At 41.1% G+C, this 127,815-nt stretch overlaps 1 protein-coding gene and 1 long non-coding RNA gene across 3 annotated transcripts; one reads left to right on the top strand and one right to left on the bottom strand.

Annotated features, from left to right (window-relative positions):
• Positions 1–6,381: 6,381 nt before the first annotated feature.
• Positions 6,382–84,686, bottom strand: MFSD1 (major facilitator superfamily domain containing 1). 2 transcript variants are annotated; one of them, XM_089675423.1, is made up of 17 exons: positions 84,522–84,686; positions 71,598–71,650; positions 69,221–69,333; positions 67,155–67,197; positions 62,113–62,180; positions 60,337–60,445; positions 59,297–59,399; positions 54,587–54,685; positions 50,900–51,011; positions 49,002–49,058; positions 43,842–43,998; positions 39,394–39,491; positions 35,975–36,087; positions 33,546–33,593; positions 33,213–33,273; positions 14,778–14,880; positions 6,382–10,907 (listed from the first exon to the last, which is right to left on the bottom strand). In XM_089675423.1, the coding sequence occupies exons 1-17, from the start codon at positions 84,673–84,675 to the stop codon at positions 10,848–10,850; spliced, it is 1,551 nt and encodes a 516-aa protein (XP_089531549.1). In that variant the 5' UTR covers positions 84,676–84,686; the 3' UTR covers positions 6,382–10,847. The 2 variants fall into 2 exon arrangements, with proteins under 2 accessions (XP_089531549.1, XP_089531550.1); XM_089675424.1 differs by lacking the exons at positions 6,382–10,907; positions 14,778–14,880 and adding an exon at positions 21,160–23,156.
• Positions 61,537–79,641, top strand: LOC149463251 (uncharacterized). The gene is made up of 2 exons (XR_016312455.1): positions 61,537–61,626; positions 79,387–79,641. It is a non-coding gene; the product is annotated as an uncharacterized LOC149463251 (long non-coding RNA).
• Positions 84,687–127,815: the final 43,129 nt, after the last annotated feature.

Raw genomic sequence — 127,815 nt, 5'->3', positions numbered from 1 at the left:
TGGTAGGAGCTGACAGGGAGCAGAGGTGCAGTGTAAACACTGCAGCCGTGCTGTCAGTGAGTGCCGCTAATCGCCGGGATCCAGTGATGGACACCCACTGGCACGATCGGCGGCGCAGGTAGGGTGGGCGCGCACCCCCTACCTGTTTTGCTAGATGCTGTTTTTTTTACGTGCTCTAGCACAGCAGTGCTGTGGGAACAGGTAAAAATTAAAATTACAAGCTGCAGGTTATGGTTACATCACAACTGAAAGCTGCATGTACCCTAGCAGCTTCTCCTACCAACATTCCTACCAATATTCTCTGAACAAGAGAAGCACGTATAGGCATCCCACTGCCCTGTTAATCTATGGGCGCTCCATTTTCTCACTCCTATTGGCTCCCCTTTTTTTCACAATGCCTTTCTATACGGCCAGCTCTGGGAAAGGTCCCCTGGGACTCAAGGTGAGGATGCCAAAGTGCACCCCTCTCCCAAGCACCTTCATTCGGGAAAACAAAAAGGGAAACAAGGGAACAAATGCAATAAGCGCTCGCATACACCCTGAGTCCCCCGGTCACATCAAAACCAATTTCAAAATTGGGTGACCTGCTGACACCGATGGCTATGCAAATCGCACCAAAAGCAGTGCATGCACTACTTTAGCAGTCGGCACGGCTCCGACAAAGTCAGAACCACACCGATATGACCGCTGTAATAGCGGACAATAGGGTGCAACTTGGCATACAATTTTGTAAGTTGCATGCCAAGTTGCACCTGATGGGACCAGGGTAGAAGAGGCATGCCAGTGTGTGTACTCATAGCGCACCTATAGGACAGGCCACTCATTTCAATAGGCTTCCCTAGGTGTATAGATCATGCAAGCATCCTTTTTTAAAACCACAGAAATACATAAATCAAAATGAGTTGAGAATGATATAGCAAAAAAACAAATCAAAATGAGTTGAGAATGATATAGCAAAAAAACAAAACGAATGGAATAAAAATGTTTTTTTTCTTGCACCAAAATTCATTCCATTCAATGCTTTTTATTTATTTTTTTTACTCTTATCAACTATCTTAACCACTTGCCATCCAGAGGATTTACCCCCCTTCCTTACCAGGCCTTTTTTTTTGCTAATCTGCGCTGCACTAATTCAACTGATAATTGCGCGGTCATGCAATGCTGCACCCAAACAAAATTTACCTTTTTTTTCACACAAATAGAGCTTTCTTTCAGTGGTATTTGTTCACCTGTGTGCTTTTTATTTTTCACGCTATAAACAAAAAAAGACCAAAAATTTTGAAGAAAAACTTACTTTCAGCTATAAAAAAAAAAAATAGTAAACTCAAAGTTGGTTATAAATTTAGGCCAAAATGTATTCTGCTATGTTTTTGGTAAAAAAAAAAAATCCCAATAAGTGTAGATTGATTGCTTTGTGTGAAAGTCATAGAGTCTACAAATTATGGTATAGATACTGCAATTTACGCCTTTTTTTGCTGCACTAGCTTGGACAATTGCGCGGTTATGCAATACGGTACATAAATGAAATTTGTCCTTTTTTCACACAAATAGAGCTTTCTTTTGGTGGTATTTGATCACCTGTGCACTTTTTAATTTTTGGCGCTATAAACAAACATTTAAGGAAAAAAAATTTTTTTGAAAAAATATTTTCTCATTTCGGTCATAAAAAAAATATCCAAAAAAACTAAAATTGCATCATAAATTTTAGGCCAAAATGTATTCTGCTACATGTTTTTGGTTAAAAAAATCCCAGTAAGTGTACATTTATTGCTTTGTGTGAAAATTATAGCGTCTACAAACTATGGTATGTTGAATCAATAGAAGAATTTATTTTTTTTACCACAAGTCTTTGAAAAATGACAAACAAAATTTTTTTTTTTTTTTTAAATTGTCACTTAAATGATTTACTGCTCACACATGCCATCGTTATATGTGGAATTACTCCCAAAAATACATTCTGCTACTTCTACCAAGTATAGGGGTACCACATGTGAGACGTTTTGGCAGTCTAGCCAAGTGCAGGACCCCAAAATCCAATAAGCACCTTCAGGCTTTTAAAGGGCTTTATTTCCTCATTACACTTCCTACCTATCACAGTTTCGGAGGCCCTGAAATGCCAGGGTAGCACCTAACCCCCCCCATACACATCAGAACCCTTTTGCTAAACACATTCATTGGTTTATTCATTATATAGATGATGGTATAAAAGTGCAGCACTAAAATTAAATATTATTAATGTGAGAATCAAGTGCAACGCTGATCTGAGGTACAGCGATAAGGTAAATAATTAAAACGGAACAATCAAGTGAAACATATTAAGAGAAAACATAAGCATCAAAAAACCATTCAATGAATGTGGAACAGTGAAGTGCAACATGAAAAGTGGAAATGAATAAAGTCCATATACAGGTGAAACAAAAAATTTGAATATCGTGCAAAAGTTCATTTATTTCAATAATGCAACTTAAAAAAGGTGAAACGAATATATGAGATAGACTCATTACCTGCAAAGCAAGATAGTTCAAGCCGTGATTTGTCATAATTGTGATGATTATGGCTTACAGCTCATGAAAACCCCAAATCCACAATCTCAGAAAATTAGAATATTGTGAAAAAGTGCAATATTCTCGGCTCAAAGTGTCCCATTCAAAGCAGCTAATTAAGCCATAACACCTGCAAAGGGTTCCTGAGCTTTTAAATGGTCTCTCAGTCTGGTTCAGTAGGAATCACAATCATGGGAAAGACTGCTGACCTGACAGTTGTGCAGAAAACCATCATTGACACGCGGCCACCAACGAAACTACCGAACTAATCCTCTGCTAGGTTTACCTGAGCATCTACTGACTTTCTTTAACACATCAGTATCCGAGAATTTACATATCATTACTTGCAGCAAGCTGGTCATATGGGAGGTGACATTACTAAGTTGGAAGATTTTGTGAGTTACTTAAATAATTTAATCTGCAATTCAACGTGGCAGAAGAACATATTGTAAACATTAAAAATAATTTACCCATATTGTATACAGACAAGGAATTGCAAGTAGTTTTATAACATGGAAGTAGATTTTCAAGTCATAGGGCACCAACATTAGGTACACTTCTCTCCACAAGTCTTTTTAGTAAAAAAAAAAAAAATAAATCTTCCACCTGGTTATCATGCACAGGTTCTTACGCCTGTGGTAACAAAACATGCAGAGATTGTAAACTAAAAACTTTTATGTACAAAAAGTTTTGAATCTCTGATCACAGGTGAACATTTTGAAATGAAACATTACGTTAATTGTGGTTCAACCTATGTGGTATATTTGATATACTGTACAGCATGGGACCTTGATCTGCATTTGAGTTAACTTTTGGTCCACCTTTTTTCCCATTAATGGTTTGTGTTTTCCACCCTCCTCTACTCTTAATATTTTTTATATATATTATATGTTGCAAAGATTTGATATGTCCCTGCAATATCTTGGTAGTTTTATAGAATTGCTTATGGCTATGTACCTGTTCCTTAGGCAGCTGATTACCCACCTGCCCTCCTCCCTGGTTTTGCAAGTGGAAACAATTATTTGAGGTGAGTGGTATGATCAGACTGCTATATATTTGTGTCTTCAGGTTGTTGTAACCAGGCTATGAATAAGGTCTTTTCTGGTCTGAAACGCATAAGCGGGTGTCATGCTATGGAACATTTTACTCCTAGTTTTCGATAAAGAAGATTCATTTTCTTTTCATCTTGTTGCCAACATTCATTCACAAGTATCTATTGGAGAGCAGATGGAGACTGCTAGTCTGGCATGGTGAAGCACCATACCATAGCCTGGGAGAGGAGTAAATTGAGTTGCAACACTTCACCTGTGTGGATAGTGTATGCAGGTTTAGATAGAGCCCATTCTTTGCAGGATAAAGCTTTACTTTGCATTTTTGGAGATATGTTTTTAATCAACATACACACACTGTATATAAGAATAAATATATCAATAGCAAAGAAATACATTAAAAGGGAGCATTTGTACTAAATGGAACATGTCCCAGTTATAAATAAAAGGATCAACAATTTTATTCTCCTTGCTGAACGCATCATATATCAACAAATAAATAATTTAATACGACAGAAGTTGCATGTAGTAATAATTATATAAATATGCTTATACTTAAAGTTGTCAAGAAAATCCTAAAAAAAAAATGCAGCTGTAGAACTGCATACACCTTGTCTGGCTTAACCTAAGAATAATTAATGTGATTTTTCACACACCAAACAGATCTTAATACACATCCTCCTTGCATATGGCTCTCAGAGAGCACTTGCATTTGTCTATTTTCAGTAGATGCAAGAAGGCATAAAAACAAGAAAAAGGAGGGGGGAAAACCATCTTGATGCATATATCAACGTGGTATATGCCAAAAATGATTAAACAATACATCAGGGCCTGGAGATCCAAACCTATATTAAGACCTTTCGGGGACAGGGAATCCAAACGGATGCATCCAAAAGGTTTCCCTTGCATAACTTACGGAAACGTCTCCCCTGGTCAACCTCTCTTGAAAAAGGTCTGGAAACCCAAACACCTTCACTCCTGATGGATCCTTACCATATTCTTTCAAAAAATGTAAAGGAACTGAATTCTTGTCAAAACCTTTAAATTACTTTACACTTATGTTCCCCAAACCCAATAAGCAAGCTCTGACCAATGTAGAGTAAGCCACAGGGGCAAATCAAGCAGTAGACCACAAACTGAGACCCACAGTTAATAAATTGCCATATGGTATATCCCTGGCCATTGTGATTGACTTCTTCCTGTGCCACATGTAGTGGCATGCTCCACAATTGTGGTCTCACACCTGTATCTACCCTTTTGGTCAAACAGGTGGCTCCAACTGGTGCCAGCTACCACTCTCAAAGGACGAACCCTGCTGTGGGCAATATAGCCCATCAGATCTTTTGGTTTTAAAAAATTATGTTGGGATGCACAGGAATAGCATTAGATAAGCAGGAACCATGGTGAAGAATACCCCAATATTTGCCAATTATCCATCTGATGTCAAAAAGCTTTGTTAACTTGGGTACTGAACGTGATGGCATGATGCTGACAACCAGTATTGGATACATCAGGACCTGGAGCAGTGACAGGCTTCCTAAGGGAGCTCTCATGGTAACCTACACAGGTTAGGTCCCTCCCTTGGTGTACATACTGAGCACAGTACTTTGTGTAAGTCTCTTCAATAAGGGGAAGAGAATACCTTTTCCGGAAATTTTTACTTAAGCGTGATACTCTGTTCATCGTAATCCTGTAGCCGAGTGCAAGTCATTTTGAGGCAGCAAAACTGCCCAAAAGGGACACTGTGGATCCGTGGATGGTGGTTACTACAGGCATGCAGATAAGAATTGCCAAATGAAGGTTTGGAATAATCTGCAAACATCTCAAAGAGCACTATTCAATCCATCATCTAAAAATGTAAAGAGTATGGCACAAATGCAAACCTACCAAGACATGGCCAACCACCTAAACCAACAGGCCGGGCAAGGAGAGCATTGATCAGAGAAGCAGCCAAGAGGCCCATAGTAACGCTGAAGGAGCTGCAGCGATGCTCAGGTGACAGAATCTGTCCACAGGATAACTATTCATTGTGCACTCCACAAATCTGGTCTTTATGGAAGAGTGGTAAGAAGGAAGCCATTGTTGAAAGAAAACCATAAGAAGTCCCGTTTGCGAGAAGTCATGTGGGGGACACAGCAAACGTGGAAGGTGCTCTGGTCAGATGAGACCAATAATGAACCTTTTGGCCTAAAAGCAAAATGCTATGTGCAGTGGAAAATGAACACTGCACATCACCCTGAACACACCATCCCCACCGTGAAAGATGGTAGGGGCAGCATCACGTTGTGGGGATGTTTTTCTTCAGCAGGGACAGGGAAGTTGGTTAGAGTTGATGGAAAGCTGGATGGAGCCAAATACAGGGAAATTTTAGAAGAAAACCATCTCATGAGATTTGGTGATCTCACTACAGTTCCTTTTCCCTATTTAATTGCTGGAACCAGGACCAGGTTACTTTTACACAAAGAGATAGTGCAGGACAAGCCACAGTGAGTCAGTCAACAGGGAAAAGACCTGCTGCAGGAAGGCCACAGTCAATACTGGCTGAGAAGTCATTTGCCCTTCGCCTGTCATTTTTGATACAACCTCCACAGCTTATTTCCTCTAAGTGTTCAGGCAGGGGAAGGACTAAATGTTAGTGTTTTTGTTAAACTACATTTATGGACACTTCTGAAATGTTAGGACATTAAATTTTAGTGCCAAAAACAAAAAAAAATAAATGCATAGCAGGAATATTGAACTATTGGAATATTGAAATGAATACTTAACTATTAAAAAAAGGGAGAATCAAATTTATTCTTTAAAAAAAATTTATTCCTATGTTCAAAATACAATTAACAGTGTCAAACAATATAGCATATTTAATGTAATAGAAAAATCACACATTATATAGAAAAATAATCAAACCTCAAAAATGTAAACATCTCTAATACAATATACACACAAATCAGAGTGGTCTCAGGTACCCATTCTAAGACCAGACTTTATAGCAGCACACACTTAGCTGGATAAAAATCTGGATTGTAAACTTCATTAAGCCACAAAATGCCAGCTTTGTGCATTATATTGCATTGGCACATTTTCTTGCATTGCACATGCTTTTGGTTACAGGTAAGTAACATGAGACTTCCACAAAAACTGCAGCTTAACAAAAAAAACAAAACAAAAACACTAACAATATTTAAATCAACACACACACAATGCTAACATTTACAGATTATAAAGCAAATCGACAACTTTCCTATTTGATAGTATTAGACAAGACAGTGAGAAAAGATAACTATGCAACAATCTGTTTATATTTTTGTTTGTGCAGGCTGTTGGGGCATTCATTGTATTCAATGAAGTTTCTCCTGACAGAAATCTATATTTGTAGCTGTCTTCAGTAACCTATGGATGGTCTCCACAGAGAAATAACACATTTCAGTATTTCCCATTAGGCAGGAAAAAAAAAAGAAAATCAAGTCTCCTTAGAGACCCATAGGAAGACTGGAGAGAAATTTATATTATAGAATTTTCTCACTGTTGTGCATTACAAAATCAAAATCTGGAAAATAAAAAACGACATACTCTGTAGTGATCCTACGGTCTTGGCTATGGTCATAGTATTTGCCCATTTTTAAATGCAATTTAAAGCTAGCACCATTTTCCTTTAGCTGCAGCCACTGTGGAGCACTTAATTCTCAAAGTTCAAGCCATGTCCTCACAGAAGCTCAGCTCACCAGGCTCAGTGAGGGCATAATGTTGATTTACTGCATAAAATTATGTAAATACCCAACTGTCCATAGCCTGGTCACAAGTACTTATGTATTTTTGAAGGAAAAGTAGAAAGCCCATTTAATGATTGGTACAACACAAATGAAAATCATAATACAAACAGTTATCCTAGGAGGTTATATTAAAAAAAAACATTAAAAAGAATATAAATATGACACCTAACGTTTTTTTTTGGCATGTTATATAATTATGTTTGTAGCTATATTAATACTATTATAAATTTTCCACCAGTCCTTTATTACCCAATACTTATAAGGTTTTTTTGTACATAGCCGATATGCATTCAAATGTGAGATCTGAACCCCTTGAATCAGGTGACAATTTCTGACAAAGTCTGCCTCTCTATTACACACCTAATAAAACGCAAAAGAAACCAAGGTCCTAATTAATCAAGTTGGAGTAGCATCTGAATGTCTGTGCCATAGAGAGAAAAACAAAACTGCTGAGGTATGAAGTCCAGGCACCTCAAGGTGCTCATGCATACCTGCAGCAGCCTTCCAAACCTTGCCAAAGCCAAAATAATGGGCCATTGACAGGAAGGTTTAGCAAGCTGCTGCAGTTTTATATGTAGCAGCTTTGTTCCCTCAATGACTCCATGGCTTTCCTGCCATAGCAGACTCTTAAAACATGCGAAACGTCATTATGATTTTACATCCCAAGCAGAAAGACGAAAGGAATAAGAACAGTCCAAGGACACAACACAATACATTTCATAATTGTGTGTTAACTATTGCAAATAGACTGTAAACCCCTAAAATATCTCAATGAGTGATTAAAAATGACACCACTTCACCAAGACACCATTCACACCAGCACACATGAACCTCAAAGCAAGAGTTCCAGTTCTAGGTCCACTGCACAGCCCATTTAAAATGAACAGGTTTCCACAAAGCCAACTTTAATATACCTATATTTTGTCTTGGTTGCTCCCCCCCATTAACATGCTAAATAAATTTTTAATAAAACTTTATTGCACACCTTATTTTAGACCCATTAATGTCATCACTGGGTCTTTGCTTTTTTTTTTATGCAATGATGGCAGATCATTGCTGGTGGGTGGGGTGAGCAAGGTGTTGTATAAAACTTCCTGAAAACATCACAGCATTCTGCCTCAGTACTTGTCTTAACAACCCTCAGCCCTGTTGCAAGTAGTGGGCAGGATCTTGGGAAAAGTGATGTCATGCAACAATGATGGGTAAATGTCTGTCTGGAGGAGTAGCTGTTCCCTGGCAGTATGCATCTATATGCACACTGTCCTAGGTAATGTCCACATGTTATGCTGAACCTCCAAGGCTGAAAGAACTGAAATCCAATGAATAAAAAAACCGGATAGACCAGGGACAGTCAGGTTAGCAAGGGTTAGATCAGTCAGTTTAAGTATGGTATGGTTTACAGAAAATGCCAAAATTCAGTGTGTTTATAACCATGTCTTAGAAAAATGATAAAAATGGCTCCCCAGGGCTGGAGTTGGATGCCCCCGAGCTAGATGAAAATGGACTGAAGGAAATGAAGCAGGCTTCAACTTGCTATGGCTTCTACTGCATACTATGAGGAGTTCACAGTGTACAGTGAAGCAAATTCAGTACAAAGAAGCCTGTAAAATTGTTCAAGATTGGAGATAAGGCTGCAGCGCATCTCTAAAGCGGAGTTCGTCCTTTTTGTGTTTATTAAAAGTCAGCTGCTACGTTTTTTCTTTTAATAAACACACTCACCTGTCCATGGGTCCAGTGATGTGCTCACCTGCGCCATAGTCTCTCTCCTCGACACTGGCATCTCAGCTCTGTGCACCAGGCTGTGACAGCTTGCAGCTTCACAGCTGGGTGCCCACTGCACATACAAATTGGTCCGGCAGTCTTCTGGGACCTGTGAAGTGTCCCAAAAGATGGAGCTGGAAGTTCAGCCCCTCGCACTATCAATACTAGGTATCGGGACCTTAAACATGGAATTGGGATTTAAGGACCCTTCATGCTGGTCCAGTCAGCTGCAACTATTTACTGCACTAAACTGATGCTCTTGCTTGGAGCGCTGTTATAACTGTATGCAACCTCAGCAACATACAGTATATAGTGCTGTGTTCCAGCATTGGGATAAGAACCACCCAACCAACTCCCAGAAAAGAAAAAAAAAAAAAAAAAAAAAGCTGGGCTAAGCACTGCTCAGCCATTCATGGGATACCTTTTATTTTATGGATGAATACAAACCTCCTTCTGATTGGTGCAGAAGGAGAGATGGGTAGATGATGTCAAAGTCTGCCTCGGCCAATTATAGGAAGCTTTGTATTCAGTTTGGCCTAAACAAACCATATAAATATGGATATTAAAAAGTAGAGTTAGGCTTTAAAGAGTAGCAGTGGCAGTTGAATAGGATTCCATTGTTTAAAGCCTAGAAAAAGGACATAAAAAATAGTAGCCAGGGCTATGCATGTAAGCTTCCAATTATTTACTTTAGCAGATTTCTTTAGCAAAGCCTAACTTGATATGGCGATTTAATACATTTTCTTCCTAGACAGTAAAATCTTCTGAATGTCAAACATTACCTTTTCTTCAGTCACTGAGTGCCATATACAAGTTGTGGTTTCCATTCTAGATTTAATGACAGTTTTTCAGGAAACCTGTGCAGAAAGTTCTGACTCCCCTAATTGGCTTTTAATGGCTATATCTGAACCGAAAAGTATCCAGCCAGCAATACAATTGGTTTTTGATCAATGAGCAAGTTACTAGTTGGCCTTTACCTATTGGTGTACATTTGTAAGCTGAGCTTGCTTGTACATAAAATAAAAAAAGGGGGGAAAAAAAAAATTCAACTCACATACAGCTAACACTATAACCATCTGAATGCAGTTCAGTTCTTTACCTTAACCCCTTCTTGCCGGCGCCCTCCCGGCCCTTTAAAGGTTCCAGATGCCGGGAGGAGGAGTGGGGTTTAGGGTCATGTGACCACAATGACGTGCCGTCACATGATCCGGAAAGGTCCAGATCGAAAGGAGATTGGGACCTTTCCGTGAGTACCGAACATGTGTGCTGGAAGCACGCACGCTCTCGGCACATATGTCCTTTTTTAATAGAACGCAAATGTGCGTCCGCTCGGCGTCTAGGCCCAGACGCCGAGAGGCCGCACATTTGTGTGCGGCTGGAGTGAAGAGGTTACTCACACACAAGTGTTCCCAATGATGATACACAACTGAGTGCATCATACCTGCTGATTATAGGATTTATTTGTTGGTGTCATACATAAGGTGATTAAGTTTGATATGTAAGGGCAGTCTGTATGGTGCTTTCCTTCTAGGGACTCACAATTGAAGCAAAAAAGTGTCCCAAACATTAACACGGCCAATGCTCAGCACTGCCCTGACCGCGTAGATGGCTAACGTAATCCATTAAGCAAATCTTAAATTGATTTCACAGTAAACCCACAAACCAATCTTTCCAATATAGAATTGGAATTTATATTGAATTTCCAATATACAACTTGTAACGTGCAATTATTTCAGGACACTTCTGTGGGCCAAAGATGACATGTGGCTGCAGTAATGATCTGGCAGCTGTGAAAGGCAAATAAAAGAAAAAAATGTGTTAGAAATACAAAATCAAGTTATTTTAGAAGATGTAACCTCAAAATAAAATATATGTAAACACAGCAATAAATAATGCAGAATAGTATTACCCAAAAATAAACTGGCATATTGCTGGATTTTCTGCTAAGGGAGCTGTATATAATTTGGTGTTTTTCTTTCAAATTTTAGTAAATTAAATATATCATAGTGGAATCCCAGACACATACAGTTTTAGTGACGTTAAAGTGGCATTTATCCCACAGAAAGTTTGATTTGCCTGCTTTCCTCTGGATCAACCTATGAGGAATGGTAATATATGAAATATCACTGGTATAACTCTAAAGCCGTGAATGTGTAATTTGCCAAAACATTCGCTGCAGGTGAATCAATCACCAATTCAAAATATATCAGGAAGATACATCTGCAGTGAATGTTTGGTGACTCACTTTCACTGCTTTTTAAATATGCCCTTAAAAATTTTATGAACTGTCTCAATCTCAAAATAGGACCCCAAGCTTCTAAAAACACAATCTAATTTATTTCTGCTTCAAAAAAAAAAAAAAAAAAAACCATACATTTTTAAAAATTGGCTTTTAAATCGTAATTGTGGTCTAAAAAGGTTTGTTTAACCACTTCAATACCGGGCACTTTTACCCCCTTCCAGCCCAGGCCAATTTCCAGCTTGCAGCGCTGTCGCACTTTGAATGACAATTGCGCGGTCATGCAACACTGTACCCATATGACATTTTTATAATTTTTTTCACACAAATAAACTCAGGGGTGATTTAAATAATACCACCAAAAGCTCTTATTTTTTGCTAAACAAAACAAAAAGCCTGAAAAACTGAGGAAAAAAAAAAAAAAATTGTTATAAAATTTTGCAAATAAATAACATGTCTTCATATATTTAGATCAAAATGTATTCTGCTACATTTGGTGAAAATACCCAATTTATTGTATATTAGTCTGTAGGAAAGTTATAGAGTCCACAAACCAAGGTATATCTATCTATATATCTCTCTGCCAACTGATCAATCCTGATGTACTGACGACCCATCTAATTTCTTGAGGTCTGAAAACGCCAGGATAGTATAAATACCCCCAAATCACTCCTTTTTGGAAAATAAGACAGCTCATGATAATTAGTAAGAGGCATGGTGAGTTTTTTGGAGGTTTAATTTTTTGTTATTTTTTTAATTTCTACATTTTCCAAATTTTTTTTTTTTTTTTTTTAACCTATTGTCACCAGTCCAGTACAGTGTTTGATCACTGCTACGCCAGTTATAATGAGACTGGTGACAGCATGTAAAAAAAAAAAAAAAAAAAAAAAAAAAAAAAAAAATGTAATTTGTATTTGTTTCTCAAATTGTTCTATTTTTTTTTTTTTTATTACATTCTCTCTTTTTTTTCACCACACTGTGACCAAAGCAACACAACGTTACCATAGCAACATTAAACTACTCTGGGCAAGTAATCAGGATTTTTTTTTTTTCTTTAACACATTATGATTGCTAATACCAATGTATTTCATTGATATTTGCAATCATAGTTACTGAATGAAACTGATTCTTTTGTTGTGATTAGCTGTGATTGGCCCTGTGTGTATCATGTGACTGCTTGGACCAGTCACATCTAACAACATAATTGTATACAATGGATGGCATGACAGGAAGCCATCCATTGTATACAATTGGCATGTGATCTGCTGTGATTGGTCACAGCAGTCACATCACACTGGCTACGGGCTGCTGTAGTGATGTCATCAGCTGTGTCCCGTGGACACAGCCAGTGACAGATCGCATCGCTGTGTGGCCCCATAGCCATGTGAGCGGCTAGTTTTGACAGGACGTCATAGGACGCCCAGTCACAACGAGGAGTGTCCCGCCCAGCCATCAATCTGCTATAGGCTGGGCGGGAAGGTGTTAAAGTGTTACTAAACCCAGGACCCTGCATTCATTATATCTGGTCTACCACAATACACAGAACATGGAAATGCAATTATTTTAGTAAATATAAACTGCTAAATATCTTCTCAGTAGTTAGAGCGGTCTTGTGACTTATCCATGTCCAGCAGTGCACTGGTTAAAGCTTATAGGATGAGTATTCATTCTCCTCTCAGTGCCCTATGAGGATTGCATAACTGTTTACCCTCTGTCTGGATAATGCAGATTGGCCCTGTGCTGATCACATGCACTCTCCCAAGAAAAAAAAAAAAAAAAAAACTCTAGCAGTACACACCAAACAGAACAGAGCCTCGGGGACACTCTGCACATGCTCAATCAGGAAATGAAATGGGACACGTGGAAGAAGGGGAGGATCAGAGAAGACAGGATCAAACATCTTTTACACAATGCAGAGTATTAATCCCTTAAGTTCCACAGCGAGTAGAACAAGCATACTTTACTAAACCCACAACAGTAAAATCAGTCTATATTTGCAGTAAACACTTTAAAAACAAACAAAAAAAACTTAAAAGAAAACAATATGCAAAGTAACTGATGCAATAAACCAGGCAACCAGCCCCTCTCTGCTTTAAGATCATTGTTTGTCTAGGAGTCTATGAAAGGCATGCTGTGTCTGCCATTACTACTGGAAGCAATGAATGCAGAGGATGGAGAAATGGTGTTTTCCTTCCTTTAATGCTTCATGCATTAAGACTGTTAGAGGCACAGGGGACTGTTAGAGGCACAGGGGACTGTTAGAGGCACAGGGGACTAGAAGTACAAAGTAATGAGTTCATTGAGCGATACAAGATTAAGAGATAACCAGGTTTACTGCCACCTACTGGATGATTTGGACACTGGCAAACAAAATTCAATGATCAACAGGTATAACTCTTTCCATTACCAACATGCCTCAGCTTTGTAGCAAGCAAGATCAGACACAGGAGTGGAAACTGTATTCGTCAATGAAGAAAAAATAAATATGCTTTTCAACTGAGGGGAGGGCAACAGTAACAAAACTAACAAGATCACACAGCAAATAAAAACAGAATAAGGGCTGCCTGCAGCTCAAAACTGCAGCATGAAGTCATCTCACTCACAAGGCTTGTATTAGATGAAGCTTGAAAGCCCACCTGATAAAAAAAAATATGTGCATAGAAGACAAAGTGCCAGCCATGCAAATCTGGGAAACTGTTCACTCACAGATCTAGTAAAGTGTATTAATAGGAAGGGGGTAGAACCCATCAAGAATGAGTGTTTTTTTTTTGTGGCTGTGGGGTAACCTGCACACCAAGAACTAGAGTGCCTTGAAAGAAAAAAAAAAAGTGTTCATACTCCTTGAAATTTTCCACATTTTTTTATGTTACAACCAAAAACGTAAATGTATTTTATTGGGATTTTATGTGATAGTCCAACATAAAAGTGGCACAGAATTGTGAATTGGAAGGAAAATAAGTGGCAGGAAAATGATAAATGGTTTTCAAAATTTTTTACAAATAAATATTAGAAAAGTGTGGCGTGCATTTGTAGTCAGCCCCTTTTACTCTGATACCCCTAACTAAAATCTAGTGGAACCAATCGCCGCAGTTATACTAGTTATATATAGTTGTACTTCAGCTACAACACCCATATTACAGCCCTTCTTACCACTATATATGAACCCTATTAACTATGCCTTACAGAATCCAATTCACCTTGTATATGGACATATTTTACACATATACCATTGGGCTGTAACAGCCAGATCGACAAGTATCCAACACACTTTAGGCCAATTCTTAAGGGCTCCAGAAGGGTTTGACAGCAATGCTGGACACAGACAGAATAAATAACTTGTGCTGATTAACCACCCAGTGAAGTGCAGGTAAATCTACCTTTCTTGGGCTTCTGTAATGTTATAGACAGTCATACATACCTGTGCGCCAAGTCTGGACAAATATCTAACCCTCAAAGCAAAAGCACTCAGTGGACGAAGCCTACTTTCTGAATTCTGCCGCCTCAGTCGAGCTGCCTCAGCCCTACAAACAACATATTGCTTGGTGAATAACAGAATAAAATGTGGTCAGGCTAAACAAATGCAAGGAAGGAAAAAAAAAAAGCATTCAACTGACATTGTGCACTAGGGAAAAATGACAATACAATTTTATTTCTTTTGTAAATATTTTATTTAATCAAAAACAGACAATAGTGCAGTTTCAGTCAAATGTAACATTAAATGATTTTGAAATACAGATTAATCATACAAAAATGTTAAAAAAAAAAAAAATATGAAGTGCTAGTGAGCCAAAGTAATTAGAAAATTTAGAGATAATTCCAACCGAAAAAACTCCCTGAGTATGATAAGCAATGATTACAAAAATATATTGCAGTCAAATGTATATCTTTGGGGTAATGGGATGGATTGGAATGCATGCATATACACTGTATAATATATTTTATGTATTTATCTTAATTTATTTTATGCATGCATTTATTCCAATCCAACCCATTACCCCAAAGCAGAAACTGGAAAAATTATCCACATCCTTATTAAATCTTGTCTTTTGAAAAATTTTATATGATTTAACTATAGAGTAATTACATATAATGTCAATATGCACAACTGAGCCTTTGTAATGTTGACAAAACAAATACGCACTATAGCTCTGTTCCATAACTGAGCACAACAAAAATTGCAGTTTTACAGAAGGTGTCCACATCTAGTGTTCATTAACACTTGCATGTTGTGGCAATATGCGGTAAAACACATTCTCGCAACTTCCTGTCTGTATTGGCTATGAGCAGCTTCAGAATGACATTGAGGTGCCTACTTGCAGCTGCTATCAACTCAGGAGGGCTGGACAAGGGGGTTTTGCGAATAAACTGACTTTAGAAATATAGGTACGACATGATCCGCACAGGATCCAGTATCTCCAAATAAGAATAGCAAACCGACCACACCTGCACAGATTTGCCTCTGTGCATGGTATAGTCAGAATTAAATACACACAAAAAGTGAACTGGCAGGTTTTTTTAAGAGCAAAAAAGTCAAATAGAGTATTTTAGAGCAAATTAAGTGCTCAAAAGAAAAGGGCTAGATTTCAACAAATTGAAAGAAAACAGATAAAGGTTTGAACCGTTCAAGTTACATGCCCAACAGTGCCACCAGGAACATCTGTGTAAGTTGGAGTGACATTTTATTAAATGATGCAGGAGGGCTAAAAAAGGAAAGTATACATTTATACAAAAGGACATTGTTGCATCACACTGAAAACCGGTTAAAAGTTTTAAAGTGGGGGTTGTCCTTCAAAGAAAACTGCACCTAAATTATATTTGAAAAGAATTCCTAATTTCTCCTCCAGTCAGCAGAAAACCCAAAGACCAGGCAAAATAACATACTGTGATGGTTACAAACTACAATTTTCACTTGGGCCATCCTCAAACTATCCCAAAATGCCTCAAATATATCCCTTATATTACAGCAAGGTGACTACCATTTTTGCTCTTAGAATAGCCCTTATCAGAAACCAAACAGAAGTAACATTTTATGCCTAGCCTTATAGACAGAGCAAAATGTATTAAGATTTTCATTGTATAAAATAACTACTTAACTATACATCTCTGCATTATTAATCTTTATATAATAATCTGATAATACACAAAATCTGTAACAATTTCTCATTTGTACATGGTCTTTTCATTGCACTTGAGGTAATGCTGCAGTATATTTGTTGACCCGACATCAAAATTCACCTGTGTCATCACACTGGCATTAGAAGCCATTCAGCAACGTCCTCAAATCATCAGATAGAAAAAGGATCCTTGTATGGGGTCCAGTATGTGAGCATTTTACATTTGTTTATATGGTCTCATGCAATGTGCAGCCCCAGTCATACCAGCTACAGTGATTCTACTTTTGTTAATACAACTGAAAATCTGGTCAGCATATCTGAGCTCTGCCCCCATATTGTAGCCATGATTATCTGGGATTTAAAATAAATTGTTATAGCAGTGTTAAAATGGTAAAACTCTGCCATCCTTGCTACCGACCAATGAATTTGGTCTTCCCTGCTAGTAATCTGTATGCACTGAGAATGGCCATCTGTATATAGAGATTCTATGCTTTTTGCTACAGTCATGGCCGAAATTGTTGGCACCCTTGATATTTTTCCTGAAAATCAAGTATTTCACACAAAAAAGGTATTGCATTAACACATGTTTTGCTATACACATGTTTATTCCCTTTGTATGTATTGGAACAAATATAAAACAGAGGCAGAAAAGCAAATATGACATAATGTCACACAAAACCCCAAAAATGGGCTGGACAAAAGTATTGGCACCCTTAACTTAATATTTGGTTGCACACCCTTTGGAAAACATAACTGAAATCAGTCGCTTCCTATAACCATCAATAAGCTTCTGACACCTCTCACCCGGAATTTTGGACCACTCTTCCTTTGCAAACAGCTCCAGGTCTCTCTTATTGGAAGGACACCTTTTCCCAACAGCAATTTTAAGATCTCTCCACAGGTGTTCAATGGGATTTAGATCTGGGCTCATTGCTGGCCACTTCAGAACTCTCCAGCGCTTCTTTGCCATCCATTTCTGAGTGCTTTTTGACGTATGTTTGGGGTCATTGTCCTGCTGGAAGACCCAGGATCTTGGACGCAAACCCAGCTTTCTGACACTGGGCCCTACAGTGCGACCCAAAATCCTTTGGTAATCCTCAGATTTCATGATGCCTTGCACACAGTCAAGGCACCCAGTGCCAGAGGCAGCAAAACAACCCCAAAACATCATTGAACCTCCACCATATTTTACCGTAGGTACTGTGTTTTGTTCTTTGTAGGCCTCATTCCGTTTTCGGTAAACAGTAGAATGATGTGCTTTACCGAAAAGCTCTATCTTGGTCTCATCTGTCCACAAGACGTTTTCCCAGAAGGCTTTTGGCTTACTCAAGTACATTTTGGCAAACTGTAGTCTTGCTTTTTTATGTCTCTGTGTCAGCAGTGGGGTCCTCCTGGGTCTCCTGCCATAGCGTTTCATTTCATTTAAATGTCGACGGATAGTTCGCGCTGACACTGATGCTCCCTGAGCCTGCAGGACAGCTTGAATGTCTTTGGAACATGTTTGGGGCTGCTTATCCACCATCCGGACTATTCTGCGTTGCAATCTTTCATCAATTTTCCTCATCCGTCCACGACCAGGGAGATTAGCTACAGTGCCATGGGTTGCAAACTTCTTGATAATGTTGCGCACTGTGGACAAAGGCAAATCTAGTTCTCTGGAGATGGACTTGTAACCTTGAGATTGTTGATATTTTGCCACAATTTTGGTTCTCAGGTCCTCAGACAGTTCTCGTCTCCTCTTTCTGTTGTCCATGCTTAGTGTGGCACAGACAGACACACAATGCAAAGGTTAAGTGAACGTCTCTCCTTTTTATCTGCTTTCAGGTGTGATTTCTATATTGCCCACACCTGTTACTTGCCCCAGGTGAGTTTACAGGAGCATCACATGCTTGTAACATTCTTATTTATCCGCAGTTGTGAAAGGGTGCCAATACTTTTGTCCAGCCCATTTTTGGAGGTTTGTGTGACATTATGTCGAATTTGCTTTCTTTCCTCCCTTTTTTTGTTTTGTCCCAATACACACAAAGGGAATAAACATGTGTATAGCAAAACATGTGTTAATGCAATACGTTTCGTGAGAAATACATGATTTCCTGGAGAAATATCAAGGGTGCCAACAATTTCGGCCATGACTGTATATGAACAAAAGCATGGTAGTTATATTGGAATTATTATATTGCACAAGGTTTTAAATATACAAACACACTGTATATATTCCTTTTATTTGAATTTTTTTAGCCATCTGTAGACTGCTCAAACAGAACAGAATGCCTGCAAAGCTGGGCCATTCACCACACAGGATTCTTCACAGGAACAAAGCCAGGGGCATTCCATGCTATCTTGGCAATGTCTGTGCAGCAGCAGATAAGCCAGCCCATCAAGGAGGACCCAAGAGCCATCCCACTGAGTCGGTGTGGTTTGGGACAGCACTGCAGGAAGCGTGCGATTATGTTGGAAAATTCAGTTTTTACACAGGAGAGGTTTATGGTGTACTAATTATATTGATTCACAATCAGAAAAGGAAGGAGGAGTTCAGGGAATGTTTTTACTTGGGACATTATTTTTATCATTAAAGACGGAAGTTTAAACTTCCCAGATCCCTTATTAACATTACGTAGAAGGGAAACCTCTGTAGGGTTTTTATTTTTTTTCTATTCTTATTAGTTTTCTTAAAATTACTACAACAAGCTTTAATCACTGTATCAAATTCAATAAAATAGATTTCCACATCAGTCACAAAAATACCCCTTAACCTCCAAATTCCCCCCCCCCCCCCCCCGAAGACACACACACTTCCTTCCAAGATCTCCATGCTCCAATTAATTCTCGTTCTCTTTTGCCCAGCATGTCCACATACCTCCTCAATTTCTTAAACGCCACCCATTTCCCTCAGATGACATTTCTCTAAGGAGTCCTTGCCTATATACATAGTGTGTCTTCAAAATAATGTACCTGGACGATTTTTTAAACCCATTCTTTCAGGCTTAGGATTTTTATGTTCACCAGAACCTGGGGCTCAAGCTTTTAGCTGTATTTAATAAATGCAGAACTAGAGAAATCCTATATTGTGCCATTGGCTTCTCTGTGTTCTGAAATAGACATCTCCAAGGCTCAACTGATATGCCCCCCTATTATTTCATAGGGTGCCTTGGTAATTTCCTCCCAAAAGGACTTTGTACATTCCCACCACAGATGTGCAAAGGTTCCCGCCGAGTCGCATCTCCTCCATCATAGAGGAGACACGTTCGACCCAAACCTCTGTGCCCTAAGCAGGGTCACATACCGCATAGAAAAAAAGCTAGAGTTTTTACCACGTAAAAAAAAGGTAAGCAGCAATTTCTAATTTTGCTATGTGAAATTGAATACTGTGACTTTATTAGCACTAATTTAACTTTTTCAGGACAAGCTTTAGGGGTGTTCCAAGCAGTACTGATACACAAAGTTTCAGTAAAATGTTAAGCAGGCAAATTTCTGAGAAACAAACAGGGAACACCTCAAAAGCTTGTCCTGAAAAGTTTAATGTTTGTACAAATAAAGTATTACAAAAACAGTATTCCGTTTTTTTCTGTAAGTGCGTTGTGTTTTCAACCTGCTTTAGGTGCATTTCATAAAAGCAAAAATTAAAGATGCAGCAAGCATGTTTTTTTTTTTCTTTAACAGATTGAAAAAAACAAGCAACAGATATAACAATCCCAGCTTGGTTGCAAAAAGATCTTCCTGTGCACAATCTAGGCATTTAAATTAAGAGGGCAGAACAACCTGTCCACATATTGAAAACTTGGTTCACTTAAAGTGGTATTAAAAATTTTTATTTTTTTTTTTAAACATCTGCATGCAGAATGTTTTTTTACCTTCATGCATTCTATGCATGAAGGTAAAAAACCTTCAGCGTTTAATATCACTCGAGCCCTCTGTATATCCTGCTGGACAGCAGCACACTCTAGTGGTACAGAAATAGTAATTCACTACAGTTGACCAGGAAAGATAAAACATGAATTTTTACATCAACATGAAAACCACAGTAACTGACAGAAAAGATTACAATATTGTTATAGCAGTTCTAAAACTAAACTGCAAGTGACAAAAACAGAGGCCCCAGTACCAAGAAATACCTGAGAAATGTACTTTTACCTTCTTGAACCAATAAAAAAAAAAATAAAAAAAAAAACACACCACACACAAATGCTTCTATTCTCCCACACCCAGCTTGTCTAGAAACACAAGCTTTTCGTACACAATTCCAATGTCAATTTAAAGTAGAACTATGGCCACTCACAAAAAGATTTGTGCCACAAATATACGTGCATCTGCACTTAAGTTTTCTCTTTGTAACCCCTGCACAGTTCCATTAACATATGTTAAGCCTGGCAATTATGTCCACCTAATTCAGGTGTGGCAACCATGCCATGCTGCTTCTGAATCCAGAGCAGAGTTGCCATCAACACGTAGGCTGTGTCTACTTGCACTAGAGCAAAATGAAAAAAAAAAAAAAAAAATTGTTACAGGGGGCATAGCCATCAACATGGTCACTGCCGAGTCACAAGCCTGTAGCTTGTCAATCAGCACCTGCACACACCTAGTTCTGCTGTTTTCTGGATTGACAGCACTGATTCTTTAGCTTAAACCCACTGTAAGTTACAGTGTCTGGGAGGAGCAGCTTGTGAAACACATAGAATTTGTCTCAGGGAGGGGAAAGGAATTTTTTTTTTTATTACTTTAAGGCTTGTACATCACATAGTAACTGAATTTGGTAACTGCCAAAGCTGTCACACAGGAGTTTTTAGACGTACTTTAAATTAAATAAGTAACTACACAAAAAAAAAAAAAAAAAGTGCATTTCGATCAGTTAATTTTAAGTGCTTTAAGGATATCAAAATTCAGTACTCTAAGCTGTAGAACATTACATTTAAATCCAATAAAATAGTTTAATGCACAATAGAATTTACGCCCCAGTAGAGGCTCAGAGTTTGAAAAAAATAGCATAATAAAATCCTAAAATTTTAATTAAATGCTTTGCAATTCCAAATTTAATGCTTTGCCTTTTGAGTAAAATGGGCTAAAATAGGCTATACAGACAAGGGTTCCGAGTAGACGAACATTATGCAGTTTTGGAAAAAGCTGCTTAAGTGCCTGTTTACATATATGCTGATTGGATGCGGCTTGAACAGCATCCAATCCGCACGACATGTGATATAACATTGCTTCCTAGGGTGCCTGTTCACATATGTCCAGGTGCACTAACAGTGCAGATTTAGTGCTGATTAAAAAGCCATGTCCAATTTCTGAGCAGTGCGGTCCGATTCAGGTGTGGATTACAGGCTATTGACTTCTGTGGGAACAGTTTCTAAACTGCACATATCAGTTGTGTAGGGGATAAATTCCTGATTTGAACCTGATCTAAACTGCTGAACAACTACTGTCTCAAATAGCTGTGAAACCTGAGCTTCAATTCACACTGCACATGTGTGAATCAGCACTAAAAAGGAGACGTTCACCTTTCATCATAACATGTTACACCCACATGCAGGGTGTAATATGTAATGAAAGCACTGGCCTATGATCCCCGCCAAGAGATGGGGGAGGGGGGCCTCACCATGTGCCCCCCCCCCCCCCGCCAGCTGTCAAATTTAAAAACAACTTGGTTGTGCACGACTCCACTTGCCCGGCCAAATCTCTCCTGTGAATGAAAAACTATAGGTACCAACATCCTTAGCAGCTGTCAGCTTGTAGTTCTCAATGAACTACCACGGCACTGTGGAGCCCTGTGGTAGTTCACTGAATCTGTCTGTCAGTATATCAGCTTGCTCATACATACCGTATGTGCAAGCAGATATACTGACAGATCTGTAGGAGGAGACCTGCATGCCACCAGTGATCCACTGATTGCTGGTCCAATGATTAAATTCTGGCAGCAAAAAAACAAAACAAAAAAAAACAACAAACATTTTGTTACCAAAAGGTGAATGTATCCTTTAATGTAGCTGGCATACCTGTAGGCCAGGTCACCCCTGAAGCCTGGCTGAAACCTCCAATATTGTTTACATTATTCCTTCCTGGATAATTAATTCGTTTTCAGCCAGGGTTCAGAGGTGACATAGTTTACCAGTATGCCAGCTACAATAAGCAGCATTTTAGAAAACTGCAAAGTGTATTTTATTCAACTTTCACCTCTTCTCTGCATAATCCATTTCACTCAAAAAGGTGAACTTAGCCATAAGTATCAGGAATTGTACTGCAAATAGTAAAGAACACCCAAAAATCGAGTTCCAAAAAGGAATATAAGAGCTCTCAAAATAAAAGTGACTTTTTAAGCAAAACAGTAACCACTTTAAAAAAAAAAAAAAAAAAAAAAAAAAGAAAAAGAAAAAGATTTAAGTTAATAAAAACAAGAACACGTTAACCAAACTTAAAGAGTCCCAGCCTGAGTACCAACAACTTGTGTATGTTGCCGTCAGGCAAGGATTATGTGCAAATACTCTATGATGACCATTATGGTCTAGAGCCAAAATGCCTCACTTATTACAGTATTACTGTAAGTTACTTCGTTAAGAAAAGTAAACAGATGTAACACCAATCTGACTATTTTTCAGCAAGCTCTGAAGACACTAAACTCTTCTGAGTTGACAGCTTGCTGACCACTTTCTGCATACAGGAAGATGAGATTTTGCTATTCAGTTTCTTTTCTGCAAGAGATTATTATAAAAACGGTAAGTTAAAATGGGCATTTATATGGATTCAACTAAATAGCTGAATGATCTAAAATCAAACAATGAAAGTAAGCCTATCAGACAAATAAATGTTAACACGAAAGAGGGCAGTCTGTGTTGCTCCGACTTTACCTCCATCTAAAATTTCAAAAAAAAAAAAAAATCCTTCTATAGATTAACCTTTCTGAATAAGGTAGGACAAACTGCAGTGTGCAGCAGCCAGATTTTACTCTAGTCACCCAAAGGGGAGAGGAAAAAAATAAATTAGCATTTGATACTGCATTTTGCAGTACTGCATGTAAGATACATTATTAAATAAGTTTTTCTTATCCTTCAGATCTGTGGCAGGGGAATTGATACAGGAAGGGGTAATGAAGTGATCTGATACTAAGGATTGAACAAAACCAGGCAACATTTTTTTTGTTTTACCCATCACTTTTTGGCTCTCCTTGGGGCATGAGGTAGAGACAAATGCTAATGAGAAAAACAGCAGAGAGGAAACCGTTTGAGAACTTAGATTTTTATTGCAGTGTTTTTGTTCTTTCTGGGAAATGTGCTAAACACCTTGTGCCTTGTAACACTTATTTCAGGGCATCACCAGGACAGGAAGTGAGGGGAAATTTCAGGGCATCACCAGGACAGGAAGTGAGGGGAAATTTCAGGGCATCACCAGGACAGGAAGTGAGGGGAAACCCAACAATTGGGTTACATACAGCAATATAAAGCCCTCAAAAAAAAAAAAAAAAAAAATTAATATCCCATTCTGCCTAAAATGCAGAAAAATCTTTTTCACAGACTTATAGGACAAAAGAATAGAAGGGTGATGGATCACTGCAATTATACATACCCAGATACATAGGAAAATCAGTGCAGTTAAGGTCACTGCAGTGTAACAATTTTGGAAACTGTTACAAGCTACTGTATGATGAAATCATTTCGGGTGAATACATTTACATTTGTAACTTGCAGCACCATTGCACTACAACTCCTTAACTTTGCAAGCAAGCCATAGCACAAATCAAAAGCAGTTTTCCAGGATAAACCAATACAGCTCCCCTTTCTTTATTACAACAAAGCAATTTAGGGCCTTTTATGATCAGACTTAAATTTATTTTGCAGACTAACTGAACATAGAGATGAAACAAAACTGAAAGTGTAATTAGGGGGACTGTATGTACCATTGTGGGGAGAGGTTTGTAAACTATCAAGGCACTTCTGGTTACAATACAAGAATGGCTTCTACATAGTCATTCATGTGTATTTATTATATTGTTAATGCGCCAATACATGGTGTATCCAGCGGCTTTATCCCTAATTGATTAAAACAAGTATACTAATGGTTACACCTGTTAGAGTAGAAATCCAGCTTCCAAAATGGCAGTAAACCAGCTTCCTGAAAACGTCCAGTCAGAATGAAGCACGTTGAGGCCTGGAAAGCTGCTATGTCACATCTGGTCAGTGGAACGCACGCCACTTCCATTATCGGAGCAGCAGCGGTCATCTTCCCTTTAAGACGAGCTGTATACACCTAGTGTTGGTTTGCAAAGGCACTGTAACAAGTGGAATATTATCCTGCATATTTTAATAAACCTGAATGGTTTTATGCTATGGGACTTCTCCTGTCATCTTTCTTGAGTGGAGGACCATTGGGTGAAGTACTAATAACAGTACACGAGGGGTTACCCCCAAAAGCGCAAGTGACCTGACTAGTGATAGCAGGTCAACATCCTGTGGCGAGTGTCAGACTGGGGACACTAGAAGCACTTAGAGTGGAGAACTTTTGTCTATAAGAAGCATGAGCACTTCATACTAAGAGCTGTCACATTGGGACTTTTATTGGACTGCTTGTGTACTGTGCAACATTAACCATAATCCCACTCATGTTTTATACAAATATATTGTGAGTTCAGAAGTTTAAGTTTTTTGTGGATGGCAGGACAGTTTATTTTTTCAGGTTTCATTCCAGCCCCTAAATTTTCCCATTGCTGTACAGTATATACTGCAATATGGAGACTCAAAAAAAAAAAAAAAATATTGTTAGGGCTGCACTTTACAGAGGGGCCTTGACAAGACAGTGCGGCTTCCACATAGTAACAAATATGTGGAGCTCAACCTGTTTTTAGTACAAATAGTTAGTACTTGGCAGGCCTGTCAAAGCTCTGTTAACTGCTGCACCCCACTATTACAGAAGCCAGCAATGGTGGTGATGGTGGGGAATTGGAAAAAAAGGAGGATTTCTACTAGAGGAGGAGACAGGAGCACAAAGGACATATGGAATCAATTGTAAATGTTCCTTTTTTCGGTAAATAAAAGCAGCCCATGGTTTAGTCTTTTTTGTTCAGCCAGGTGGATTGGGGAATCCTACCCATTGAGCTATTGTATTCTGACAGTGGGGAGACTACCCCACCTTCAGAATACACTGATCAGCTAAGACTTCAAAGTGTCTCTGCACGGTTTGCATTTCTATGTAGGATGATTCACAATTGATATGAGGGTTTGTTAGATAAGGAGCGATTTGTTTTTTCTTAATACAACACGGTTTACATTTACCAAAAGGATAAAAATTTTATCCAATTTGAACTCAGAACATTCTTCAAGAACAGCTATTAGACATTCAAATGGTCCGAGATCAGTGGTTTCCTCCATGATAAACATCAATGTAACAATAAACAGAACAAATAGCTGAACACAGGAGTTCAGTACATGAGTTGCATGGAGATTATTTGCAGTCACCTTAAGGCTGTCATACATTATGCAATATTATGGTTGAAGGAAAGAAAATTGCTCCATTCCCCCATCAAAACAGTCTTTGACAATGGGGGAATCCCTCTCACGGTGCTATTGTGTTCTGCCAGCAGGGAGCACGGGGATCTTCCCCTCTGGTAGAATACAATGATCACTGCTGCAAGAGAAAAATAAATAAAAAAAGAGAAGGGCAACGGTCTGGTTATACTGAAGCCAATCAATGGATCGTAATTCAGCCGGTTACTGCTAAACCGAACACATTTTGATCTATGGCCGGCTTAAGGCTTTTTGAGCACAGCGTTTTATTCCCTTACAACTATCTTTGCAAGAAGCCCACTTTAGGGCGAGAGAAAACAGTGCCAAACGTCTAGTTGGTGAGCTGTGTGACTAGAGTGATAATCCCCAAACAAAATCTTTGTTAATCTTGCAGTCTTCTAGGTTCCCAAATCAGTTGTTCTGAGGTCTCTGAACCTCTTGATCTGCCATGCGGCACTTAACAGTACAACGTTTAAATATTTAAGCATTCTCAGATTGTAAGCTTCAAGGAGCAGGGCCCTCCTAACCCTCTTGTATTGAACTATATTATTGCTGTATTGCAAACTGCTGGCGCTATATAAATCCTGAATAATAATACTTTTTCCATGAGTGTCTTTGCGATGTTGATTTTTAAATTTGATTGTTATTATTGGTACTTGGAAAACAAAACACATTTTAGAAGCCATTTTTGTAGACATCCAGAACTTTGCTAAGGGTTCACCAAGTTTCTTACAATGATTATTAAACATGTGAAAACAAGGGAACACATTTTTATTTATCCTGGAATATGCAGCAGAGCAAAGCACAAAAAAAGCAGCACACCAATGAAATATTAGCTACTCATCAAAAGCACAGCACATAAGAACTTCCTATAACTTAAGTTTTAGATGACATTTTCAAAAGGCCATACAAAAAAGTAAACCTTGGAAAGCTTTGCGCTCCATTTATACAAGTTGTCATCATACCCCTTTCTGCAGAATTACTTGCTACCAGGAGCTTACTTTTGCATATTCTTAACCACTTGCCTACTGGGCACTTTTACCCCCCTTCCTGCCCAGGCCAATTTTCAGCGCTCTCATACTTTGAATGACAATTATGCGGTCATGCAACACTAAATTTTTTTTTTTTTTTTTTTTTAAAGACAGTTTTCTTTTGGTGGGATTTAATCACCACTGGGGTTTTTATTTTTTGGTAAAAACGAAAAAAAAAAAAAAAAAAAAGGTTTTAGGTTTCTGTTATAAAGTTTTGTAAATAAATAATTATTCTCCTTCACGGATAAGCACCGATAGCCTACAGTAATGAGGCGGCACTGATTCAATTGATGGGCACCGATTGCCAGCACAGATGGGCACTATTGGCCACACTGATGGGGCTACATTGATCACCAGGACACGGATGATCAGTGTAGATATTCCCCTGTGAAATGCCCCTTACCAGCTCTCCTCACAAGCTGTCAACGTCAGGAGAGGACTGCCGATAGTCAGCATTTCCCATTTACCCGGTGATCAGCTGTGATTGGACACAGCTGGTCACATGGTAAAAGTGGCTGTTATTGGCCCGTTCCTTAGTCATGTGATCAGCGGTGTCCGAAGGACACAGCAATCGCGCGCAGGGGGTGTGGTTCTGGGAGGACGTCCATGGACACCCTCTGAGAACTAGCCAACAGCATTGTAGCTGTCTTTTGGCTATAGAGCGGTCAGGAACTGGTTAAGGACCTGCCCATTCCACAATGTGGCCAGGGCTGAGTGACCTTTTAGCAGAGCAGCACGGTGGTGGCACAAGGACTATAAAAATGACGAGTTTTACGAAAGTTGCTGTCTGTATAGTTGTTTGAGAAACGTTTTGTGGAGCTAGACTTCAAGATTCTGTGACAAATGTGAGCCAACAACATACCACAACCACTAAGTTACCCACTATTGCTGTTAGATTTGTAGTTTAAATCCAGATAAATACATTTCACTGCATTATTTTACTTCTATAAAGCTGGTGTAGGTACCATCAGTAACAAGATGGAGGCAGTAAGATGGCCTAGCTTTATTGCTTAAAGCAGATGGTCATTTTTTCCTTTTAATAGCTTGCCTAGGCAAAAAAAAAAAAAAAAAAAGTTTAAATAAGCATGTACATACACGCTGGGGCTACATCACCACACAGGTTCCCCTTATATTGCAGAAAGCAACACTGACATTATGTGCAGTATTGAAGACCACCAAAGGGGGAAGAGGAGAGGACAACATTATGTGAACCCAGAAGATTTCAAGAACAAAAAAGGTATGTATTGGGGCCCATGAGAGTTAAGGGATTTAACAACTTGCCTACTGGGCACTTTTACCACCTTCATGCCCAGGCCAATTTTCAGCTTTCAGTGCTATCGCACTTTGTTGCATGGCTTGTCATTCGCTGTATCCATATGAAATTTTTATAATTTTTTTTTCACACAAATACAGCTTTCTTTTGGCGATATTTAAAATCACCACTGGGTGTTTTATTTTTTGCACTATAAAAAAAAATATTAAAATAATTAATTTAATAAATATTAAAAAGCAAAAAATTTGGGAAAAAAACGGTTTCTATTATAAAATTTTGCAAACAGGTAATTTTTCTCCTTCACGTATGTGTGTTGATGAGGCTGCACTGATTAGGCGGCACTGGTGGGCATTGATGAGGAGGCACTGATATGCAGCAATGATGGTCACTGATAGGCAGCACTGCTGGGCACAGATGGGAGCAACTGCTTGTACAGCACTGATGGGGGCACAGCAAGGCCGTGATGATCAGTACCGATCTGTTCCTGTGACAGCGTGCAGAAAGTGCTGCCGATAACCGGCAACTGTATTTACTCCGTGATCTGCTGTCATTGGACACAGCTGAACACGTGGCAAAAGGCCGATGTGATTGGCCTTTTACTTCATCACGTGATCAGCTGTGTCCATAGGATACGGAGATCATTGAGATCGTCAGGTGCACGCTGCTAGGGGCGTGCGGGAGGATGTCATATGATGCCCTCCCAGAACTGGACAACTGCGCTGTAGCAGTCATTCGTTAGCAAGTGGTTAAAGTGGAAAAGAAAAAAAAAAAAAAAAAAACACAACTAAGGAGGAAGCTGTTAACTGTAGCAGAGAAACATCAGACTCTGCAGACTGGCAGGTCTTTGTAAATCGGACCAAACAAATCAAAATCATTTAGTAGGTAAAAAACAGTTCACATACAGTGTCACCATTTTTATAGGTACAGATATTTCTAAAGGTGCTATGAATATAAAATTTTCACTACATGTCAGTAACAACCCATGCAATCCATACAAGGAAACCGAAACAAGTACAGAAATTAAGTTATCTGTAATAATATGGAATGACACAAAGAAAAAAAAAAAAAAAAGTATTGAACACCTGAAAAAAGGGGAGGTGCAAAAAGACATGGAAAGCCAAGACACCAGCTGAAATCTATCAGTAATTAGAAAGCAATCCTGCCCTTTGTCAGTTCAAATTAATATCAGCTGGTTCAGTCTCAACTGATGGCCTATAAAAAGGTTTCTTATTACCAAGGTGTCACATAAGAAACATCTCATGATGGGTAAAAGCAATGAGCTCTCTCAAGACCTTTGCAACCTTCTGTTGCAAAACATACTGATGGCATTGGTTACAGAAAGATTTCTAAACTTCTAAAAGGTTCCAGTAAGCACTGTTGGGGCCATAATCCAGAAGTGGAAACAAACACTTCTCCATAAATCAACCACAACTAGATGCACCTTGCAAGATGACAAAAGAGTGAAAAGAATTATCAGAAGAGTTGTCCAAAGGCCACTTGTGGCAAGCTTCAGAAAGACCTGGAATTAGCAGGTACAATTTTTTTTAAAGAAAACAAGTATTGCACTCAACCGATATGGTCTGTATGCACACTCACCATGCAAGACTCCATTACTGAAGAAAAAGAATGTTGCAGCTCTTTTGAAGTTCTCTGCCCAACATTTAGACAAGCTTGTGAACTACTGGGAAAATATAGTTTGGTCAGATGAGACCAAAATTGAACTCTTTGGATGCCATAATACACACCATCTTTGGAGGTCAAATTGCACTGCATATCGCCCCAAAAGCACCATACCAACAGTGACGTTGGAGGTGGGAACATCATGGTGCGAGGCTGTTTTTCAGCATACGGGACTGGCAAACGTTATGTAATTGAAGGAAAGATGAATGGAAAGATGTACCAAGACATTCTTGATAAAAATCTGCAATCTACCAAATTGATGATGAATTAAGGGTGGACATTTCAGCAAGACAAATGATCCCAAAACACAAAAGCCGAGGAAACTCAAGTGGTTTCAAAGAAAGAAAATAAAGCTGCTAGAATGGCCCAGCCAACCACCTGACTTGAATCCAATAGAAAATCTATGGAAAGAACTAAAGATCAGAGTTCCTAGAATAAGCCCACGGACCCTTCAAGATTTGAAGACTGGTTGTGTGGAAGAATGGGCCAAAATCACACCTGAGCAATGCATGCAACTAGTGTTTCCATACATGAGGCTTCTTTTCTCATGACCATCCTTACTCCACAAGGCGAAAGTTTGCATGGAGCTCCTGACCGAGGACGATTGGTTATTTTGTATTTCTTCCATTTGTGAATAATCGCTCCAACAGTTTTCTCCTTCTCACCAAGCTTCTTGCTTTTGGTCTTGTAGCCCATTGCAGCCTTATGCAGGTCTACAATCTTGTCCCCTGATGTCCTTTGACAGCTCTTTGGTCTTGCTCATGGTGGTGAGGTTTGAATGAAAAAGATTCTGTGGACAGGTGTCTCATATAGGAGTTGTCGTTAGGAGCACCTTCTTAAATCTGTGTATCACATAGCCAGTCTGTAGGAGCCAGAATTCTTGTTGGTTGGTACTTCTTTTACTCACTGAACTGCAACTCAATTTACAATATTTGTATCGTGTTTTTTTCTGGATTTTTGGTTGATATTATGTTTCTATCATTTAAAATACATATATGATAAAAATTATAGACCCTTCATTTCTTTGTAAGTGGGCAAACTGTGTATTTAGCTTTCTTAAAGCAAGTTTAGCTTTAAGTCTCCCCGGAGGTAGATTAAACTTAAAAATTACTCTCAAGTTAAGGAATATATTAAATAGTAATCATAAATGAAAATGCTTGTATAAATAAACAAGCAAAATCCCATAATTAAAAGCTTGGGCAAGTGTGCTACAGCAGAAAAAAATTCAGTGTAAAAAGGAACCAGCATAAGTATTTGATGCCCAATTCCCACTGTGTGCAGTGACTGCTCTATTTGCTTAACCTCTTGGGTCTTTTCTGGCACTTTGTGTACATGTAACAATCAGTAATTCTTGCTAGAAAAATTTCTTAGAATCCCCAAACCTAAATTTTTTTTAAAGCAGGGGCCCTAAAGAACAAAAATTGCAAGGTTTTGCAATTTTTTTATGTTACACTATTTGCACAGCGGTTTTTCAAATGCAATATTTTGTGGAAAAATACATGAATGGGAAAAACAAAAAACAAAAAACAAAAAAAAAAAACACATAACCCAATTTTTTTTTGGTAACATAAAAGATGACGCTTTTCCAAATAAACAGATCTCAAAACATGTCCGGTTTTAAAATTGCGCATGATTGTGCAACAACGTAAATGTTTCTATCAATAGGTGGCGCTTTAAGAGCCTTTACAGGTTACCACTTTAGATTTACAGAGAATGCATGGTGCTAGAATTACTGCCCATGTGACATTCGCCATGATACCTCACATGTGTGGGACCGAAATGTGCATTCACCTTTGCGCGCAGGCATATGGGGACAAGGGCACTTTAATTTTATTTTAACTGTTGCTTTACTTTTTTTTTTTTTTTTTTAATCACTTTTCCCTGTCACAAAGAATGTAAACATCTCTTGTGACAGCAACAGGCATTTGATTGGTACATGTGGGGGGGTTGGGAGACCTCTCCCCCACATGCCTCTCGATTGTAATAGCAAATCGCATGGCTAGTAAGCCACGATTGCTACTACAAGAGCCGACCATTGGCGTCTGCAGGCATCATCCCGATACAACCACTTGAAGTCCAGTGATGTATAAATTTGCGAAACAAAAAAATGATGATCGCAATAAAAGAAAAAACAAAGAAATTCCACCACACTCAGGTCCCTACAGCACAGTATATGGTCCTAAAATACATTGCTGACCTACTGATAGACTGTTACCACAATGCATTTTCTAAATCTGCCAACTCTAAATGACTCAGTCAATGCCTGTTCCAAAAGACTGGCTAGACAATTACAGGCAAGATCACAAATGTATCTTTTACCTAGGAAATTACAGTGTACAGGCATCCATTTTCGATCGCAGATGTGTGCAACAAATCAGCAACCACAGCTCCATTAAAAGTGAAATAAGCAATATGAAAAACAACAGTAGCCTCTTATGTACATGTCTATACAAAGGGAATTATGAAAAGCAACAGGCTCCCTAGACAGAGTAAAGGAAATAGAGGGACTTATGTATATAGTCCAAGACAGAGTATTCAAATATACTTCAAAATGTTGTATACACAATAAAACAACTCCAAAATATCAAAGTATAATGCCATATCTGACACAAAGGGTGAATCTTGGCCTGCTCAGGGTGAGGGGCTTTGTCAGCCTGGGTTGGGACCAGAGCACCTGTGAATGGCTATTTTCTGAACACAAACTAGACATGGGAAGTAAATTTACCACTATTCTTACCCATTATTCCCACCTCCATAATATTCTCTGTCCACAACCTTTAATTTTCTCATCTTTCTTTGCTTTAGTTTGCCATCTTTCCACCTCTCCCTTTCAACTACCCTATCTGGGTCCTTTTGCAACTTTTGTTTTTTATCCCAGGGATCACCCTGGAATCCCCTACACTAACTTATGGTGTATACAACTACTACCCCCACATTTCCTGTCTCCAAACCTTTCCATTCCTTTTATTTTACCAATGTTTTCATTCTATAAACTTAATGGTAGCATTTAAAGTAAAACTCCAGCCAAATCCTTTCCCTGGTTCAGGTAACAAACATTATTTCTAAGCTTTCCATACTCTGTTTTGGCTAGAATTTCACTTTAAGATAGGTTAGAATTAGCAATGCCTAAGAAACAATTAGCAGGATGTGGAGTAGTGCACACAAATAAAAGCCACGCGGAAGCAGCGGGCACCACCAGAGCAGACATTTCTTCATCTTGACAGTTCCAACTTAAAAAGCAGGCATTATATCTGATTGAGTACTTACTCTATGGCAGCTTTTTTCTGCAGCTTTTCCCTCTCCCATGTAGATAAATTAAGATCTCCACCTATAGTAAAAAAAACAAAAAGGAAAAACACAAAGTTTTAAACGCTGAAGAAAAAAAATGCCTGTGTATGCCCATTTTCTCCAATCCATTCTGCATAGTAAAAGAAAGAAAATTTGTGTTGTGGGTAACTTTACTTCAGAATCTTTTACAAAAAGTAGCCCCTTCTATCTTTCCAAATAAATTGCTTATACATACTATAGTGCACATGCCTAGCCAATGGGGGAGGAACAAAATGAAAAAAAAAACCACCCCAAATAATATTGCTCACTCACCTCTAAGTAGATTCACAAAGTACAGCATAACAACTGCTATAATGGCACCTGTAAAAAAAAGTTTTTAAATCAGGGGACCTTTGACACCACGTCTTTCACATATAATTCTGGTTGTCGATTTGATAACCATTTACACCTTTAGCCATGTAAATCCAAGGATCCACACATTTTAGAGAATTCCTGATATGTCTATTTATTCATCTTTTCATACAAGATGAACATAATTTTCACCCAGGATTTGATCCAACTAAGATGCATGAATCTTGATTAACATGGTTAGCCAATCAAGGAATGGATTTATGAAATTAACACAAGGCAACTTGCACACCTCCCATACGGTTTCCTGTCTAAATTGGCCCCAGTATGCATGCATGAATGTGAGTAAGGGACCTTAGGATTGTACACCCCTTGAGGGCAGGATGTGATGTGACTGTACAATATACAGTGCCTTGAAAAAAATATTCATACACTTTGAACATTTCCCACATTTTGTTATGTTACAACCAAAAAACAAAATGTATTTTATTGGGATTTTAGGTGATAGACCAACACAAAGTGGCACAGAATTGTCAAGTGGAAGGAAAATAATAAATGGTTTTCAAATTTTTTTTACAAATAGAGATCTGAAAAGTTTGGCACGCATTTGTATTCAGCCCCCGAGCCAATACTTTGTAGAATCACCTTTCACTGCAAATACAGCTGCAAGTCGTTTTGGGAATGTCTCTACTAGCTTTGTATATCTAGAAGGTGAAATGTTTGCCCATTCCTCTTTGCTGTTCACAGACGCTCTCCATCCAATCTGACAGAGCTTGAGCAATTTTGCAATTTAAGTCTTGCCACAGATTCTCAATTGGATTTAGGTCTGGACTTTGACTGGCCCATTCTAACACATGAATATGCTTTGATCTAAACCATTCCATTGTAGATCTAGAGTCCTTGTCCTGCTGGAAGGTGAACCTCTGCCTCAGTCTCAAGTCTTTTGCAGACACCAACAGGTTTTCTTCTAAGGCTGCTCTGAATTTGGCTCCCTCCATCTTCCCATCAACTCTGACCAGCTTCCCTGTCCCTGCTGAAGACAAGTATCCCCACAACATGCTGCCACCACCATGTTTCACGGTAGGTTGGTTTGCAGTTGTGCCATGCTCTTTCCATTTTTGGATTAAACAGTGTGAGATGTTAGAAGCTTGGGATTTTTTTTTTCTTTACAACCTAACCCTGCTTTAAACTTCACAACCTTATCCCTGACCTGTCTGGTGTGTTCCTTGGCCTTCATTAATGTTGTTTGTTCACTAACGTGCTCTAACAAACCTCAGACGGCTTCACAGAACAGCTGTAATTATCCTGAGATCATTTACTAGATGACTTCTGAAGACAATTGGTTCCACTAGATTTTAGTTAGGGGTATCTGAGTAAAGGGGGCTGAATACAAATGCACGCCACACTTATCAGATATTTGTAAAAACTTTTGAAAACCATTTATTTTCCTTCCACTTTACAATTATATGCCACTGTGTTGGTTTATCACATAAAATCCCAATAAAATACATTTACGTTTTTTGTTGTAAAGTGACAAACATTTGGAACATTTCAAGGGGTATGAATATTTTTTCAAGGAACTGTGTTTATGTATACGTATACACACACACTCACACACACACACACAGTACATTGATGGTGCTATATAAGTACCTGTAATAAACAAAATAAAAATTTGCTTTGATGCTTTCTATATTTACTGAATTGATACGACTGTTAGCTGTGTGGATATTAATGTTGGGGTATGTTCGTGACTCATTAGAACTGAAGTAGCAGCTTCGATGAGCTGGGCAAAGTCTTCTATATTATAAAACAAGCCCAGCGTAATGAGACTACTACTAGTTATACCATGACCTTCAGAGACACAAATGATCTAGAATGTTGCCATCAAAGATTTTGACATTCACTAGATTTGTTGTGGTAGCTCAGAAGAAAAACAAAAAGAAAAAAAAAAGCTGTGAATAGAAACCAATCTAACATCAGCCTTTTAAGGCAAGCTTTGAAAATTAAAGCTAGTAGCCGACTGGTTGCCATGTACGACTGTTCTAGATTCCATCTACTGTAGTCTTTGTAAAGTCCCCTCAATGTGTATTTGTAGAAGACACCTAAGGCTCAAATGCCTAAATCCATTGCTTGATAAAGTGTATGGCTTTTCTGTATATAGCAACAGTGTAAACAGACTTACTCTATTACAACTTTATTTCATATCACAAATTCCACTTGCCAGCTTCAAGCTTTACTGCATTACTTTTTTCCTCTTGCATATAAAATGATTAAAATTTGTAGCGGACATGTAATTTTCCTAAAAATACTCATCAGAAACTAGGTAAGACCTTTGCTACCAAGAGGTTAATATAAAGTATGCAAGCTTGCTGGGGAAAACCAAGACTTACAGCAAATGCAAGCACTGAAAAAGACTTCAAGGAATAGGTAGCCATGGGAATCCAGGATGACACCAGCAACAATGGCAATAATAGCAAGACCAAGGTTCTGGATGGATTGCATACTGTGGGAAACAAAGGTGAGAGGTAATACAAGACAAAATGTGAATAATACGAACACCCTCAAAAGGTTAAACAATACCCCACCCAGAAAAGATAAACTACTTTCACCCTTGAAAGTGATATAATCAACAAAGAATTCTTTTCCTTTCCCCTCTATCCCTCTTCTCCACCAAAATTAAATATGTAATCTCAATTTCCCCGAATGCACATCTTACAACCACCAACATACAGTGCAAAAATAAATGAATGAAAATTATAATACAATAAATTAAAATAAATCAAATAAATAAATCAACTTAGTGTCCAAAAAATGTCCTTCTATATACAAGTCCAAAAGACTTTTTCTTTACTTCAATCACTTCTCCTTGTGATATTTTATATGAAATTTCCAATACGATAATCCAGTGGAACAAACCTCAAAAAAATATAAAATCGCAAATAGTGTATTATCTTATAACCAAAATGTATTTTTGGACTTGTATATACAGTTGTGGCCAAAATTATTCAACCCCCACTGAAATTGAGTGTTTTGGCCAGTTTGACATTGCTTTTGATCATTCAGTCATCTTGCTTACATTTACATTAAAGAGGCACTTGTAGGTCAGACAAATATAACATAACAGTTATAATGAAATAACCACAAATGTCTTTTCTGTGCTCACAGCATTATCAGTTTTATTCAACCCCCAAGTGACATTCAATCTTAGTACTTAGTACAGCATCCTTTTACAGTTATAACAGCTTTTAAACGTGAAGCATAGCTTGACACAAGTGTCTTGCAGCGATCTACGGGTATCTTCGCCCATTCTTCATGGGCAAAGGCCTCCAGTTCAGTCACATTCTTAGGCTTGCGCACTGCAACTGCTTTCTTTAAGTCCCACCAGAGGTTCTCAATCGGATTTAAGTCTGGTGACTGCGATGGCCACTCCAAAATGTTCCAGCCTTTCCTCTGCAACCATGCTCTAGTGGACTTGGAGGTATGCTTGGGATCATTGTCCTGTTGAAAGGTCCAACGTCTCCCAAGCCTCAGGTGTGTGACGGACTGCATCACGTTTCCATCCAATATCTCCTGGTACTGAAGAGAATTCATGGTACCTTGCACACGCTGAAGCTTCCCTGTACCTGCAGAAGCAAAACAGCCCCAAAGCATGATTGACCCTCCACCATGCTTCACAGTAGGCAAGGTGTTCTTTTCATCATAGGCCTTGTTCTTCCTCCTCCAAACATAGCGTTGATCCATGGGCCCAAACAGTTCTAATTTTGTTTCATCAGTCCACAGAACACTATCCCACAACTTTTGTGGTTTGTCCACATGGCTTTTGGCATACTGCAGTCGACTCTTCTTATTCTTTGGAGACAGCAAGGGGGTACGCCTGGGAGTTCTGGCACGGAGGCCTTCATTACGCAGTGTGCGTCTTATTGTCTGGGCTGAAACTTCTGTACCCACATCTGACAAATCTTTTCTCAGTTCCTCAGCAGTCACACGGGGACTTCTCTCCACTCTACGCTTCAGGTAGCGCACAGCAGTCGAAGTCAGCATCTTCTTTCTGCCACGACCAGGTAGCGTTTCAACAGTGCCCTTTGCCTTGAATTTGCGAATGATGCTTCCTAAGGTGTCTCTTGGTATGTTTAACATCTTTGCAATCTTCTTATAGCCATTGCCCTTCCTGTGAAGAGAAATCACCTCTTCTCTTGTCTTCCTGGACCATTCTCTTGCCTTCACCATGTTTGTAACCACACCAGTAAATGTCTAGAAGGAGCTGAGTATCACAGTCATTTTAAAGCTGCCTAATTGGTGCTTATTATGCTTGATTGCTGCTCGGTGACATCCACAGGTGTTTTCAATACCTGATGGAAAGCACCTGTATGAACCTCTGTTCTTCAGAGTGGTAGTCTTTAAGGGGTTGAATAATTGTGGCAATGAAGAAACCACATAAGAACCATTTACTACTGTATTACATAAACAATTGATGTCATTTTAGTTGCATTTGGGTAGTTACAACGTCCTTGTAGGATTTGATTCTGAATACAATTCCAAATGTACACTATAGTCCCTAAACCCCTTTACAGCATTGGGGGTTGAATAATTTTGGCCACAACTGTAGAAGGACATTTTTTGGACACTAAGTTGATTTATTGATTTATTGATTTATTTGATTTATTTTAATTTATTGTATTATAATTTTCATTCATTTATTTTTGCACTGTATGTTGGTGGTTGTAAAATGTGCATTTGGGGAAACTGAGATTACATATTTAATTTTGGTGGAGAAGAGGGATAGAGGGGAAAGGAAAAGAATTCTTAGGTAATACAAGACAGACATGCAAGATTTGTAAACCTGGATAGATAAATAACTATGTAGGTAGTAACAAAGATACAGCTTGATCATGGCTGTATTTGTATTGCCCGACGCCCAGGATGTGTAGTTCCAGGCGCCCGGCAAGTAGTTTTTTTTTTTTTCTCTTTTAAATCTTTAGCCCTGCTGCGGGCAAGCAACAGGGCTCACCTGTCAAGTGGAAGCAGTTGAGCGGCTCAGCTGCTACATTCCACAGTGCTGGCCTTATCCCCCCCCCACATACCTCCTTCCTGCCCTCTGTCTCCCGGGCTCCACTTGCCAATCTGCAGGCCTGGGACCAATTCAGCGGGTGCCAGTGTGTAGAGGAGAGGGGACAGGTCCACTCCCCTCCTCTTCTTGTCTTGATGCGGAAGTGACATTATGATGTCATTTCCGGGTCCCAGCTGACAGATTTCCCAGCCATCTTTCAGAAGACATAAAAAAATCATTTTTAGACCTTAAGATTACATTAAACCCCCAAAACATTAAATGTGTGCAAAAAAATGCAAATGGGGCCCTGGCAGCGAAAGGGATAAAGGATAAGCCTGACACTCCCCTTTCCTGATGAGCACCCAAGGTCTCTCCCCTCCCTGCTAGTAGTTTTTTTCAAAATTTCCACACCCCTGGTTATATTAGTGCAACCATTTAGAGTCAAACCCAACTTTTATAACTATTGTTACTGTAACCAATTCAGTATTCCAAACGGATCTGGTGGTGCTTTGGCTTATTAATTCATAAAATCCTTTACAATTTTGGCAGCGACAGCTGTTATGTATCTGAATAAGATTAATTTCATTGCCTCGGGACTAGTAAACAACCAAGTCCAGGCGTGGATGCTTCCAACAATGGCTCTGTCAGATTTTAAATGGCTGAATTCTCAATCAAGATCCCTAAAATCACTAAGGCCACTACAAGGACCATGAGTAAAAGCAGATATCTGCACAAAATATAGATGGGAAAAATCATACTTACAATCCATAAGCAGTACCCAGCTGATGTTCAGGAACCACAAATGCCACCATAGGCCACAAGGCACAGGCCAAAAGAGAATAGGAAATGCCCAGTAAACTCTGGAAAGACAGACATTTTTCAGAAAGACAGACTCCCAAAGCAGATCTTTCCTTTAATAAGTTCATGCCAGATATTACAATCCAAGGGGACAGCAGACCCACCCCTCCCAAGAACCTGGGGAGAGTGCAGCACTACAAAAGTTTTCCAAGCAGTGCTTCCACTGTGGCAGAGTAAACAATAACAGAGGCCATGGTGGAAGTGTCCTACTGCAGTGTTTCCTGGGAAAATGGATGGAGCTACACTTTTCTGTGTGTGCTGTCCTGAAATACGATTTGGGAAGAATGTATAAAACTAGACCTTTCACAATTCTAGGGCATGCTTGTCCTAAATATAGCCATCTGCTAGTAGTAATCATCTATGCAAAGTAGAAAACACTTCTAAAATACCAAATAAGGGGGGTGGGATGTATCTTTTGCAACACTTGGCGTGTCTTCTAGCAAGATTTACAAAAAAGGTTCCACACTGGATTTACAAAATTTTCAACTTGCAAAGCACACTGGCTCTTTTTTAGTGTATTTGCGGATATGCAGCAACTGTATAAACCTAAACTATAATCTCGGGCCTTTCCTTTTCCTGCTCTTTGAAAGTGATCACACCACAGGTCGGTAGTGAAGCAAATAAGTATTTGATCCCCTGCTGATTTTGAATGTTTGCCCACTCACAAAGAAATGATCAGTCTAAAAATCGAATGATAGGTGTATTGTAAACACAGAGACAGAATGACAACAAAAAAAATGTGTGTCTAACAAACTGATTTGCATGGTTCATGAGGGAAATAAGTATTTGATCCCCTATCATTCAGCAGGATTTCTGGCTACCAGGTGTCTTTCATACAGGTAACAAGCTGAGATTAGAAGCAGTCTCTTAAAGGGAGTGCTTCTAATCTCATTTTGTTACCTGTATAAAAAGACACCTGTCCACAGGAGCAATCAAACAATCAGATTCCAAACTCTCCACCATGGCAAAGACCAAAGAGCTGTCCAAGGATGTCAGGGACAAGATTGTAGACCTACACAAGGCTGGACTGGGCTACCAAACTATCGCCAAGCAGCTTGGTGAGAAGATGACAACAGTTGATGCAATCATTCGCAAATGGAAGAAACACAAAACAACTGTCAGTCTCCCTAGGTCTGGTGCACCATGCAAGATCTCACCTTGTGAAGTGTCAATGATCATGAAAACAGTGAGGAATCATCCCAGAACTACACGAGGATCTTGTCAATGATCTCCAGGCAGCTGGGACCACAGTCACCAAGAAAACAATTGGTAACACACAACGCTGACAAGGACTGAAATCCTGCAGTGCCCGCAAGGTCCCGCTGCTCAAGAAAGCACATGTCCAGGCCCGTCTGAAGTTTGACACTGAACATCTGAATGATGCAGAGGAGGACTGGTTGAAAGTGTTGTGATCAGATGAGACCAAAATCGAGCTCTTTGGCATCAACTGAACTCGCCGTGTTTGGAGGAGGAATGCTGCCTATGACCCCAAGAACACCATCCCAACTGTCAAACATGGTGGTGGAAACATTCTACTTTGGGGGTGTTTTTCTGCTAAGGGGACAGGACAACTGCACCGCATCAAAGCGACGATGAACAGGGCAATGTACCTTCAAATCTTGGGTGAGAACCTTCTTCCCTCAGCCAGGGCATTGAAAATGGATCATGGATGGGTGTTCCAGCATGACAATGACCCAAAACACACGGCCAAGGCAACAAAGGAGTGGCTCAAGAAGAAGCACATTAAGGTCCTGGAGTGGCCTAGTCAGTCTCCAGATTTTAATCCGATTGAAAATCTGTGGAGGGAGCTGAAAGTTTGAATTGCCAAACATCAGCCACCAAGCCTTAATGCCTTGGAGAGGATCTGCCAAGAGGAGTGGGCCAAAATCCCTCCCGAGGTGTGTGCAAACCTGGTGGCCAACTACAGGAAACATCTGACCTCTGATTGCCAACAAGGGATTCGCCACCATGTACTAAGTCATGTTTTGTGAAGGGGATCAAATACTTATTTCCCTCATGAACATGAAAATCGGTGCATAATTTATTAGACATGCATTTCTTTTGAATTTTTTGTTGCTATTCTGTCTCAGTGTTACAATACACCTACCATTCGATTATTAGACTGATCATTTCTTTGTGAGTGGCAAACAATCAAAATCAGCAGGGGATCAAATACTTATTTGTTTACATTTTACATCTTTCCTGCACTGTAGCTGCAGACAAGGGGAAAGAATAAATATGGAAGGATATTGATTTAACATCTTTGCTTAGAGCTATAAATGGTTATGCCTATGCTGCAAAGCACTAATGCAATTATTTACAAACTTAAATCAGGCAGATCCTCAAGTTACAGCACAGAGACCTAGGTCACTAGAACTAAAAACAAGGAAAGCATTTGGGATTCCTCTAGAACACTGGTGCCCAACCTGTGGCTCTTAAGCACTTTATGCTCTGCCCTTAAGGCCCCTGCAGACACTAATCTGTGTTTCCCATTCTTCTGTTATAGTAGTGATTTCTAGTAGCCTTGTACAATATGTCCCCAGTCTATGACCATCTCCTGAAGCATGTCTGCATTCTCTGACCATCTCTTGTATAATGCCCATAAAAACTGACTGACTATATCCTATTGTGTGTCTGTGGTTTGATATATTCACAGATTTTTGAATGCAGGCCTTTGATTATGTTGGGGGGGGGGGGCCGCACTTCAGTCCCCCATATCAAGAAAGTTGACCACCACTGCTCTAGAAGCAAGGTGCATTCTGATTTTCATAACGGACCTTCTGAAAACTACATGTAATGGGGGGAATGATTAGGACTTTACAAAAACTAATGCTTGGGCTGCCTGCTTATAACAGTTCAAGCAGTATTCAACCCAAAAGAAAAACAAAAACTATTGCAGATTACCAATTCTGGGATGTGGTGGCTGAATTAGTTTTATCTTTAGCCTTCTATTTTCATCTGATTATCCGGCCAATATCATTGTTTTTCAAAAAGAACAAGCTCTCTTGCAGAAACATCAGTTACAGGGATAAGAAAAAACTCAACACTGACAGGGGTGCATATAATACATCCATTTATTTAATTTTTTTTTAAAACCTTTATCCCAAAAAGGAAAGAACAGTTTGCTGTAACTGCTTAGAAAATGTGAGCTGGACGTTTGCTTCAATTTGTTAGTGTATCTAAATCTACTAGTACATACAACACCCCCCTCCCCCAGATTTCAAATGCTGCAGTCTACTATGTCTCTGTGCTCCTTCATCCAGAGTAGGGGCACTCTAATACAAGTGGTGGGATCCTGGCCAGATCACCAAGTGAAGAAAGCCTAAAAAAAAGGAAACTAATGTAACACCGCATCTATTGACTGGAAACCTGCAATATGTTACTTTTTTTTAATGAGCAGCATAAAAGTCATAATTTAAAGACTCTATTCAGTGAAGACATTAAATCCAACAAGTGGCACAGTCTTCCATTTCAGTCTTTGTTAAAGTATAGAAAAGCTCAAGTGGAAAGTAACCACCACAATGTTTACATTAGGCAATTTAGCTTTACTTACTTTGCCTAATCACATGGTAATGGTCACCTGAAGTCTAAGGGCTTGTTCCCACCAGGTCCATCAAGCTGCCATTTTCTGCAGACCCCCACATATGTATAGTGTGAACAGAGCCCACAGAAAATAATTTTCTTTGTGCCCTTTTTACAACATACGGGGGGTTGTGCACTCAAAACGTAGTTAAAATAGACAGTGTGAACAAGCCCCAACAAGCTGCTGCCTCTCAACCAGCTGACCTCACATAATGCAAACTTAGTAATAAGGAAACTGTGTGTGTACACCTTCCTTTGTGTTACCATTCATTTTCATAAGACCCCAACATACTATCACATGCATGGTGTGTTGCAATTGATAGGTCTGAATGGGCCCTAGGTATTTACATCTTGCAATGCCTATGTAAGATCAGTGTGATAGTAGCTGTGAAAACTGCAATATCTTCTTAGCGTTTCTCTGTAGGAGCTTTTAAAATAAATAGGTTACCAGCGGAAAACATTGCAGAATAGTAACAGAATAGACTAGAATAGGAGGCTTCAATGCCTCCTGACTCGACCAGAGTCGTCCGTTTTGCCGCAACGCTAACGCTCCCATTAGAACAGAACCATGTGCTGCAATGTACAGAATTGTCCAAGGCGTTTGGGAAGCGGTAAAAACGCTTCCCAAACGCCTCTCTGCCGCCTGCACACAACGCTAGTGTGAACATAGCCAAACTGCTTGTAACTTAAGCCTTCCACGGTTACTGTCAGATGCAGCAGGAAAGTACACAATATGAAGAGAAATATAAACAACCTCTCCTCTCCCTTACCATAGCTATCCAGGGATTCCAGAAGGTAAAAGCCAACATAAGGTGAGCAGCAAGCGTGCACACCACAGCACACATGACCCAGATGATGTTCTTCCCAATCCGGTCAACCACAAATCCAAACACAGGTGACAGCGGTGCTGAGATTATGTATACCACACTGTTAAAAGCAGAGAAACAATATATACTGTAACACTGCACAAATTTTTATTCAAAAAGGTTTATTAGGTTTTACACAAAATCAGGATATTGAAAAGGGTTAATATACAATCAGCCATATAAGACTGTTATAACAGCACCAGGTACAAAAGTAGTAACAGGGTATACAGCGTGACAACCCCCAATCAATAGATACAGCCTATGAGGAGCAATAAGCTTCCCATTCAAACACCATCAGGTGGATACATACATGAGGCTATCAGGGGAAAAATCAGAGAATCAAAGTATAGGCAAGAACCCCCCCACCCCCCACTACACGTTGTCATAGTTCTCGCATAAGACAGTACCCTGCTAGTATAAGAAGCTGATGCTAGGATACATACAATTATTATTATTATTATTCTACAGGATTTATATAGCGCCAACAGTTTGCTCAGCGCTTTACAATATAAAGGGAGACAATACCGCAACAATACAGTTCAATACAAGAGGGATAGGAGGGCCCTGCTCCTTGGAGCTTACAATCTAGGAGGGAGGGGCTAGTGGTACAAAAAGGTAACTGTAGGGGATGGACTGGTTGGAAGAGTATAAGGATAGGCTTCCTTGAAGAGATAGATTTTCAGAGATCGCCTAAAAGTGAGCAGAGTAGGCGATCGTCTGGAACTCTCTACCCCAATTTATCAGAGGATGGGGGAAGGTCTGGAAAAGTCCTGGAGACGAGCATGGGAGGAGGAGACAAGGGAGCTAGAGAGCAAGAAGTCTTGCGAGGAGCGGAGAGGACTGTTTGGGTGATATTTGGAGACAAGATCGTTGATGTAATTTGGGGCAAAGTTATAAATGGCTTTATACGTTATTGTTAATGTTTTGAATTTTATTCGTTGGGCAATGGAAAGCCAGTGGAGGGATTGGCAGAGGGGTGGCAGATACAGAACGGTTAGCAAGGTGGATAAGTCTGGCAGCAGCTTTCATGATAGACTGAAGAGGGGATAGCCTGCAATTAGGTAGGCCAATGAGGAGGGAGTTACAATAGTCAAGGCGAGAGATAACAAGGGAGTGAATAAGTTGCTTAGTGGTTTCCGAGGTTAGCAACAGGCATATCTTGGAGATGTTGCGGAGGTGAAGTCTACAAGATTTGGACAGTTATTGGATTTGGGGGTGAAAAGACAGATGGGAGTCTAGGATTACACCTAGTACCCTAGCATGAGGGGAGGGACTGATGATTGTGTTATTGATCTTGATGGAGAAGTCAGGGGAGGGGGCATGGGCTGGGGGGAATACTAAGAGCTCAGTTTTGGAAAGATTGTGTTTGAGGAAGTGGAGTGACATCCATGCCGATATGTCACTTAGTAGGCTAGAGATGCGAGTGGAGACTGAAGGGGTGAGGTGAGGGGTAGAAAGATAGATTTGTGTGTCATCAGCATAGAGATGGTACTTAAAGCCATGGGAGTTTACCAAGTGACCAAGGGAGGAGGTGTAGATGGAGAAGAGAAGGGGTCCAAGGACAGAAACTTGAGGGACCCCTTCAGAAAGAGGGAGTGAAGAGGAGGAGGCAGCGTTATAGGGAACGCTGAAGGACTGCTGCGATAGGTAGGAGGAGAACCAGGAGAGAGCAGAGTCTCTGAGGCCAAGAGAGGAGTTTTGAGGAGGAGGGGATGGTCAACCGTATCAAAAGCCGCAGAGAGGTCAAGTAGTAAGAGTACAGAGTAGTGGCCATTGGTTTTAGCAGTTAGTAGATCATTGGTAAGTTTTAGTGCGGCAGTTTGTGGAGTGTAGTGAGCGAAAGCCAGACTGTAAAGCAGGGGTGCTCAAACTTTTTAAACAGGGGGCCAGTTCACTGTCCCTCAGGCCGTTGTAGGGCCGGACTATAATTTGAACAAATGCGGACAGTACAGGAGATGACCAGAGACTGCGGACAACCGGAATACTGGGCCGGCCGCTCCATAAGATGCGCAGACATTTCCCGTCGTTGGACCCCCGGGGGGGAGAAAACCATGCCCCGTCCTTGGTGTCTGTGGGGGGGAACCGTGCCCAGTCGGTGTCCGTGGAGGGGAAACCGTGCCCCATCGTTGGTGTCTGCGGGGGGGTTGGGAGGAAACAGTGCCCCGTCGTTGGTGTCCCTGGGGGGGGGGGAACCATGCCCCGTCGTTGGTGTCCCGGGGGGGGGGGGGGGGGGGGGGGAACCATGCCCCGTCGTTGGTGTCCCGGGGGGGGGAACCATGCCCCGTCGTTGGTGTCCCGGGGGGGGTTGAGCAAACAGTGCCCCGTCGGTGGTGTCCGGAGGGGGGGGGTTAGGAAACCGTGCCCCGTCGTTGGTTGCTTACCCGTCAGCTTGGCTCCGCCCCCTCGCAGGTGATTGGCCGCCTGTGTGCCTTTCCTGAGCTACAGTTCTGGCACCCAATCACCGGTGAGGAGGCGGAGCCGAGCGGCAGGAGTGAGGGAGTGGCCGGAGTGAATGAAGGAGCAGCGCTTCCTGGACTGGATCGTCGTGGGACTGGGACCAGAGCCAGGTAAGGTATAGCAGACCCCTGCCTACCCCTGTACTTAGTGTCCCTTCCTCGCAGAAAATACGCCCCTGCCGGCGAGTCGGATAAATGGCCTCGGCGGGCCGCAGTTTGAGGAACTCTGCTGTAAAAGGTCAAGAAGGTTGTTGTCTGTGAGGTTGGAGCTCAGGCGAGTATAGACTAAGCGTTCTAGGAGTTTAGAGGTAAATGGCAGCAGGGAGATGGGTCTTAAGTTGTTCACATTGGTGGGGTCCAGGGAGGGCTTTTTAAGTATGGGAGTGATATGCGCATGCTTTAGAGGGGAGGGGAAGGCACTAGTAGAGAGGGAAAGATTAAAGATGTGAGTGAGGGAGCATAGGATGGAAGAAGAGGGTGACTGTAGTAGTTGTGAGGGGACAGGATCCAGGGAGCAGGTGGTGAGATGGGCTTCTGAGAAAACCTTCGTGACCTCTTTGGTAGTAGCAAGATCAAAATAGGAAAGTGTTGAGGGAGGTTTAGTATAAGGTATGCTAAGTGGGATGGATGTCTGTGCAGTGGCGATGCCCTTATGAATTGCGTCAATCTTGTTTTTGAAATTATTGCAATCTCGTGAGCAGTGAGTGAGGTACTGGGTGGAGGTGAATAAAGTAGAGAGTTAAAAGTAGAGAAGAGAGACGATGAGGACTGGATGACAAGGTATTAATAAGAATGACGAGTGAATCCTTGCTGGGACTTGGTTTTACGCCACAATCGCTCCAGCGCACGACTATGTCGTTTAAGATTTCTGGTGTCGTCAGTCTGCCAAGGTTGTAATGGTCGGGGCCTGATGCTTCGTGTTGTTAGAGGAGCAAGTGAGTCTAATGCGGATGAAAGCAAACTGTTGTAGACAGCAGTGGCCAGGTCAGGGCAGGACAGGGGAGAGATTCTGTCATGGAGTTGGTCAGTTGCAAAGTGGAAAGGAACAGGGTTCAAGTTGTGAAGGTTTCTGCGGGTAATTGTTTGCTGCTTGGAGGGATAGGTGTTTGATCACAATCTCATCACCTTCAGTGTCCTCGTCTTCAGAGGAGAGGAAAGGGGGTGATTGTGAGGTTGTAGGGAGTGCAAAGATGGGAGAAAACAAGGTCTAATGTATTCCCATCAGAGTGAGTGGAGGACTGTATACACTGCGCTAATGCAAAAGATGAGGTTAGGTTGAAGAGTTGGGAAGTAGCCGGGTTGTTGACATTAATAGGGATGTTAAACTCGTCGAGAATGATAGTGGGTAGTTCAGAGGAGAGAAAGTAGGGCACATACATACACACAAAGAAATTTAAAAAAAAATATAGAGTAAAGAAAGCCAAAAGAAAAAAAACAGAAAAGGGAGTAAACTCAGGGAACACAAGTAATAGAGATGTCATTCAATTATATTTTAGAGGAAGATAAGGCTTTCATGCAAGTTGCCCATGGTTCCCAAGTTTGTTTAAACATTGCTTTTTTTTTTTTTTAGCATTAATCATGCTAGCAACCTTTTCATGGATCATGATCCAGGATATTTTATGTTTCAAGTGACTAATGGAAGCAGAGGGTGTCTTCTACGACCCCGCAATGGTGACCTTGGCTGCCAGAAGCACAAAACAGACCAAGTGATGTATACGGCGTGGCAATCCTGGCATGCGATATGAGTCTATGATTTTGTGTCTCCCGTTAATTTAAGGCACAAGGAAAAATATGTTCCAATAGCTGTGGATCTTGGGGCACTCCCACCAAATGTGGAGCATGGTCCCATATAAGGAACATCCCCTAAAACACTTTGCTGATGCATACATTCTGGCCAGGCAAGTGGGGACCAAATACCATCTCATTAAAAACTTTAATACCAGTATCTATCAGAGAGATATTAAATATACCCTTGTAGGCAGTTTGAACACTGGAATGCCAAGTCTCTGGCTCCAGTTCACATTCCAGGTCCCTTTCCGAAACCAGCATGTACGGATGCTGCCGGGAAAGAGACGAGCAGGGATGCATATGCCATGGTGATACAACCCCTAGAGCCCTGGTCTTTGGTACACCATTTTCAATAGGCTGTTAGGGAGTGGGAGATCTGCTGAAGATTAAAGATTCCTCAGGAAATGGGCTGAGCAAAAAATCTGAGCAAAATCGGAATAGTTCAGTAGGAGGCATCTCCTAATTTGCAGAGCAATGGGAGAGTGAGAAGGGGCCTCTGTGTGTGTAAAAAAAAAAAAAAAAAAAGTGCGTTATGCAGTACAGACATTTGTCCGTCCATCATTTAAAAGCTCTGATGTCCAAACCTGGAGGAAAAGTTAGGATTATGGAATAAATAAGGGGTCAATCATTGGGAGGGCACCGCATTAAGAAGTGTCGATAGATATACACACACAATTGGGTCATTCATGTCAGGAGTAAACCACCAACAGTTGCATGTCAGGAGTAAACCAACAGTTGCATTAACTCTGCCACCTTATAATAAGCCCAAAGATCAGGGACCCAAACTAGTACTATTTTCATTTAAAAAAAATTTGCATACCTGTTTATTGCACCTGCTTGCAAAGGTGAGAAGTCAAATTTCTCAATGAAGAAAACTCTAGGACAGAAAAATTTAAAGTTTTAAAATACAACCATAAAAATGCTTACATACAAGTCAAAATCATTAGCGGAGTAGAAAGATTTTGAAGTCCGATCATTTATAAAATGTTGATGTACTGTACATGTATCCAGAATGAATGGAGTCCCTCACAGTGTAATGTATAGCACTGAAATATAACATTAGCAACTTATGAAAAAAATTTTTAAAAACTGAAAAGATAGAAGATAGGCTAAACATGACCAGCATTCAGGAAAACCAAACTTTTCCGCTTAGAAACACATAAAACCGCTATAATAATGTAGGTCAGAAGTCTAAATCTAACTTTCTGCATACACATTTTAGTTCAGCGACTTACTAAGTACTGAAACAAGGATAAGAATAAAATCCTTGGAACTTTTAAAACAGAATGAAAAAAACTTCTATAATTTAATTTATTAGGTCCCAGGAACTTTTAATCATAATGTGGCAAGCTTGTATGGCAAGCAAACCCCTCCAGCGCTGTGCTTACAGTGCTCCTGTCAATCATGGGCACACAGGCATCACGTTGTCAGAATTAAACCGTGCCGTAAATGTGCACTAAGCTGAGCGTGTGGCTCTGTGTACACAGTGAAAGTCAGGGAGAAAAGTTTATTGTAGAACAGACCCACAGGGCATTATTTACTAAAACTGGAGTGCGCAAAATCTGGTTCATCTCCACCATAGAAACCAATCAACATCCAGGTTTTATTGCCAAAGTTTAATTGAACAAGATGAGGTTAGAAGCAGATTGGCCAATTGCACCAGTTTTAATACATTAACCCCACAGGGTCTCCATTATAAAAACCCTATCAGCTTCTTAAAGTTTAATTATGCTTTGAAAAGGATAAGTTCACCTTATAGGAAAAAATAATAAATGCATATATTTGTGCAGGAAGATAAAAAAAAAAAAAAAAAAAAAAAAAGGGCGCATAATTTTTACCTTAACCCCTTTACGCTGGCTGCACACAAATGTGCAGCCTCCTGGCGTCTGGGCCTAGACACCGAGCGGCCGCACATTTGGGTTCAGGTAAGAAAAAAAATGTGCTGAGAACGCACGCCCTGCGTGCTCCCAGCACACATGTCCGGTACTCACAGAAAGGTCCCGGTCTGCTCTTTCGATTGTGACCTTTCCCGATCATGTGACCACCGTGACGACGCGTCACGGCGGCATGATCCCTAAACCACACCCCACCCGCCCCGCCTCCTGGCTTCTGAAACTCTTAAAGGGCCGGGAGGCGCCGGCGGGAAGGGGTTAAGGAGACTGGTACAATGCCAGACTCCTGCAGGCAAGCCCTGCAGCTGTCAGTCCATACCTTCATACAGACTGACTGCTTGCAAGTGGCAAGGATTGTGAATGAACTACAAGGCCATTCATCAGCAACTTTGCAGCCCATTCAGAACTAGAAGCCGCAAAGACTGACGGTACTTGTAGTTGAAATCAATCAAAGGCCATGTGGTAGGCCACATCATTCATTCAAATAGCAACAGCTAGCCCTGGGAGAAAAATGTCCCCTCGCTGTCACTGGGAGAGGGATAAGTTTCAGCTGCTGGAACATGCAACATGTTACAAAAGGTGAACATAGACTAACTTGAAAAAACAAGTCAGCAATAGCAGCCTGAGCGGTTCTTTTTAAAAGGCTCTGGGAGACATTATAACCTATTTAGATTAAGACACGTTTAATTTTTGCTAATTTGCCTTTTCTGAGGAAGCTTTCAAACATTTGTGAAGAAATTTACCCCAAGAGAAAGAGAACATTTAATATCAGTATATCAAAATCAGTGAGCAATTTATAGAATATGAGTACTACTTGTTAACTTACTTGCCAAGACCAATAAAAGGAAACACAGCAACATAGTAACAAACGCATATCAAAAATATTAGCCAGAGACTGAGGGAAAAGTCCTTCACATCAGTCAGTTTGATGACTTCACCTAGAATAAGAGACATAAGAGTCAGTCATGAGAGAACTACTAAAATGTACAGTAGGTAGCAGAACTGCTGTCATAGCAATAGACTGTCAAACTGCTTAACACACAACCCATGGGTGGATCCATGCGCCAATTATCTTGAAATATTCCATCACAGACAACCCCTCTTCCAAGGCAACGTCTTGGAAGCTTAATGAGAGCTTACTACAAGACCCACTGATTTTAGCAGATGTGGTCAAGGTACTCGGTGACTACATTCAGAGTAACACTACCGCTGACTGTGACCCAGGGGAGGTCTAGGAAGTTCACAAGGCAGTTATTCGCAGTGTACTGATTAAGCATAGAGCTTGCATTAAATGAGAACAGACACTTGCTTCTCTTCTGGCCGACTTACAGCAGTTGGAAAATAGTCACTCACATTCTCCACCCATTGAAAGGGACCTGAGTTTACGGTGCCAAGTCTCGAACTTGCATAGGTACAAGGCAAAGGCGGCCATACAGGCTAGCAAGAAACTATTCTATGAATTGGGTAATAAATGCAGCCGGCTTCTAGCTAGATCATTGAGAGACCTCCACGTGACCACTTATGTCCCTCATGTCTTATACTCTGATGGCAGTGAGACCTCCTTCCCCAAAGCAATCAGACGTTTAAATACTTATGCTTCACTACATAATTTGCAGGTAAAGACTCCAACATGACAAATGTGTTTCATCCTCTGGCATGCCTAGGCTTCCGTCGCCAATTAGGAGTGAATTAGAAGTCCTCCCCCCATTTTCCTGGAAGAACTCCAGACAGTGGTAAGCCTCACTCAATCAGGAATATGCTTGCAATGTTCAGTGCTGCAATATGTAGCCTTATCCAACTTAACTGCTTCCCAACCACCCTATAGCAGAACTACTGCTACAGTGCAGCACGGCTGCAAATACACACACACACACACACACACACACACACACACACACGAGATTCTGTATTTCCGGGTAGGGGGCATGCGAGCGCCCTACCCACGCTCCCATTGGCAGCTACAGCTGTCAATCACCATGTCCCGGCCAGGATTCCCCAGCGGCACCTGGCGATCGCCGAGGAACACTGATGGGGAGAGGTCTGTATGTAAACCATACAGATCTCTCCCTTGTCTGCTCTAGAATGCTACTTTGTATTGCTCTGCATAGCAGAGCAATACCAAGCAGCGTGCTTGCACAGTAACACACACAGCTAACCCTTTGATCGCCCCCAGATGTTAACCCCTTCCTGCCCAGTATCAGTACAGTGTCAGTGCTTTTTATTACCACTGATCACTATTAGTGTCACTGGGGATGTTAGTGACAATTTTTCAGTTCCCCCCAGTGTCAGAATGGCTGTCGCAGTCCCGCTATAAAGTAGCTTAACGCCGGCTGCCATTACTACTATAAAAAATTAAACACACACGAATTTGATTTTTTTTTTAATTTTTACTGGATATGTTTTATAGCAAAAAGTAAAAAATATTGTTTTTTTTTCCCCAAAATGTCAGTCTGTTTATAGCGCAAAAAAAAAAAAAAAAAAAACCCACACGCAGAGGCGATCAAATACCACCAAAAGAAAGCTCCATTTCTGTGGGTGGGTTGGGGACATAAATGGGTGCAGCTGTGCATGACCGCACAATTGTCAAAGTAACGCAGCGCTGTATCGGAAAAAAATGGCCTGGTCAGGAAGGAGGGGGGTTGGTGGAGAATCCTCTGGAGGGAAAGTGGTTAAAGATCAACTTCCCCAAATCCAAAGCAATGGATGTGGCGATCTAACCTTTACTCCACCAGCTCCAACTTTCCTTCAAATTCAAATGGACGGATACCGCTTTGAAATATCTAGGCACTTTATCCCGGCTAGCCTCCCTCATACCCTTGAGCTTAAACTTCCCTACGCTTCTCAACACGGTCCGTACTCTAGATAAGTAGCAACAGACTTCACTCCTGGTTTGGGAGATGCAATATAGTCAAAAATCTTCATCCTGTTGAAATTTTTATACTTGTTCCAAGGCTTACCCATCTCCCTACCATACAGTTATCTTCAAAAGGTTAACTTCCTTCTCACTAAAATCATCTGGGCTGGAAGGAAGTCCAGCCTTCAACACCGCCTTCTGACGTTTCCTAAACATATTGGAGGATTGACAGTTCCTGACCTTCTTAAATATTACCAGGCAGTGCATCTGGGTCGCCTTATACATTGGTGCTGCCATGGAGATATTAAACACTTTGGCCACGATTATAAAAGACCCAAGGTGACTTAAACTATCACCTGCTGTGGTGTTGTCTTCTTTCAGGATACATCCCTTGGTGGGCACCACTGCTCAAATCTGCCTCCAATTATTCTTTCACGAACTTGTCCTCCCTGTACTCCCCATTGTTCCAAATCCTGGAGTGTGCTGTGTACTATTACCCGCCCCCAATGGAAAAAAACCCCACAACCATTAAAATAGTTAAGCAAAGTCATGCTCCGTGAGGTTTGATTTTAAAGCTGTATTAAACCCAAGAGTATACATTTTGCACCTTACGGCCCCTTCCATATGGGGCAGGCTCCATTAGCTCGAATGGGGATCGGTCCGCTGAGCAGGCAGATGGCTGCTCCGCGTCTGTTCCACTTAAGCACAGTGGACACAGACCGCTTTCCTTTATGGGTGATCAGATGTAAACTGACTGTCTATTTACACCCAAATGTCATCCAATCCGCTAGAAGGGGAGAACGGATCCCCATCTGTCTGTTTTTAGTGGATCAGATATAGGCAGATGAAAAATCAGACGTCAGTTTACACCCAACGCTCCATAGAGGAGAATAGAGGGTCCGAGTGGGTCCACAAGGAGGAGGAAGGAAAAAAAAAAAAAAAACCCACACGACAGGCGGATCCGATCAGTCCACTCGTGTGAAAGGGGCCTACCAATTCTTAGAAGTTACATCCATATTTAGATTCCTTTTTTAAGCCGTCTTGATTTTAATTTTCACATGGTGAACAAGCTAGCAAGTCTTTCAAAAGCACAAGCTCTCCAGAAAAATGTATCAGTTTGCATGAATGAGGCAAACCACTGACGGGTGATTAAAATGACCAGCATTTATTCATGCGACACCTTTATCCCAAAAAGAAAACAAAAAACGGTTTGCTGTAACGGACTATAAAGTGTGAGCTGGAGTTTGGCGGTCATTTGTTAATGTATCTGAATTTGCTAATACATTTAACACTACCTGTATATGTTTAAAGTCCAAATCCAGCTGTCACTTTCAAATAGTTTGTTTTGACCAAGCTTTTCTAAATGAACCATTTACCTTCACTAACAAGTGTGATTGTTGTGAGCACTAAACTGTACATGGCACCAGCAACATATAGTATACATTACTGTGTTCCTGCTGCCAGAACAGTGCTGTGTACTGCAAGTAGCTGATCCTATATACAGTTTCTACAGCTCTTAGTGGGCACACCTGTAAGTGAAGGTAATAGTTCATTTGGAAAAGCTTGGTCAAAATTTTAATAGAAAGCTGGAGTTGGGCTTAAAAAAAAAAAACCCTTTGCATTCTGTTCTTTTCTTAGACTAGACTAAACTTTACATACCAGTTTTTCCTTGTTCTTTATTCAATATTTTTTCTGCTCTTTTATCTAGATATCCAAGTACAAGAGCACAGATCAATGAGAACACACATGTTATTCCACCTGGAAAAAAGAAAAAAAAAAAAAAAGAGGAGGAATGTGAATGAAAACCAAGCAATAAGTCACTGTAAGCAATGGAGTCCCTTCTTTTGTTGATTATAAATCTTACAGCGCTCCAAGTGCAAAAGAATTCATTAAGTTGCCTGAATTATTCTACTCATCTGCAGACCTTCTGCTCTATTCAGTGAAACCTCCAGACATTTCTATAACACACAGCTTTGCTCCCTGTTGCCGCCAAACACTTCCCTGACAGTGAGAGCTACTGTAGGAGGCTTTGTCTTCAGTGATTACTGGAACAGCTAAAAAGGAACACTTTGAAAAACACATCAGATCTCAATGGGGAAAAATATCTTGCCGAATATCTATAGTGCTATGGACTGTTTAATGTTTTAGGAATGCAAGGATGCCCCATCGTTTGATGGAAATGGGAAAATGATCAACCTACAGGAGGACTGAATTCAAAAGACACCCCGAAAATCAAAGTGAAAAAATTACGCAGCAGGCTAGTCCATTTTGCTGAAATGTCATTGCAGCAACCAGAAAAAAAAAAAAAAAAAAAAAAAAACTCTGTAGTTTGTGTGGCCCCCATGTGCTTGTATGCATGCCTGACGTCAGGGCATGCTCCTAATGAGACAACAGATGGTGTCCTAGTGTATTTCCTCCCAGATCTAGACCAGGGCATCACTGATCTCCTGGACAGTCTGAGGTGCAACCCAGCGGCGTCGGATGGACTGAAACATGATATCCCAGAGGTGTTCTATTGGATTTAGGTTCAGGTGAGCGTGGGGGCCATTCAATGGTATCAATTCCTTCATCCTCCAGGAACTGCCTGCATACTATTGCCACATGAGGCCAGGCATTGTCGTGCACCAGGAGGAACCCTGGACTCACTGCACCAGCGCAGAGTCTGCTAATGGGTCCAATGATTTCAACCCGATGCCCAATGGCAGTCAGGGTGCCATTGTCTAGCCTGTAGAGTTCTGTGCATCCCTCCATTGATATGCCTCCTCAGACCATCACTGACCCACTACAAAAAACAGTCATGCTAAATAATGTTACAGGCAGCATAACGTTCTCCACGGCTTCTCCAGACTTTCACATGCTCAGGGTGAACCTACTCATCTTTGAAAAGCACAGGGTGCCAATGGAGACCTGCCCCCCTCCCTTCACTAAAAATCACATAAGAATACAGCTCTTCACCACTTCTTACATCAATTTTTTTTTTTTTTGTTTTCACCCACTTCCTGCTTGAGTGAGGCGAAAATTATGCAACACTGGCCTATAGGTGCATTCTGGGAAGTTCCTGTCAAAATGTTCCAAGAGGCAGACCAAGAGTTCTAGGCAGACTTCCAGGAAGTAAAGGGAGAAGGATTAATCTGCCGTTAGTGAAAAAGAACACCATGAAAAGAATGGTGAGGAAAAAAAAAAAAAAAAAAAAGTATACAAAAGAATAAAAAAAGCATGCAATCATGAATAGGTATCTAATAATACTAGTCTTTGTTGTAAATTTTAGGATAAAAGGGTGAAGTTCCTATTTAAAAGGCATTTAAACCTTCCTACATGCACCTTGTTTTCCACCTGCATAAGAGGTGCACTGATCATATAGTTTCATGGTGTAATTTGTTGGCTATAGAATACACAGTCTGGTTTCAGACATTTCTGTTCCTGTTCCAGTATGAGGCATGGAGAAGGTATGGCACAGGTTAACGTATGACCTCTGTTTGTAATCTAGGAACTAAAAAAAAAAAAACTTCCAGTGAAGAAACTATACATTCCACAATCCCTGATTCTCTTAATCTAGCACTGGTGCAGGTATTAGATCTGCCACAGCCACAAACGGCGAGAAATCACCATGCGGGAAAGAATATGTTACATCACATTTGTACTCCTGCATATGTGATGCAACACAGACCAAAGGGTTAGGCATAAATTGGATGATGCCTGACCTGGAACAAATGTAGACAAGCTTGGTGAATGAATACATGGACAAGGGGAAATCGATCAACCATGACACTACAAACTGCAGCCAAAACATGTGCGCCCATCAAAACACTGAAAGGCAAACAAAATTACACCAAGTATATAGCTACACTAATACCTAGTTAACTGCTTAATACTTCTACTACAGCTGTGCGCACATTTTTATATATATTTACATACACACACGTGATTTTGGGGGGGTATTACTGTTTGTAAACAAAAACAGTTGTCTCCCGTCATGCTTTGCATAGCTGTGCACTAAATGCACACTTCGTAAAATGCCACACAGTTAACCCTTTGATCGCCCCATGTTAACCCCCCTTTCTGCCATTAGTAGTGTCAGTGCTTTTTATAGGCACTGATCACTGTATTGGTGTCACTGGGGATGCCCAGTTCCCCCCAGTGTGAGAATGTCAGCTGCAATCCCACTATAAGTCGCTGATCGTCGCCATTACTAGTAAAAATTAAAAAAGCCCAATATATATATATACAGTGGGGATCGAAAGTTTGGGCACCCCAGCTAAAAATGTGTATTAATGTGCATAAAGAAGCCAAGGAAAGATGGAAAAATCTCCAAAAGGCAGCACATTACAGATTAGACATTCTTATAATATGTCAACAAAAGTTAGATTTTATTTCCATCATTTACACTTTCAAAATAACAGAAAACAAAAAAATGGCGTCTGCAAAAGTTTGGGCACCCTGCAGAATTTATAGCATGCACTGCCCCCTTTGCCAAGCTGAGACCTGCCAGTGTCATGGATTGTTCTCAATCATCGTCTGGGAAGACCAGGTGATGTCAAGCTCAAAGGTTTTAAATGCCCAGACTCATCTGACCTTGCCCCAACAATCAGCACCATGGGTTCTTCTAAGCAGTTGTCTAGAAAACTGAAACTGAAAATAGTTGACGCTCACAAAGCTGGAGAAGGCTATAAGAAGATAGCAAAGCGTTTTCAGATGTCAATATCCTCTGTTCGGAATGTAATTAAGAAATGGCAGTCATCAGGAACAGTGGAAGTTAAAGCAAGATCTGGAAGACCAAGAAAAATATCAGACAGAACAGCTCGCAGGATTGTGAGAAAAACAATTCAAAACCCACGTTTGACTGCACGATCCCTCCAGAAAGATCTGGCAGACACTGGAGTTGTGGTACACTATTCCACTATAAAGAGATACTTGTACAAATATGGTCTTCATGGAAGAGTCATCAGAAGAAAACCTTCTACGTCCTCACCACAAAAATCATCGTTTGAACTTTGCAAATGAACATATAGACAAGCCTGATGCATTTTGGAAACAAGTTCTGTGGACCGATGAGGTTAAAATTGAACTTTTTAGCCGGAATGAGCAAAGGTACGTTTGGAGAAGAAGGGGCACAGAATTTAATGAAAAGAACCTCTGTCCAACTGTTAAGCATGGGGTTGGATCAATCATGCTTTGGGGTTGTGTTGCAGCCAGTGGCACAGGGAACATCTCACGAGTAGAAGGAAAAATGTATTCAATAAAATTTCAGCAAATTTTGGATGGTAACTTGATGCCATCTGTGAAAAAGCTTAAGTTAAAGAGAGGGTGGCTTCTACAAATGGATAATGATCCTAAACACACCTCGAAATCCACGGGGGATTACATCAAGAGGCGTAAACTGAAGGTTTTGCCATGACCTTCACAATCTCCTGACCTCAACATAATTGAAAATCTATGGATAGACCTTAAAAGAGCAGTGCGTGACAGACAGCCCAGAAATCTCAAAGAACTGGAAGACTTTTGTAAGGAAGAATGGGCAAAGATACCTCAAACAAGAATTGAAAGACTCTTGGCTGGCTACAAAAAGCGTTTACAAGCTGTGATACTTGCCAAAGGGGGCAGTACAAGATATTAACTCTGCAGGGTGCCCAAACTTTTGCAGACGCCCTTTTTTTTTTCTGTTATTTTGAAAGTGTAAATGATGGAAATAAAATCTAACTTTTGTTGACATATTATAAGAATGTCTAATCTGTAATTTGCTGCCTTTTGGAGATTTTTCCATCTTTCCTTGGCTTCTTTATGCACATTAATACAAATTTTTAGCTGGGGTGCCCAAACTTTCGATCCCCACTGTATATATATATACACACACACACATATACATACACACACACACACATATACATACACATCGCAATTTGTAATGCTATAACTTTCACATAAACCAGTTTACATGTATTGTGATTTTTTTTTTTTTTTTTTAAGCAAAGACGTGGTAGAATACATTTTGGCCTAAATTTATGAACAAATTTGCTTCTCTCCAAATTGTTTTTTTTATAGCGCAAAAAATAAAAACTACACAGGCGATAAAACACTACTGAAAGACAGCTCTATTGGGGGGGGGGGGATGTAAATTTAATTTGGGTGCAGTGTTGCACGACTGTGCGACTGTCAAAGTAATGCAAAAAAAATGGCCTGGTCAGGAAGGGGGGGGGGGGGGCTAAATCCTCAGGAGAGCAAGAGAGCTCAGTTGCCCTTTAAAAATAGATAGAAAGAAAAAAAAAAAAATTTCCCTTTCTCAACTGTATGCAGACCAGCCAGTAATAGTAACAGCACATCATATTTAGCAAATGTTTAGTGTAGTATAACACAAAGCGTACTAGGACTTACCTATCATGAGAGTTATTCCGAGTGTTGTGTAACCTGCAGAGCCCATTGCGTCCTTTATCCGAGCATACACCAGCCCCATGACATTCATATTTACTGTGCTACCCTGAAACAGAACAACTATTGAAACCACAGGGAATATGCTTATGTTCACAATGCATAATCTATAGGTGCTAAACAATCTTTTTTGCATAGTAATGCCATTGAAAATCACTTTACAGTTTGCACATAATATATAAAGTATCATAGTTAAAAAGGTGCTTTTTCCATTAACACTGAGAAGCTCAAGCAGTGATAAAAAGGCAGAGCCTCTTGCTTCCCTAGTTCTCAGTTACTTGTCCCTTATTAGACAGCTTTGTCCATGGTTTAACCAGAAAAACTATGCATAAAAGGCAGCTATCTTTTGCAGTACTGGCTTTTTAGATAATCCATAGTCCCTTAGTAAAGTAATCGTTTGTCAGGCATTAAAAAGTTTAATTGTAAAACAAAGATTGTATAAAATACAGAAAAAAAAAAAAAATACAAAAACAGTTTAAAAAAAACTTAACAAAAAAGCCACCCATTGTGCAGATGCGGTTTTACACAAAAAAATAAGCTTAAATAGACACAGCCCCTCCATCTTAACACAGGTGAATTCCTAAACGTCCAAGCACCTGCTGCGAGTGCCATATATTCTGTATGTAGCATCAGCTATACAGCAATGCATTACAGGAGTGGTATGGGGACTTCCTGTCCTGTTCCAAAACAAAATCGAGTTGGGTTGATCGCTGCTCAGCCATTCAAAGGAAGCACTGCAATTATATGAAGGAATACAAGGCTTCCTCTGATTGACTGAGGTGGAGGAGCATGACATTATCCGAATTCAATGGAATAAGCACAGGTTTTCTTTATTAAGCGTGTCATATTAAAATGTGTTTGGACTAAGGCCTAGGGGCACAAAAATTCAATGTGCTACAAAGCACACCCAAAGTTTCACCAAATGCATACATGTTTATAGACCAAAGCACACACTCATCATGATTCATAGTTACACTGCTACCCACCACTCTAGCCATACTAAGTTGCAATCCAAAAACCAAATTCAGTTCCTTCCCTTTGAACCAGCTCACGGCATACGTATTTTGTGCAACTGCAAGCGATTCCCCACCAATCCTGAAAAACAGCAAATAAAAGCAAAAAACGGTTTAGGATTCACTAAAATGGTGAGTGGTATCTTATCAAGATGCACACAATCTTTCATGAATGTAAAATATGCTATGAACTCCTTTAAAATTCTTCTACTTTTGGCAACCCTTTGCATAAAATGAAGTTGCATGACTAACAGCAGTGGGTATCCAACAACCGACACCATCAGCTATCTGCTACTGGTTCTCTTGCTGCTATAGTCTATCTAAAAGCTGCCAAGGGACATCAGTTTTTAAACTGGCACCTCATTCCCAAACTCTATGATGCAATACCTTGTGCCCAAGCAACCCATCAGCAAGTCATTACTATGCAGGAAGAACGGGACATGCTTACAGTATATGTCTGCAAAATGTGACTGAACCAGTCTCTTTTCTCTGATTCTCAAGGACTCTGGAGAGCACGACTAGTTGCTGATACTTTTGCAATTTTTTTAAATCCAGGATTTGAATAGAGAAAATAAAGGCAAATATTTTGGTTAAAGTACAGGCTTGTTGTGTTATAACCTGTCAGGTTTTTCTTGCCATTTGTGTTTAATTGGGGATATTTCCCTTCATTCCTGTCCCATAGTCACAACAGTAAATGAGCAGATATATTAACTATGAGTATCTCTCTGTGTTCTCTGTGAGGGGTCTCTCTCCCAATTTCACAGCCACAGAGTGATTTCAATCCCAGCCTTGGTTCCATTGAAGAGGAATATCATATCCTGGGAGCTTCCTGGCCTGCAGGATTTCGCTTTTCCACAAGAGGGCGTTATCATCCATTTCATCACATATCCATTTTCTGACCAGAGGGAGAGAGGGGAATCTCCAGGATTTCTTACACGCATACTTCAAATGCACTTCTGGTTAGTTTGCATTCTTTCCATTGACACTGGGAATTAATGAGCACCTTTTCAGGACTATTATTGTGTTGATTTGCATGATTTGATAGTTTTACAACGCTGCATTTTATATATATGTTTTACTGAGGATTTTTATATGCGTTTATCCTGGATGTTCAGCTGCTGTTTCTTTGAGAGCGCTCACTGTGTGTCTTTTACCTATACAGCTATGTCAACAGATACATCGTGGCTTGGGATCAAGCTCACTCAGGTGGCACTATAGGAAGTGACTTCCTATGATGGCACACGGAGAAGAGGAGGAACCCAGGTAAGCATAACATGTTTGAAAAGCTTCTTTGTAAAACAAAACAATCACTTTAAAAAGGGGGGTTGCCTTTATTGATACTTTAGCAATGAAAAAAGTTTTACTTTGGTTTTAAATTTACAGATTGAGTCACAATCTACCTATACATGTATTCAGTACCACAACGTGTAGTTTTACTTACGGCGACCTGCAAGTGCCTCCCCACCATGGTTTCTGGGCAGAACACCCATTTCTCAATCTCTATTGTGACATTTGAACCCAGAATCAACAAGTATTTTGGTACTTCCAGGATCCATTTGATAAAGAGTTGTGCAGATGTCTCTGCTTTTAAAAAAAATCTATTGTTTGGGGTTTTTAGGCAGTTTTCAGATTAGAATGTGTAAAAAATTGCCCCAAAACACAAAGTAGTTGAAGTACAAACAAAATGGAATCGTTTACGCCATACACATTTTAAGGTTTCTTGCTTACCGATTTAGCCTACCAACTCACCCAAATACCAGCCGACCAGCTTCCATTAACCAAAAAGCATTAAATAAGGCTCCAGTTGCAAATATAACCTAAAACATAAATAAATAGATGATAAAGCAAAAACTAGCATTTCCTCCCCCCCCCCAAGTTTTCAGTATTTTAGGATATACATGTAAACCATAAAGCAATTTATCTTCTGTGTTCTAGTTATTAAATAGTTGTTTCTGTGCATAAGTCATTCCATATGTTGGCTCTGTTTCATGTCCAATACTATTGCGTGAGCACTGTGAACATTGAAAGATGAACAAAAAAGCAAATAATGTGCTTGGGGGGGAAAAAAAAAGAAAAAACCTCAAAGTGGCGCGGAAAGTGTTGTGACTTATTTTTAACAGTAGTTTAGCAAGGATGCCAACTAGCAGACAGAGATACAAGAAGGATTCTACAACTTTGTACATGATATACAATTGTTATTCACTATAAAATCCCTGAGTTCATAGGCAGAAAAAGACTGTGCACCTCCTATGGTCAGTCCTCACTGGGCATAAAACCTCCTCTCTGCTTTAGGCCTCCAGTCAGTCACAAGCAGTGTCAAAATGAGAAATTCCAAAGAGAGGTGGGTTCTGTGTCAATGAACTCAGAGAAAAGGATTTTACAGCGAGTAACAAAAAATTCCTGTTTTCTCTTACGTTCATTGGACAGACACAGCGGCTTCTTTTTTATCTATGACTAAACAGGAATGTCCCTAAGCAGTGCCACATTGAGGGGTGGGCAAACCAACCAATAGAGAAGAAACCCAGGGCAATATGCCAATATTTCGAACCACCCCAAGGGATGCCCAAGAGTCCTAAACAGCTGCCTGCAAAACTTTGTGGCCAAAATTAGCATCGGAAGATGCGAAGAGAACTCTATAGAACTAAATGTGTGCAGACGACCAGGTCACCAATTTGAAAACTTAAGAGAACGGACACCTGATGTCGGAAAGCCCAGGAGTTGCTAACCACCTGTGTGGAGTTCGGTATAACAGGGAAAGGAGATTCCCGCCCTTTAATGTCATAAGTCTGCACAATTGTCTGTCGAATCTAAATGGGAAATAGTGGCAGAAGAGGCCAATAAGCCTTTTTTTGGACCATCCATGAGCACAAAGAATCAGACCTGCAAAAAGCTGCCATCATAGAAAGGTACACAAATCACACGAACCACACCCAGAGAGTGTAGAGCCACCTCCTTAAGAGGCGACAGCTGAGGACACCGAGAAGGAAGGACAATGTCCTCATTCAAATGAAAATCTGACACCACCATGAGCATAAAGGAAGGGGAAGGCCAAAGCATCACCTTGTCCTTGTGTAAAACTAGATAAGCCAGCTTACAGGACAAAGCTACCAGGGTGTCGGCACCCACAGAACAGAAAATGATAGTGACTAGGAAGGCAACTTTTTGTGAAAGTACAAGCAAGGGATATATCCGAAAGCTATCAAAAAGGCAGCTTCTGAAAAGTCAACAGAACTAAGTTCAAATCTCACTGTGGTAACAGGGACCGCACAGGGGGCATCATATTAAGAACCCCCTCAACGAAAGTATGAAACAAAGGATGCATGGCCAAGGGATGCTGAAAGAAAAAACAGCCAGAGCAGAGACTTGACCTTTGATTGTGCTCAACACAAGCTACGGATCCAAACCACGTTGGAGGAAACGCCCAAACCACCAAGAAGGAACCCCCAGACTTCACAGCAGACGATATAGGCTCTCCAGGTGCGATGATAAATCTTCCAGGAGGCAGACTTATGGGCCTTTAACAAAGTCAGAATGACCGAGTCAGACAACCCCATCACTCAGAACCTGGCTTTCAATAGACACACTGTGAAGCCAGTGACGGTAAAGCAGGATAGAAGGCTGGTCCTTGAGACAGCCAGTCCTCCTGAAGAGAGGGTCACCAGGGAGCACCTGCTTCCAAATGCACCACGTCAGCATACCATGGACGGTGAGGCCAGTCTGGAGCCACCAGGATGATGGGATCCCTTTGCTCCCTGTCCTGCGTAGTAGACGAGGAAGCAGCAAGAGGGTTGGAAAAGCGTAGGAGAGTTTTGTACTGGTCCCACAGCGCCACAAGCACATCTGCTTGAGGATCCAATAACCATTCCACGAACCATGGAACCTTCTGATTTACGCGATATGCCAGAAGATCAATGTGCAACGTCCCCCAGCGAAGGCAGAACTGATGGAACACCTCCAGATGTAGGGACCACTCGTCCTGATCCAGCGTCTGACAGCTGAGATAATCTGCTTACCAGTTTTCAATGCCTGGAATATGTACGGCAGACGGAGTCGGAACAAACTTTTCCACCCACTGCAGAATGTGAAACACCTCCAGTGCCGCTGCTGCACTCCTTGTGCCTCCCTGAGGATTGACATACTGCAGTGGCGTTGTCTGACGGAATCCTGGTCAGAAGACCCTTTAGGCGATCTGTCAAATATGTCAGTGACATCCTGATTATCCGCAGCTCCAGGACATTGATGGGCAATGAAGCTTCCTCCAGAGTCCAGTGATGCTGAGCAGACTGCAATGAATGAAGGAGGTTCACGAGTTCTGAAACATGCAAGCAGTGGGTGGGGGGGGGGCAAACCTTCATGCCGAGGAGTAGTTCTCCCCAGGCTTTGAGGATCTCTGGGGCCAGGAGTGCCTGGCACCGCCCGTGGGAGTTTTGAAGGGTTTGAGGCCTTTGGCTGGGGAGCCAATGGAAATAGAAATGCGCTTATGTGCCGTGAACACTAGCCCAGACTTCTGACGTGGTTCCTCACCCTTCTTGGCCTAAGAGGAAAGTACTCTTGCCACCCGTAAGGTTCTTGTAGCACCAAATAGGCAGTCGCTCTGAAAGAGCAAGTGCGCCAAGGCTTATTTGGAGGCCTGGTCTTCTGTCCAACACTTGAGCTAAAGAGCCCACCGGAGCACCACTGCTGAATAGGACAGTTTAGAGAGAAGTGGAACTGCATTAAGGGATGCGTCAAACATACTTTAATCCACAGAATTAGCACCATCGGAGGGCACAGGCGTAAAAAAAGGGGATCCCAACAAGGCAAGGGCATTAGTTCAAAAGACAACACTCCTAGACTCTTCTAGTAGCGAGGGGAGAGAAAGAACCCAGGGAGGACTAACCATCGTGACGAGCTGCCAAAGTCACCCACAAGAGGGGACCTCGCAGAACTGACCACACCACGGAGCACATACACACCACACCTTGTTCGGGGAAGGAAGGGGGCACGACTTACTGGTCCACAGGAGCGTGTGGGTAGGGCTCCCATAACAGATCCTCCTCTCCACCGAAGTGGGGGGATGTCGGCCTGGATAACACACTGACATGGGCTATAGGCGAACAGTCACGTGTCCCTGCGAGAATTTAACTCGCAGGCCGCCCTGGTCCAGCACGGGGCATAGTCGCAGGCAACCAAGCCTGGAGATCACTGTTCGTGCGTGCCCGCCCGCTGGTCAGACTGGGGTGACCACCGGGTCTACATTATCCAGCCCAGCCCGACTGTTGATAGATCTTTGCAGGAGAAATAAAACCCCAGGAAAAAAAAAAAAGGTTGTGTGACCGTAAGTCTCAGCAAAATGTCACGTCCATACTGAAGACACTAGGCAGAAATTACTGAAGGCCTATAGCACAGAGGGGGTTTTATGACCAGAGAGGACTGCCCAGAGGAGCAGAGTCTTTCTGCCTATTATCCTATAAAACCCTGTTTGGTCATGGATAAAGAAGCAGCAACCGTGTCAATTAACATAAGAGAAATGATATATAATATGTTATCAAATGTCACTCAGGTAAACACTAACTCTTAGAATTATATTGCCACCATCTGCTGTCCTGCAGTGTACTGGCAGGTTCCCATTTTACTTTGCTTGAAAAACACTGAAGACAGTTTTGTATACGGGAAGGAGGGGGGGGGGGGGGGGGGAGGTTATTTGATTAAGCAGGGATCCAGCAATTTTTCATGTACAATAACCCAACAGAAATCAGTTTTAGGTTACTACTTAGTCATCAGAAATACAGGTTCTCTAATATGTTTAATTTATTTTGTACTTTTGATGCTCAAGTAGACCTTTCTCCATTGGAAACCAATAGCCAAGTTCTTCTGTTTCTATCACAAATGGACAAGAAAGTACTACTTCCTTTTTTTAACCGCCTCCCACCCGCCATATAGTAATATGACGGACGCAAGGTGGTTCTCTCGTTCTGGGAGGACATCATATGACGTCCTCCCATTCTAACCGCACATGCGCAGCTCCTGGAGCGCACAGCGCGGCGATCGATGGTTCGTTGTGTTCCTCGGACACAGTGGATCACTGATCATGGAAAGAGCCGAAGATGTCGGCGCGGTCGTGATCAGCTGTGTCCAATCACAGCTGATCACATGTAAACAGGGAAATGCCGGTTATTGGCATTTCTCTCCCCACGAGCTGTCACGCTGACAGCTCGTGACGAAAGGAGAGTCGGTAATCGGCATTCCTCGGAGGGGACATGTACACAGATCAGAGCACTGATGATCAGTGTGCCCTGATGATCTGTGTAGCCCCAGCAGCGCCACTTGTCAGTGTCCATCAGTGCTAGCTCTCAGTACTCATCCGTGCCATATGAGTGCCGCCCATCAGTGCTGCCTCATTAGCGCACTTCAGTGAAGGAGAAAAATCACTTACTTACAAAATTTTATAACAAAAACTAAGAAAAAATGTTTTTTTCTACAAAAATTTTCAGCGTTTTTTGGTTTAAGAAAAAATAAAAAACCCAGAGGTGATTAAATACCACCACAATAAAGCTGTCAGAAAAAAAAAATGATAAAAGTTTCATATGGGTACAGTGTTGCATGACCGCCCAATTGTCATTCAAAGTGCAACAGCGCTGAAAACTGGAAATTGGCCTGGGCAGGAAGGGGGTATAAGTGCCCTGTAGGCAAGTGGTTAAAGGCCAACCAAACACAACAAAGTTGGGGGTCTTGTTGCACATGCTTAAATCAGCAATCAGGGAATGAGAGTTTTACTGACAGTAAATAGTATGACACTAAGAAATGCTTACCTGTCCAGCGCATACAAAGAGACTAAATATAATTGTTCCCAATCTACAGGGAGGAAAAAAAAAAAAAAAGTGTTAATTAACTGTGCATCTTAAAGCCCAATAAGTAGTCTAGTACATATCCTGGTAGCTAGATGCAAATTATTAAAAGTACATGCTTTAAAAGCAACTATACCTAAAATAGAAGATAAACTAGCAAAAAGGTTGAACACTCCGCAAAAGAGGTTTAGAGGTTCTGGTTTATTTTTTGAGACACAGAGCAATGTTAAGATCATCATGCACACTGAACGTTTTTGCTGCTGCTGTTTTTGGCTTTCGGCATTTTTTTCTATAGCCAGTAAACTCCCCAGCATGTCCTATGTGTCCATGCACACAGAATGTAATCTGCTTTTTTTGGCAGAGGCATTTTTTTGGCTGAAACAAAACCTAAAAAAACAAAAAAAAAAAAAAAAAAAAAAACACCCCAGAACGAGTAGGTTTCTAGGAGTTTTTTTTTTTAGCTGTAACGCAGAAAAACAGAATTTTTGGACTTTTTTTCAGCAAATAATTTTTTTGGGGTAAAAAAACGCTAAACACTAAAAACAGCAAAGATGGCAGAGAGTGGAAAAACATGGCTAAATGCAAATGCAAAACCGCTAAAAAAAAACTTGCATTTTTAACAGGACTTTACACAGATAACACTACCAGCGTTATTAGAGCGCCCAGAGTGCATGGAGCCTAAAGTGAAAATACTTGCAGCAGATTTCAGTGCTTCGATTCTGAATGCAAGCCTGTTCTGATCAGGCACAGATCAGAAACTTCCGAATAATAAATCTTGCCTGCCTACATATGCTTCCCATATCATCTGTAAGACAACCTATGACAGTGACAGATCTAAAGCAATATGAAGGTGGAGGGAAAGGCGACAGACAAAGCAACACTGCAAGCAGGTGCGTGAGCTTTGTAGATCAGAACTGCCTGACAAATGTAGACGGGCACTGATAGCTGTGCAGCTATATGCAGATATCCTTAGTGCCTTGCAGTTTATACCTTTCAGCAGATTGTTTTTTGGTACAGTGCAATAGTCACCAGTAACCAATCAGAATTAATCTGTTCTGACTGGTCATTTTTGGGTTACTGGGTTTTAATCCTAAAATCCAGGCAGCAAATAAATCACAAATACCCTGGAGTAGGCAAACTTAAGATATGTTGGAGTCATTTCTTTTCCAGATCTGTACAGTAATCTAAATGTGAAACTCTGCCTCTGCACAGGAGCTTCTGTAATAAAGACCACTGTTGCCCTCTCCACTTGTGCGGGGTGACTGGTCATGTATTCCTCAAAACAATTTCACCGTTTACATACACTGCTGTGTCATCTCGCATATATCAATCCAAACACAGCCCTACTTGGTATTACCGCGACACTTCTTCATGCTTGAACACTGCCCTGACACACCCTCTGCCCCCTCTTGCCCATACTATTTCTCCCTTTCCTATTCTTCTGGGAGTCTCTCTGCATAACTGTATGCTTTCCTTTTTCTTCCCTATATCATTACTTCTCTTTTCCTTATCGCTCTCTGGTTTATTTAGGAGTTATTGGGACTAATTGTCTGTAGATGTGTTTTATACATCCTTTTTGCTTGTCGTGATGTTGGATGGACTTGCCCATCACATCATTGTGTATGTCTTTTCCACGTTGTATATGTCTATCCACATATGCTAGCGACACCTTGATTTCATTAATGCACTGGCCATGTTGACACAGTTATTCTTCATGTGTCTTATTCTACAGGTGATTTATTCCTTCCTTTTTTTTGTATTTTAGTATCAATAACAGAAAATCTCTAATAAAAATATATTCAATCTAAAAAAAAAAAAAAAAAGAAGAAATTAATAGGGGCTATGTAGTCCTTTTGTTGAAAGTCTGCATACCCTTAATCTGTGATATTAGGCACTATTACTATTAAACAAATTAAAATGATCAACAGTACAGAATATCTAATACTCATAGTACTTACTAGTTGGACTAGAGGTGAACACCTCAATTGAATCCCTCCATAACAGTTTCTAGTGTGAATAGAAATACCTACCGAATTCCAAATACCCGGTCAATCAAAAATCCTCCAAAGAAACAAAGAACAACATTGGGCCAGGAGTAAAATGCATATAACTGCATGAAATTTGCTGTATTCACCTTCATGTCCTGTGGGGGGGGAAAAAAAAAAAAAAAAAAAGGAAGAATTATAGCTTATTATAACAACTGGTTGGGACATTAAGCTATATAATTTTTCACGGCTCTATGCACACTACAAATCCCACAGTCTATAGTCCATCTAGAACCTCATGCACACTGGACATTTTTTTCAGCTGCTCCTAGGGGAGACTGGCTTTTTAATTTTTCCTATCTCTAAATGCCCCTGCATGTTAGCCTATGTATCTATACACTCATTAAAAAGGAGTTTATAGGCATAGGCATGAAAAAACCCACTGCCAATGCATCCAGGAGCAGCAGTGTTTTGGCAGGAAAAACACTTGATGCTTGCAGACGTGTGTAAATGCTAGGTGCGTTTAGTGCTTGAGTGTTAATTCATTTCAATGGGCAGAATTATTATTCTGGCCATTGAAATTAATTACTGCCCAAATGCTTGACGCGGCTAAGTGTGCCAAATTGAAAGATGTCTAGGAGAGCTATAGAAACGTCCTATGTGCATGAGGCCTAAGAGCGAGAAAGAGAGAGTGGATGGACACCTAACAGGAAGAAGTCAGATTGCAACAGAAACCAAAAATTAAAAAGAAATTTGGAACAACTAAAGAACGTAGTTTGAGTTAAGAATACATAGTTGAACAGATTTCTGGGGTTTTTTTTAGCCAGAGTTTACTTTAAGTGAGGGCTGATGAACTCACCAAACACCATAACTGAAAATGTTTATTTACTTTTCTTGAGTATCTTGGTAGGGTACAAAGTTTCAAAATGTTAGCACAAGGACAAGCGCACTAAATTTTTCTTCCCCCCAAAGCACAGGCTTTCATGTCTTTTTGTAGGAAAATGTAGAAATGTAGAATAGTTTTAGTCAGTTTTGTTTTAAAGTCCATCTGCTGTTCTACTCCTACAGCTAAAATACACCAATCCAGGTATCCACTTTAAAACATACCTCAGTAGGAAATGAAACCAAATGGGAAAAAAAGGTTAGGAACATAATCTGGATTTTATTCTGTCCCCATCACATCATGTCTGCTTGACGGGTGTTTGAAAGAACATAGGACACAGCAGGAAAAAACACAAATGCCCCCATTTTATTTAAAAAAAAAAAAAAAAAAAAGAAATCTCAGTAGATATAACACACACACACACACACACACGTAAATGCTATAGCTTTCACGTAAACCAATTAATTTACACGTATTGGGATTTTTATTTTTTAGCAGACATGTAGCAGAATACATTTTGGCCTAAATTTGTGACAAAATTATTTTTTTTTTTATTGGACGTTTAATAGCAAAAAGTCAAATATATTTTTTTTGTCAAAATGGTTGGTCTCTTTTTTTTTGCTATAAAAAAAAAAAAAAAAAAAAAAAAAAAAAAAAAAAAAAAAACACAACACACACCACGGCTCAGGTGATCAAATACCACTGAAAAAAAAGCTCAAATCGTGGGGGGGAAAAAAAAAAAGGACAAAATTAATGCAGCATTGCATGACCATGCAATTGTCAGTTAAAATAACATGGGGCCGTAATGCAAAAAAAGGCCTGGTCAGGAAAGGGGGGGTAAATCCTCAGGAGGGCATGTGGTTAAATTACAAGTGACATTCATAATAGGGTGCATCTAAAAACACTCTACTAATGCATTAATACTACAAAGCAGTGCTACGCATTAATCAAATTAAAAAATAATTACCTGCACTTCGTAGATAACAAAACTGGAGGTAATTAGGATCAACTCCAAGTTTGTGTACAGGGACAGGCTGAGTTCCAGTCCCTGTACACAGAGTAACAGAGCATCACATCTGTCACAGCTACCCTCTTCCCTACCAACTTTGTTAAGGTGATAAAAGTTTTTTTTTTTTTTTTTTTTTTTTAACATGTCATACTTGCCTGCTCTGCGCAATGGTTTTGCACAGAGCAGCCCCAATCCTCCCTCTTGGGGCCTGCACTCCTGGCTCCTTCCCTGTGTTGAATGCCCCCAAGGCAAGCAGCTTGCTTGTGCATACTCGTTCCCGAGCCATCTGTGTGTCTATAAGACACAGAGAGCGCAACTCGGCCCCACCCCTAATCCCTCCTCACTGGCTGTGATTGACAGCAGTGGGAGCCAAATGGTTAGCGATTAGCTGTCTTCACTATACAGACAGGTGTTGCAGACATGCACAAACAGCAGGAAGGAGGAAAAACAACAGCCCTTTGGAAACAAGTACAATGAAAAGACAACTGTCAACAAGAGAAATCTGTAGAGTAACTATAGAAAACACTTACCAACTGGACCTGTGTTTGTAGTGCTGCTGGATTGTCATAGCAGAAATAGCTACCTAAAAATGAAAAAGTTAAGTCACAAAAATTTAGAAAATGCAAAATGAAATAAATTCAGTATAAGCTTATGCACTACCTGCACATTCTTTAAGCAGCTACTTCGTAAACCCAAATCCCATAATGCAATGCAAGTTTCAGATGTTGTCTGGTTCTTTAGCATTTGTCCACACACAGCTATCTCAAGTACTCCTGAGTTGATGCAAAAAGTGACTGATATTTTCTGTTTATGTACGCCCTCAAATTACAATTAATCAGGACTGTTGATTGTTCAACTACAGTGCAGCCACTGCACTGTAGGGTGGAGGTGGTGCACATGCTCCATTTCCAGAAAGAAGAATCAAAGTGGGTGGAGTACAGGGTAGCAACAACATATGTTTGCATTCAACATCAGCCCCACTTTCCTTTATATTAAATTTAGCATAAAGGTACAATATTTCAATTATTTTATAGCTAGAGTCCCCCACCCTAGTGACTTTATATTTCTCTGCAACCACTTCTATCACCTAATCAAAAATGTATATGAACAGCATACAAGGCATTTTGTGAATCAGAGTGGAAAGGACAAGGAGAAAAACTATCACTGCTCTGCATGAGAACCAAAACTAGCAGTCGCAGTGCTGGAAGAGTGGAATGTATTGTATTTGGAAAGAATGAATGGTCATTTCTATGGTAATAGCAGCAATTCTGAACCTATAATACTTTCAGCAATCTGGACTTCAATTTCTCTGCATGTGCTCAAGACAGCCCAAGTCCTGGTCTGAAAACCAAACGGTGAATTTTATAGGTATGCATGCTGTCAGAAACATACAAGTAAAAAGAATCATGAATGCCTAGATTGCTAAACTGCACAATTTCAAGCAGATGAGATACAAACATTCCCCCCTCCCCCCCCCCCAACAAGTTATTTCCCTAATCTACAGGCCAGGACAAAAGTTTTGAGAATTACACAAATATCAATTTTCACAGTCTGCTGCCTCAGTTTTTATGATGGCAATTTGTATACAGTGGTGTGGAAATTTTTGAAAAAACTACTTGTCTAGGGACTAAATTCATGTCCCAATCTACTTTTCCAGATTAAATAAAAATGAAATTTTAGCCAAAACGATTTAAATCTGAGGAATGTTTTGGGCTCTTAAAATCAAAAAGGGGCTTTATGGTGACAAACAGCACAATGTTAAAAAATAATAAACGTTTATCTCCTCCTCCCCTCCCTGCCTGCCTGTCTCTAGCACCACACCCAGGTACTAGCAGGGAGGGGAGAGTGTAATGAGCACTCATTGGGTGCTAGTCAGGAAAGGGGAGTGTCAGGCTTATCCTTTATCCCTTTTGCTACCACAGCATTGTTATGTTTTTTGCGCACATTTAAAAAATTATGTTGGGGCTGAAGATTACACAAAACCCCCAAACATATTACTCTTCACCCTAGAGAATAAAATAGTGGTAGTTCCAATTTTTATGTCGCATGATAGATATTACCGCAAAGTGTCAGTAAAAAAAATGCACACAAGTTAATTTTAGGGCACAAAAAATAAATAAATAAGCCTTTTTTTGTAATAGAAAAGATAGGTTGCACCAAGAAAAACAGATATCCAACATGTCAAAACATTACATTTGTGTGTGCTCGTGAAATGGCGACAAACTCCCATACCCTGTATTCACTCCCCTTCCTGACCAGGCCATTTTTTACGTTATGGCACTGTGTTACATTAACTGACAATTGCATGGTAATGCAACTCTGCACCCAAATGAAAAATTTCCCCCCACAAATAGAGCTTTCTTTTGGTGGTATTTGATCACCTGTGTATTTTTAGAGCTATAAAAAAAAAAAAAAAAAAAAAAAAAAAAAAAAAACACAATTTTGAAGAAAAAAAAATGGCAGGAGTTTATTTTCACCCATAAATCTTCTGTATCTAATTATATACAGGAAAAAATTATAAAATTGCTTTCTAGATGGGACCAGGACCCGGTTTCCATTTGCCGTATCTTCCCCTCCGCTTCAGATGTTTGCTGGTGCTGTCTCAGGGAGAGAGGAATGCATCTACATGTATGGTGGGATTGTGATCTCATCAGCCCTCTCTGGTCTAAGATTTTTCAAATATATTCTGATATATTTGAGGACTCCCTCACTCCATCTCCCAAAATTGCGCTATTATCCACACTACCTGGTACTATCAGATCACAAAAAACGAATCTTCTACAGCAGGGCTTGAAATTTCCGCTCGCCCAATGCGAGGGAAAATCCCTTTGTGGCGAGCACAGATGGAGTGGGTGGCTTGCAATGAGATTCCCAGGCATTGATTTGCGTTCCACTTGTGCTCCCTCGTTGTGAAGCAGACTGCCGGTTTCTTCTTCTTCGCCGCGGGGGACACGAGGCCCACTCTCCACCGCTTTCGGGGAAAATGACTTGTGTATGGCCAGCTTAAGGTGAGCTGCTTGCATGCACACTACAGGTCGTTACTCATTGTCACAGTTAGAATGGAGCACCACTCAATTGTTTGAAGTTTTGTATAGAGAGAAAGGGCTAGAACCTATGTATTTTACTGTTGTCTGTATCTGGCGAGATTACAAAGACTAGGAAATTGGGCATAATGCCCCACCATTTACACTGTTTTTGCCAACATCCCAAATATTGAAACAGACAACTATGGAAATATCTCCCTGGGACTTTGAAAGGCAAAAAAAATGTCTACACAGGTATAAAACAATAAAATGTTTATTGCAACAAATTATTTTTTGATAAAAAAGAAATTGAAAGACTCAGTGAGGTTGAGCTGCAGTAGAACAATGTATGACTTAAAAGTAGAAAACATACACAGTGTGCATATCCTGAGAGTCTAATTATTTCAGACTGTCCAGATATGCACATTGTGTATGTTTTCTACTTTTAAGCTTTAAGGGGGCATGGTTGGGGGCGGTCCTGGGCAAGGTTGGGTAGGGCAACTGGTGGAGAGTAAGGTTTGTGCCTGGCTAGTAGGTTTAGAGTCAAAATTTTAAGCCCTGTCTACTGCTTTTCCTTCTCGGCCCACCAACTCATTTCCAGATTTTGGAAAACTACAACCAGTCCACTCCCATCTCTTTGGGTAGATATTTTAAACTATACTATGTTAATGGAAAAAATGCAGGCAGCCGAAATGGATTCAAGGGTGAAATGTAATTCTTTATGGTCAGCCTGGAGTCAGTACTCTGAGAATTTAGGGAATACGTTTTAACCACTCCCATGGTTTTGGTTTCTCCTTAGCTATGGGGTGAAAGGAATTGGATTGATAGGACTCTTCCCTCTGTCCCGTTGTGTCCCTGTACCCTTCCCTGCCCATGCTATTTCTATTCTTCTTGGAGACTGTCCCTGCTTAGCCTCTCTCTTTCTTAACCCTTTTTCATATTATTCTTTTCTCTGATTTATTCAGGAGTTATTGGGACAAACTGTCTGTAGATGTTGTGTTTTGGCCATCTTTTTTGCTTGCTGGGATACTGGATAGAATTGCTCTTCACGTTATTGTGTATGTCTATCTACATCGTATATGTATATTTACATCTGTTAAAATCCTGTTTCTTCAATAATGTACTGGCTGCACTGGCCATATTGACACTGTTACTCTTTATGTGTCCTGTTCTGCATTTCAAGTTTTTCTTGGTGCTTTTGTACAAGTAAAAAAAAAAAAAAAAATTTTAAATCAAAAAACTTAGTCATAAATTTAGGCCAAAATGTATTCTGCTACATGTCTTTGCTATAAAAAAAAAAAAAAAAAAAAAAATATGTGAAAGTTATAGCGTTTACAAATGGCAGTGTATACACACTGGAATTTTTATTTTATTTTTTACTAGTAATGGCGGCGATCAGCGTCTTATAGCGGGACTGCGGCAGGCATTCTGACACTGGGGGGGGGGGGGGGGGGGGGGACTGAGGGTGTCACTGATATCCCCAGTGACACCAACACAGTGATCAATTGTAAAAAAAAACTGACACTGTACTAATGGCACAGCAGAAAAGGGTTAACATCTGGGGTGATCAAAAGGTTAACTGTGTGCATTTTACTATGGGGCTGTGTCTGTGCTTTCCACTGTAAGCACACTGAGCCATACAAAGCAGTGTGCAGCAGCTGACAGAGGAAAGAACTGTATTGTTTACATACAGTTCTCTTCCCCGTCGGTAATACTCGGTGATCACCGGGTGCCGACAAGTAATCATTGGTTTGACAGGCAAGGATGACGGCGCGGGTAGGGTTCACACATGCCCCCTACCCAGAGATGCAAAATCAAATAACATAGATGTTATTTTGTGCACCCCTACCGCCCTGTAGCAGTATTTCTGCTATAGGTTGGCGGTAAAGCAGTTAAAGCCACTTACAGGTCATCAGTATAGTGTACGGAGAAGGTCTCATGCTAGAATTTTTTCTCTTATCCTGGTGTGAGCAGCAATATGCAACATGTGTATAGCAAACGACGGTTTCATGCGTAGGCGCTCCAGCGCGTGCTTTTACGTGTATATGTGCGTATATGGGGGGGGCCTTCAATTTTTTTTGTGAGGGTGATGTTATGTGCTTGGGTGTAGCTTTCATTTTTTACAATATTTGTTTTCATTGCATAAGGGACAAAGTTCACTGTAGGGGGCTGTGTAGAAGCAATCAGCGGAAGCGCTGCCGCATATATGCTTCCATCTGACAGGTGAGCTCTGCTGCTTGCCCGCAGCAGGGCTAAAGGTTAAAAAAAAAAAAAAAACAACTACCTGTCCTAGGCATCAGGCGATATAAATTCAACATCCCTGGTATATACTCCAGAATGTTATGAAGAGTGATCAGATGAATTGCAAAGTCACTCTTTGCCATGAAAATTAACTTAATCCAGGAAAAAAAATAAACCCCACCACCATTTCCATTGCATTTCAGCCCTGCCACAAAAGGACCAGCTGACATGTCAGATATTCGCTCGTTAACACAGGCATCAGTGTTCAGGACAAGGCTGGAGATCACTCTGTCATGTTGATAGAGTTAGAATAACAGACTGGAAGCTTTAAAAAGGAGAGTAGTGCTTGAAATCCTTGTTCTTCCTCTGTTAACCATGGTTACCTGCAAGGAAGCACGTGCATTCATCATTGCCTTGTACAAAAACCGATTCACAGGCAAGGATATTGCTGCTACTAAGACTGCACCTAAATCATCCATTTATCGGATCATCAAGACGTTCAAGGAGAGAGGTTCAATTGTTGTGAAGGCGGCTTCAGGGGGCCCAAGAAAGTCTAGCAAGTGCCAGGACCGGTTCCTAAAGTTGATTCAGCTGTGGGATTGGGGCACAACTAGTGCACAGCTTGCTCAAGAATGGTGTCAAAGTCACTTCTCTCCAGGAAAAACATCAGGGACAGGCTCATTCTGCAAAGAGTACAGGGATTGGACTGCTGAGATAAAGTCATTTTCTCTCATGAATCCTCTTTCCGATTTGGGCATCCGGAAAAAACCTTATCCGGAGAAGAATAGTTGAGCGCTACCATCAGTCTTGTGTCATGCCAGTAGTAAAGCATTCTGAGACCACTCATGTGTGGGGTTGCTCCTCAACCAAAGGAGTGAGTTCATTCACAATTCTGCCCAAGAACACAGCCATGAATAAAGAATGGTACAAAAACATCATCTGACAGCAACTTCTCACAACCATCCAAGAACAGTTTGGTGATGAACAATGCTTTTTTCCAGCATCATTGAGCACCTTGCCATAAGGCAAAAGTGATAATCAAGTGGCTTGGGTAACAAAACATCAAAATTTTGGGTCCATGACCAGGACACTCCCCAGACCTGAATCCCATTGAGAACTTGTGGTCAATCCTCAAGAGGCGAGTAAACAAAAAAAAAACTCCATCAATTCTGACAAATTCCAAGCACTGATTATGCAAGAATGGGCTGACATCAACTCTGGGGCACTAATATTTACTACCACTGAGTTGGTGTCAGTGGAAGTAAAATATTAGTGCCCCAGAGTTGGTGCCAATGGGAGAAATATTGCCACAGAGTTGGTGTCCATTGCAAGAATGGTACCCAATCAATGGTGTAAGTTGGAAGAATAGTGACCCATCATTGGTGTCAGTGGGAGGAATAGTGCCCCATTGTTGGTGTCAGTGGGAGAAATTATTTTCCCATTATTGATGTCAGTGGGGTCCCAAGGGCCAAATAAATGTATGCCAAAGGGCCACATTCGGAGACCAGTGCACTATACTAATGAACCCGTTGAGTATCCTTGCCCATGTTTTCTTAGAAAATAAACTGAATTACATTGACCAAAAAGAAATATGATCTTCTCTATTAGATTTTAGGCTGTATTTTTGTTGATTTGTTATGAATTAATCTGATAAGCCTCATGTTCTACTTTGGCCAACGCTGTGGAATAGTATTCAAATGTCTGACTGCGGCACTCAAAGTAAGCACTAAGGATCTAATCTAAACATTCTTTTCTGATATGAGCTGGGAGGGGACCGATATTAAAACGTCAGTAAAACATCACAGGAAGGGTGTAACCGCACAGAGAGAAAATCCTCCCAAGTTTCTCATGTCAGATTTGATAAAAAGAAAGCTGCCATGCAGATACATTAGCAACATTCCTCTTTCAAAGATTGCACTGCAGACTTGGAATGGTTGTGTCAGTCGTGTGAACTCTTTATTGCAATTTTATCAAAGTGCAGTTTAGTATTTGCAGCTTTCTTTATATTTACACATAAATATTCCATCCATGTTAGATAACTTGTCACTTGAAGCCACAATTGTTGAGCTGTTTGTTTTCTGGGCCACATACCAAGTTTCTTGACTGACGACATCAAAACTTTACCAATAAAAAAAAAAAAAAAAAAAACACATGTTCCAGTACTAGGCTCCCAGGAGCCTGTACTTTTCAACAGTGACGTGATGATATAAAGCAACCAACTATAGATTACTTGCAGTACCATTGATTAACTATAATGTATATGATAAGCAGCAGTTTGTAAAATAATTCAGTCTTTGAATAAAACAGTCAACTGACCTATTATTCTTCAGGCTCATTAATAAAATATACCACAACAAAGCACTAGGCTAATCCTTTATTAACTGCATTAAAGACTCCAGCTGCCCTTTCCCTTGTAATCCACTGTTTACCTACTTAATACCTAGGCATATCCCTCTGTGTGTTCATGAGAGTGGGGGAGGTTTCTAGGAAAATCCTAAGCGCTCACTATGCATTGGTTCTTTCACAAAAACAGGGACACCGTAATGCAGGCCATAGACGGGTCATTTGTCAACGCCGCTATTCGCACCATTAGTGGGGCCATCCCGTCGGCTGTTTTTTGCGGATCTTCTCATCTAGTTTTATCGGTCATGCTGGAAAAATCGGTGGCAGCATCAGCAACGGGGCCGACCGATTTTCTGTTTATCGGCCGATAAACTATTAGGTATGACAACCAATCAACGTCTAGCTTTAATTATTAAAGCTTAAGGACTTGCTTACACAAGCTTTGCCCTCAGGAGAGTAAATCAAAGCAAATAATTTTTTAGAGGGTGTTTGACAAGGGGTGAGATGGCATTCTGTCACTTCTGAGACAAATCGCAGGGATTCCACTTAGATTGTAAGCTCTAACAACCAGGGTCCTCTGTTTTCTCTGGTACTAAATTGTATTGCAACTGTAATATCTACCTTTCTTTTGTAAAGCACTGCGCAAACTGTTGGTGCTATATGAATCCTGCATAATAATAAATCCGACTGGTAATATGCTGTTGACCAACAGGAATTGCTTTGATCCATCCCAGAAGCCAAAGGGGAATCATTCCCCTTGATGAAGCCACGTGACCTGGTGGCGCAACACGTAGGGGAGGGGCTTTGACGATACGACACTCAATTGTTCTATAGTGACACCAGCTGGCTACACGTAGGACATCACCACTGCTAAAATTCAGGAGGCAATTTATTGCATAAAGCGCTTCTGTATATTGATCATGTGAATGTACTACTTTATACTAATAAATGAGTGTTTAAGGATAAAGCACTATGATCTGGTTATTCTCTCAACATACCCACCGATGGAGGAGAGCCACTAGATGAGCAAAGGGGATCCTATTCAGCTGGATACCATCCCACCTGGCCACAGCACATAAACTGCAAGGTGGGAGCTTCACTGTTCTGAGTGGACGTTCAGGAACGTCCTTCAGAACATGCAAACAAACGCAGCCTCATGCTCTTGGTTTGCCTGTGTCCCTTGGATACAGCGCAACACCGCTCGGCAGAAGGTCCCTCTGATTGGCCCTTTTGATCACATGACGACTGTGCCCAATCACAGCCGTCATGTGATGTCAACAAAGCCGCCATTCACTTGATCGGCTCTGCCTCTCCTCACACAGAGCCAGTGCCGATCAGCGAGTACACACAAGCACATCGCCCACACATCACTCTGTTACCGTGCGCCACATCTGTCACGGTGCACCAGTGATCCACATCCATCACGGTGCACCAGTGTAAAATTCACATCTGCACCAGTGATCCACATCTGTCCGTGTACCAGTGCTCATCCACTTTTGTATCAACATCTGTTACAGCCTACCAGGGTCAAATCCACATCTGTCACAGTTTACCAGTGTCAAATAAACATCTGTACCAGTGAACATCAAAATGTCCAAAATATTATACACCAGCAAGGAGGCTTTCCAGATACTGACTATGACGGACGATAGTGGTGGGGAACTCTCTTTGTCAGACTCAGATTATGAGTACGAGCCAACTGAAAGCAGTGGGTCAGCAATGGATTCTGAGGAGGAGAGTCCAAACAAATAGGTGATGATCAGTGTACATGTCCCCTCCGCAGAAACCAGATTACCAGCTCTCCTCTCGAGCTGTCAGCGTGACAGCTCAAGAGGAGAGAAATGCCAATAACCGGCATTTCCCTGTTTACATGTGATCAGCTGTGATTGGACACAGCTGATCACATGACTGTGCCGACATCTTCGGTTCTTTGCGTGATTGGTGATCTGCTGTTTAAAGTGCCCCCATCCCCCCGTTCTCCCACATAGTGGTGAACGCATACGTAGGCTATGCCCACATATGTAAATGGTGTACAAACCATACATGTGAGGTATATCAGAGCAAGAGCAATAATATTCGCACTAGACCTCCTCTGTAACTTTACACGGCTAACCTGTAGAAAGTTTTAAAGCATCACCCATGGATATTTTTAAGTACTGCAGTTTCAAGACATTCCACGAGCGTGCGCAATTTTAAAGCGTGACATTTGGGTATCCATTTACTCGCCATAACATCCTCTTTCATATTTTACAAAAATAAATTGGAGCATATATTTTTTTTTAATCAAAGTATTTTTTACCAAAAAATATATATTCATTTTTAAAAACTGTGCATTTCGTTTTAGGCCAAGTGCGTTATGAATTTTCATTACCAGAATTTTCATTTTGGTGCACCACTAGGAAAAACCATTCCTACTTTCACTTTATATGAAAGGTATGAACAAAACCCCTCAATAAGCACACAAGCAGCAACAAAAACACAGGGAAGGAAAGTTTTGAAACCCTTCAACAGGCAGCATTTACAACCTGATAGAGTTTCTAACCAGAGCCATGCTGATCATGTTCTTCTACCTCACTCATTGTCATTGAGCAGCCTGGTATGGACTCTCTGGCCTCAGTTCCACACCCTCACTGTGCTCCTATTGAATGAAGATTCCTCATTTGGGGGGGGGCACATCTCTCTCATGCTCGTTCACACCATAGTGCAGAGACATGAGTATTTCTTCAAGCGTTCTGCAAGAGCACAAAGAAAAACAATTGCTCTCTATGTGCCCTGTTCACACATTAGGATCATGAACAGATTTTCTCTGTTCAGGAATATGCAACGTGCATACATATTTCTGCTTGGGGAAAGAAAAAAAAAAAAAAAAACACATTAACATTGTGGTGTGAACAGGGCACACAGAGGACAACTGGTTTCTTTGGAATTGTACATGTTCCTGCACAGAAAAAGAAAAAAAAAAAAAAATACAGCAGTGTGACCATGCATGAAAAATGTAAACCAGTTTCTCTGCAAGTGAAATCTGTGCGATATTTCCATCATTTTTTATGCACGCATTGTATGAACAAGGCCTTAGAGCAGGGTTTCTCAACCAGGGCTCCATGGAACCATAGGGTTCCTCCAGAGGTTAACAGGGGCTCCTGGAGAAATTTCTGCCTCTCATAAGTTTCCACTGAGACCATTAATCTTTTTAGCCATCTGTAAGTGGGTAAATCTTCTCAGTATTCTCCCCACTGACAGTCTCACTGAAGTATGAGTTGTAGAATAATTTTTAGCAGGAGTTCCCTGAGGTTTTCAAGTGGTTTACGGCTGAAAAATCAGCCATAACCCCAGTACCGTTTTTTTCAGTGGACGGCTGGCTTTCACATCAAAGCTGTCCTAGTAGCTTGAGTCGCTGGTTTGCTTTCCGTAGCAGTGGGAGGGGAATGCTGACCCCCCCCACCGCTGTTAACTGCGGCTGGCCCAAGAAACGATCCAACGGTACAGCCTCCTCAAGATGGCAGCAATGAAAGACTATGGTCTTTGATCACCTCTATCATGATGGAGGATCCGTCCGTCAGCAAAAGACGTCAACATTTTTTTTTTGTTTTAAGCAAAAAGCCCCCCCCCCTCCCAAAAAAAAAATATAATTTTTTCTCTTTTATAGGTAAAGAAGAGGTTTAAGGTATTTTTTACCCCAGATCTCTTTTTAAAGGAGGACCTGTCATGCATATTCCTATTACAAGGCATGTTTACATTCCTTGTAATAGGAATAAAAGTGATATTAAAAAATAAAAAGTTTAAAACGCCCCATCCCACCATTTCTTTCAGGTACTTGTATATCGCCATCAATTTATGCAGCACTTTACATATATATTGTACATTCACATCAGTCCCTAACCCTCAAGGGGTGTACAATCTAAGGTCCCTATCTCACATTCATACATACACTTTTTTTTTTTTTTTTTTTTAAGTCCGCGGAACTGCGAAAAACCCGCAAGTGAACAAAAACGTGCCAGTGCAAAACCAACACAAAAAGTGCACTTAGGATTGTGCTTTGTCCACCACCCCGAAGGGGTAGGATCTCTACCCTGATCCCCCGAGGCACGAAGCTCCTGACAGGGACTAAGGTTCCCATGTGGTCCACCTATCCAAAGGGCCTGGCGGACCCCTTTCCTTGTGGCTAGCCTAAACCAGCCACCAAGTACTTGGTAAGGGGGCTCTCCTGAAGAGAAGCCACCCTAGGGACAGGGGAGGAAGGAACCAAAAGGCCACACATCCTCCCCCTAGACTTCAGGGTAGGCCCGAGGACCCACACTCTACAATTCGTGAGGAAAAAAAAACACACACAAGTGAAAAGTGACAAAACGTGGGAGAAAAATAAGTTAAATAAAAAAGTGGCCATACAATTGTGCACTGGCTAGGCCCTGAGGCCCGTAGCATAAAAATTGCCCTGGACTTAGCCAAAAGGCCTAAAATGCGCAGTGCAGAAAAAGTGTTTAGAACAGTGACCATGTGCACATTTCACACGTGGGATCCCATCCCCATGTGCTACCAAGAGCACCCCTGAGGCAACCACTCAGGGGGCACTGTTCCGCAGACTTTCTGCCTCCCCGGCCCCTGGCCAGACAAGGTAGATCCGTTCGAACCAGGAGGAACTGGGCCCCTCTGGTTTACCAGGGGGAATTACTCCCGGGCCCCAACTGCCTGTGTGCGCCTCGGTTTCTGTTCCAGCCTGTACTAACCATCAGGACCCCCATCCTACCAGCAGGGGTACTATACAACCAATCATCTCCACATTCATACATACTAGGGCCAATTAGACAGGAGACAATTCACCTACCAGCATGTCTTTGGAATGTGGGAGGAAATTGGAGTACCCGGAGGAAACCCACGCAGGCACAGGGAGAACATGCAAACTCCAGGCAGGTGGTGCCGTGGTTGGGATTCGAACCGACGACCCTAGTACTGCCAGGTGGAAGGGCTAACCATTTAGCCACTGTGCTGCCCACCATGCTCACGTGCACACATATGTAAATTACGCATACATAAACTGTGTTTGCAGCACACATGTGAGGTATCACTGCAATCGTTAGATCGAGAGCAAGAATTAAAGCTGAACAGGTAAGGTATCTATTTTCACGCCGTACCTTCCTCTTTCATATTTAAAAAAAAAAAAAAAAACAATTGGGATATATTGTTTTTGGTTTTAATTTACTAAAGTGTATTTTTTTTCTAAATAAAACTGCATTTGAAAAACTGCTGCGCAAATACCATGTGACAAAAAATTGCAACGATCGCCATTTTGTTCTCTAGGATCTTTGCAGAAAAAAAAAATAGAACATTTGGGGGGGGGGGTCATAAGTAATTTTCTAGAAAAAAAATAGATTCAAACTTCATAAAACGTCATAGCAAACGCTTGGTCTTCAAGTAGATGAATACTAGCGCTCAGGTTTACACACACAGATGTACATTTCAAATTGTAAAATGTTACTTTTTGAACGATACACGAGTACGTATGCAAACAAGCGGCAGGGTTTCTAAGCGCACAGCCACATACAGCGTCTGATATATCTATGGGAAAGAATACGCTCCCAGGAGTCAGGACAACAAGCAGGTTTACTCTGGACGGATATACACCGAATACAAAGGAGTGTGCAAGACCCCTAAAAGTAACACATACAGAATTACTCTTCAATGAACTCTACTGGAAACAAACAATAAAGTGTCTCCATTGACTTCCGCATTGTATTGTACTGGTGTACAGAGCAGTAATGTGAATATACCCCCCTCCCCCACAGGAACTTCTCCCATACGTGTAGCCCCACCATGCAGGCAGCCGACCTCTCCCCACACTACACTGCTTACCGAAGCCTAGAAAACACATGAGAATCAGCACCACCGCACGATGGGCGAAACGATTGGGGTCACATATAGCCGGCATCTTTCCCTGCTGTGTGCTGGCGGAGCCCCCATCTGATCCTTCGGGGAGCAGCGCTTCTTCCTCCTCGTACCCCGCCATATTGGCTACAATCTAATCACGTGATTGATCAGCGTGGTCACATGCTCCGCTCTCATGTGACTAGTCCGCCTCAGTGTAGAGGGCGTGTGTAGTGTTCTCTGAGTACAGCTACATGAGGAAGTATAGTGTGCTCGCTTGTACTGAATGGATTTTATGGAGACATAGTTGGAATATTTACGTTTAGTCAGCATACCATAATTGCAGAGGATTTGTGGTCATAGACCATGGGGACTGCCCAGGGGTGGACTGACCATTTGGAAGCTCTGGGTCAGTAGGGGGCCCCATGAGATGCCCCTGGAACCTTTTTCATAGGCTTTTTTGTGCAAGGACACAGGGGCCCCATCATCCCCTATTGCCCAGGGGCCCCATGATTTGTCAGTCCGCCCCTGGGACTGCCATTAACTGGTCCCTGGATTGGAAACAAAATGTGTTCAGGCAGCCTCTAATTCACACTCCTATAACCCCAAGGCTGCCCGAGAATAGGTTTGCCACCTCATCCCTTTAAAACCGAATACATTTTAATCACACAGTGCAGATAAGGCACTGAGTTTAGTTACCACCGTAGCCTCCCTACTGGTCTGATTATGTCAGTATTTCTGTGCTCAAAGTGGTGCTTTTTTTGCATGGAAATATGAAGGGCAGCACAATGGCTAAATGGTTAGCACTTTCGCCTGGCAATCCTAGGGTGATTGGTTCGAATCCCAACCATGGCACCTCTTGCCTGGAGTTTGCATGTTCTCCCTGTGCCTGTGTGGGTTTCCTCGGGGTACTCCGGTTTCCTCCCACACTCCAAAGACATGCTGGTAGGTAAATTGGATCCTGTCTAAATTGTCCCTTGTATATGAATGTGAAGGACCTTAGATTGTACGCCCCTTGAGGGTTAGGGACTGATGTGAATGTACAATATATATGTAAAGCGCTGCGTAAATTGACAGCGCTATATAAGTACCTGAAATAAATAAATGTATTTTTTTATTGTAGGCCTGTAATTTTTAGGAATAACTCACTGAAATCTGTCTGAACAAGAGTCTAGTAAACATCCCGGGTATGTTAAAATTTGAAACACAAAATCATAAATTATAATTTAATAAATAATCAAAAAATAATAATAAATTGAATTCAATAATATAACCAAACCAAAAACACTGAAATTTGAAATATAGCACCAAGTTCACACATCACTGAGCAAAGTCGCAAAATCGTTTTCAGTGTCTGATGACGAATTTCCCCACGAATCATTATCACTCAATTCTGCAAGTGGTTCTGATTTACTATCGCTGTTCTCTAGCCAGTCTAAAACCGCTTTTGACCTAAAGGGACGATTTTTGGACGCCATGGACATTTTCCAGGCAGAAAGAACAGAATAAATGCAGGCAGGGCACTGGACAAAGCAATAGGGACAAAATGTATGTGAAATCTGACTGATGTGAATGTACAATATATATATGTAAAGCGCTGCATAAACTGACAGCGCTATATAAGTACCTGAAATAAATAAATGGTTTGATACACTAATGTTTTACTATGTGATTTTAGTGTATTTAGTGAATGTCACTTTTTCACATTTTTAAATTTTCCGCCATTCCATCCCCCGTACGTCCTGACGTCGCAGGGAACAGAACCCAGAAGACAGGTGCCGGCATCGGCCGGAGGACATTGCCGGGGACACTGCAGGAGGGACATCGTGGGAGCGAAGGACAAGGTAAGTGAAGAAGAGATCCCAGAGCAGCGCTGCAAGGTATTCCTGAGTGTAGCTCGGGGTTACCGCTTGTGGTGCTGAAACTTTACCGCGAGCTACACTTGGGAATACCTCCCAGGAGGTTAATCAGCCCCAGGACCAGTGTAATTAATATGTGTTCGGTTTTAAAAGGATCAGGTGGCAACCTTACATGAGACTCCAGTTTTTGCTAATGTCCTGAGGTGATGGACCTGTTCTCTGGAGAAGTTTTCCTCTTTTTTTTAAACATACATTTTTTCCTCTGAAATGTCTATGAAAATCTGTGTATTGCCCTGAGCTATCAGTTTCCACAACAGTTACCTTCAGGGTCAGAAACTAGACCCCACTCTATGGGGCTGGCCAGTAATGAGTGCCTCAGGCACCAGATCCTGCATCGGGTGCTCACCTGGGCACGTAGTGTAGCTAGCCACAGGTTGCTATACAGGCCCAGGACCATGGCCCATTTCTATGGTTCCCAGACTGCGATAGACCCCTTTGGAGGTATGCCCACTGTGACTGGCAAAGCCTGAACTCCACATTAGACCAGGATTAATGAGAAGGTAAAACAGGGTTTCCCTATGTATGTACACGGGTTCATAGCTTTTAATAACACAATCCACATTATGTAGCACATTATGCAATTTTGCAGGCAGAGGATTTGGGAGTTATTCGCTTTATTGTGGTATCTCCTGCATTTTTGTCTCTAACATTTCTCAGTACAATTATTGTAAACTTGCCCTTTTCCTTATTCTTCTTTCAAGTCTCAGAGGGTTGACATTGCTCCATCACACATTCTGGATGAAAACAGGTTAGGACAGAGTTTACTGTTTCCACACTGTACAGGAAACCTGGTTGAACCATCATGGGACTGAAAGCAATTAGATGGTCTCTGCAATACTGGACCTTGCCCAATCAGGGTACAGTTGGACAATGTCACAGCAATGACCTACATAAACCATCAAGGGGGCACCAGAAGTCAGGCTTCCATAATAGAAGCAAGGCTTATACTCTCCTGGGTGAAAACTCACATTCCAACTCTCTTGATAATCCACATTCCTAGAGTGGGCAAGTGGCAGATGGACTTCCTAAGCCACCAATGCATAAACCCGGGGTAAACGTCTTTTCACCTTAAGATGTTTCAAAATCTCTGTCAAGGGTAGGTAAAACCAGATGCGTACATCCTGGCTTTAGGGTTCAACAACAGGCTGAACAATTTTGTAGACAAGACCAGGGATGCTCCAATCATTCCTTGTGCTCAATTCAAGCTGGTTCTGTCCTCCCACTGATGAAGATAATTCCTTGACTGCTGCACAACAGGGAGGAGGAAAGGGTTCCAGTGATTCTTATTTCCCCAAATTGGTCTAAAAGCATGTGGTACACAGATATACTCATACCCTTGGCAATCAAGCCTTGACCTCTTCCAAACAGACTAGACCTACTGGTCCAAGGCTCCTTAATCAGTCGCTGGTGTTAATTGCATGGCTGTTGAAAACCAAGTCAAAAAGATGAGGGGTATTTCTGATATTTGTTTTTCCCACCTTATTCAGAGCAAGAAAATCAAACTCCCATAAGATTCACCATCACACATAGAAGGTTTACTTTGCCTGGTACAAGGACAGGAAGCTGAGTCACAGGGAATACTCTATCACTTGTATTTTGGGCTTTCTTCAGTTGGGTGTTGACCAACATGTGGACCTGAATATCGTCATGGACAGGTTTCTTATCAAGGTTCTACCTTTCCTCAGGGCTTGTGCTGCTCCATGTGCTGGCATTCATCTTAGGTCTGCAAAGCATTGTGGGATCCTTTATGCTTTCAGCCCTCTGTGGCTCCTCCCAGGAGGTGGCGGCTTATCACATTTAAGTCTGCTGTTTGCAGCTATCCATTGCATTCGTGTCCTGTCTGTTGCACAGCAGCAAGCTCCTGTTTAGTTAACGTTTTGCTCTCCTGGATACTGACTGGGGGATAGAGTGGTGGGAGGAGTGGAGGAGATCGTCTGTTAGGTGAGGGTGGGGTAGGCTTTCCTGAAGAGATGGGTTTTCAGGGTGCCCCTAAGGTGAGCAGGGTAGGTGACAGTCTGATGGATTGGGGTAGTGAGTTCCAGAGGATGGGGGAAGTCCTGCAGTCGGGCGTGGGAGGAGGAGACCAGGGAGCTAGAAAGTAGGAGGTCTTGTGAGGAGGGAAGAGTACGGGTTGGGTGGTATTTGGGTATCGGGTCGGTAAGGTAGTTTGGGGCAATGTTATGAATGGCTTTGTACGTCAATGTTAGTAGTTTGAACTTAATGCTTTGGGCAATCGGAAGCCAATGGAGGGAATGACAGAGGGGGGTGGCAGATGCGGAGCGGTTGGTAATGTGGATAAGTCTGGCCGCTGAGTTCAGGATAGACTGAAGCGGGGATAGTCTGTGATGAGGTAGGCCAGTGAGGAGGGAGTTGCAGTAGTTGAGTCGTGAGATAATAAGGGAGTGAATGAGTTGTTTAGTAGTGTCTGGGGTTAGGAACGTACATATTTTGGAGATGTTGGGGAAGAAACCTTTTGCCTCACAATCTCTAATTAAAGCAGAAGGCAAAACTTATCTTTTCAGTTTGGAAAGAGTAAAGGAGGGTTATAAATCCTGTCAGTTTTTTTTTTTTTGTCATTTGTGCTCCATTACCAAGATTTTCAGTCACTTCCTGTCCCATAGTTAAACAGAGTGTGGGAGAAAATCCCTTCAAAGTGAAGGAATACTTGGTTGTCACCACGTTCACTAGTACCCAGTGGAAGAATTCTCCTCCATCACTCTTCTTAGGACAACCCATATTTTGGGATTTTCTTTCACTTTCGCTTTGCGCATAACAGTAGAGGATGAGTGTCCCTAATAGTTATACAGGGAGCTCTAAAAAGTGTTTTAATCTCTCCCTACTCTATCCAAAACAAAAAAAGGTTTGCCTTTAGTTATACTTTAAGACTTTTCTTCAGGGAATTCTTCAAATAAATCCCCAATTCGACCTCCAGTGTCACCTTGGGATCTCAACCTGGTGATCTCTTCTTTTCAAAGACATTGCATTGACACAATTTGAGACATTCTGTTAGAAGATCTCACTTGTACGTTTGCCTTCCTAGTAGACATTACATCTGTTTCTGGGTTGGAAAATTGTAAGTAGGTTGAAATGTTGGTTAGTGAGACAGCTGCTGCCCAGCTTCCCAGGGGGGAAAAGAGATAACCCATTTTTGCGCTCTTTCTCTTTTCTCTCCCTGTACTGATAATGAAAGGGAGGAGGACATTGCCCAGAGACGCATCCTGTTACATGGGAAAGAAGACAAAGACAGTCAACAGGACATGATCTCCAGCTGCTGCTTCAGTCTGAGTCTAGTCTTGTTCTCAGCTGTTGGCTAGTTCCTGTCAGTAATGCGAAATCCGGTGTTCCTGCTGATGAACGTTTGGCTTCGAGAACCTTCTCCAATGTAAGGGGTTTGCTAAGATCTGTAGTCCACCCTGAAGATACCAGCCCTGGATACTGTCACCATGGGCTCTGCCAAGTATGGACTCTTGCCTGTGCAAATACGCTGGGGCAGCCACAAGCCTGAGTTAGGGATTAGGGATGTTGGGGTAAGACTGTGCCTTTTGTTTTTAAACTGTTATGGTTAGAGTTTTCAGTAAAGCTTTTGAAACTTTGAAACCTGGTCTGAAGTCACTAAAGTAGTGTATGCAAGCAACCAGCATATTCTGCACTTAGTCTACAACGTGGATTGAGTTAAAGCACACAGGGGTATGAAGACAGCAAGTGGTTACCAAGGGTATACAGTTGCAAGAAAAAGTATGTGAACCCCTTGGGATTAGTTTTGCATGAATTGGACATAAAATGTGCTCTGAACGTCATCTAAGTCACAACAATAGAAGAACACAGTCTGCTGAACATAATACTACACAAACATTAGATGTTGCCATGGTTTAATTGCACATAACATGTAAACATTCACAGTGCAGGGAGGAAAAAGTATGTGAGGCCCTAGCTTAATGACTTCTCCCAGAGCTAATTGGAGCAAGGAGTGAGCCAACCTTGACTCCAATCAGTGTGATGATATTGGATGTGTTGCTGACAGCTGTCCTACCCTTAAAAACACACACCTGTTTTGGGTTTACTGGTTTCAAGAAGCACTGGCTGATGTGAACCATGCCTCGCAGAAAAGAGCTCTCAGAAGACCTACGATCAATAATTGTTGACTTGCATGAAGCTGGAAAGGGTTACAAAAGTATCTCCAAAAGCCTTGATGTTCATGTGTCCACGGTAAGACAGACTGTCTACAAATGGAGAAAGTGTAGCACTGTTGCTACTCTCCCTAGGCGTTGTCGTCCTGTAAAAATGACTGCAAGAGCACAGCGCAGAATGCTGCATGAGGTAAAGAAGAATCTCAGAGTGTCAGCTAAAGACCTACAGAAATCTCTGGCACATGCTAACATTTTTGTTGACACATCTACAATAAGGAAAACATTAAACAAGAATGGAGTACATGGGAGGACACCACGGAGGAAGCCATTGCTGTCCAAAAAGAATATTGCAGCACATTTGAAGTTTGCAAAAGAGCACCTGGATGTTCCACAGCACTACTGGCAAAATATACTGTGGACAGATGAAACCAAGATTGAGTTGTTTGGGAAGAACACACAACAATATGTGTGGAGAAAAAAAGGGCCAGCACACCAACATCAAAACCTCATCCCCACTGTGAAACATGGCGGAGGGAGCATCATGGTTTGGGGCTGCTTTGCTGCCTCAGGGCCTGGACGGATTGTTGTCATTGATGGGAAAATGAATTCCAGTTTATCAAGACATTTTGCAGGAAAACGTACGACCATCTGTCTGCCAACTGAAGCTCCACAGAGGATGGGTGATGCAACAGGACAATGACCCAAAGCATACAAGTAATTCAACAAAACAATGGCTGCAACAGCACAGAATACGCCTTCTGGAGTGGCCCAGTCAGAGTCCTGACCTCAACCCGATTGAAATGCTGTGGCATGACCTTAAGAGAGCGATTCACACCAGACATCCCAAGAATATTGCTACACTGAAACAGTTTTGTGAAGAGGAGTGGTCCAAAATGACTCCAGATCGTTGTGCAGGTCTTATCTGCAACTACAGGAAACGTTTGGTTGAGGTTATTGCTGCCAAAGGAGGGTCAACCAGTTATTAAGTCCAAAGGTTCCCATACTTTTTCCTCCCTGCACTGTGAATGTTTACATGTTATGTGCAATTAAACCATGGCAACATCTAATGTTTGTGTAGTATTATGTTCAGCAGACTGTGTTCTTCTATTGTTGTGACTTAGATGACGTTCAGAGCACATTTTATGCCCAATTCATGCAAAACTCCACGTAATCCCAAGGGGTTCACATACTTTTTCTTGCAACTGTATATATACAAAAATGCAGCGCTATTAATATATCATGGATAGTAATGATAAAACACAGTCCAATAAAAAGGTGCTCCTTGATTCCCAGTGCAAATGATAAGAATGCGCACTAACCAGAAAGCGTATAGGTAATATGCATGTGAATAAATATCCTGAAGATTCCCCTCTCCTTTCTCGTCTGGTCACGGGAACAGCTGGAAAGAATGAAGATCAAGTGCCCTCGTGTGGTGAAGGAGTGGTCCAGCGGGTCAAAGAAAAATCAACCAAGATAAAGTTCCCCCTCTCAGGAGCTGACACAGGAATTACTCGGGGCTGTAAAGGTTGAAGAAGCTATTTCCCACGATTTAAATCAAATCACAGTGTCTTGCCAGAACCCAGCCATGCTGCTCATCCACTTATCCTTTAGGTTCTTTGTCTGCCTCCCACAGGCAGTCTTCACACAACTCTGGCCATACAGCTAGCAGTCCCTTGCTCCCACCTCTCTCCTAGGTGGCACTCTCCTGAACAATGACCTACTGTCTGCCAGGGTGGAGCCTGCCTGTGGAAGGCAGACAAAGAACCTAAAGGATAAGTGGATGAGCAGCATGGCTGGGTTCTGGCAAGACACTGTGATTTGATTTAAATCGTGGGAAATAGCTTCTTCAACCTTTACAGCCCCGAGTGATTCCTGTGTCAGCTCCTGAGAGGGGGAACTTTATCTTGGTTGATTTTTCTTTGACCCACTGGACCACTCCTTCACCACACGAGGGCGCTTGATCTTCATTCTTTCCAGCTATTCCCGTGACCAGACCAGAAAGGAGAGGGGAATCTTCATGATATTTATTCACATGCGTATTACCTATACGCTTTCTGGTTAGTGCGCATTCTTATCATTTGCACTGGGAATCAAGGAGCACCTTTTTATTGGACTGTGTTTCATCATTACTATCCATGATATATTAATAGCGCAGCATTTTTGTATATATATATATTTCTTGGGACTTTTTATGCGTTTTCCTGGAATGTTCAGCTGCTAAATTACTGAGAGCACTCACTATATTTTTATATGTATTTTTCTCATCGGTTACCAAGGGTAACAGAGGTTTAACAAGCAGCCTGTCGTGAAGCATATACCTATGATAGGTGGGAAGTATTCTTTTAGCAAGGGAGTTGCTGTCGGCTTTACCTACACAGTCTGTCTCCCATAGCAACGGAAGTGGATCAGCATTCAGAGGTCTTCATCTTGTGCACTAGGTACGGAAGAGCAAGAGTTAAGTGAGTGTATGCATGAAGCCCACGCTGGGTGCATAGCTGGGCCCCATCCCTCTGCTGAGAGAAAAGTAGCAGAGAGACGCCGGACAGGTAGAGTAAGCATGAGCTCAGTGTATCCCTCCTACTGTATATACAGTTGGGACAGCAAAGGTGTGCACATTGACAAAGGGACGAGAGAGTTAACTGGAGGACAGCTTATTGTTCAAGTGTACAGGGTGTAGAGCCATCTCTAAAGTTGGAGGTCCGCCTGAAGGTTGAGTTATCCCTGAAAGTGGACTCTGCTTTGTCCCGGGGCATTGATGAGCATGGCACAGTGCTGTACAATTACCCCATGTGTAAGGCAAGTGACCCTGTTCAAGGTGCCTAGCATAGCCTAGAAGAACCCACCTCAGGGTAGGCCTCCTATGTGACCCACACGTTGTACCCAACGAGGAGGGGAACATGAAGGGAGCGTCACCCACCTGCCCTATAAGTTCTTTCATATAAAGACCTCTTTCTTGTTCTACACATGGGCAAAGTTATATTAAGACCAAAAATATCCTTCCTACCCATTCGGTCATTTCTTTTCACCTCATTAAGGACATTGTTTTGTCCTGCCCCAAAACATGACATCGAAATCACATTACATTCCCTAGATGTGGTCAGGGGGCTGTCAGGGTCTATTTGAAATCCACTGCCTCCATTTGTAAGACCCTCTTTGTCTTGTCCTATAGAGATTATCCTGCTTTCCATTTCACCATTGCTAGGTGGATCAGAGAATTACTTTCCAGTGTTTATGCTTTTCCTTCTTTTCCTTCAGAGCTCATTCCCCCAAGGCTGCTGGTGTCTCTTGGGCTTTTCAGCATTAAGTATCTGCTTCCCAGACTTCCAAGCTTTCCACCTGGTCGTCTGTTCACATGTTTTCAAAATTCACCCAGGTGGATGTTCAGTCTCAGCCAATGTGAGATTTGAACGTAAGGTGCTTCAAGCTGTCATCTGAGTGTTTTTTGTTTAGGTTCTTTAAACCTTCTCTGGTACTGGTGATGGGCCACTATTCCTTCCACTGACACCATTGATGGGACATCATTTCTTCAAATGACACCAATGATGAAGCGCCATTCCTTCCACTGACACCAATGATGGGGCACTGTTTTTGTCTCTGGCACCAACAATGGAGCTTGTCACAATCAGTAGTCAGGCTCAGAGGCCAGTAGCTATAGCAGTAGAGAGGCTCCCACTGACTAGCTGGATATGTGCACCAGCAGGTCACCCTGGCAGAAAACACAGGCTCGCCTGATGTGTGGAGTCTAACCAGTGTTCACCAGAGCTGCTGATGTTGGGGATGGCTTTTGCTGTGTGTTAGCACCAGGTCAAAGTCCTCAGGATCACTCCACCAGGAGGTGAGCAGGCCGGGGTCCAGTAGCAGATAAAGCAGGTGGGGATCAATGAAGCATAGTCAGTAAACAAGCCAAAGGTCAGTAACATATGGTTGCAGGTTGGGATTAAGCAGAAGCATAGTCAAGGAATCAGCCAAGGGTTGATAACGTGGTAGCATGGACGACAGCAGGAGTAGCAAGAGCAGAATAATCTGGAAAACAGAAAGTGCAAAGGCGTGGCTTAAATAGGAAGTTCATGGGAGGAACAAGGGGTTCAAATTTAAATAGAAACAAGGCAGGATTATCCAATGGATCAGACAGGGTGCTGTCCAGCATCTCAAGTAGCTCAGCAAGAAGAGACACACAGCAGAAGTTGCTGGTTTGGAATTGGGTCCTGACAGATGCACTATTTTTTACAGTGATATCAAAAATGGGACACAATTCCTTCCACTGACACCAGTGATGGAGCAGTATTCATCCCACTGACACCATGTCTTCCCACTGACACTAATGATGTGGTACTATTCCTCCCATGTGCACCAATGGTCAGCTTAAGGAAAAACAAATTTACTTCCCAGATAGTAGTTTGCAAAGTGGGGTTAAGGCTTTTTGTTTCTGTATGACTGCAGCTGAAAAATCTGGAAAATTAGAATCTTTTCTCTCTCAGTTCTAGTTTATTTGGCTCTATGATAGGCATTGAGAATAGCCTCCTTATCAGCAAAATGAAAATATCTATCTATGACTGGTCTCAGTTATTTATTAGTACCTGGCCAATCTCACCCCAGGCAGTGAGCCTGCATAGTTTTGCGTCAATGACAAGTCTGAAGGTCAAGAGCTGTTATAAGATCAACTGTAAGGTAGTTATGTAAATCTTGTCCTTTGATGTATTCTGTGTTCCATGTATTCATCCCTGAATGCATAGGGTTCTAAATGCTAATACCACTAGATACAGCACTCAGCCCTCTGTTTTGGGGACATCTGTAAATTTTAGATTTTTCTATCATTTAAAAATGAATGGATTCCCCCATTCACACAAGCGAGGTGAGTGGAGGAATACTCCCAGCTGTGCTACTGTTATGTGACAGTGGGAACTCCTGCTTTCCAACAACCGTTCGACAAAAAGTTGATTGTTGAATCGAGTTCTGATGAGTGCTAATGGCCATATATGGATCGTAATTCGGATGGTCCCTGCTGAATTGGTCAAATTTCAATCCATCTATGGCCAGCTTTACACTTGTTCTTATAGAGAAAAAAAACTCAGTAGAGGTATTTGACCTTACTGTACATTCAGGTCGCTTGGTTTAAACAATTCATTTGCCTATTGGTTATACATATGTCTGCTATATCTTCCCCTCAGGCAATGAATAACCAAATTGAACTCAACCACTTGTTTATCAAAATCCTATAAATGAAAGTTACATTCACATTTACTAGTGCTGACACTTATTACAAGCATATGTTCTGTTATTGCACTCCATTCTGATACCTGCCATTTAGGTTTTAGGCACCTAGGAAGGACACAGGTTGGTGGTTGTAGGGTGGTGGGCAAGTAAGGGGAGGTTACACATTCCCAGCAGTGTAGAAGCAATCAGGCAACTGTATAGTCACTTCTGCTTGAGGACCAGCAGGCAGGTGTAAAAAATGTTAATGTTTAAAAATTACTGGTGCTAGAGCTCCACCATAGTACAGGTAGCAGGACAATGGACAACTGCACATTTGTTTTAAAAATCTAAATTGTAATGAACTAGTTAATTGAACAGTATCAGTGCTATAACCTTTTTTTCATATAAACTAAGATTATACCATAACATTTTTTCTTACTAAAAATAAGCCAAAACGGTGGCCTCTTACATCATCACTAAGCACGCAAGAGTGCCCCCCATAGCAAGCAGCTTCCTATGGGGGCACTCTTGCGTGCTTGATCCTGGGCCAAACTGTTTGCGTCTATTCAGAAATGTAGCCCGGCTCAGCCCAACCCCCTTCTCTCTGCTCAAAGATTTTGATTGAAAGCAGCAGGAGCCAATGGCTCCCGGTGCTCACAGCCAAGCCGGTGAGACAGGGGAGAGGGTAGAAAAGCTGCTGCAGATTTGCACACACTGGATCAAGATCATGCTCAGGTAAGTATTTAAGGGGGAAGGGGGGGAGCTACTATGAAAATTTTTTTTTACTTTAGTACAGAAAAGCATTATGGTAAAAAAACTTTTACATTAGTCTTGCGTGCAGCCTACCTGCTCAGTGATCAATCCACTTTAAACTTTGATTTGGTGGCATATACAGGTGCATCTCAATAAATTTGAAATAATAATAAATAAATAATAAAATATCAAAAAGTTCAATTTCAGCATCTCCATAAAGTTGGTAAGCAGAAGGAAGTATGAAGTGCTCTAGAATTTCCTGGTAGATGGCTGCGCTGACTTTGGACTTGATAAAACACAGTGGACCAACACCAGCAGATGACATGGCTCCCCAAATCATCACTGACTATGGAAACTTCGCACTGGACCTCATGCAACTTGGATTCTGTGCCTCTCCACTCTTCCTCCAGACTCTAATTTTCAAATGAAATGCAAAATTTACTTAAGACAACTGAGCAACAGTCCAGTTCTTTTTCTCCTTAGCCCAGGTAAGACACTTCTGACGTTGTCTCTGGTTCAGGAGTGGCTTGACACAAGGAATGCGACAGTTGTAGCTCATGTCCTGGATACATCTGTATGTGTTGGCTCTTGAAGCACTGACACCAGCCATAATCCACTCCTTGTGAATCTCCCCAAATGATGAAGACAAATAAACCCATGAAAGCATGATCCAATTTGCTCCTGCAGAGAAAAAAAATCCTTCCTGATCCCCTGAGAGGCAATCGGATATTCCCTGAATCAACTTTACCTATAAATGTTAGTAACCAGTTATAGTCTGTGTATCTAAGAAAGAATCCAGGCTTTTTTAAAGCAATCCGCTGAGTTGGCCTGAACCAACTCTTGAGGGAGTCTATTCCACATTTTCACAGCTCTTACTGTGAAGAAACCTTTCTGTATTTGGAGATTAAATTTATTATCCTCAGACATAATGAGTGCCCCCTTGTCCTCTGTGTTGACCTTAAAACGAATAACTCTACACTGAGTTCAGTATATGAACCACTGATGTATCTATACATGTTGACCAAATCCCCCCTTAATCTCCTCTTCTCAAGAGAGAATAAATTCAGTTTCTCTAATCTTTCCTCATAGCTGAGCTCCTCCATTCCTCTTATCAGTTTGATTGCCCTTCTCTGTACTTTCTCCAGTTCACCAATGTTCTTTTTGTGAATCGGTGCCTAAAACTGAACTGCATATTCCAGATGAGGTCTTACTAATGATTTGTACAGGGATAAAATGATATCTCTCTCTGGAGTCTATACCTCTTTTAATACAAGAGAGGATTTTGCTTGCTTTAGAGACCGCAGCTTGACATTGCATGCCATTATTAAGCTTGTGATCTACCAGAACTCCCAGATCTTTCTCCACCATTGATTCCCCCAGTTGTACTCCCCCTAGTATGTATGATGCATGCATATTAATAGCCCCCCAGTGCATAACCTTACATTTATCAACATTAAACGTCATTTGCCACATAGTTGCCCGATTAAACAGTGCATTGAGGTCAGCTTGTAAATTGGATACATCCTGTGAGGACGTTATTCCACTGCAAAGCTTGGTATCATCTGCAAAGACTGAAACTGTATTTTTAATCCCAGACCCCATGTCATTTATAAATATATTTTTAAATATTTATCCTAATAGGGTGTGTGGCTGTATATGCCTAAGACGATAAACATGCATACAGTATTTGTGGGGAAAATCCTGTTTTTCACCGTCTTTGCAAAGAATCTAACTTTTGCTCTATAAAAGGACAATGAAATCTTTTGTGTTTTATTAGTCTACCTTTGTATCTACTGCTGGCCAATAAATCAAATGGCCATATCAGTATTTCTTAATTGTTTTGCTATTTAAATGCGTTCATTTCAACCACGTTTACTACCATACAAAGCTATAGAAATGAGATCCTTAGGGATCGTTATTACTGCGTATGTTAAATGTAGTTTTCATTAAGCAAAGTTAGAGGGCGCTAACAGCATTTATAACACGTAAACGTTTCAGTGACCAACGGATCATTGTTATCTGTGGCCAACATCTTTTTTCCATAGTAAACCTAACTTTTTATTTGAAATGGAAATTTAGATTTGGAAAAAACCAACAACAGTATTTATCACAAAGACAGATAAATCACACAGCTAAAAGGAAAAATTAGTCTACCATGACATTCCCAAATTCTTTTTCTGACAGCTACAATCCACCTCAACACAGTTGTTTTTCCAGTTATGTCTTGATGTAACTACCAGAGTGTTATGCTATGGTTGGTTCCATTTACTTGTATGCCTCATTTACACAAGCATTTAGAAACAGTTGATAAGAAATGCTTTGCAAGGAACAAAAAAAATTACTTCTTAGGCCTCATGCACACTGCTGCTTCTAAACTGATGTATTTTTGGGGATTTTGGCGGTTTTTGCCTAAGCCCCTGATTGCGCCTCAATAAAAGCCTATGTGTCCATGTACACATAGGCTTTTAGTCATCAGTCACACCGCCGCAATTTAAAATCACGCAGTTTGTGTGCAATTTCAGCACAATTTCAGGTGCGATTTCTGAAGATTTTATTGCTACTTGTGAAGGATTTCAACAAATTCTTGCAACTTGCAGTGTGATTTCCATTATATTCTATGTCTGTGAAATTGCAACAAAACTGCAGAAAAAGTACTGCAAGAACTACTTTAGAAATCGCGCTGCAGGAAATTGCAAATGTTAAGACACTGACATATACATTGATTAGATGCGATTTCAGGTGCGATTTCAATTCCCAAATCGCATCTGAAATCGCAGCGAGCACTTAAAGTGGTTTAGGAGCAGCAGTCAGGGCAGTTAGGGAATTCAAAGCTCCTTCTCCTGAGTGCAAAAGATTCATGTTCAACAGAGGAGTTTTTCAGCATAAATAACACCAAAAGGGGCAAAACGGGTCTCAATGCGCCTACATGCTAGGCGTGTTTAGTGCTTGAGTGTGTATTCATTTCAATGGCCAGAATAAATTAAAATTCTGCACAATGAAATATACGCTGCTTAGGTGAGTTTTTACTGCTGATTTTCTCCTATCAGGAGAAATAGCATTTACAATAAATGTGTGTGTGAGGGCTTATAGTTAGCAATGTGTTGTCACACTTTTGGGGCTCATTTACCTGGCTGTAAGCTGCTGAGCTCTCTCAAATTTAGTAAAAGATCCCTAAGAACTATCTTTGGAAAGGAGTGTGGAAGGTAAATGTAGTGGATTAATTACACTTACCTCTGTTGTCCTTTAGTACAGAGCAGTGAAATACATGCCAGCTACCTTCCATCCAGGGGCGGACTGACCATTCGGAAACTCGGACACTGCCCGAGGGCCCAGGGTCAGTAGGGGGCCCCATGAGATGCCCCTGGTACCTTTTTTCATAAGCTTTTTTTAGTTTGGGCAAGGACACAGGGGTCCCATGATCCCTTATTGCCCGGGGGCCCTATGAGTTGTCAGTCCACCCCTGCTTCCATCCTTCTGCATTGAACTAAACCATAGACTTCTGCTGTGCCAACTACTTCAATTCAAAGTGTATATACTGTATAGCCAAAGCTTTTTTTTGCTTAATTTTGAATATAGTAGGAAAGGGTTAAAACCCATCGTAATATTTTTTGCTGTCTGTGTCCAATTTGTTGGGAGATTTCCTTTCAATTCCTGTTAAAAAGATGCAACAGGTAATGAGAGGAAATTTCACTAAGGCACCTAAAAACACAAGGCGATTCTGCTGCGATTGTCATGCAATCGCCCTGCAATCGAGCAATGCGTGTCGCCCAAAAGAAGGACCAGAACGTCTTTTGAGTGATGTGAGTGGCGTGATTTTGTTTGCACGATTGCAGTGTGAAAAATCAAGTGACAATCGCAATGAGCAATTTGACATTTCAACAGCACATTTTGAAATCGTGGGCAGAATTTTGCCGATTCTTCCTGTGATTCAAAATGCCCATATGTAAAAGGAGCCTAAAATGTGTGGAATTAACATCTAAGAAAGGTGTCACCAATATGTTTGTCTCCATTTAATGATTTACCCTTGATTTATGCTCTGATGACAACTCTAAATTATTGGATTTCCCCTAATTCAATTAGCTGACAGTGGTTATTAGTAGAGGTCGTGTAATTAATGCTCTTTATTATTTTTTAAAATCACATATTAAAATGAGTAGTGTCCATAATAGGATCATTTGGTAAATCTCAGCAATATTTTGGGTTCAGCATGACCCTTTTTTAAGCCAGAAACTGGAAACATTGCTGAGATATATAGAGCGTTCTTGATATGGATCCTTCTTACTGTGTAATAATCTGTGATTTTCAGAATTAAATTATTGCACTCATATCAAGACTTCTGTGTATTTCATGCATATATTATGATATGAAAGTTCCCTGGAAGTGCCTGAGGAGCTGATTTGAGCGCAATGTGTAAGAATCTTCAAGTGTGGTCACAGACAGATGTACCCTTCCCACGCTATTAAAAGAGTACAAAATTGACTCTATACACACTATAAATAATGTGCAGGGACTGGAAGTAGTTGGCTTATAGTACAGAATGTACTATAGTATACAGTATACAATATACAGTATACAGAACAGCATGAAGGTAAGTATGATTGACACATTAAGGTGGCCAATATCATCACATGATCGTTCATTACTTTTATATACTTTTTTATATACACTGCTCAAAAAATTAAAGGAACACTTTTTAATCAGAGTATAGTGTCAAGTCACTGCCAGAGCCCTACAAAATGACCTCCAGCAGGCCACTGGTATGAATGTCTCTGACCAAACGATCAGAAACAGACTCCATGAGGGTGGCCTGAGGGCCCGATTTCCTCTAGTAGCCCCTGTGCTCACTGCCCGGCACCATAGAGCATTTGCCATTGATCTCCAGAATCGGCAGGTCTTCCACTGGCACCCTGTGCTTTTCACCAATGAGAGCAGGTTCACCCTGAGCACATGTGACAGACGTGAAAGGGTCTGGAGAAGCCATGGAGAACATTATGCTGCCTGTAGCATCGTTCAGCATGACCGTTTTGGTGATGGTCTGGGGAGGCATATCCATGGAGGGACGCACAGACCTCTACAGGCTAGACAATGGCACCCTGACTGCCATTAGGTATCAAGATGAAATCCTTGGACCCATTGTCAGACCCTACACTGGTGCAGTGGGTCCTGGGTTCCTTCTGGTGCACAACATTGCCCGGCTTCATCTGGCAAGGGTATGCAGGCAGTTTCTGGAGGATGAAGGAATTGATACCATTGAATGGTCCCCACGCTCGCCTGACCTAAATCCAATAGAACACCTCTGGAATATCATGTTTCGGTCCTTCCAATGCCACCAGGTTGCACCTCAGACTGTCCAGGAGCTCAGTGATGCCCTGGTCTAGATCTGGGAGGAAATACACTAGGACATCATCTGTCGTCTCATTAGGAGAATGCCCCAACGTTGTCAGGCATGCATACAAGCATGTGGGGGCCATACAAACTATTGAGTACCATTTTGAGTTGCTGCAATGAAATTTCAGCAACACGGACTATCCTGCTGCATGATTTTTTCACTTTGATTTTCAGGGTGTCTTTGAATTCAGTCCTCTGTAGGTTGATAATTTTCATTTCCATCAAACGATGGGGCATCTTTATGTTCCTAATACATTACCCAGTCCATATCAGTATAGATATCCAGCATGAAATTTTTTTCCCTTTGAGATCTGATGTGTTTTCAAAGTGTTCCTTTAATTTTCTTGAGCAGTGTATACTTATATCAATTATACATACTATATATATTTTTTACCTAAAATACCTTTATAAGAAATTTACCTCCTTTCTGAAGGGTGGGGACAACAATTCTGATGACTTGGGGGGGGGGGCAAGGGTTTTCCTTAATTTTCAGGGATTTCCTCCCATTTCCTGGTTTGTCTGTGGGGCCAGAAGTGAACTTAAATTTCTCCAATGGCAACAAAACTGACAAAGGTTACAACCCTCCCTTACTCTATCCACAATCAAAATAATTTTGCCTATAGTTCTACTTTAATGATTACAACTGGCCTATCTCCTTGCCCCCAGTTTGTGATTAAAAATCCAGCAAAAGACTTTTGATCTTTCACCTGTCACTGTCATTCTTGTAAGCATATTCACATGCAGAACAACTGACTGGCTTACAGGGCCGGATCTAGGGGGTGCTGAAGTGGACTGTGCCCCTACCCCCGATTTTAGCTGTGCCCCTCTCAGGTCTCTGAGTGTGCATCCACTACTTCATGAGCCAGTTTGATGCAGGCAGTTGATGTAAGGAGGCACTCTGATGGTAACAATCCATGAAAGGGAGCACTCTGATTCAGACACCTGATGTAAGGAGGCACTCTGATGGGGACACCTTGTGTAAGGGAGCACTTTGATGGAGACATCTGATGTACGGGGGCACTCTGATGGGGACCCTGATGTAAGGAGTACTCTGATATGGACTTGGAAGTAAAGGAGGCTTTTATGGGGGCTCTGATAGGGACCCGGATGTAAGGTGGGCTCAGATGGGGACCAAGATGTGAGAGGAAACTCCTGAAATGGGGCTCTGATGAGGACTTCTGATGTAAAGGAGGACTCTGAAAGGGCCATCTGATATAAGGGGTCACAGGTCCTGTTTAACCGCAGTTTTACTGCTACAGGAAGGATGCTCTGTGTAGAATAACATACTACATATATATATATATATATACAGGGGGTGGACTGACCATTTGAAAACTCGGGCACCGCCCGAGGGCCTGGGGTCAGTATGGGGCCCCATGAGATGCCCCTGGTACCTTTTTCATAGGCTTTTTTTAGTTTGGGCAAGGACACAGGCGCCTCATGATTCCCTATTGCCCGGGTGCCCCATGAGTTGTCAGTCCACCCCATATGTATATATATATATGTGATTCTGCATTTCCAGGTAGGGGGCACACGCTCCTAAACTCGCTGTCATTGGCTACTACAGATATCAATCACCAGGTCCCAGCCAGCGATTCATGGCTGGGACCTGGCGATCGGCAAAGCGACTGACAGAAGAGAGATCTGTGAATGTAAACAACACAGATCTCTCTCCTTTCAGCAGGGATGTGCCGGTTTTTATTACCCTGCTTTCCAGTACATATCCTAGTAAAACAGCACACAGTGCACAGTAAAAGCACTCCTTAACACACAGTTAACCCTTTCATTGCCCCCAGATGTTAATACATTCCTGCCCAGTGTCATTAGTACAGTGACAGTGCTTTTTATGAGCACTGATCACTGTATTAGTATAAAACAAAACAATTCCAGTATACATACCATTGTTTGTAGATGCTATAATTTTCACAAAAACCAATTAATATACACTTATTGGGATGTTTTTTGTTTTTTTTATCAAAGACATGTAGCAGAATATATTTTGGCTTTAATTTATGAAGACATTTTTTTTATTTGTGTGAAGTAAGTGATATAAATTTAATTTGTGTACAGTGTTGCATGACCGCACAATTGTCAGGTAAAGTAGCACAGCGCCGCATAGCAAAAAATGGCTTAGTCATGAAGGGGGGTAAATCTTCTGGAGGGCAAGTGGTTAATCACCCTAATCTGATGATGGCCTAATACATACTAATGTTTCCCTGGTAATGACACTGTGGGGTAGATTTACTAAAACTTGTGCACTCAGAATCTGGTGCCGCTGTCCATGGTAGCCAATAAGCTTCCAACTTGAGTTTGTTCTGGCCCTTTAAGGGGTTTGTGACACTGGGAGGTGGGGTTTAGGGTCATGTGACAGCTGTGATTGGCTGTCACGATGGTCACATGATCGAAAAGCTCCTGAAAGTAGCGACCGGAACCTTTCTGTGAGGTGCAGGTAAATGTGCCGGAAGCTCCAAGGCTCAGCTTCTGGAGGCCGCATATTTGCGTACACTCGGTGCCAAGGAGTTAAGCTTTGACAATAAAACCTGAAAGCTGATTGGTTTCTATGCAAAGTTGCACCACAGTTTGCATTCTTCAGTTTTAGTAAATACCACCTGTGTGACAGACTGTCAGTGACTCACACAGTGTTGACATTATGCCCTATGACTGTTTTTTACTGCACTCCAAGATCTCCAAGGGCTAGAACCAGCCCTTCTGGCTTAGAGTTTTGAGCCTGCCACTCAAAGGCTTTACAAGGGGTTAATGCCAAGTCAAATTCAGGTACTTATACTATCTACAGTTATAAAAATGCATTTTAATTAACATGTAACTGCCTTTATTGCATCTGCCTGGAGTTCAATTTTAATACCAAAATATGTACACTGAAAAACAAAATAAAGGTGAAAAAATAAGTTATACTGAAATGACCAAATATGTAACTTATTGGCAAAAGAAAGCAAATAATCACAAGTATTAAAAGATAAACATGTGCTTGCCAATGAAATCAGTGTTGTGTTCCCTTTTTGGTCTCTGTGGCAATGATAAATTACAGACTAGTATGGCTTTCAGCAGAAGTGTCCCTCTCTACACAGCTTTTTCGATGATTGTTAGCTCTGATGATCAAAATTTTTATTAAAGTTGTGCCATGGCACTTTCTGAAAATGGGCTAGACCCTGTCTTCAACCTGACAAATACAGTGGGGCAAAAAAGTATTTAGTCAGCCACCAATTGTGCTCGTTCTCCCACTTAAAAAGATGAGAGAGACCTGTAATTGGCATCATAGGTAGACCTCAACTAGGAGAGACAAAATGAGAAAAAAAATCCAGACAATCACATTGGCTGATTTGGAAATAATTTATTTGCAAATTATGGTGGAAAATAAGTATTTGGTCAATATCAAAAGTTCATCTCAATACTTTGTTTTATATCCTTTGTTGGCAATGACAGAGGTCAAATGTTTCCTGTAAGTCTTCACAAGGTTGGCACACACTGTTGCTGGTATGTTGGCCCATTCCTCCATGCAGATCTCCTCTAGAGCAGTGATGTTTTGGGGCTGTCGCTGGGCAACACGAACTTTCAAATCCCTCCAAAGGTTTTCTATGGGGTTGAGATCTGGAGACTGGCTAGGCCACTCCAGGACCTTGAAATGCTTCTTACAAAGCCACTCCTTCGTTGCCTGGGCGGTATGTTTGGGATCATTGTCATGTTAGAAAACCCAGCCACGTTTCATCTTCAATGCCCTTGCTGATGGAAGGAGGATTGCACTCAAAATCTCACGATACATGGACCCATTCATTCTGTCCTGTACATGGATCAGTCGTCCTGGTCCCTTTGCGGAGAAACAGCCCCAAAGCATGTTGCCACCCCCATGCTTCACAGTAGGTATGGTGTTCTTTGGATGCAACTCAGCATTCTCTCTCCTCCAAACACGACAAGTTGTGTTTCTACCAAACAGTTCTATTTTGGTTTCATCTGACCATATGACATTCTCCCAATCCTCTTCTGGATCATCCAAATGCTCTCTAGCAAACTTCAGACGGCCCAGACATGTACTGGCTTAAGCAGGGTTGAAGCGCCTGGCACTGCAGGATCTGAGTCCCTGGCGGCGTAGTGTGTTACTGATGGTAGCCTTTGTTACGTTGGTCCCATCTCTCTGCAGGTCATTCAGTAGGTCGCCCCGTGTGGTCCTGGGATTTTTGCTCACCGTTCTTGTGATCATTTTGCGCCCACGGGGTGAGATCTTGCGTGGAGCCCCAGATCAAGGGAGATTATCAGTGGTCTTGTATGTCTTCCATTTTCTAATTATTGCTCCCACAGTTGATTTGTTCACACCAAGCTGCTTGCCTATTGCAGATTCAGTCTTCCCAGCCTGGTGCAGGTCTACAATTTTGTTTCTGGTGTCCTTCGACAGCTCTTTGGTCTTCACCATAGTGGAGTTTGGAGTGTGACTGTTTGAGGTTGTGGACAGGTGTCTTTTATACTGATAACAAGTACAAACAGGTGCCATTGATACAGGTAATGAGTGCAGGACAGATGAGCCTCTTAAAGAAGAAGGTACAGGTCTGTGAAAGCCAGAAATCTTGCTTGTTTGTAGGTGACCAAATACTTATTTTCCACCATAATTTGCAAATAAATTATTTCCAAATCAGCCAATGTGATTGTCTGGATTTTTTTTCTCCTTTTGTCTCTCATAGTTGAGGTCTACCTATGATGCCAATTACAGGCCTCTCTCATCTTTTTAAGTGTGAGAACTTGCACAATTGGTGGCTGACTAAATACTTTTTTGCCCCACTGTACATCTGTTTGAAAGAGACAAGAACCAGCATTAGCAAACTCTGCCCCAGCCTAGGGCAGGTAGGTAGTATTACACATTTCTGTTCAATGCAGGTACTGAGTTATATTTCAATTGTTGCAGCACAGGCCTGGGATATTCATTCATTTTTATTTTCCCATCAACTTGAACATATCCTTTAATACATTATTAACACACATAGGCTCATAGGCATGGTAAAGTGTTTACACGCACCTATTACACATTCGTACACACATGGCTGCAACTCAACACACTAAATTATGCATTGAATGCGGAGTTCACTTCAGTGTTTAACGTCAAAGAATTGCATTGTTCAGAAAAATACACTAGGATTGTGTAAATCAACAACTCAGCAAATACAGGCTTATAGTCTTACAGCTACTGATCTCAACAATCTTATTATTGTCAGTTTTTATATGCACAGCACAGTTATCTTCTGATTTGTTTATTAATATGTAGAAATCTGATTCTAAACAAGTGTATTTGCTAGTTAGAATTATTGACTGGGAAGAATTTCGAGCTCTCAGTAACATATCCTATGGACTATAGTGGCACGATTTACCTCTTCGCATAGAAGTCGAAGGGACTGGTGCTACATATCTGACATTTATAGATTTTATAGAAAAAGGCATCCTGTCTGAAAAAAATAACTTGCATCACAATGTGGCACAATGCATAATTGATTAACAAAGGTATTTGTCCCTAGATTTATGCTGATGGTATGTAGCCAGATTCAGCACCAACCAATATTCCAAAGACAAAGTAAAGGCCTGGTTATGAAATTTTTCACAAGGAGCAATGATAAGTGTTTCTTATTGTTATAGTGTTTTTTATTAAAAGGTTTCCCAAATCTTTCTGCAGCTGGGACATTTCATTTCTTTTAATGATCAACCAAGCCACATTCTACAGTGATGGATGGAGACTTTTCACAGTCTATGGGCTGCCCAAACAAGCATATTCACAACTACGTATTCCATGACCTCTGCAATATATGACTGTCCTTGGATGCCATACAAAGGTCACTATTTACTTGTCCCCTACCACCATATGCATAACTATTATATATGCTGTAAAGTATTTTAATAATACATTGAATCATATTGGCTAGTATTATTGCTTGGGTTAGTTCAATTGGTCTTAGACTTGGCGTCTCCACTATTTGGGTTACATTATCACAACTGTAGATATATTTCTGTATTGAGTAAAACCTGGCAATCGCTTAATTTATGCGACAATAAAGGTTTAATCTGTTCTAATTGCATGTAATAGATAGGAAAAATCAAATTTTAACCACTATTATCTTCCATTCTATTAAACTCACATATGTATATGTTGTATTTATGGTATTGGCAGCAGCTTTTACACTGGCAGCAACCCATCTTTGCCTAATGGCGATTTAACCAGCTCCAGCAGGATGTATTCCAGAATCTTTCTGTGTGCTACATTATTTCCCTTTTATTTGAGATAGATAATGTTAATCATTTTTGTACTTAAGGATAGATAATATTAATTATTTTGTACCCAGTCTTCTGATAGGTGAGGTAATTTTGTTTTGTTCAGCATCAGAGTAAATACTACAAATCACTCTAAATTTCTCACTAGGCTTGTGATTTCTGTTCTACTTGCCTGGTCAGATTATCTGCATGGAAAACACAGATAACATTAATAAGAGAGGTATTGTTGTGTAACATATCAAACACTCCATATGTTTCCTGTATAAATGGTGGTTATCAGTTCATCACAAGCCTCAACATTTAAAAAACTAGAGCAGGTTCCCCCCCCCCCCAGTATTTAATGTTTTCCAGGCTTTAGTATTGTTGCTCTAATCTTTTTATGTTAAATGCATAAGGTTGGTATAACCTCATTTTCACCAGTGTGTTTCAGGTGTGCATATTTGAGTCATTATTTTATAACACAGACACCATAAACCTCAACCAAAGTGAGTGCAAATCTTAGGCTAGGTTCACATCTGTGTGGGTGGTGCCGCTGCGGATCCACGCAAAAATCCGTGCAGCCGCACCACCCGCACAGATAAATGTGGACCGTGGGCGAGTGCCGTTAGTTCTAATGACACGCCGCCCGCACTGGAAAATGCAACCGTACTAGGAACCAAAGTTCCTGTGTGGGCTGTGGTTTCCAAAGAAGTGCAGGGACTTCTTCCCTGTGTATCACGGGGCACGGGAGTCCATTCAAATGAATGGGCTCTCATGCCCACGCAACACGCAGCCCGCACGTCCGCATATATGTGAACCAGGGCTTAGACCTCTTGCACACAGTCATAAAGTACAGCATGTGGGCAAACAATATAAATATTGCACATCTGTTGTTGTAGCACTTTGGAGCCACAGCTGCAGCATCTTTTTGCCCATTAAAATGTATTACAGCAACCACCAGCACCAACATGTACTAGCACACACAAATTAGCTTTTTTTTTTTTTTTAAATATGTTACAGTTTGAAAATTACTCCAATATACACTGCAGTTGTGGCTTCCAGGTGCAAAAACAATGGGCATATTTTACACTGTGCGCTCATGCATTGTATTTTATGGCCGTGTGCAAGAGGCCTTAATATATACAGTATATACATGTGAATTGTTAAGTTGCAACGGAATTTACAATTCTGTTAAGCCAGTCTTATGATTTACACACCTCTGCCACACTTCATTGTTAGGAAGATGACAGGAATATTTCCTGGCTATAGCTTCCTGTGTCACCTGCCTTCTCATTGAATAAAGGTTATAATGCCTATCTATTGTCAAGTGAGCAGGCAGGTGAAATTGTAAGCTACATAGATGAAAAATGTGATTTCCTGGCTATGCAATGGGACAGGGGTGTGTGAGTCAAAATACTGGCTGAACAGACTTATAATTGCAGGTAAAGCAAGATTAAAGGATAAGTTCACCTTTGTAACATGTTACATGTTACACCTACATTCAGGGTGTAACATGTAATATGCTACTGTAGGACTGGCCCCCACAGCCCCCCCCCCATCCCCCATTGTGACAACTAGGAGGGGATCTTCTACCCCTGATATCTATCACAATTTTAAAAACATGTCTGTGCGGTTCTGTGAATGGGAAACTACAAGTCCTGACAGCCTTTGCAGCTGTCAGCTTGTAGTTCTCAGTGAACTACCACAAATCTGTTGAGCGCTGTGGTAGTTCATTGATTCTTTCTGTCAGTGTAAAACTGCCTGCCCATAAGAGGTATGAGCACACACATTGCACTGACAGTCTGCAGAAGATCTGCATGGCAGCCGATATCTGATGATTGCTGATGCAATGCTTTCCAGGCTGCTAAAATATGTCCATTAATTTTTTTCTTGTTAAAAGATGAACTTATCCTTTAAAATATTTTTGATTAGTTTTGAAAATACTAGTTTCTTGGCTATCATGCTGGTCCTCTCTGTCTTCAGTGCTTTGTGAGTTACCTTTGACTTTAGTTATTGCATACTTGAGCAAATTACGTTTATGTTTCAATGCAGAATTACAGTGGCCAGCCCAAATTTCTCATTCATTAACCACTTGCCCTCCAGAGGATTTACCCCGTTTCCTGACCAGGTCATTTTTTGCACCACGGTGCTGCGTTACTTTCACTGACAATTGTGCTGTCATGCAATGCTGCTCGTAAATTAAATATACGTCCTTTTTTTCCTACAAATTGAGCTTTCTTTTGGTGGTATTTGATCGCCTGTGCGTTTTTTATTTTTGGCGCTATAAAAACATATTTTTTTACTTTTTGCTATTAAATATGTCCAATAAAATTTTTTTTTAAAAATCTATTTTCGTCATAAATTTAAGCCAAAATGTATTCTGCTACATGTTTTTGCAAAAAAAAATCCCAATACGTGTAAATTAATTGGTTTGCGTGAAAGTTATAGCATTTACAAATACTGGAATTTTTTAAACTGATAGCGGAACTGCTGCGGGCATTCTGACACTGGGGGGAACTGTTTGGTGTCACTGACATCCCCAGTGACACCAATACAGTGATCAGTGCTAATAAAAAGGACTGACGCTGTACTAATGGCACTGGGCAGGTAGGGGTTAACATGTGGGGCAATCAAAGGGTTAACTGTGTGCTGTTTCACAGTAAGCTGTGTCTGTGCTTTCAACTGTAAGCACACTTCTTTGTATGGCTCTGCTGTGCAGAGCCATACAAAGCAGTGTGCTGGAGCTGACAGGGGAGAGAACTGTATTGTTTACATACAGTTCTCTCCCCCGTCAGTAATACTCAGCAATAAATGGGTGCCAGCGAGTAATCAGCAGCTAGGACCCATTGATTGACAGCCGAGGCCACGAATAGCGGAATGGGTAGGATGCTTGCACAGCTCATGTGTGCCCCTACCCGGAAATACAAAATCACGTATATATACGTGATTTTGTGCACCCCTGCTGCCCTGTAGCAGTATTTCTGCTATAGGGTGTCGGGAAAGTGGCTAAAGCAGAAATCCTAAAAGGTTTTTTGTTTTTTTTTTAATTTACCCCATACATTCTATTTTAACAGTAGTCTTCCGATATTTTTAAATGCTGTCCCAGGGCAGTGGTAGCCTTTAATACTGCTGAGAGCTGAGAGTTATCACTTCACGGTGGCTTTATGTAATATTATGTTCTGGCTGACCTGGTGACATTGAGGGTGTCCATAGCTGTGTTCTATAGGCTTCAGCTCACAACAAATATGTTGAGTGATGCTATCTGTCATTCAGCCCAAAAGAGGACCGGCACCAGTGTCAGAACATTGAGTATGCAGGAGATTTTTGCACTGAGAGCTGTCATCTTTATTTGAAACACAGCAAACTATTTAAAAAATTTAAACTGATTAAAAATTTCTCCTGCTTCTTGTTAGTCAAGTGCAACTAGTGTTATCAATTAAAAAAAAAAAATTACAGAAAAAAATTACCTTAACACTATATTAATATAACAACTCATGCTATAAAAAAAATAGATTACAGTGTAAAGTAAAGCTGTTCACATTCACATGCAGGTCCAAAAATACTTTAGTACAAATGAGAGAAAAAAACACCTAAAAACTGTACTGACATAAAAAAAAAATTACAAAAATGTAAGATAATCACATTTATATTTAGGCCCCAAAAAACTTTCATAATATATAATTTTAATATAATATATTTTCTCTCACAAAGCTAAGGACCCCGGCCATAGTTACATTAGTCATTTCCCCAACTCATGTTCAAAATCCTGGTTTTGTCCAGTGATTAAGCAAGCAAATCTAGTTTTGTGGCCCTTGAACTAGTATATAGGTTATTGTGGTAGAACTAGGTCAGGTTTCTTTGGAGTTCATTCAAACTGGTCATAAATTGGTGTGTGATGAGGTTTTCATGCAGGGTTAGGCTGCTCTCAAAAAATGTTCTCTAATGGATGCCTCATTTTAGGGAGTGACATTTAAATAACTAAAAAGATTTAATTTGAACGGCTTTGTTTTCAAACCACTTGTATTCTGGTGCTCATACACCTCAATATACAGTACAGAACATGACCTAATACACTATATGGCACATGAGTTGTGAATGGCAGTTTTCATCAGAGACTTCTCACACAAATGTTGTTCCATGACCAATTGTATTTAAAGTAAGAGAACTTAAGGTGACAGAGAGACCTCCAGCTCACAGGCTGTGACTGACAGCCTCAGCTCTGTTCCATTGTGCTGTGTGAAGGGGGGAGGGGGGGGGTGAGTCCCTACCCTTCAATCAGCTCTCAGAGCTCCCCTCACTGAGCTCTGCAGAGTATAATTTCAGCTCCCCATGCCCTGCTTTCTGAAAGCTCAGGCAAACTATATACATTCTGCACTTTGAACAGCTGTAGAGAAGAAAGAGTTGCAGGTAAACAAGTACAATGTATGTAGGAAGATTTGTTTCATCTCTGTGCATCACCTTAAGCTAGGTAATGTAAGGGTTTTCAACCACTTTAAATTCCAACTCCAAACTGGGCTTTAAAAACGAACTTAGCTCTGATTCAAAAAAATTTCGAACTGAAAAGATTTTTATTGCAGAAGAGATATGATATATGATTTACGAAAAAAAGACCACTTACCTTCCTTCTCGCAAGATGCTTTAGAATGTTCACCTCGATGACCGTTCTACCAAGACTCCCAGTGGTTATCCTGCACTCGTTACTTCAAGCTGTAAAGGCAGACTTTTTCTAACTTTCTCTGGGACTATAAAGCTGAAACGAATTGCATATCTTCTTTTGGCCCTGGGGTATCAGATTCCAATACCCCCGCCTATTAAATATTGTTAGCTGTACACTTGATGAGAACCTTGGACTGGATCAAACATGCATGTTAGAAGGGCTGGGTGGAGCTAAAACACGATGTTTCCACCCCTTGATAGGTACCAAGCTGTTGGTTTTGACCAAAGCGGGTTGTCTTACGCTGCTGCCCCCCGCTTCCACTTCCATGTCACTGGTGATTGGAGCTCAGGAGTTCCCCCCAGGTTTGATGGATGGTAGGTTTAGGGCCTTCATTTTGGCCAAATATATCAGAATCTGTAATTTTATCTGTGGAAACCAATGGTGCACAATAGAGGAAATGTTGCTAGACTTTTGGCAAGCTATGAAAAATAAGACATTACTTGATCTCTATTCCATATGATAAAATTCTTTAGGGGCCTGAAACACCCTTTGAGAAACATTGTTTAAATCCTTCCCCTCTAGGACACGCGTTATCAGTATCTTATTCCCTGCTAATTAAGCCAACAGAGGACTATCCTTCATACTGAACTGAGAATGAGACTTAGACCACCACTACACCATCACAAGTAGATTTCAAAAGATGGGCTATAAAGTCATGCTGTGCTGGTACATGTTACCCACCCTTCTACATAAGATTTTCCCCTTGGTCTCCCCTAAGTGTTGGCGATGTTAACAAGAAAATGGCACCCTATTACATATTTTTTGGACTTGCCTCTGTACACATCCCTTCTGGAACTCGATTCAGAGCCTGATCTTTAAACTAACTGATATCTCTTTAGAGGACAAGCCAGAGACTTGCTTACTTCATCTAACTTCACTCCCAAGGAGTAGATACAAGAGATTCCTCCTGATCCACCTGCTTAATGCTGCTAAAGTATGTATCCCACAAAAATAGAAGAGTCAGGACACCCAGACAGTTGGCCAATAGATAGCTGTGGTGAATGAGATCAATGAAATGGAATGATTAACAACAACTTTGAAACAGAGAGGGGAACGGTTCCACAAAACGTGGTTTTATTGGCATGATTTCCAATACTCTCAGGAGTACAGCAAATTCATGTCTGCCTGGTTATCCAGACAGTACCTGCCACATAAATGGTACTCATCAATAACTTGGCTGCTTTACAGTGGCCTTAAACCCGAAGTCTCAGCTGCACCCCCTCTCCCCATTGTTGAGGGCAGCTTTTACCCCTCCTTCCCTTCTTTCCCTCCCCTAAATGTACTCCCCCCCCTTTTTTTTCTTGTTTATACATTCCTACCTTTCTTAGAATATAGCTTATACCAGTTTTCTTGCTTCCCATGGCTCCTCCTAGAGCAATTTAAATGTTTCTTTTCCCTTTTTTAATGAAAAGTATGTCAGCAAGGCTTCAGGTATTGAGGTAATGAGGCAGTAGCTATATTGCAACACTTGAGAGTATTCTAAGTACATTTCAGTTACTTCATGTTGTATCAGGATTTCACTCCCAACTGAGGTTAATATTTAGAAGATCACTTATGTAGCTGTGACCTCTTTGTTCATGCTGCTGTACCCGTTCTGGCTCTGAAACTTTCCATATCGTACATTGATGTTTTATGTTATGATGAAGTACGCAATAAAAATGTATAAATGAAACAAAAAATGGATGTCCACCTCAGTGTTGCCACATGACATCACAAGCCCTCTTCCTCTTTTTCTTCCTGTAGTGGTGGGCAGTCCCGAATACCGCACAGAACAGCTCTTACCTAATGATGTATGTGCCATTCTCTGCAACATTCTTTTGTTGGCCCAGAATAGAGAAATCACCTCCCAGGAGTCATGTCAGGGATGCCTTGGGCTCAAAGAAGGTAGGTGGAAAGATGCTGCACATCATTCTACCGAGAAGGCAACTGGTGCTGGATTGCAAATCTGTAAGTCTGTGGTGAGTCAGCACTAAACAAAGGGTAAGTATTAAAGCAAGAGCAGCAATTTTTATTTTACCTTGTGCATGGCTATTCATTTTAGAAACACTTTTGTAAAGCTTTACTTGACTTTAAAGTATAACTGCAGCTCAAAGAACTTTCACTGTTTCTATTCTAAGTTAAGACAGCAAAATACAGCTGGAGAGTGACCACCATGGCATCAAGCAAAATGTGAACATTTATTCAATAACCAGTAGGTGCAAAATCTTTAGAAAAATCAATACCACAATTTCTGTGAAGATGTGAATTCCAATATGATATGAACGTATCACTTATATATACTTCTAGAACTGGTGTGAATAACCATGTTCCCTGATGATGGCAAAATGTGTAGGGAGGGGCTTTGGGCTATGACATCATCAGGCCCACCGTTGGCATGACATTATTTGTCATATTTCTTAGTTGTTTTGTATATTTTGCTGGATCAGTTGCCACATCCGTGATCTGAACAGCATAGTTTGGAGATGTGTTGAAAAACTGATGCAGCCTTCTTATTATTCAGGCGTGACAGATCTTTTTATTATATAGAGATCATTTGTATCTGGTACGGAGTTTGCACTATTGGTGGTTTTGCACTCTGAAAGCACTTCTTTCTTATTTTGGAGTTCTGGAATTGTAGTCCAATGGTCAATAGAGGCCCTTGGCATGGCTCCCCTCCTGAACTTCAACTCCCAGATTCTACAGGGCTTCTTTTACTTGCCTGCTCTCCCTTGTGGCAGACGGCAGGCAGTGTGCTTAAACCTGGCATGTCAGTTCAGTTACACTGTCACAACCCCTTATAGCTAAGCATCTGGCTACATAAAATTTTAATAGTATTATTTCTGTTCCAGTGCAAACAGTACTAGAATAGGAAGCAAGGATGAATCTCCCAATGGGGACACAACAATACAAATCTGTTAGAGATTCTATCACGCCCCTGTTTTATTCAAACTGAAAAATGTTTTTGGCTGGATTTTCAGTTTAGTTTATGTTTAGCATCTTCAGAGAGAATTATGAGAAATGTTACAGTCCTTTTTATTTTTTGCTATGGAAAAGTCTTGCGTTTCTTGCTCTCATTTTTTCCTGTGAATAAAAAATAACAGCTGAATTTTTTCACGTTACTAAAAAAAAAAATAGAAACAATTACATATTTAAATGTAGTAATTCTTTTAAATCTGAGAATGAATCATTTAAATGAATGAAAATCTGCTTTCATTGTTGGTTATGGCTCGTGCCTATTTAAAATATAATTGCAGAATTTAAAACTTTCCTCATGTGTCAAACGTGGCTGAATGGAAAGCGTGCTTGTTGTCATAGCAAACAGAGCCTTTTTTTTTTTTTGTACTTGCAAAAAATAAATGACAGCTGTAATGTGACTAGTTGCTATGGACAGTGCAGGCTCCTTTGAGACATTTTGATAAATGATACCAATTGTCTATAGAACTGACTTACTCACCCCATAAAAGGCTGGTGGTGGTCCCCTCCACGGCTGTGCACAATAGGGATTTCTGATGAAATGAGGCCTCCACAAAGGATGGCCAGATCAACCGAATAGACCACAGTCAGGCATTATGTTGGAACATCTCCCGCCCACCTATCATCTTTTTATTATCATGCTTCATGCCAACATAATGATGTTAAGACCTCAGCCAAGTCACTAATGTTCACATTCCTTCGGCAGCTGGCAGCACTATCAAAACACTCCTCCTCAGTAGAATGGGCTTTTGTACAGAATTGATTTCATCACTAAAGCTAGCTAAACAAAATGTGGGGCCTTAGAAGAATATGGAATGTGGGGCTCACATTCCTATAGATTTCAATACATTACAGAATTGAAGACCTGACCTTTGCATATGTAAAGCCCACAATGGGGTCTTCAACTTCTGCCTCACTGGCTCTCTTCAATATAGGATCTCAGATAGGTAACAAGGCTTAACACATGACAAACTAGGGAGTCAGGTGACTAAACTGACATATAAAAGAAAGAGCAGTGATAAAGTGCAATGTGCAGTAAACTGTATATAGCATTAACCAGTTCTGCTCTTGCATCTGTTTACCCTTTATGGTCCAGAGAAATTTTAAATTTCTGCTAAGGACATATAGATTCAGTAATAAGTTGTCATTTGCCACTTGCCTACTGCGCCAGTTCTGACATTTCTCACAGAAATGTAAAAATCTGATTTTTTTTGCTGGAAAATTATTTTATAATAAAACACTTTATATACACTTTATAACATTATAACATTTCTGAAAGAAAAGGCCATGAAGAATAAAATTGTTGTTGTTGCAATTTTATTTGTTATATATTTGCACTGCGGTTTTTCAAATGCAAGTTTTCAGGAAAAAATACACTGAATTATAGTGCACACAAACACAAAATACACTACTGTGCAAATGTTTCAGACAGGTGTAAAAAATGCTGTAAATTAAGAACACTTTCAGAAATAGAAGTGTTAAAAGTTTATTTTTATCAATTAACAAAATGGAAAGTAAATGAACAGAAGAGAATTCCAAATCAAATCAATATGTGGTGTGATCACTCTTTGCATTCAAAAGAGCATAAATTCCTCGAGGTACAATTGCGCACAGTTTTTGAAGGAACTCTGCAAGTAGGTAGTTCTTGGAGAACTAACCACAGATCTTCTTTGGATGTAGGCTGCCTCAAATACTACTGTCTCTTCATTTTGATCCCAGACAGACTCGATGATGTTGAGATCAGGGCTCTGTGCGAGCCAAACCATCACTTCCAGAACTCTTTGTTCTTCTTTTCGCTGAAGATAGTTCTTAATGACATTGGCTGTATGTTTGGGGTCATTATCCTGCTGCAGAATACATTTGTGGTCAGTCACTCACCTCCTTGATGGTATGGCATGATAGATAAATATCTGCATCCTGGTTCCTATGTTTTCATGCATAACTGAGTCGCCTAACCTTGTTTTAACTTCAGAGATACAGCTTTTTGGCCATAGTTCTTCCATGAAGACCATTCTGGCCAGACTTCCCTGGAAAGTAGATGGGTGTATCTGGGTGCCACTGGTTTCTGCCAGTTCTGTGCTGATAGCACTGCTGAACTTCTTCTGATGTTGAAGGGAAGTGACCATGATGTGTCTTTCATCTGCTGCATTATGTTTCTTGGCCATCCACTACATCTGCAGTCCTCAATCTTGCCCCGTTTCTTTATGCTTCTTCAGTGCATTAAATTATTCATAGGCAATGCTTTAAAAACCTTTACAGGTTACCAGTTTAGAGTTAAACAGGAGATCTGGTGCTAGTGACAAGTCTATTAGACCACTGAACTCTCCTCTGCCTTCCAAAGTAGCCAATCAATGCGAAATTGGTTTTATCTGATGCCTCACTAGCCAGTAACGGTTAGTAAACAAACAGCCAGAAGTGGCGAAATCCTTGTTGCTTCTGTTTTCCTACATCGTAGAAGAGAATAGGGAATGGAAGTTCCTTCCACTCCATAGTGTCCTTCCGATGTGAAAGGCTGCAGCCCTGTAAAAGTGACTGTAGAGCCAACTGGATAATTTTTACTGGATAGTCCACCAATGGCTGAAAAAAATTAAATAAGGATCATGGTTGCAGAAGCAGCCATGATCCTGGTATAACCACTTCCCGAAAAGGACATACTGTATATACACAGGTATGTACGCAGGTACAGAAGAAAAAGGTAGTAAAACCCCCAAAAAATTACTTTTTTCAAATTTCCGTGCAGGTGTACCCAGAATGTCAGATTGGGAGCAGCGTCTGTATTAATGCAGCCACTGCATTCCAATTGACATCAATTGGACTGCCTGTACAGGGATCTCCCTTCCCCATGACAGCAAGCAGGGGGTTCTTCTCCCCTCAACCACTGTTACTTTTTTAAAAACAGACCAGATTCCTGGGAACGAATAACATTACAAGTACTGTATGCCACCACAGCAGACAGACTTGTAGTTTCAATGGGCTACGGGTGTGCTGATGAGCATTCATAGTCCACTGACATGTCCTCTGTCTTACAAACAGAAAGCCCGTACAGATGTATGGGCTGAAAACTGGAATACGTGTCTGCAGGAGCCCACATTGCACCCCTGATCTATTGATCGTGGGTGCAATGCGTTCCAGGCTCCTGCAGGAAAAAATAATACACAAAATTAATAAAATTATTGTGTCGCGCTCCACTCAAAAAAATTAATCCATGTGTACCTTATAGTACTCTCACACAACGTGTAAATTAATGATATAAATCTAAATATCTAATTAATGCTATTTTTCCAGTGCCGACGCCATACCACACAGCAGAACGGCGAGTACTGTTAGTGTGCAGAGGCACACACTGATACAAACCACGCTATTACATTATTTACTTCATGTGAGTGAGCATTTGTTGGCTTGGCAATAAACCTGTAATACCAAAGGATAAGGCACTATGTGTACATTTATGTTTTTCATGTATTAACTGGAGGAATAAAAGGGAGAGGAGGAAACAGGAGAGAGATCCCTGCAGGATAAGGGGAGAAATCCTCAACCATCCATCCTTCACTCTAAGCCAAGAAGAAAGATCAAGAGACTCCAAGTGGAAGGAGATTGGTATTACAAGTGCACTGAACTAGTTTTATATATATATATATATATATATATATATATATATATATATATATATGTTTTAAAAACGGACATCACAGTATAGGAGTTTTTCACACTTTCCACAGTCACTATTTATGGTTGAGCTATAGTGTGAGGATAGCTCAGTTATACTATAGAAGCTTTTCTTATGGTTTTCACATTATCTGATGTCATATTTGATTGGTTTATCTTACTTATATTGATATCACTATACGCACTGGAAAAATAGCATTCATTGGATAATTAGATTTATATCATTAATTTACACGTTGTGTGAGAGTACTATAAGGTACACATGGATTAATTTTTTGGGGTGGATCGCGACACAATAATTTTATGAATTTTTTGTATTTTTCACAGAGTTTATGAGTATGTGTAGTAGTGTTGATGCACCACTGAATTAATTTACAATTTTTCATTATTATTATTTTTAGTAGTTACCGTAGTTTTTGTTTATATCACCATAGTAGCTCACGAGTATTCACTTTTTAATTTTAGGAAAAAATAATAAATGCACATTTTTTCGGCAAAAATATGTGCATTTATTATTTTCTCTGCAAAAGTGCACTTATCCTTTAATCCTCTCCACTGCAAGTGCAATGTGGTCACATCCACCCTTTGCCACAGCACGCTACACACATATTCTTCTCTCCAAGGTGCTCTCAGCCTTCCGCAATCCTAGCATCACCCCTGGTTATGGCTGTGTAGTTCCTTGGGCACGTATGTTAAATGTTGCCCCTTGTAGATTAATCCTGTTCTTTACAACTTTATATGTGTCATAGCCAGATCTGAACCTCCTCCCTGCCACCTGACATCAGGACTGGCCACATGTATTACATCACTAGAGTTGTAGTTATTGCCACTAAAGTTATGTCAGTAAATTATGGCACAGGAGAAACTAAACAGTCACACAACCACTGGTTCAACTACAGAAAAAAAAATATATTTATCAAGATTTATTATATAAATTTAATTGTAATATACAATATTAATAATATTTAATTATATAAAAGACAAAAACGAATGCAGCCCTATATTTGGTAATACATCTTTGAAGGACAGCAGAAATATTAATTTATTTTTGTGTTGTTTTGTTAACACGTGTGGCCAATAGTCAGCTTATCTGCTTTGTTTATAATTTGAAGTTCCTGTTCCCCGCAGGGGGTGGGATGTGAGAGTTATCCCAGTAGGGAGCGCAGGAAGCATGGTGTCTTATGGCTGTGGAAAGCTAGACGAGTCGGCACCGGGAGCTTGGGGCTTGGTCAATTGAAAGGGCCATATACTGTCCCTATGTGGGGAGAAAGACTCTTAGAATGGGCAGACCTTGAGTCAGGATGGACAGAGCCGCTCCTGGCTGCAAGGCTAGCTAGGAGATGCATTGAACTGTGCTTTGCTTTGTGCACTGCTGGGACTTGCGGTTCTAATGCCTGTGTAGTCTTGAAGCTGCGGCCAAGACACACAGCCCTCTGAAGACCCGTGAGGAGTTGGTGCCTATCTGGCTAGACTTCCTCTGCTGAGGCCACTGCTGGCTGGTGAGTCCTTGGATTGCTACCCTGTGAACTGCCCTTCTGCTGTGCGCCCGGACCTACTGCATGCCAGTCTGCCTTCTGCTGTGTGCCTTCTGCTGTGTGCCTTCTGCTGTGTGCCTGGACCTACTGCATGCCAGTCTGCCTTCTGCTGTGTGCCCGGACCTACTGCATGCCAGTCTGCCTTCTGCTATGTGCCTTCTGCTGTGTGCCCCGCCCTACTGCTTGCCAGTCTGCCTCCTGCTGTGTGCCCTCTGCTGTGTGTCCGGACCTACTGCCTGTTAGTCTGCCTTCTGCTGTGTGCCCTGAGTACCCTGCCTGCCAGAATTGCCTTCTGCTGTGTGCCCTGATTACCCTGCCAGCCAGAGCTGCCTTCTGCTGAGTGCCCGGACCTCCTGCCTGCCAGAGCTACCTTCTGCTGTGTGCCCGGATTACCCGTTGCCCGCCTGAACTGCCCCTCTGCTGTGCCCAGATTATCTTTGCCTGAACTGCCCCTCTGCTGTGTGCCCAGATTGCCCATTGTCTGCCAGCCTGCCCTTCTGCTGTGCCCGGATTATCTTTGCCTGAACTGCCCTGTTGTAAGCTGGAATTCACCGATTACCTGCCTGAACTGCCCCTCTGCTGTGCCCAGATTATCTTTGCCTGCCAGCCTGCCCATCTGCTGTGTGCCTGGACTTACCCATTGTCTGTCTGAACTGCCCTGTTGTAGCCTGGACTTTGCCCAATGCCTGCCCAAACTGCCCTTCTGCTGTGTGCTCGGATTATCTTTGCCTGAACTGCCCCTCTGCTCTGTGCCTGGATTACCCATTGTCTGCCAGCCTTCCCTTCTGCTGTGTGCCCAGACTTACCCATTGTCTGTCTGAACTGCCCTGTTGTAGCCTGGACTTTACGCATTACCTGTCTGAACTGTCCCTCTGCTGTGTGCCCCGGACTTAACCCTTGCTGCACCGATCAAGTATAAAAACCTTGTGTGCCCACTGCTCTCCACGTGTGTCTGTCTCACTTACACCTCCGTCACAACATTGTTAAATGTTTCTCTTATTTTTAATGCAAGCAGACCTCTTGCAGGAACAGAGAGCGAAGTGACAGAGAGATCAGCACATCAGCTGCTTCTCTTTTCACTGTCCAGTCATAGGATGGGGATTGCGGAGGGGACCTGTTAATAAAAGTAAAAAAGAATCAGAAAGATCAAGTCTCCTCCCCTGCTAGACCGAGGTGTGCTGTGAGGCAGAGCTGTGTAAATCTCCGGACTGAATGGACAGAAATACAAAAAATAGTTTGGCTATCAAAATACCTCTCATATACAGTATGTATTTCATCTGTGTATTTAGCTGTTTGTCTAGTGTCCAGTTTTTAACAAGGGAATTTGAATGCAATGACAGTGTTGTTGACATATAAATGAACAGATCTGAAAAATGATTTCTGATCTGTTACTTTGGTTTACTGGAGAATACCCTTTGCGCAATTTCCAGCTTGATAGAATTTATCCTTGTGACATTAGTGCTGGACCAACAATGAAATAGTAAAAAAATGTACCTCACTTAACCATATGCCAAATAAAAAATCTGATTTTTTCTTAATCAATCCACATTGTACTGGCAGTCTACCATACATCCTTTTGTACTTACATTATTTTAATTTTTAACAACTTGTTTGAGCACAGTTCTGAAGTGTAGGTTAAGATCATTGTAAGGCTTAAGCCCATTGTGATTTTATGGGCAGTGTACCATAAAAACCTGGAGTACCTAATCAAGCTGCAGAACTGATTGCCTTTCTCAGTGCTATTTATTGTGTGTTGCAATAAATTAATTACTAATGCTTTCATCATGATTACGACAATGGATGTTTAAAAAGGCCAAGTGCCCAGTTAGAGTCTTTGAAAGCTAATGAGCTGAAGGTGGGGGGAAACGTGCCTCTTTATGCATGGCTGGCTGCAGTCCATGGTTACAGAATATAAGTCAATGTTCAATGCAAATAGATATATGCTTATGTGTCCCCCACAGAGTTTTCTCTCCCGCCTGCTCCCTGTTCTTCCTGGACATGGCATGACATTTTTTTAATGAGTCCACCATCTAAACATTAACATCTTGTAATATTAATTTTCAGTACAAGGGTAATTTGTTTATGATGGTTATTTTCTTCCTACCAGCCTTTCTTGTAAATAAGATACATTTAGGACATTTTCTTACCAAGAGCTTAGCATTCTCATATAATTTAAAGTGTCATATTCTATTGATGTGGTTTGCTTATATACATAGTGATAATTAAATTATATAGTGGTTGTAAACCCTTACATATACCCTGTGAAGTGACTAGCCTCGGGTGATACACAGAGATGAAACAAATCCTCCTACATAAGTTGTACCTATCTATCTGCTGTCTTCTCTTCTCTACATCCATTCAAAGTGCTGAATTTATACAGCTTGTTTGAGAGTTCATACAAAAAAGGGGCAGAGAGCTGAAGTTACACTCTGCAGAGATCATTGAGGAGAACTCTGAGAGCTGATTGGAAGGAAGAGAAGCACCTCCCTCTTCACAGCACGCAGGAACAGAGCTGAGGCTGTCAATCTGCTGGAGCTCTGTCCCCTGTCACCATTTTTCTTTTGGTGTCAGGAAAACCTGTCAGAAGTGATTCATATGGAGCAGAAGAACAAAGCAGCAGACAGAAATTACACTTAGTGCTCTTATCTGAGACAAGCACACACTATAGAAGGATATGTTTTGTTCATATTTCATGTCTGTGGTATACAACCACTTTAAATACAAATATATGAGTAAAAGTGTTTTGTTATATCTGTTACATTGGTGAAAAGAGATACCCATTGATCCTGCCAGAAATCGATTGAGATCCTAATTTCCTGTACTCTCTGCCTGTGGTGCACTGAAATCCCAAGTAGTATTCTTAGTCCTGTTCAGTTCTCCTCTGTGGAGTACATAACAATGGCTGGTTGAATGTTATTTTGTTAACATCTAAGTATATTAAATAAGATTAAATATACTGTAGGCAGCACAAACTAACGTGTACTATTTCAAATTGCACCACATTTGAGTAAAGGAGTTTATAATATAGCAACCAGCTACATTAATTTTTAATAGACTTGTTTATTTCCTAGGATAAACTTTAGCATATGAATATCCTTTGAGTAGCAGCCTCTGTGTCACAGGCAGAATGGACATTTGACTGCAAAGATTGGCTATAGACAGAGACATCTGCCTATCCTTACACCAGCACCTGCCAAGGTTCTAGCCCACAGCTGCAGATGCATAGTACTTCACATCCTTCAGTCATCACTTGTAATTATTCAAACATCTAAAGCCAGCCTAATAGTTTGGGAATAGATTATAGCTTTGTTTGAGTGTTAAGAGCCAAGCCATGGAACAATATACTAAAGTAGTACTGTACCAAAGCCACAAGGAGAGTTCTGGCTAAGCTGCTTTTCAGAAAATCCATGAATGTAGTAAAATTCCAGGAATATGAAAAAATATAACCATCAGTGAGGAGTTGGGCCAGAACCCAAAAGCCAGTACCATACACAGGGCCAAATTTATACTTTTTCTCCCTAGGCTAACTATATATGCCCCCCCCCTTTACCCAGCTGACTAGCCTGGCTAGACCCCACTAAAAGGATCAGGCATAATAGCCACACAAGACATGCCAAGGCTAGGGGCAGAGGGTCTGGAAGAGATAGAACACTCTGCCTTGGTTCACCAAGAATTATGTAGGGCAGTCTGTTACCGTTTCTGCTAGCAGTTGTGTAGATCCAGTCAACAACATGTTTAGTGGGTGGCTGAATGTCTTCCTTTGCATCCTCAAAACCCTAGGCCATGGCCTATGTTGCCTATGCAGAAATCCAGCTCTAACCATACACCTCAGTTATACTTGACAATATTTAACCCAGAGAACCCATGAGTACCACAGCCTGGAGAGTAAGTCAGGAGAAACATGGTTTCTCTATGGTTTCCTGGGCCTTAAAGGCAGCTTTCCAGTTGGATACGCTGTATCCCTGGTGGCCATCTTGGGTTAGCAGAGCCTTTAAAAGTCCATGCCCCTGGGTTTTCGTGCACATTTTTGTGAAGTAATTAGAGCTGGGGAAGAACACCTGCCTGTCAGTGAAAGATTCCTGATGAGTAGGGACAGGCTAGGACAGCAATGGGCAAACTACGGCCCGCGGGCCGTATACGGCCCGGCGGACCTTTTAATCCGGCCCGCGGAGCGTGATGTGAGGCTGTCAGGATGTGTGTAGGCGGGGCAGCGTGACGAACGTGAGGGGAGCTAGGCTCCTCTCACAGTCCGCCCTGAAGACCGGAACGGCGCGGGAACACGGCGAGAGGAACGTGCGGAGCAAAGGTAAGTAAATTGACACAGGGGGGACTTACTATAGGGGGGATGAATTACTATGTGGGGGATGAATTACTATATGGGGGATGAATTACTATGGGGGATGAATTACTATGGGGGATGAATTACTATGGGGGATGAATTACTATGGGGGATGAATTACTATATGGGGGATGAATTACTATGGGGGATGAATTACTATGGGGGATGAATTACTATATGGGGGATGAATTACTATGGGGGATGAATTACTATATGGGGGATGAATTACTATGGGGGATGAATTACTATATGGGGGATGAATTACTATGGGGGATGAATTACTATATGGGGGATGAATTACTATGGGGGATTAATTACTATATGGGGGATGAATTACTATGGGGGATGAATTACTATATGGGGGATGAATTACTATATGGGGGATGAATTACTATATGGGGGATGAATTACTATGGGGGATGAATTACTATATGGGGGATGAATTACTATGGGGGATGAATTACTATGGGGGATGAATTACTATATGGGGGATTAATTACTATGCTTACTATGGGGGAATATTACTATACTTACTATGGATGACACATACACATCATTCATCTACTCTTGGTCCGGCCCCCGGGTCCAATATATGAACCCATTGCGGCCCTCAAGTCAAAAAGTTTGCCCACCCCTGGGCTAGGACCTCACAATACTGTGATGTAGATTCCCCTTTTGGACTGGACTGTCTAGGCTGCATTCCACTTTCTGAAGACAGATGCACCCCACTGGGGTTGTTTGTAGTTGCCATTCTCTGTAATACAGGACTTGATTTTTCTGCAGCTGGATTCTGTGTCTTTGCTGTCACCATACCACACTGTACCTTCCCAAATATATAACAGTCATCAGCAGCATGATTGGAACTAGTGGACAGACCTACAGATCTGTTGTACCATCTCATTGAATAATAAATTTGATCTTCCATCTCATACACTCTTAAGGAAATTGCTGTAGCAGTGATAGGATAAACACTTGCACCTGCTACTATGGTGACAGGTTCCACTCAAGTATTCTGATGGTGTCAGGGACCATCCTACTTCACTAGATGCATCCAATTACAATCATATATACCTGGAACTAACTTGATAGCCTCCTTCATTTTATCCTATGGCTTTACTACTGGCCAACTCACTTTTTAAGAATATAGGTGAGCATAATAGAAATGTTGCAACATCCAAGAAAGTCAGGAATGGTAGCCCAAGATTGTGAAAAATGTACTTAATGGTGTAAAATCAGTCTAATTAAAATCTGAGTGTAAACCTATGGTCTCACCATTGTGCACTCATCAGATTATGTTCCAAGCCACAGACAAAGAAGGTCCTGACAAATACTAGGGTTTCATAAGTATACAAGACAGGTTCCACCCATGAAGAACTGCTATAGCAATAGACTCATGTTCGGCCATGACATTAATCCTTGCATGTCCCTATCCCTACCCATCACCCTTCCCTTTAGCTATTTATAAGTTGGTTTGAGCAGTTTCCAATTTTACTTTGTTAGATTTAGTGCAAACATATAATGGGGGGACTTTAACTGCCTTGAGCATTTCTGGGCTTATGATACGTTGCTATACCATTAAGGAGGAAGTGGCTACCTCAATATTATACTGCTCTAAATTTATTAACTGCGATATATATTTCGTAGGATGGGAACTTAAAGCAGAACTACATTACATCTGAGCACCACAAACCAAAAACACTATTTAATTAATTTTAATATTCAAAGCAAACTCACTCATCTATCCATGTCTCCATGCTTTTTTTTGCTGAGAAATCATTATGAAAAACATCCCCTCACATTTCTGGCCATGGCTCTCTTGATAATTCATGTAGCATTTACTTCCTGGAATCCATCTATCCATAGCTCAGGCATGCAGGCAGGATAGTGTGTTTAACTGAGAAAACCCCTCCTGAAGCCTCGTGGGATGAATGATATCATTTGCCTAGGCCAGGGGTGGGCAAACTTTTTGACTTGAGGGCCGCAATGGGTTCATATATTGGACCCGGGGGCCGGACCAAGAGTGGATGAATGATGTGTATGTGTCATCCATAGTAAGTATAGTAATATTCCCCCATAGTAAGCATAGTAATTAATCCCCCATATAGTAATTCATCCCCCATATAGTAATTCATCCCCCATATAGTAATTCATCCCCCATAGTAATTCATCCCCCCTATAATAATTCATCCCCCCTATAGTAATTCATCCCCCATAGTAATTCATCCCCCATATAGTAATTCATCCCCCATATAGTAATTCATCCCCCATAGTAATTCATCCCCCATATAGTAATTCATCCCCCATAGTAATTCATCCCCCATAGTAATTCATCCCCCATATAGTAATTCATCCCCCATAGTAATTCATCCTTCATATAGTAATTCATCCCCCATAGTAATTCATCCCCCATATAGTAATTCATCCCCCATAGTAATTCATCCCCCATATTAATT

Source organism: Staurois parvus, unplaced genomic scaffold (genome assembly GCF_062004578.1).
Source record: "Staurois parvus isolate SC_StPar_1 unplaced genomic scaffold, SC_StPar_1.0 ptg000155l, whole genome shotgun sequence".
Taxonomy (NCBI): domain Eukaryota; kingdom Metazoa; phylum Chordata; class Amphibia; order Anura; family Ranidae; genus Staurois; species Staurois parvus.
The sequence above is the reverse complement of the archived record's forward strand: the minus strand, read 5'-3'. Positions and strand labels throughout refer to the sequence as shown.

Excerpts from the sequence above, each read along its gene's own strand:
- MFSD1 (XM_089675423.1), bottom strand. The coding sequence starts at position 84,675 with ATGGCGGGGTACGAGGAGGAAGAAGCGCTGCTCCCCGAAGGATCAGAT. Across the intron at positions 51,012-54,586 it reads TAAAGAACAAGGAAAAACTG|GTGAAGTCATCAAACTGACT; the intron begins GTATGTAAAGTT and ends CTCTTATTCTAG. Across the intron at positions 10,908-14,777 it reads TGTCCAGACTTGGCGCACAG|CTGCCAGATCATTACTGCAG; the intron begins GTATGTATGACT and ends TGCCTTTCACAG.